Source organism: Oncorhynchus tshawytscha, linkage group LG07 (assembly GCF_018296145.1).
Source record: "Oncorhynchus tshawytscha isolate Ot180627B linkage group LG07, Otsh_v2.0, whole genome shotgun sequence".
NCBI classification, from domain to species: domain Eukaryota; kingdom Metazoa; phylum Chordata; class Actinopteri; order Salmoniformes; family Salmonidae; genus Oncorhynchus; species Oncorhynchus tshawytscha.
In genome coordinates, this window is record NC_056435.1 from 43,991,147 (window position 1) to 44,135,325 (window position 144,179).

At 42.1% G+C, this 144,179-nt stretch overlaps 5 protein-coding genes and 1 pseudogene across 6 annotated transcripts in view; 4 read left to right on the forward strand and 2 right to left on the reverse strand.

Annotated features, from left to right (window-relative positions):
* Window positions 1-50,855: 50,855 nt before the first annotated feature.
* On the forward strand, window positions 50,856-79,620 carry LOC112254592 (complement C1q-like protein 4). Its single transcript, XM_024427303.2, has 3 exons — window positions 50,856-51,405; window positions 52,053-53,838; window positions 76,854-79,620. Exons 2-3 carry the CDS (start codon window positions 53,302-53,304, stop codon window positions 77,031-77,033), a joined length of 717 nt encoding a protein of 238 aa, XP_024283071.1. The 5' UTR covers window positions 50,856-51,405; window positions 52,053-53,301; the 3' UTR covers window positions 77,034-79,620.
* Window positions 79,621-86,614: 6,994 nt separating this feature from the next.
* Window positions 86,615-107,950, forward strand: LOC112255276 (SWI/SNF complex subunit SMARCC2). Its single transcript, XM_042324473.1, has 25 exons — window positions 86,615-86,741; window positions 87,604-87,723; window positions 88,064-88,149; window positions 88,368-88,449; window positions 92,319-92,411; window positions 92,528-92,597; window positions 92,755-92,824; window positions 93,116-93,191; window positions 95,149-95,396; window positions 95,588-95,712; window positions 95,954-96,013; window positions 96,248-96,416; window positions 96,979-97,050; window positions 97,202-97,315; window positions 97,863-98,016; window positions 98,156-98,275; window positions 98,383-98,445; window positions 98,571-98,829; window positions 99,044-99,205; window positions 99,369-99,430; window positions 99,934-100,060; window positions 100,183-100,346; window positions 102,341-102,475; window positions 102,737-103,130; window positions 103,297-107,950. The coding sequence occupies exons 1-25, from the start codon at window positions 86,631-86,633 to the stop codon at window positions 103,353-103,355; spliced, it is 3,195 nt and encodes a 1,064-aa protein (XP_042180407.1). The 5' UTR covers window positions 86,615-86,630; the 3' UTR covers window positions 103,356-107,950.
* LOC112254594 (myosin light polypeptide 6) lies at window positions 107,630-118,582 on the reverse strand. 2 transcript variants are annotated; one of them, XM_042324474.1, is made up of 7 exons: window positions 118,471-118,582; window positions 118,191-118,218; window positions 116,650-116,793; window positions 110,633-110,806; window positions 109,880-109,957; window positions 109,523-109,558; window positions 107,630-108,111 (listed from the first exon to the last, which is right to left on the reverse strand). In XM_042324474.1, the coding sequence occupies exons 1-6, from the start codon at window positions 118,471-118,473 to the stop codon at window positions 109,530-109,532; spliced, it is 456 nt and encodes a 151-aa protein (XP_042180408.1). In that variant the 5' UTR covers window positions 118,474-118,582; the 3' UTR covers window positions 107,630-108,111; window positions 109,523-109,529. The 2 variants fall into 2 exon arrangements, with proteins under 2 accessions (XP_042180408.1, XP_024283073.1); XM_024427305.2 differs by lacking the exon at window positions 109,523-109,558.
* Window positions 118,583-118,963: 381 nt separating this feature from the next.
* On the reverse strand, window positions 118,964-119,519 carry LOC121846737 (annotated as a pseudogene).
* A 7,782-nt stretch (window positions 119,520-127,301) lies between these two features.
* On the forward strand, window positions 127,302-133,889 carry LOC112254596 (endonuclease, polyU-specific). The gene is made up of 9 exons (XM_024427306.1): window positions 127,302-127,412; window positions 127,918-128,040; window positions 128,753-128,881; window positions 130,586-130,760; window positions 131,972-132,177; window positions 132,580-132,693; window positions 132,813-132,919; window positions 133,090-133,232; window positions 133,433-133,889. The coding sequence occupies exons 1-9, from the start codon at window positions 127,355-127,357 to the stop codon at window positions 133,545-133,547; spliced, it is 1,170 nt and encodes a 389-aa protein (XP_024283074.1). The 5' UTR covers window positions 127,302-127,354; the 3' UTR covers window positions 133,548-133,889.
* A 6,285-nt stretch (window positions 133,890-140,174) lies between these two features.
* LOC112255489 (neurogenic differentiation factor 4-like) overlaps window positions 140,175-144,179 on the forward strand; it is a 4,254-nt gene continuing 249 nt past the window's right edge. Inside the window, exons 1-2 of the mRNA XM_024428471.1 lie at window positions 140,175-140,387; window positions 142,473-144,179. The exon at window positions 142,473-144,179 is cut by the window's right edge and continues 249 nt beyond it. Of these exons, the coding sequence (XP_024284239.1) occupies window positions 142,479-143,510 (1,032 nt within the window). The 5' untranslated portion in view covers window positions 140,175-140,387; window positions 142,473-142,478 and the 3' untranslated portion in view covers window positions 143,511-144,179. The remainder of the gene's footprint in view (window positions 140,388-142,472) is intronic.

Here is a 144,179-nt window from a genome sequence, read left to right on the forward strand (position 1 = left end):
GGCACGAAGGACCGAATTGTTATGATAATTATGTTCTCAATTGTCATTAACTAATTCAATTAACCTTTCTAGGACACACATTTGCTATTGGAACCCCTCGACAACATTCCGCTGAAAAGGCAGTGCACGAAATTCTAAAATATTTTTGGGAAATATGTAACTTTCACACATTAACAAGTCCAATACAGCAAATGAAAGATAAACATCTTGTTAATCTACCCATCGTATCCGATTTAAGAAATGCTTTACAGCGAAAACACAACATATGATTATGTTAGATCACCGCCAAGTCCAAAAAACCCACAGCCATTTTCCCAGCCAAAGATAGGAGTCAAAAAACAGAAATCATGATAAAATGAATCACTAACCTTTGATGATCTTCATCAGATGACACTCATAGGACATCATGTTACACAATACATGTATGTTTTGTTCGATAATGTACATATTTATATCCAAAAATCTCAGTTTACATTGGAGCCATGTTCAGAAATACCTCCAAAATATCCAGGGAAATTGCATAGACCAACATCAAATAACAGAAATACTCATCATAAACTTTAATGAAAGAGACATGTTTTACATAGAATTAAAGATACACTTGTTCTTAATGCAACCGCTGTGTCAGATTTCAAAAAACTTTACGGAAAAAGCATACCATGCAATAATCTGAGACGGCGCTCAGATAGAAACAAAATTTCTGCGCCATGTTGGAGTCAACAGAAATTCGAAATTACATGATAAATAATCCCTTATCTTCATCAGAATGCACTCCCAGGAATCCTAGTTCCACAAAAAAATTGTTTTGTTCGATAATGTCCATTATTTATGTCCAAGTAGCTACTTTTGTTTGCTCGTTTAGTACACATACCCAAACGCTCGTGCAGGTCGAAAACTTCTAAAAGTTATATTACAAGTCGAATAAACTTGCCAAACTAAGTTTACAATCAATCTTTAGGATGTTGTTATCATAAATATTCAACAACGTTCCAACCGGAGAATTCCTTTGTGTCTATAGAAGTAATGGAACGCAGGTCGATATCATGTGGAATGCGCGTGACCAGGACCTGGCTCTCTGCCAGACCACTGACTCATTCCCCTCTCATCCGGCCCCACATCAGAGTAGAAGCTTAATTCATGGTTCTACAGACTGTTGACAACTAGTTGAAGCCATAGGATGTGCAAACAGATCCATATCCCACTGGGATTTCAATAGGCGATGAGTTGAAAAATCGACGAACCTCAGATATCCCACTTCCTGGTTGGATTTTTCTCAGGTTTTCGCCTGCCATATGAGTTCTGTTATACTCACAGACATCATTCAAACAGTTTTAGAAACTTCCGAGTGTTTTCTATCCAATAGTAATAATAATATGCATATATTAGCATCTGGGACAGAGTAGGAGGCAGTTCACTCTGGGCACGCTATTCATCCAAAGTGAAAATGCTGCCCCTTATCCCTAAAAAGTTAAACTACTCAGTCTGCAACCCAGGATTTGTAAGATACTGGTTGAATCAAACAGATGGAGGCCCAGCTATGATAGCCAAAATGTTTATTCACGAGAGCGTAAGTCCATTGTACAAAACCATTCATTTTATACTGGCTCCTTACACACTTACATTCACACACAAACAGTAGGTATCCTACGCACATACTGTATCACTATCCAGCCGACAAAGATTAGGGAGACCGTGGGAAGCACTCCCTGTCCTCCCCCAAGATTAGGGGGGCCGTGAGAAGTACTCCCTGCCCTCTCCCAAATCTCTCAGAGGCCCCTATGAAGGTCGGCGCCGAATTTTGCTATTGAGATACTATAAAGATCTATTGTACAGATATATGTGTTTAAGATACTATGAAGATATATTGTACTGATATATAATTTTACTGACTAAACCTAAACAAACCCATCAGAAAATAATGGTATGATTCTAATCAATTTAATACAGTTATAAGATTTTAGAGTGGAATTATTTAATCATCATCTTTCAACATTTAAATTACTTTAACAGTCTGCTGCCTCAGTTTGTATGATGGCAATTTGAATATACTCCAGAATGTGATGAAGAGTGATCAGATGAATTGCAATTAATTGCAAAGTCCCTCTTTGCCATGCAAATGAACTGAATGCCTCAAATAATTTCCACTGCATTTCAGCCCTGCCACAAAAGGACCAGCTGACATCATGTCATGATTCTCTCGTTAACACAGGTGTGAGTGTTGATGAGGGCAAGGCTGGAGATCACTCTGTCATGCTGACTGAGTTTGAATAACAGACTGGAAGCTTCAAAAGGAGGGTGGTGCTTGGAATCATTGTTCTTCCTCTCTCAATCATGGTTACCCGCAAGGAAACACATGCCATCATCATTGCTTTGCACAAAAAGGGTTTCACAGGCAAGGATATTGCTGCCAGTAAGATAGCACCTAAATCAACCATTTATCGGATCATCAAGAACTTCAAGGAGAGCGGTTCAATTGTCGTGAAGAAGCGCACCCAAGAAAGTCCACCAAGCACCAGGACCGTCTCCTAAAGGTGATTCAGCTGTGGGATCGGGGCACCACCAGTGCAGAGCTTGCTCGGGAATGGCAGCAGGCAGGTGTGAGTGCATCTGCACGCACAGTGAGGCGAAGACCTTTGGAGGATCGCCTGGTGTCAAGAAGGGCAGCAAAGAAGCCACTTCTCTCCAGGAAAAACATCAGGGACAGACTGATATTCTGCAAAAAGTACAGGGATTGGACTGCTGAGGACTGGGGTAAAGTCATTTTCTCTGATGAATCCCCTTTCCGATTGTTTGGGGCATCCGGAAAAAAGCTTGCCAGCATTAAAGCATCCTGAGACCATTCATGTGTGGGGTTGCTTCTCAGCCAAGGGACTGGGCTCACTCACATGAATAAAGAATGGTACCAAGGCATCCTCCGAGAGCAACTTCTCCCAGCCATCCAGGAACAGTTTGGTGACGAACAATGCCTTTTCCAGCATGATGGAGCACTTTGCCATAAGGCAAAAATTATAACTAAGTGGCTCGGGGAACAAAACATCGATATTTTGAGTCGATGGCCAGGAAATTCCCCAGACCTTAATCGCATTGAGAATTTGTGGTCAATCCTCAAGAGGCGGGTGGACAGACAAAAACCCACAAATTCTGACAAACTCCAAGCATTGATTATGCAAGAATGGGCTGCCATCGGTCAGGATGTGGCCCAGAAGTTATTTGACAGCAGAACAGGGCAGATTGCAGAGGTCTTGAAAAAGAAGGGTCAACACTGCAAATATTCACTCTTTATATCAACTTCATGTAATTGTCAATAAAAGCCTTTGACACTTATGAAATTCTTGTAATTATACTTCAGTATTCCATAGTAACATCTGACAATAATATCTAAAGACATTGAAGCAGCAAACTTTGTAAATTAATATTTGTGTCATTCTCAAAACCTTTGGCCACGACTGTACACATAGTCTTGTACAGTTAACCTTTCAGTCCCATTCAAAATCCAATTTTTCCTAACCCCTAATCCTAACCCGTACTCTTACCCTAAACCTAAGCTTAACCCAAAAACCTTAACTTAACCCTAACCTCTAACCCTAGCTCCTAACCCTAACCCTAGCTCCTAACCGTAATTCAAACCTTAACCCTAAAAAAAACTAGAAATAGCATTTGACCATGTGGGGTCAAACAAAATGTCCCCAGTTAGTCAAATGTTTGGTTGGTTTACTATTCTTGTGGGGACTTCTAGTCACTTCTACACACACAATTAATCCCGCCCTGTGATCCCAAGCTGACCCCATGCTCTCCCAAACCCAGACAGACAACAGATCAATATGACAACACACATCACTCGATAGACATCTTTGCTCTTTCCTATTGTTTTTTGCTTGTTTAAACATAATTTTTCCTTATCCTCCTCTCTCATCTTCTCTCCCTCCTTCTGTCTCTCCTTAGTTCCTACTCTCTCCGGGCCGTCCGTGGAGCGTTCAAGCGCTCCAACGCCATGCACTAGTGAGCCCTCAACATCTTGTCTCGTCACGCCAATTACACACACACACACATCAAATAGATACAATTGTACAGTATAGTTACATACATATGAAGAGAATTCTGAAGAGATTAGAGAACTAGAATGAAAATATACATGTTACATGTAACCGGTTATTTTCCATAGATGTTTGACTGAACACACACATCCAGTTTGACTGAATACACACAATCATGTACACGTACGCACAGGCGCACACGCACACGCACACACACACACACACACACACGCACACGCACACACACAGTGTATCATTGAGTGTATCAAAATATAATTACTAGGACAAGAGAGACATGAGGGTGTGATGGGGTGAGGTAGTCGGTGACCTTCTTCCCACTACTGTGAGAGGGTGAGGGTTAATTATAAGAAAACATGAATCAAAGTCAATGAATGATTCATATCCTCCAAGTCTAAAGCCAGTCAGGTATTTAAAACAGCCTCATATAGACATGGATATGGATAGCCAGACCAGGTGTGCATTATTTATTAATTCACTCTTTTTACACTCAAAATGGGATATTCCCTCAGTTGTTAACACAGTTAGTGACATACTGGTGAACACAGAGTTGAGGGGAAATGCTGCTATATGTTGTATTGGTTTATTTGACATGTTAAAAGGGGAATGCAGCTTCAGAAAGATCTGACATGGAGATTAGGTCAAATGAATATGCAATGAAGATACAAGGATAGATGCACAGATCAGTATATCAGGATAGAAAAATAATGTAAAGTGTGTGTGTGAGAGAGAGTGAGAGTGAGAGAGAGGTAAATACGTCAAAACAGTTGATGACATCGGCGGTATCCTAAAATAAAGTTACTGTGACACCAAACTCATTATTCTGCAAAAAGAGTTACACTAGCAGACTAGGAGGAATGGAGAAAGGATGTCACAGGAAAGATAGATGGAAAGAAAAAAAGAAAAAAGAAAAAAAGAAAGAAAGAAAGTAGAGAGAGAGAAAGCAATTTGTGTTGTTGAAGATTTACTTTCATACCTGTGAATGCAGGGAATGATAAGTCATCTGCTAAGTGCATTCAATATATCTTTTAAATCCTGTGTCAAGTCTTCATAGTTTTCATTCAAACCCTTCTAAGATAGACTGAGCTTCAACCCACAGGAGAAAATAGTGCCTTTTAAGATGACATAGCGTACCAGGAAGAGGAGAAAGGGGAGGAGGTTAGAAGAAGGGGAGGAGATGAAATGTTCAAAACAAATTTAAAACATTTGGTCACATACACGTGTTGAGCAGATGGTAATGCAGGTGAGCGAAATGCTTGTGTTTCTAACTCTGACAGTGCAGTAATATCTAACAAGTAATATATAACAATTTCACAACTTATAAGCAATACACACAAATCTAAGTAAAGGAATGGAATTAATAATATACAGTTGAAGTCGGAAGTTTACATACATCTCAGACAAACACATTTAAACTCAGTTTCACAATTCCTGACATTTAATCCAAGTAAAAATTGCCTGTCCTAGGTCAATTAGGATCACCACTATATTTCAAGAATGTGAAATGTCAGAATAATAGTAGAGAGAATGATTTATTTCAGCTTTTATTTCTTTCATCACATTCCCAGTGGGTCAGAAGTTTACATATACTCAATTAGTATTTGGTAGCATTTTCTTTAAATTGTTTAATTTGGGTCAAATGTTTTGGGTGGCCTTTTACAATCTTCCCACAATAAGTTGGGTGAATTTTGGCCCATTCCTCCTGACAGAGCTGCTGTAACTGAGTCAGGTTTGTAGGCCTCCTTGCTCGCACAAACTTTTTCAGTTCTGCCCACGCATTTTCTATAGGATTGAGGTCAGGGCTTTGTGATGGACATTCCAATACCTTGACTTTGTTGTCCTTAAGCCAAGTATGCTTGGGGAAGTATGCTTGGGGTCATTGTCCATTTGGAAGACCCATTTGTGACCAAGCTTGAACTTCCTGACTGATGTCTTGAGATGTTGCTTCAATATATCCACAGAATTTTCCTTTCCTCATGATGCCATCTATTTTGTGAAGTGCACCAGTCCCTCCTGCAGCAAAGCAGCCCCACAACATGATGCTGCCACCCCCGTGCTTCACAGTTGGGATGGTGTTCTTCGGCTTGTAAGCATCCCCCTTTTTCCTCCAAACATTAACAATGGTCATTATGGCCAAACAGTTCTATTTTTGTTCCATCAGATCCAAGGACATTTCTCCAAAAAGTACAATCTTTCTCCACATGTGCAGTTGCAAACCATAGTCTGGCTTTTTTATGGAGGTTTTGGAGCAGTGGCTTCTTCCTTGCTGAGCGGCCTTTCAGGTTGTCGATATAGGACTAATTTTACTGTGGATATAGATACTTTTGTACCTGTTTCGTCCAGCATCTTCACAAGGTCCTTTGCTGTTTTTCTGGGATTGATTTGCACTTTTCGCACCAAAGTACGTTCATCTCTAGGACAAAGAACGTGTCTCCTTCCTGAGCGGTATGACGGCTGCATGGTCCCATGGTGTTTATACTTGCGTACTATTGTTTGTACAGATGACCGTGGTACATTCAGTCATTTTGAAATTGCTCCCAAGGATGAACCAGACTTGTGGAAGTCTACAATTCTTTTTCTGAGGTCTTGGCTGATTTCTTTATTTTCCAATGAAGTCAAGCAAAGAGGCACTGAGTTTGAAGGTAGGTGTAACGGTCGTCATATGAAGGAGAAGAGGAGGACCAAAATGCAGCGTGGTAAGTCTCCACACATCAGATAGTGCCCGTGGCATTTTTCTGTAAAGATTAGAAGGAGACAAAAAATGTAAAAAAACAACAAATACAATTCCATTTACAGATAAATAGTTAAGCAATTAGATTAAACCACTCCTTAGTACGCAATGTTCTAAAATGAATATGTATGGAAACAGGTGAATTAACACTCAGTTAGCAGGCTCAAGCAAGCTAAAACCCACATGGTAGCAAACACTAACTAGCAGAAATTGTTAACAAGTTAGAAACGATTTAAACACACTTTGCAAAATTTCAGTCTCTCGATGTGCAAAACTGATAGAGACATACCCCAAGCGACTTACAGCTGTAATCGCAGCAAAAGGTGGGTTGCTACAAAGTATTAACTTAAGGGGGCTGAATAATTTTGCACGCCTAATTTTTCAGTTTTTGATTTGTTAAAAAAGTTTGAAATATCCAATAAATGTCGTTCCACTTCATGATTGTGTCCCACTTGTTGTTGATTCTTCACAAAAAAATACAGTTTTATATCTTTATTTTTGAAGCCTGAAATGTGGCAAAAGGTCGTAAAGTTCAAGGGGGCCGAATACTTTCGCAAGGCACTGTAGTCCTTGGCTCAGACAGATCTCATTAGTGTGCAAGATTTTGAGAATCAGCTGTACATGTGATGGAAGAGTGCACTGCATATGTGATGGAAGAATGCACTGTGCATGCAGAGGGTTGCAATTCCTTTGACTTGGGGATAGTTTAACCAAAATATGCCACAAGACATAGAATTGCCTTATGTGTATCCCACAAAAAAAGGTTCACTATTATAAGCTAACATTTTTGATGAATTTAAGCAAAATTCCCCAAATTAGGCTTAACTTCCCATGGAAAATTTACTGAAAAATGTACTGGAAAGTTTGCGACCCTTTGCAACCCTAGTGTCAGGTGATATGATCCTTAACTAGCCTCTCAAAGCATTTCATGATGACAGAGGTGAGTGCTACGGGGCGATAGTCATTTAGTTCTGTTACCTGTGATTTCTTAGGTACAGGAACAATGGTAGACATCTTGAAGGAATTGGGGACAGCAGACTGGGATAGGGAGAGATTGAAAATGTCCGTAAACACTCCAGCTAGCTGGTCTGTGCATGCTCTGAGGACGCGTCTAGGGATGCCGTCTGGGCATCCCTTGCGAGGGTTAACACGTTTAAATGTCTTATTCACATCGGCCATGGAGAATGAGAGCCCACAGTCCTTGGGAGCATACCGCGATGGTGACATGATGACACTGTGTTATCCTTAAGTGGGCAAAGAAGGTGTTTAGCTTGTCCTGTAGCAAGATGTTGGTGTGCTTGAAAGGGCTGGTTTTCCCTTTCTAATCTATGATTGTCTGTAGACCCTTCCACATACGTCTCGTGTTTGAGCCGTTGAATTGCGACTCCACTTTGTCTCTGTACTGGTGTTTTGCCTGTTTATATTGCCTTAAGGAAAAACATCAGTACAGTACAGCGAAAAAGTGGAGTCGCAATTCAACGGCTCAAAGTCTATTGGATGCCAACTTGTTTTAAAACAGGACAGAAGAATTTATAACTGACTTTTTCTGACATAATATGGCTACAGCAGATCCCTTTATTTTATGTGACCCTTTTAAATGTGCCTTTAGAGGCCAAGTAATTCAATACTCATCTTTAAAAAAGCTATTTAGGTAAAAATAGTTCATATTAAACATTTAGAAAACATTTAGCAAATTATTCAAGAAAGATCAAGTGTAATATATTATAAAAGATAAAGTGAACTGGAAGGAATATGGGGAAAAATGCACCAAATATTTTGTATATCTTCAACATAGAAATGCTACCAAAAAGAATGTACTGAAACTTGTTACAAGTGACGGAGTCACCCATGATTCACCAAACAATATTGTGAAAGAGGAAGCAAATCACTTTAAGCATATTTTAATTTCAGTCTCCTCCATATCCACTAACCGAAATTAATTGTAAGGATTTTTTTTTATTAACATAAAATTAAGCTGTACATGTAAAGGCCAAATTACAGAGGAGGAACCTTGAGGCAATTAAAGCCTTTAAGTCTGGAAAAACTCCAGGGCTGTATGGCAGAGCAGTTGAGGAATATCAAACGTTTTTGATATACTCAGAGGACCGTCATTAGCATGTTTTAACCACTCCTATGAAAATGGTAATTATCAGATTTCATTATTACTGAAACAGGACCCAAGTGGTAAATATAAAGATCCAGTCCACTTAAAAAATTGAAGGCGCCTTACACTTCAGTGTTGTGATGCAATAATTCTAGAAAAATGCTGAGCACATAGAATTAAAAAGGTGTTGTCAGATATTATTCATCCTAATCAAGTTTTTTACATGGACTACACATTGGAGATAATATAAGACAAGCACTGGAAACAATAGAACAATCAGGCCTTTGACATGCATAGGTTTGACTACAGTTTGACTTTTAGTTTTAACCATTGTCTGTATTCATGTGATTTTGGCATTTATTTTACTGAGGTTTCTTGGACAAATCTTGTCTGTTTAGAAATTAAGTGTTTGATAGAAAACAAGTGTAATGTTTAGGGAAACAGATGTTTGGCGGTAAATGGGTTACTGATGTACTGACTGCTGTTTTGAGTTGGGCTTGTCATCGTGTTTTTTTTTTTTAGCTGACTTTGAAAAGGCTTTTAATTAAGTACAACTGGAATTTATATATACAGTGCCATCGGAAAGTATTCAGACCCCTTGATTTTTTCCACATTTTGTTACGTTACAGCCTTATTCTAAAATTGATTAAATTGTTTTCCCCCCCCTCATCAATCTACATACATTACCCCATAATGACAAAGTAAAAACATTTTTTGTTGTTGTTGTAAACTTCAAAGTTATTAAAAATAGCACACGGAAATTTAACATTTACATAAGAATTCAGACCCTTTACTCAGTAGTTTGTTAAAACACCTGGCAGCAATTACAGCATCAACTCTTCAAGTGTATGACGCTACAAGCTTGGCACACCTGTACTTGGGGAGTTTCTCCCATTCTTCTCAGCAGATCCTCTCAAGCTGTCAGGTTGTATGGGGAGTGTTGCTGCACAGCTATTTTCAGGTCTAGTCCAGAGATGTTCGATCGGGTTCAAGTGCGGGCTCTGGCTGGGTCACTCAAACATTCAGAGACTTGTCCCGAAGCCACTCCTGTGTTGTCTTGGCTGTGTGCTTAGGGTTATTGTCCTATTGGAAGGTGAACCTTCACCCCAGTCTGAGGTCCTGAGCGCTCTGGAGCAGGTTTTCATCAAGGATCTCTCTCTGTACTTTGATCCTTTCATCCTTGCCTCGATCCTGACTAGTCTCCCAGTCCCTGTTGCTGAAAAATATCCTGTCACGTTCTGACCTTTATTTCTGTTGTTTTGTCATTATTTAGTATGGTCAGGGCGTGAGTTGGGGTGGGCAGTCTATGTTTGTTTTTCCATGATTTGGGGATTTCTATGTTTCGGCCTAGTATGGTTCTCAATCAGAGGCAGGTGTCATTAGTTGTATCTGATTGAGAATCATACTTAGGTAGCCTGGGTTTCACTGTTTGTTTGTGGGTGATTGTATATGTTAGTTGCTTGTGTCAGCACAGTTCTCATTATAGCTTCACGGTCGTTATTCGTTTATTGTTTTTGTATAGTTTGTATTCAGTGTTCAGTGCTTTCTTTAATTAAAAAAATCATCATGAACACATACCAAGCTGCATTTTGGTCCGCTTCATACGACGATCGTGACACATCCCCACAGCATGATGCTGCCACCACCATGCTTCACCATAGGGTTGGTGCCAAGTTTCCTCCAGCTCATGGTCAGAGTTTTTAGGTGCATTTTTGGCAAACTTTAAGTGGGCTGTCAGGTGCCTTTTTACTAAGGAGTGGCTTCTGTAAGGAGACTAAAGGACTGATTGGTGGAGTGCTGCAGAGATGGTTGTCCTTCTAGAAGGTTCTCCCATTTCTATAGACGAACTCCAGAGCTCTGCAAGAGTGACCATCGGGTTCTTGGTCACCTCCCTGACCAAGGCTCTTCTCCTTTGATTGCTAAGTTTGGCCGGCAGCCAGCTCTGGGAAGAGTTTAGGTGGTTCCAAACTTCTTCCATTTAAGAATGACGGAGGCCACTGTGTTATGGGTATTGTGTGTAGATTGCTGAGAATGTTTTATTTTTTATCCATTTTAGAATAAGGCGGTTACGTAATAAAATGTGGAAAAAGTCAAGGCGTCTGAATACTTTCCAAAGGCATTGTAAATGTATGGAATATTTCAATTTTGGAGAATCTCTTATACAATGTGTTAATGTTATGTATAGTAACCCTAGGTGTAAAATAGTAAATAATGGCTACTTCTCAGAAAGTATTAAACTGTCAAGAGTACTAAAACAAGGTTGTTCATATCAGCATATCTATTTATTATGGCCATAGAATTTACATTTTTGTCTCCCACAGGTGTATCATTGGAATGTGATACAAAACGAGACAACTGTGGGCTTTAGGAACATGCGCATGCCTCCGAGAGGTTGGGTAGGCTGTTTGTAGTGTTTATCCAACTGGATATAAAATGATTTTACAAAATTCTCGCAACCAATTGAATGTTTTTTATATATATATATATATATATATATATATATATATATATATATATATATATATATATATATATATATATGGGATACAACCATTCCAGTTATGCAGGTTTTGCTGCGTAAAGACTCACTTGTTTTGGTACTGTCCACATGTAGCTTGTTGTTGGTAGCAGGTTCAGGAATGGCTGAAGAATTGCTAAATTTACCCAGAGCTAACTCTGCAAATAACACTGCTGGTAATTTGAAAAGTCATAGTCAATCGATCAGTGGTGTAATTATACTCTTAGCTAGGGATGCACGATGTATCGGTGAACATAACTAGTTTAATGGCAGATGTGAAAAACCGATGTCAAACTGACGTGCATACCTATATAACGAAGGTACATGACGTAATGACGCAGAGTAAAATTTTGCACTATACGTGCAACAAAGCATTCGTAAACTAGCCCACAATGTCTGCTGTGTGGTTCGAGCAGTCATTTGAATGATTAACAACATTTCAGCAAGACAACTCAAAGGCGAATTCCATTAAAGCCAAGATAATGGAATTCATTGCCCTTGACAATCAACTGTTCTCTGTTGTGGAGGATGTTGGCTTTCGCCGACTGGTCGAGCACCTGTTAACATTAACCAAGTGTGCTATTTTTCCGATGTTGCCCTACCGGAGTTACACAGTAATGGTGTCACTGCTATTAGCTTCACAACATACATACTATGGAACGCCGTTTGGGTCTTTGCGTATCAAAAAAGATACAGTAGCACTGTCAAAGCTGTACAAAAAAAGTCAGCAAACAACCAAACACCGGTCACGAATGTTGTGTTTACAATACCGTGTGGGTAATAAAGCATCATTTGTTCGACCGCAACTTCTGGGGTAGCTAGCTTTAGCTTGGCACCTAGCTAGCACCAATACAACCGGCCTGAAAGCAATGACCAGTGTAAAAACTGCAGTCATTTTCATTATTCTTGGTAATGATTTAGGAATCCTTGTAAGTATTAGCTAGGTTGCCACTTGTTGTTCGCCTATTGAAATTGAACTTCAGTTCATGAAAATAAATAGCTAGCCAGCTACTTAACCCTGTTGCACAAAGCTAACATTAGCTAGCTTCATCTGGCTAGTGAGGCTCGACCAGACCCGGTTATGTGTTGTAAAGCTAGCCACAATGAGGATTAGGCACAATCGTGGAATTTGGGGATTGCCTTCAAAATAAAAGTGTCATTGACAGTGATGCAAATGAATACAAGTAGTAGAATTATGCCATACTTTTATTTTGAAGGCTAACCACAAAGTCCACTATTGTGGCTAGCTTCACAGATGGGTCCTACCACCATCAATCAAATATGAACTGTCTTACAAATTAGGGTTATTTTAGATGATGACACCTAGCTATATAAACTCAGCAAAAAAAAGAAATGTCCTCTCACTGTCAACTGCGTTTATTTTATTTTCAGCAAACTTAACCTTTTATAACTAGGGGGCGCTATTTTAATTTTTGGATGAAAAACGTTCCCGTTTTAAACAAGATATTTTGTCACGAAAAGATGCTCGACTATGCACATAATTGACAGCTTTGGAAAGAAAACACTCTGACGTTTCCAAAACTGCAAAGATATTGTCTGTGAGTGCCACAGAACTGATGTTACAGAAAAAAACCAGATAAAAATCCAATCAGGAAGTGCCGCATTTTTTGAAACCGCCTCATGGCAATGACTCCTTATATTTAACACTCAGTTTAACACTCAGTCCTTCGACGATAAATGCGAATCCGACCATCACCCCTGTTGAGACAAAACCGCGACTCGTCAGTGAAGAGCCCTTTTTGCCAATGATGTCTCGTCCAGCAACGGTGGGTTTGTGCCCATAGACGACGTTGTTGCCGGTGATGTCTGGTGAGGACCTGCCTTACAACAGGCCTACAAGCCCTCAGTCCAGCCTCTCTCAGTCTATTGTGTACAGTCTGAGCACTGATGGAAGGATTGTGCGTTCCTGGTGTAACTCAGGCAGTTGCTGTTGCCATCCTTTACCTGTCCCGCAGGTGTAATGTTCGGATGTACCGATCCTGTGCAGGTGTTGTTACACGTGGTCTGCCACAGCGAGGACGATCAGCTGTCCACCCTGTCTCCCTGTAGCGCTGTCTTAGGCGTCTCACAGTATGGACTTTGCAATTTATTGCCCTGGCCACATCTGCAGTCCTCATGCCTCCTTACAGCATGCCTAAGGCACGTTTACGCAGATGAGCAGGGACCCAGGGCATCTTTCTTTTGGTGTATTTCAGAGTCAGTAATGATATAGATGTGATATGTGATACAGCCTGGATTCGAACAAGGGACTCTAGTGACACCTCTTGCACTGAGATGCAGTGCCTTGGACCGCTGCGTCCATGTGGGTGTGTTAACTATTTAACTGTACTAGAATGCTTAAAAAGCTGCTAAAATGTTTAATATCAGTTATCGGTGTTCGTTTTTTTGGCAAGGAAAATGTTGGATATCGGACAAAAATGTCATATCGGTGGATCACTACTCTTAGCAAAAATGTTTATCTTTAATTTACAATCTGTATAAACTATGATAATAGAAAGGTTCATAACTTTTGTGAAACATCACAGCAGAGTTTAAAATTTAAACTGGATGGTGTTCAGAGATAGATGGGGAGCTGAAGAGTGGGAATTAAAATAACAAAATAACTATTGTAAAATATACTGTGTCCGTAAAATGTGTATAGTAAGTATAAACTGTAATTAGAAGCCTAAATGTTGTTGTTCTTTAGTTTACTCCAAATAGGGGAGGGTGGTAGGGTTAGGGTTAAATAATAAAGGAAAACATATATACACATATACACACACACAGTACCAGTCAAAAGTTTGGACAGACATAGTCATTCAATGGTTTTCTTTATTGTTTTTACTATTTTCTACATTATAGAATAATAGTGAAGACATCGAATCTATGAAATAACACATATGGAATTATGCAATAATCAAAAAAGTGTTAAACAAATCGAAATATATTATATACCCTTTGCCTTGATGACAGCTTAGCATACTCTTGGCATTCTCTCAACCAGCTTCATGAGGTAGTCACGTGAAATGCATTTCAATTATGTAAAAATCCATTATGGCGGACCTAATAGGTCCCCGAGGCATACAATGAGGCAAAAAAGTATTTAGTCAGCCACCAATTGTGCAAGTTTTCCATTTTGTCTGTCATAGTTGAAGTGTACCTATGATGAAAATTACAGGCCTCTCTCATCTTTTTAAGTGGGAGAACTTGCACAATTGGTGGCTGACTAAATACTTTTTTGCCCCACTGTATATACTTTACTCGATACCATCTACTGCATCTTGCTTATGCCGTTCTGTACCATCACTCATTCATATATCTTTATGTACATATTCTTTATCCCTTTACACTTGTGTGTATAAGGTAGTAGTTTTGGAATTGTTAGGTAGATTACTCGTTGGTTATTACTGCATTGTCGGAACTAGAAGCACAATCATTTCGCTACACTCACATTAACATCTGCTAACCATGTGTATGTGACAAATAAATTTGATTTGATTTGAAAAAGATTTTAATCTCAATGAGCCCTTCCTGGTTAAATAAAGGTTAAATCAATAAAAAAAAAAAAAAAGATACTAATTACTAGTCGGCAGCTAGAAATTATGTCAACCCGGGATACAAAGACCGACAACCGCCGAAACATCTATTCTATAAAAAAATTCTGAATGGTACTCTGAAGTATCTATCTAACCACAAAATACTTCAGGAAGAGAGACAGAGAGAGAGACGCTCGAATGAACATTCCAACAGAAAGACGGACGATTCCAACAGAGATCGCGACGACACACTGAGCATAAATATATATTGATTGCAATTATTCCAGAATGAGTGAGCGTTCATGTGCAAAGGATTAGCATTTCAATTAATATAATTATCAACTGTGTAGTGACACCTTTTTGTCTTTCCCGCCCTTCTCAGTCCACACCCACTTCCCTTTGTCCAACAAGCCATTATATCGGCTTAGCCCACTAGGGAACCTCCCCTATTGTTTCCTTGTAACCATTTCTACTGTTTGTTTGTGCATTTCTGTGATTATTTAGTTAGTTAGTAAATAAATAATTAATACAATTGGTTTATGGATGATTCATAGTAAAGGCTGGGTTCGTGCAGATAACCAACAATTTACGATATTTGGAATGAGACTAAAGTGAGGTAAAGAATAATTCATTAATTAGAAAACTAATTGATCTGATATTAAAATATCTGAAGAGTTATATTAGGAAAATTATAACTTTGTAATCTGAAGATTTTCCTTGATCCCCTGACTTCCTAGTTAATTAAACTAATTATTATTAGTTTAATCACATAATAATAATTACAGAGAATTGATTTGATAAAATAACAGTCTTCAATTTAATGATGCCAAAGACGCTGTAATGGTCCTGTGTTTAGCTGGTGTAGAGAGTCAGGCGCAGGACAGCAGATATGAGTAGTCAATGTACTTTACTCAAAATATACAAAATACAAAGCAATATAGCGAGCCCACAATAACGGACCGATGTACGACGAACAATCACTCACAAACAAACATGGGAAACAGAGGGTTAAATAATAAACAAGTAACTGGGTGAGTGAAACCGGGTGTGTAAGAACACCGCCCGAACAAGGAGAGGGATGGACTTCGGCGAAAGTCGTGACAGACACGACAATTGCTTATAAGCTTTGTTATTTTATTGTCACAAAAGGGGACTCTTTTTTTTCTCTCTTGCTTTTCGCCATGTGAAAGTTTTAACAGTATTTCTTCATGATATCTGTTTTTAATGATTATTTTGTGTCTCTTGTTGTTTTCTATAAGGCAACAGCAATCTCTTAGGCTTCCACAATGTATGTTGTTGTAATGATGCTATTTATTCTATTGACCTTGATCTTTCCGTACTTATGTACAATTGGTGATGTCCCAGTGTAACTTAATACACAAACACACACACCCACCCACACACACACACCTGGAAATGGATAGGTCTAGCATGCCATTCCTCCCCAGCAGAGGCTAAATAAGAGCTTGTTAGCTGCAAGATAAAAACAAACAAGGCCACCTCAGTACTCGCTATGTGGACACAGTAGGAGAGAGAAAGAGAGGGGGGGAAGGAGCAAGACAGAGGAAAGGAAAAGACAAGGGGATGTGGGGGATAGCGTGGGAGAGGAGTAAAAATAGGTGAGAGTAAAATGTGTACAATAATTGTGCTGAGCGCTTCTTGTTTACCAAAGCCTTTTGTCTGGTGCAGACAAACAGACAAAGACATACAACAGGTTTTTATTTTATTTTTATTTCACCTTTATTTAACCAGGTAGGCAATTTGAGAACAAGTTCTCATTTACAATTGCGACCTGGCCAAGATAAAGCGAAGCAGTTCGACACATACAACGACACAGAGTTACACATGGAGTAAAACAAACATACAGTCAATAATTCAGTAGAAACAAGTCTATATACGATGTGAGCAAATGAGGTGAGATAAGGGAGGTAAAGGCAAAAAAAGGCCATGGTGGCAAAGTAAATACAATATAGCAAGTAAAACACTGGTATGGTAGATTTGCAGTGGAAGAATGTGCAAAGTAGAAATAAAAATAATGGGGTGCAAAGGAGCAAAATAAATAAATAAATAAAATAAAATAAATACAGTAGGGAAAGAGGTAGTTGTTTGGGCTAAATTATAGATGGGCTATGTACAGGTGCAGTAATCTGTGAGCTGCTCTGACAGCTGGTGTTTAAAGCTAGTGAGGGAGATAAGTGTTTCCAGTTTCAGAGATTTTTGTAGTTCGTTCCAGTCATTGGCAGCAGAGAACTGGAAGGAGAGGCGGCCAAAGAAAGAATTGGTTTTGGGGGTGACCAGAGAGATATACCTTCTGGAGTGCGTGCTACAGGTGGGTGATGCTATGGTGACCAGCGAGCTGAGATAAGGGTTACATAGCCAGAATGGATAGATCAGTGTGAGAGACAGACAGATACTGAGATGGATGGTTTCTCACACACTGATATTGCACAATTTAGCCTAATAGAGGACAATGGATGGGCCAGGAAATAGAGAAGATAATATGGATGTTTATCTAGAGTGGCCCACAGAGTGTTTTGGGGCACAGTGTGTGTGTGTGTTACATGCTTGTGTGTGTCGACAAGTCATTATAGGGCTTTTCAGATGGGAATCACAGGTTGAGGGGGTCTCAAGGAGAGAACATCTATTTTAATTAAAGGACTTCCTAAAGATATATACTGTAGGAGCATTCTTTTTCAGAAGGCATACTGTTCCAGAGAGAACTAACATGGGAGATTGCAGTGCTGATTTTAGCATGCCAACCTTGGTGGGGCAAACACAACCAATTTTTTTAGATGCACGCCAGCAAAGCATGCATGCATCTACACAACAATACACAACTACACAACAATACATTAAATTGCTTATTAACGATGACAAACATTGCCCACAAACTGTTACGGCCTACATAAAGCTGTCCCGACAGCGGAGCTTTCTTTTCAGCACCATGGAGTGAATCCTTACCACTGCTACACCTGTCAATCAGCGGAGCCTTGTCTGGCAGGGAAACAGTTCATTCAGCCTCATTTACCACCTTTTTAAAAACCATAGCTGATATGGCTGACTTGCTTAAAAAATATATGGTTTCTACAGACTCTTTGTGGATTTGTGCAAGTTGATAAGAACTGCATTCTACTTCAATAATAACAAACGCCATCATACTTTTGACTTTGAACCATACACAAACATTATTCCATTTATGTTAAGTATATTCATAATAATGTTTGTTCTTATATCGTCAACACTTAGCTCTAAGTATAAGCAAGTGCAAGCAAAAGAGCTGCAACGGGGTAGGCCAATTCGTTCAGCACTTTCAAAATGGACACAGACAGAAATTCAGATAAATGTTAGTTCAGATAAAATCAGCAAGATGTTGAGGCCTTAACTTGACTATCCTTTAAGTCACCACACAGAGAGAGAGACGTGGTTAGCCTACCATTTGAAGTATTTTATTAGGCCTATGTGGTCTTAAAAGGAAGGAAAATACAATCACGAGGATCCACTTATATAGACAATATACGGACGCACAGACAGAGCATTGCGCAAACAAAACAACCCTGACAATATCAACTGGAATTACAGTGCATTTGGAAAGTATTCAGACCCCTTGACATTTTCTACATTTTGTTACGTTACAGGCTTAATCTAAAATGTATAAAATATTTTTGGGGGTTCTCATCAATCTACACACAATACCCCATAATGACAAAGCGAAAACAGGTTTTTATAAATTTTGGCAAATAATAAAAATACATTTAAAAACAACGTATTTACATAAGTTTTCAGACCCTTTGCTATGAGACACGAAATTGTCCTCCTGTTTCCATTGAAATTGTGCATCCTGTTTCCATTGATTATCCTTAAGATGTGTCTACAACTTGATTGAAGTCTTCCTGTGGTAAATTCAATTGATTGGACATCACAGTTGACAGGGCATGTTAGAGCAAAATCCTGGCCATGAGGTGGAAGGAATTGTCCGTAGAGCTCAGAGACAGGATTGTGTCAAAGCACAGATCTGGGGAAGGGTACCAAAAAATGTCTGCAGCATTGAATGTCCCCAAGAACAGAGTGGCCTCCATCATTCTTAAATGGAAGCAGTTTGGAACCACCAAGACTCTTCCTAGTGTTGACTGGCCAAACTGAGCAATCGGGGGAGAAAGGCCTTGGTCAGGGAGGTGACCAAGAGCCTGATGGTAACTCTGACAGAGCTCCAGAGTTCATCTGTGGAAGGACAACCATCTCTGCAGCACTCCACCATTCAGGGCTTTATAGTAGAGGGGCCAGATGGAAGCCACTCCTCAGTAAAGGCACATGACGGCCAGCTTGGAGTTTGCCAAAAGGCACCTAAAGGAATCTCAGATCATGAGAAACAAGATTCTCTTCAGTAAGATGGCGCCGAAGAGGATGGCTGACGTTTTACATGCTCCTAACCCACAACGCTATTTTGTTAGTTTTATTTACTTATTTTGTACCTCATGTTGCTGCTAACGTCTCTTATGACCAAAAATAATTTCTGGACATTAGAACAACGTCATCATCTACATTATTTGTAGCCTTCTATTTACCACCACAGACCGATGCTGGCACTAAGGCCGCACTCAACTAGAGGTTGACCGATTATGATTTTTCAACGCCGATACCGATACCAATTATTGGAGGACAAAAAAAAGCCGATACCGATTAATCGGACGATTTTTAAAATGTATTTGAAATAATGACAATTACAACAATACTGAATGAACACTTATTTTAACGTAATATAATACATCAATAAAATCAATTTAGCCTCATGTAAATAATGAAACATGTTCAATTTGGTTTAAATAATGCAAAAACAAAGTGTTGGAGAAGAAAGTAAAAGTGCAATATGTGCCATGTAAGAAAGCTAATGTTTAAGTTCCTTGCTCAGAACATGAGAACATGTGAAAGCTGGTGGTTCCTTTTAACATGAGTCTTCAATATTCCCAGGTAAGAAGTTTTAGGTTGTAGTTATTATAGGAATTATAGGACTATTTCTCTCTATACCCTTTGTATTTCATATACCTTTGTCTATTGGATGTTCTTATAGGCACTTTAGTATTTCCAGTGTAACAGTATAGCTTCCGTCCCTCTCCTCGCTCCTACCTGGGCTCAAACCAGGAACACATTGACAATAGCCACCCTCGAAGCAGTGTTACCCATGCAGAGCAAGGGGAACAACTACTCCAAGTCTCAGAGCGAGTGATGTTTTAAATGCTATTAGCGCGCACCCCGCTAACTAGCCATTTCACATCACATCATTACACCAGCCTAATCTCGGGAGTGTATAGGCTTGAAGTCATAAACAGCAGAGCTGCTGGCAAACGCACAAAAGTGCTGTTTAAATGAATGCTTACGAGCCTGCTGGTGCCTACCACTGCTCAGTCAGACTGCTCTATCAAATCATAGACTTAATTATAACATAATAACACACAGAAATACGAGCCTTAGGTCATTAATATGGTCTTATCCGGAAACTATCATCTCGAAAGCAAAACATTTATTCTTTCAATGAAATACGGAACCGTTCCGTATTTTATCTAACGGGTGGCATCCATCAGTCTAAATATTACCGTTACATTGCACAACCTTCAATGTTATGTCATAATTACGTAACATTCTGGCAAATTAATTCGCAATGAGCCAGGCGGCCCAAACTGTTGCATATACCCTGACTCTGCTTGCAATGAACGCAAGAGAAGTGACACAATTTCACCTGGTTAATATTGCCTGCTAACCTGGATTTCTTTTAGCTAAATATGCAGGTTTAAAATATATATACTTCTGGGTATTGATTTTAAGAAAGGCATTGATGTTTATGGTTAGGTACACGTTGGAGCAACGACAGTCCTTTTTCGCGAGTCGGCACTGCATCGATTATATGCGACGCAGGACACGCTAGACATCACATCATTACACCAGCCTAATCTCGGGAGTGTATAGGCTTGAAGTCATAAACAGCAGAGCTGCTGGCTACACATAAACCATGTGTAGTTATAACTAGTGATTATGATTGATTAAGTTTACTGCTAGCTAGCAACTTATCTTGGCTTCTTACTGCATTTGCGTAACAGGCGGACTCCTTGTGAGGCAGGTGGTTAGAGCGTTGGACTAGTTAACCGTAAGGTTACAAGATTGAATCACTGAGCTGACAAGGTAAAAATCTGTCGTTCTGCCCCTGAACAAGGCAGTTAACCCATCGTTCCTAGGCCGTTATTGAAAATAAGAATGTGCTCTTAACTGACTTGCCTAGTTAAATAAAGATTAAATAAAGGTATAAAAAAAAACAATCGGCAAAATCGGAATCCAAAATTTCAGATTGTTATGAAAACTTGAAATCAGCCCTAATTAATCGGCCATTACGATTAATCGGGCGACCTCTACACTCAAACAACTCTTTAGGCCATAAGCATACAAGAAAACGTTCATCCAGAATTTTTAACAGCATGTCACATGTGCAACCAGAGGAAAAAAAAAACTCTAGACCACCTTTACTCCACACACAGAGATGCATACAAAGCACTCCCCCACCCTCCATTTGGCAAATCTGACCACAATTATATCCTCCTGATTCCTGCTGACAAGCAAAAACTAAAGCAGGAAGTACCAGTGACTCGCTTAATACGGAAGTGGTCAGATGACACGGATGCTGAGCTACAGGACTGTTCTGCTAGCACAGACTGGAATATGTTCCTGGATTCATCCAATGGCATTGAGGAGTATACCACCTCAGTCATCGGCATCATCAATAAGTGCATTGACGACGTCGTCCCCACATTGACTGTACGTTCATATCCCAACCAGAAGCCATGGATTACAGGCAACATCCGCATTGAGCTAAAGGCTAGAGCTGCCGCTTTCAAGGAGCGGAACACTAATCCGGACTCTTATAAGAAATCCCACTATGCCCTCAGATGAACCTTCAAACAAGCAAATAATCAATACAGGTTTGAGATTGAATCTTACTACACCGGCTCTGACGCTCGTCGAATGTGGCAGGGCTTGAAAACTATTACGGACTATAAAGGGAAACTCAGACGCAAGCTGCCCAGTGACATGAGAATACCAGATGAGCTAAATGCCTTTTATGCTTGCATCGAGGCAAGCAACACTGAAACATGCATGAGAGCACCAGCTGTTCTGGATGACTGTGTGATAATGCTCTCAGTAGCCAATGGTGAGCAAGACCTTTGAACAGGTCAACATTCTCAAAGCCACGGGGCCAGACGGATTACCAGAATGTGTACTCAAAGCATGCGCGGACCAACTGTCAAGTGTCTTCACTGACAATTTCAACCTCTCCCAGACCGAGTCTGTAATACCAACATGTCTCAAGCAGAGCACCATAGTCCCTGTGCCCAAGGAAGCGAAGGTAACCTGCCTAAATGATTACCGCCCCGTAGCACTCATTGGTAGCCATGAAGTGTTTTGAAAGGCTGGTCATGACTCACATCAACAGCATCCTCCCAGATACCCTAGACCCACAGATGACGCAATCTCAATTGTACTCCACACTGACCTTTCCCACCTGCACAAAGGGAACACCTATGTGAGAATGCTGTTCATTGACTACAGCTCAGGGTTCAACACCATAGTGCCCACGAAGCTAATCACTAAGCTAAGGACCCTGGGACTAAACCCTTTTCCTCTGCAACTGGATCCTGGACTTCCTGACGAGCTGCCCCCAGGTTGTAAGGGTAGGCAACATGTCTGCCATGCTGATCCTCAACACTGGGGCACCTCAGGGGTGTGCACTTACTCCCCTCCTGTACTCCCTGTTCACCCACGACTGCGTGGTCAAACACGAGTCCAGCACCATCATTAAGTTTGCTGACAACACAAGTGGTAGGCCTGAACACCGACAACGATGGTACAGCCTATAGGGAGGAGGTCAGAGGACTGGCAGTGTGGTGCCATGACAACAACCTCTCCCTCAATGTGAGCAAGACAAAGGAGCTGATCATGGACTACAGGAAAAGGCGGGTCGAACAGGCCCCCATTAACATCGACAGGGCTGGAGTGGAGTGGGTCGAGAGTTTCAAGTTCTTTGGTGTCCACATCACCAACAAACTATCATGCTCCGAACACACCAAGACAGTCGTGAAGTGGGCATGACAAAACCTTTTCCCCCTCAGGAGACTGAAAAGATTTGGCACGGGTCCCCAGATCCTCAGCAATTTACCAAGCTGCAACATCGAGAGCATCCTGACCGGTTGCATCACGGTCTGGTATGAGCGGTCTGGTATGGCAACTGCTCGGCATCTGACCGTAAGGCGCTACAGAGGGACTGCTGAACAATTAATCAAATGGCCACCAGACTATTTACATCGCCTCCCCCCCTTTTGTATTTACACTGCTACTACTCGCTGTTTATTATCTATGCATAGTCACTTCACCCCTACCTACATGTACAAATTACCTCAACTAACCTGCACCCACGCACACTGACTCGGTACCGATACTCCCTGTATATACTCCCCGATACTCCCGATACTCCCCGATACTCCCTGTATATGTCTCATTGTTATTTTATTGTGTTACTTTTGATTCTTTTTTACTTTAGTTTATTTGGTAAAATTTTTATCAACTTTTCCTGAATTGCACTGTTGGTTGAGGGCTTGTAAGTGAGCATTTTGCATTTGCATTTGGAATAAATGCAAAAACCTAGGCAGTACAGTCATCTTAACAGAATTAATGCAACCTGCTAATGAAATGGGAAGAGACTACTAGCTTATGAAATCCTGCTTAGTGCACTCTAGGAGTGTTTTGAAGGAAAGTTTAAACAGAGCCTGAAATGAGCGTGTGACCTTTATCCCCAAATATGTAAAGACCTGATGCTCCACTTCAACGGGAAATTGGCATAACCAATACCTTCTGCTAACTGATTATTGGGGAGGAGCACACTTTTTGTTAGGTTTAACTTTTAACCAGAGAATGTCCCAAAACCTTGTAGCATGTACAAGTGATAGGGTACAGACTCCACAGGGTTAGAGATGTATAAAAGAAGATTGTCTGCATATAAGGACAGCTTGTGGGTTGTCGTCCCTTAGTATTCCCTTAATCCTCTCCTCCGCCTGCAGGCCGATAGTAAGAGGCACAATAGCTATATCAAATAGGAAAGGGGATAAACAACAACCCTGACTGGACCCCTGTGGAGAGGGAAGTAGCTGTAATATTGTTGGTGCGAAGATAAGCCACTGGGGATGAGTACAACATCTTAATCCAGGAAAGGAATAAAGGGCCAAACCCAAATCTCTCTAGTAGAGTAAATAGATATTCCCACTCAACCTGATCGAAAGCATTCTCAGCATCAAGAGAGATGATGACCTCTGGCTGTTGAATTGAGTGGGCAGAATAGAGAACCTTAAATAGCCGGCGCATATTATAGAAAGATTGTCTACCTGAGAAAAATTGTTTGGTCAGAGTTAATTATATTAGCTATCACTGTCTCTAAATGACGCGAGAGGACCTTAATAAGAATTGTATAATTGCAGCACAAGAGGCTTGTAGAGCAGTATGAGCCACAGTCTAGGGATTCTTGTCCTTTTTAAGTAAAACCGAAATAGTCGCTTGGGTAATGATTTCATAGTACATTGAGCTGAGGATAGCGGATAGTTTGAAGGCCATCAGGCCCAGGAGTTTTACCGCTCTGCATGGACTGGATTGCCCGAGTAGCTTCCTCATCACTTATTGAGGAATCCATGTTAGTTTGTTCATCAGAATTGAGACAGTAGATGTCCAGATTGTCTAGAAATGCATGCATACGAGATGTGTCAGGAAGAGCCTCTGATGAGTAAAGAGCAGAGTCGAATTGCTTAAATTGATTGTTGATTTCTTTGGGATTGGTAGTTATATCAGCTGCACCACATATTTCAGGTATGGTGCTGCTAGCAGCGGATTGTCAAAGCTGGTGAGATAACAACTTGCCAGCTTTCTCTCAATGTTCACAAAATGTCTGCCTTGACTTAAACAGAAGCTGCTCCATTTGTTTAGTGGAAAGCTTGTCACATTCCGATTGGTGTAGCAGTCTCTCTTTGTAGAGTTCAGGAGTCGGTAAAGAGCAACATCTGTTGTCCACATTTAGAATGAGTTGAGATGGCTCCAATAAGCGTTTAGTGCGCTGTTTGTTGTCATACCCTGTGTATGAAATAATTTGGCCCCTTAGATATGCTTTTAACGACACCCACACAGCAGAATGAGACATGTCAGGGGTGTAGTTGATCTGTAAAAAGACATCAATGTGAGTTGATATGTATTTTTTAAAGGCAAGTCAAGTAGTAGTCGATCAAGTCCCCACGCACGAGACGCAGTACACTCCAGAAAGCGGATATTTAGCTGGACAGGGCGATGGTCTGAGATAACTATGCTGTGATATTGGCTATTAGTTACAAAGGGAAGAATTCTATTGTCCATCAGGAAAAAGTCAATCCTAGAGTATGAGCGGTGGACTGTAGAAAAAAAGGAGTACTGTTTTGCAGTGGGATAAATCCTCCTCCATGGATCAGACAAATTATATGATTCTAGAAATGAATTGATTACTGCGTCTGATTTTGAAATGACATTGTTGGGCTTCGGTCTGAATCTGTCTAGACTTGGATGTAATACACAATATAATTATCTGCCCAATGTCAAAGGATGAGAGTTGAGGTCGGGTGCCCAATGTCAAATGATGAGAGTTGAGGTCGGGAAGTGTTGCAATGATGTCAGAGAAAATGTTTGCGTCATCCCAATTAGGACCATAGAGAATGTGAATTAGGCATAGTAGTCATAGTAATTATAAATTCATTTTAGTACAATCACATTGTCAGTGTGCTGAATGGTCAGAATAATAAAATAGAAAAGAAAAGAAAAAACAGCTAAGAAAAACAGAAACGTTTGGACCCCTATACATGTATGTATACACTGCTCAAAAAAATAAAGGGAACACATAAACAACACAATGTAACTCCAAGTCAATCACACTTCTGTGAAATCAAACTGTCCACTTAGGAAGCAACACTGATTGACAATCAATTTCACATGCTGTTGTGCAAATGGAATAGACAACAGGTGGAAATTATAGGCAATTAGCAAGACACCCCCAATAAAGGAGTGGTTCGGCAGACCACTTCTCAGTTCCTATGCTTCCTGGCTGATGTTTTGGTCACTTTTGAATGCTGGCGGTGCTTTTACTCTAGTGGTAGCATGAGACGGAGTCTACAATCCACACAAGTGGCTCAGGTAGTGCAGCTCATCCAGGATGGCACATCAATGCGAGCTATGGCAAGAAGGTTTGCTGTGTCTGTCAGCATAGTGTCCAGAGCATGGAGGCGCTACCAGGAGACAGGCCAGTACATCAGGAGACGTGGAGGAGGCCGTAGGCGGGCAACAACCCAGCAGCAGGACCGTTACCTCCGCCTTTGTGCAAGGAGGAGCAGGAGGAGCACTGCCAGAGCCCTGCAAAATGACCTCCAGCAGGCCACAAATGTGCATGTGTCTGCTCAAACGGTCAGAAACAGACTCCATGAGGGTGGTATGAGGGCCCGACATCCACAGGTGGGGGTTGTGCTTACAGCCCAACACCGTGCAGGACGTTTGGCATTTGCCAGAGAACACCAAGATTGGAATATTCGCCACTGGTGCCCTGTGCTCTTCACAGATGAAAGACCTGAATCAGACCTGAATCCAATTGAGCACATCTGGGACATCCTGTCTCGCTCCATCCACCAACGCCACGTTGCACCACAGACTGTCCAGGAGTTGGGAGCATGCCCAGGTGTTGTAGGGAGGTCATACAGGCACGTGGAGGCCACACACACTACTGAGCCTAATTTTGACTTGTTTTAAGGACATTACATCAAAGTTGGATCAGCCTGTAGTGTGGTTTTCCACTTTAATTTTGAGTGTGACTCCAAATCCAGACCTCCATGGGTTGATAAATTTGATTTCCATTGATCATTTTTGTGTGATTTTGTTGTCAGCACATTCAACTATGTAAAGAAAAAAGTATTTAAGAACAATATTTCATTCAGATCTAGGATGTGTTATTTTAGTGTTGCCTTTATTTTTTTGAGCAGTGTTTATATCCCTATATATGTATATATATATATATATTCCTATATAAAAAATCCAGAAAATCACATTGTGGGTTTTTTAATGAATTTATTTGCAAATTATGGTGGAAAATAAGTATTTGGTCACCTACAAACAAGCAAGATTTCTGGCTCTCACAGACCTGTAACTTCTTCTTTAAGAGGCTCCTCTGTCCTCCACTCGTTACCTGTATTAATGGCACCTGTTTGAACTTGTTATCAGTATAAAAAACACCTGTCCACAACCTCAAACAGTCACACTCCAAACTCCACTATGGCCAAGACCAAAGAGCTGTCAAAGGACACCAGAAACAAAATTGTAGTGTCACGCCCTGGCCTTAGTTATCTTTGTTTTCTTTATTATTTTGGTTAGGTCAGGGTGTGACATGGGGGATTTATGTGTTTTGTCTAGGGGTTTTGTATGTTTATGGGGCTGTTCCCTTTCTAGGTAGTTTTGTATATCTATGGTTGCCTAGATGGGTTCTCAATTAGAGGCAGCTGTCTGTCGTTGTCTCTGATTGGGAACCATATTTAGGCAGCCATGTTCTTTGGCTATTTTATGGGTGATTGTCTTCTGTCTTTGTGTTTATGCACCAGATAGGACTGTTTCGGTTTTCACATTTGTTGTTTTGTATTTTGTAGTGTTCTCGTTTATCGTCTATATTAAAGATGTTGAACACTAACCACGTTGCATTTTGGTCCTCCTCTCCTTCAGCGGAAGAAAACCGTTAAATGTAGACCTGCACCAGGCTGGGAAGACTGAATCTGCAATAGCAGCTTGGTTTGAAGAAATCAACTGTGGGAGCAATTATTAGGAAATGGAAGACATACAAGACCACTGATAATCTCCCTCGATCTGGGGCTCCACGCAAGATCTCACCCCGTGGGGTCAAAAGATCACAACAATGGTGAGCAAAAATCCCAGAACCACACGGGGGGACCTAGTGAATGACCTGCAGAGAGCTGGGACCAAAGTAACAAAGCCTACCATCAGTAACACACTACGCCGCCAGGGACTCAAATCCTGCAGTGCCAGACGTGTCTCCCTGCTTAAGCCAGTACATGTCCAGGCCCGTCTGAAGTTTGCTAGAGAGCATTTGGATGATCCAGAAGAAGATTGGGAGAATGTCATATGGTCAGATGAAAGCAAAATATAACTTTTTGGTAAAAACTCAACTTGTCGTGTTTGGAGGACAAAGAATGCTGAGTTGCATCCAAAGAACACCATACCTACTGTGAAGCATGGGGGTGGAAACATCAGGCTTTGGTGCTGTTTTTCTGCAAAGGGACCAGGACGACTGATCATTTTGTCTGTCATAGTTGAAGTGTACCTATGATGAAAATTACAGGCCTCTCTCATCTTTGTAAGGGGGAAAACTTTCACAATTGGTGGTTGACTAAATACTTTTTTGCCCCACTGTATATACATCTATACACACACACACACACACACACACACACACACACACACACACACACATATATATATATATATATATATATATATATATATATATATATATATATATATTACACAGTCGTGGCCAAGGGTTTTGAGAATGACACAAATATTAATTTTCACAAAGTCTGCTGCCTCAGTGTCTTTAGATATTTTTCTTTAGTCTTTAGATGTTACTATGGAATACTGAAGTATAATTACAAGCATTTCATAAGTGCTAAAAGGCTTATATTGACAATTACATGAAGTTGATGCAAAGAGTCAATATTTGCAGTGTTGACCCTTCTTTTTCAAGACCTCTGCAATCCGCCTTAACATGCTGTCAATTAACTTCTGGGCCACATCCTGACTGATGGCAGGCCATTCTTGCATAATCAATGCTTGGAGTTTGTCAGAATTTGTGGGGTTTTGTTTGTCCACCCGCCTCCTTGAGGATTGACTACAAGTTCTTAATGGGATTCAGGCCTGTGTAGTTTCCTGGCCATGGACCCAAAATATTGATGTTTTGTTCCCTGAGCCACTTAGTTATCACTTTTGCCTTATGGCAAGGTGCTCCATCATGCTGGAAAAAGCATTGTTCGTCACCAAACTGTTCCTGGATGGTTGGGAGAAGTTGCTCTCGGAGGATGTGTTGGTACCATTCTTTATTCACAGTGCAATCCGTTTTGTCACCAAAGCCCCATATACTACCCACCATTGCGACCTGTACGCTCTCGTTGGCTGGCCCTCGCTTCATACTCGTCGCCAAACCCACTGGCTCCATGTCATCTACAAGACCCTGCTAGGTAAAGTCCCCCCTTATCTCAGCTCGCTGGTCACCATAGCATGTCCCACCTGTAGCACACGCTCCAGCAGGTATATCTCTCTAGTCACCCCCATTTCCAATTCTTTCTTTGGCCGCCTCTCCTTCCAGTTCTCTGCTGCCAATGACTGGAACGAACTACAAAAATCTCTGAAACTGGAAACACTTATCTCCCTCACTAGCTTTAAGCACCAACTGTCAGAGCAGCTCACAGATTACTGCACCTGTACATAGCCCACCTGTAATTTAGCCCAAACAACTACCTCTTTCCCTACTGTATTTATTTTATTTATTTTGCTCCTTTGCACCCCATTATTTTTATTTCTACTTTGCACATTCTTCGATTGCAAAACTACCATTCCAGTGCTTTACTTGCTATATTGTATTTACTTTGCCACCATGGCCTTTTTTTCCCTTTACCTCCCTTATCTCATCTCATTTGCTCACATCGTATATAGACTTGTTTATACTGTATTATTGACTTGACTGTATGTTTGTTTTACTCCATGTGTAACTCTGTGTCGTTGTATGTGTTGAACTGCTTTGCTTTATCTTGGCCAGGTCGCAATTGTAAATGAGAACTTGTTCTCAACTTGCCTACCTGGTTAAATAAAGGTGAAATAAAATAAAATAAAAATTAGTGGCTGTGTTCTAAGGCAAAATTGTGAGTGAGCCCACTCCCTTGGCTGAGATGCAACTCCACACATGAATTGTCTCAGGATGCTTTACTGTTGGCATGACAAAGGACTGATGGTAGCGCTCACCTTGTCTTCTCCGGACAAGCTTTTTTCCGGATGCCCCAAACAATCGGAAAGGGGATTCATCAGAGAAAATGACCCCACCCAAGTCCTCAGCAGTCCAATCCCTATACCTTTTGCAGAATATCAGTCTGTCCCTGATGTTTTTACTGGAGAGAAGTGGCTTCTTTGCTGTCCTTCTTGACACCAGGCCATCCTCCAAAAGGCTTCGCCTCACTGTGCGTGCAGATGCACTCACACCTGCCTGCTGCCATTCCTGAGCAAGCTCTGTACTGGTAGTGCCCCGATCCTGCAGCTGAATCAACTTTAGGAGACCATCCTGGCGCTTGCTGGACTTTCTTGGGCGCCCTGAAGCCTTCTTCACAACAATTGAACCGCTCTCCTTGAAGTTCTTGATGATCCGATAAATGGTTGTGTCATGACGTTGCCCTCTTTGGGTATAGCAAGACCCATCCCATCCCCCTCTCTCTGCCTCCCCCTTGCCTCCTTCAAGTAGGCTGCAGTGGTCAGAGTGAGGTCGTAAATTCCCGAGGAGAAGACCCTGCCACATGGCCACACAGTATAAGAGGCAGAATACATTTTCATAGAGAACAAAGGAATTTCTTCCACCTCACAGAACTTGAGGTACGAACAAATGTCATGTTCCGGAGAAAGTATAAAAGAGCGGTGAAGAATCCAGCTACGAACTGGTCCATTTGTTACAATTTGGGGAAGCTCATGCGAGACGGTGTGGCCACATTACCATAACGCTGTTTATATAATTGTAACGGCTGTCGTCGGGAGAAAGAGAAGACCAAGGTCCGGCGTGGTAGGTATTCATTGTAATTTAATAAAGAATGAATACTTAAACAAAAACAATACATGACAAACGAACAGTCCTGAACGGTGCAACAAAACACAGAACAGAAAATAACTACCCACAACCCATAGTGGAAAACAGGCTGCCTAAGTATGATTCTCAATCAGGGACAACAATTGACAGCTGCCTCTGAATGAGAACCATACTAGGCCGAACTCAAAAACCAACATAGAAAAACAAACAGACTGCCCACCCAACTCACGCCCTGACCATACTAAAACAAAGATATAATAACAAAACTAAGGTCAGAACGTGACAATAATAACCTCAGATATGAGGTTTACATCTAATTGTTGTATAAGATGAATGAGTGAGTATGATACTGTTTGTAAAATTGTGTAATATGACTGTTTGGACTGTTTAATGAAGGAAAATCCAATTCCCTTTTGATTTGAACTAAATCAGAGGACCGCCCCTGAGCCCAGTTAGGGTCAGGCATCCTGGGATAGCCCCCTTTCTGCAATTCCGAATAAAACCCAACTTTGAGAAATTATCACCAGACCATGTTTCTCTCAATCACGGGAGTACAAAGGTTGTAGACCATTGCTGAATCTTTTAACCATATCATGTGGTTAAACTCTTAGACTCTCGATACCGACAGAATAAGAACAAGTCTTTGATATTAATTACTAGTCTGCAGCTAGGAATTCGGTATCATTGAACGCGAAGAACAACAACCGCCAAAACATCTATTCTATATTGAAATGAATGAATGTCGCTCTGAACTATCCCCTCTAACCAAGACAGAGAGAGAGAGAGAGAGAGAGAGAGAGACGGACAAAGCTCTCCAACAGAAACAAACTTTTCAACAAAGATCCCGACGACACACTGAGTGTAAATATATCTATTGATTGCAATTGTTCCCGAATAAGTGAGCGTTCATGTGCAAAGGATTAGCATTTCAATTGTTATAATTATCAACTTTGTAGTGTCTCATCTCAGTTGACCCCCACTTCTCCTTTTGTCTAACAAGTCGCGATGCCGGTTTAGCCCACTAGGGCAAATTCTCCTATCATTTCTTGTAACCATATTTACTGTTTGTTTATGCATTTCTGTGAATTACTTAGTTAGTAATAAATAAATGATTGAAGACAATTGATGTATGGATGACTCATAGTGAAGACTGGGTTCGTGCAGATAACCAACAATTTACGACGTTTGGAATCTTTGTAATCTGAATATTTTCCTTGGTGCCCTGACTTCCTAGTTAATTACATTTACACGATTAATCAGTTTGATCGCATAATACTAATTACAGAGAATCTTTGATAAAACTATAAGTCTTCAATTTAATGATAGTAAAGACATGACATTTAATTTAGGTGCAATCTTACTGGCAGCAATATCCTTGCCTGTGAAGCACTTTCTGTGCAAAGCAATGATGACGGCACGTGTTTCCTTGCAGGTAACCATAATTGACAGAGGAAGAACAATGATTCCAAGCACCACCCTCCTTTTGAAGCTTCCAGTCTGTTATTCGACCTCAATCAGCATGACAGAGTGATCTCCAGCCTTGTCCTCGTCAACACTCACACCTGTGTTAGCAAGAGAATCACTGACATGATGTCAGCTGGTCCTTTTGTGGCAGGGCTGAAATGCAGTGGATTTTTTGGAGGGGATTCAGTTCATTTGCATGGCAAAGAGGGACTTTGCAATTAATTAATCTGATCCCTCTTCATAACATTCTGGAGTATATGCAAATTGCCGTCATACAAACTGAGGCAGCAGACCTTGTGAAAATTCATATTTGTGTCATTCTCAAAACTTCTGGCCAAGACTGTATACACACACACACACACCTACTCTACTTTGGACACACCTACTCATTGAATGGTTTTTCTTTATTGTTTTACAATTTTCTACATTGTATAATAATATTGAAATCATCAAAACTACGATATAACACATATGGAGTTATGTAATAACCAAAAAACTGTTAAACCAATCAAAATATATTTTATATTTGAGATTCTTCAAAGTAGCCACCCTAAACAAATCAAAATATATTTTATATTTGAGATTCTTCAAAGTAGCCACAATGATTGCCAAATTCAATATCTTTGCTTTGAATAAATATTGTATGTCATGTCACATGCCCCAGTTTATGGCAATGTTCCCTCGTGTGTGTGCCTGCGTGGTGTGTGTACACTACCATTCAAAAGTTTGGGGTCACTGAGAAATGTCTTTGTTTTCCATGAAAACATACATGAAAGTAGTTGCAAAATGAATAGGAAATATAGACAAGACGTTGACAAGGTTATAAATAATGATTTTTAATTGAAATAATAATTGTGTCCTTCAAACGTTGCTTTCGTCAAAGAAACCTCCATTTGCAGCAATTACAGCCCCTCAGACCTTTGGCACCTCCCACAAATTGGATTGGCTTGATGGGCACTTACGTACCATACGTTCAAGCTGCTCCCGCAACAGCTCAATAGGGTTGAGATCCGGTGACTGTGCTGGCCACTCCATTATAGACCGAGTACTAGCTGACTGCTTCTTCCCTAAATAGTTATTGCATAGTTTGGAGCTGTGCTTTGGGTCACTGTCCTGTTGTAGGAGGAAATTGGCTCCAATTAAGCACTGTCCATAGGGTATGGCATGGTGTTGCAAAATGGAGTGATAGCCTTCCTTCTTCAAGATCCCTTTTATCCTGTCCAAATCTCCCACTTTACCACCACCAAAGCACTCCCAGACAATCACATTGCCTCCACCGAGCTTGACAGAAGGCGTCAAGCACTCTTCCAGCATTTTCTAATTTTTTCTGCATCTGACGAATGTTCTTCTTTGTGACCCGAACACCTCAAACTTAGATTTGTCTGTCCATAACACTTGTTTCCAATCTTCCTCTGTCCAGTGTCTGTGTTCTTTTGCCAATCTTAATCTTTTATTTTTATTGGCCAGTCTGAGATATGGCTTTTTCTCTGCAACTCTGCCTTGAAGGCCAGCATGCCAGAGTCGCCTATTCACTGTTGATGTTGAGACTGGTGTTTTGCGGGTACTATTTAATGAAGCTGCCAGTTGAGGACTTGTGAGGCATCTGTTTCTCAAACTAGACACTCTAATGTACTTGTCCTCTTGCTCAGTTGTGCACCGGGGCCTCCCACTCCTCTTTCTATTCTGGTTAGTGCCAGTTTGCGCTGTTCTGTAAAGGGAGTGGTACACAGAGTTGTACGAGATCCTCAGTTTCTTGGCAATGGAATGGAATAGCCTTCATTTCTCAGAACAAGAATAGACTAACGAGTTTCATAAGAAAGTTATTTGTTTCTGGCCATTTCGAGACTGTAATCGAACACACAAATGCTGATGCTCCAGATACTCAACTAGTCTAATGAAGGCCTGTTTTATTGCTTCTTCAATAAGAACAACAGTTTTCAGCTGTGCTAACAGAATTGCAAAAGGGCTTTCTAATTTTCATTTAGCCTTCTAAAATGATCAACTTGGATTAGCTAACACAATGTGACATTGGAACACAGGAGTGATGGTTGCTGATAATGGGCCTCTGTACGCATATGTAGTTTTTCCATTAAAAACGAAATCAGCTGTTTCCAGGTACAATAGTCATTTACAACATTAACAATGCCTACATTGTATTTCTGATCAATTTGATGTTATTTTAATGGACAAAAGATTTCTAAGTGACCCCAAACTTTTGAACGGTAGTGTATGTATGTATGTATGTCTGTGTGTTGGTGAGTACTGTCCACTATATGAGACAGGCTGTCATGTTCTTGTCATCTGTAGTGGGATAGGAGGATGTGTTGTCTGGCAGTGATGTGTTGGCATGGACAGCATGGTTTAAGAGCTAAAGAAGAGGGTCATGAATGTCTTGCTTCCCTCTCCCTTTCTCCTCCCTCTCTCTGCTGCCCTTGTCATCCCTGGTAGATGATCCCTCGCCTTCTCTTCCTCCCCTGCTGTCTTTCTGTCCTTCATCACGGGTTAGTGTTTCTTCTCTGTTTTCTTCTCTCCGTTATGTCCAATTTAAGATTCTTATCATTGAACTCTTTCTAAATGATTTTATTCATATTCCTCTCTCTAGGCAACAACACCTATATCAACCTGTACAGTATGTGAAGCTGATGCATGTGCCTAATGATGGTATTTATGGTGAATGCATAATGTAAATTAAGAGAGAGTTTCCAGTTCAGGCTACTCCCTGAGTGGATGGCATTAGTTCCAGTGAATAAGATGTATTGGGAGAGACTGGGAGAGGGTCAGGGGATGCATCTCCTGTCATCGTTTTAGAAAGGTTGTGACCTCTGAGCAGCGAGAGGAGCGGCTATATTCAATTATTCAACACACACACTTCTCCCTTTGGGCCTTACGTGTGTGTGTGTGTGTGTGTGTGTGTGTGTGTGTGTGTGTGTGTGTGTGTGTGTGTGTGTGTGTGTGTGTGTGTGTGTGTGTGTGTGTGTGTGTCCGTGTCCCTGCCTCCTCCGGGAGGGTAGATCTCTGATTGCTCATGACTGACATTTGCACATGAAAATCTTACCCCCCCAAACACCAGTGCTGTTTTACACACATCCCTATACCTCTGTGTAGGCTGAAGTGGTATGTTTCTTTTGGAGGTTTTTTTTTGAGTGGGGTGGGACCCAAGTTAATTATTGACGTAATATACACGTCACTGACGTCAGCCTTTAAAGCTGAAATCTGTAGGTGGAAACAGCGCCACTGTTAGCCCCAGCATATTCATTATTGTTTTTATTTGGTTGATGAACCAGAGAAGAGGAGCATCCTGAATCATGATAAAACAAAGCACTGTGAAACTGTGCCAGAGATCTCATTCATTTGAAAGCCGTTATACATTTATACAGGTTGTATTTATGCTAATCTAATAATCAATAATGCTATTGATGATTAAAATCAGCCGTATGTTGTGGTTTGCAGTCGTTAATTTATGTAATCTGATTGTTTCCATTGTTGGTTGGTTTATTAGTCATTAGTTAGGTTAAAGGTAGAACTTGAAGAATGTTTGAGCTGTTCCATAGACTTCAATGGAGCACTTCCACTTCTTCCTTCTTGGCCTGGAGTAAGAACTGTCATGTCTGCCACATGAATGAAGTCTATTGGCAATAAAACGGACCCTTTTCCCTTTCTTTTCAAGTATCCTCCTGCTTTCACAATCATTCCAGTAGGCTTTATTGGCATGAAAGGGATGATCCAATGTTGCCAAAGCAGTACAATACACAAAATAATGATCATTATTTCCCCTAGCAAGATACTGCCTCAAATATAATAAATATGGTAATTAGAATCAAGCAGTTGCCTTAAGAGTTTCAGCTTTCTCTCTGTTTCTTTATCCATTCCAATCTGTTTCACTCTCAATCTTCCACTGTCTTTTTCTTTTCATATGCCTCTAATTGTCCCTTCGTCTGTCCATATTTCAGACATTGATAATATGGATATGGTGGGGTCATGAGTGGGAGAGGGGGGGCTGAGGCTAGACAAGAGCTTTAATTAATACTTCACTATGGGAGGTGGAGGAGGGGTGGAAGTTGGACATGTCTGATACAAATTGTTCTGGAGGGATTCAGCTGGTACTTTTGATCAGTGGTTAATGAACTGTACAGGGCACTCTCTCCCTCTGTCTTTCACTCTCTTTCATATACACAAACACACCTTCATACACACACTGACAAATGAAATATAGCATTTCACAACTCCTCTCACACATGTGTTGAAAGCTGCATAATGTATCTTGCAAGCATCTTGTTTTTTTGAATGGATGAGCAATGTTTGGGGCATTGTCTTGTCTACTCCAGCTCCCACTCTGAGGTGCTCAATGTTACCGGTCTACTAACCACTGGTCCTGGCAACCCATCATTACACACACCTGGCAACCTTCATTACACACACTTGACAACCTTCATCACACACACCTGGCAACCCATCATTACACACACCTGGCAACCTTTATTAAACACACACCTGGCAACCCATCATTACACACACCTGGCAACCTTCATTACGCATACCTGCGCCTCATCATTAGGCACACCTGGACTTCATCACTTCCCTGATTACTCACCCTTTATCTAGCACTCCTTTTATCATCCATCAGGCAGTATTGTTTCTGTGTTCAGATACTACTCTTGTTCCTGTATCCACTCTGTTTGACTCCCAACGGCTTCGTTACAGGCATGCATGGCTTGGGCTGTAACTACTCCGACTTACAGCAGCAAATTACAAGGCTCCCCCCAACACATCCAATACTAGTCTTGCCTTCCATACTGTTCAATATCTTCATTTTGCCAAACAACTACACCTCCATGACAAAAAAAATATGTAATTACAGAGTATCGATACAGACATAAATTGGGCCAATAAATCACTGTTTGCTGGTGTGAAACGGTTTACTTGAGCGTGTCGGCAGAATTAGAACCTGAGAATTCAGTGAGAAACCCTCTCAGTATGCTTGACCATATTCCTCAGCTGAAGAGGAAGGAAGAGCAAGGGATGGGCAGCAAGAGAGGGAAAGAGAGAAGGGTGTAAGAGGAGAGAAAAATGAAGGGAGAGAAGGAAGGAGTGGAAGAACTGGAAGAAGAGGAGAGTTGGTGTAGGATAGAATGGGATGAATGAACACAGAGACTAAGAATGAGACTGAAGGAGAGAAGTAAAGTAGACATATTTGGTTGGAGAGAGGAGGCAAGACATGAAGAGCAAGGGGATGGAGAGAGTGAGAGAGAAGGCGGGAGGGGGTGAGAGGGGGATGGAGGGAGTGGAGAGCATGAGGCGGATGACAAATTGTGATTAATAGATGGTGTCCGGGGAAGCAGTGTAGAGCATTGCTCATTAATAGAGAGAATTAGAGAGGCTGTGTAACTCAATCTGCACACTGCCACTTGCAATCAGGGACCATAATCAGATATACACACAGGCAGAGGTGCATGCACACACACATGGGCCTACACGTGTGTGTGTGTGTGTGTGTGTGTGTGTGTGTGTGTGTGTGTGTGTGTGTGTGTGTGTGTGTGTGTGTGTGTGTGTGTGTGTGTGTGTGTGTGTGTGTGTGTGTGTGTGTGTGAGCTCGCAGGCACGCGCAGATACATACAGTTGGAAGTTGGAAGTTTACATACACCTTATCCAAATACATTTAAACTCAGTTTTTCACAATTCCTGACATTTAATCCAAGTAAAAATTCCCTGTCCTAGGTCAGTTAGGATCACCACTTTATTTTCAGAATGTGAAATGTCAGAATAATAGTAGAGAGAATGATTTATTTCAGCTTTTATTTCTTTCAACACATTCCCAGTGGGTCAGAAGTTTACATACACTCAATTAGTATTTGGTAGCATTGCCTTTAAATGGTTTAACTTCGGTCAAACATTTCGGGTAGCCTTCCACAACCTTCCCACAATAAGTTGGGTGAATTTTGGCCCATTCCTCCTGACAGAGCTGCTGTAACTGAGTCAGGTTTGTAGGCCTCCTTGCTTGCCCACACTTTTTCAGTTCTGCAAACAAATTTTATATAGGATTGAGGTCAGGGCTTTGTGATGGCCACTCCAATACCTTGCCTTTGTTGTCCTTAAGCCATTTTGCCACAACTTTGGAAGTATGCGTGGGGTCATTGTCCATTTGGAAGACCCATTTGCGACCAAGCTTTAACTTCCTGACTGATGTCTTGAGATGTTGAATCAATATATCCACATATTTTTTCTCCCTCATGATGCCATCTATTTTGTGAAGTGCAACAGTCCCTCCTGCAGCAAAGCACCCCCACAACATGATGCTGCCACCCTTGTGCGTCATGGTTGGGATGGTGCTCTTCAGTTTGCAAGCCTCCCCCTTTTTCCTCCAAACATAACGATGGTCATTATAGCCAAACAGTTCTATTTTTGTTTCATCAGACCAGAGGACATTTCTCCAAAAAGTATGATCTTTGTCCCCATGTGCAGTTGCAAACCGGCTTTTTATGGAGGTTTTGGAGCAGTGGCTTCTTCCTTTCTGAGCGGCCTTTCAGCTTATGTCGATATAGGACTTGTTTTACTGTGGATATAGATACTTTGTACCTGTTTCCTCCAGCATCTTCATAAAGTCCTTTGCTGTTGTTCTGGGATTGATTTGCACTTTTCTCACTAAAGTACGTTCATCTCTAGGAGACAGACCGTGTCTCCTTCCTGAGCGGTATGATGACTGCGTGGTCCCATGGTGTTTATACTTGCATACTATTGTTTGTACAGATGAACGTGGTACCGCCAAGCATTTGGAAATTGCTCCCAAGGATGAACCAGACTTGTGGAAGTCTCCATTTTGTTTTCTGAGGTCTTGGCTGATTTATTTAGATTTTCCCATGATGTCAAGCAAAGAGGCACTGAGTTTGAAGGTAGGCCTTGAAATACACCCACAAGTACACCTCCAATTGACTCAAATGATGTCAATTAGCCTATCAGAATCTTCTAAAGCCATGACATAATTTTTCTTGAATTTTCCAAGCTGTTTAAAGGCAGACCTTAGTGTATGTAAACTTCTGACCCACTGGAATTGTGATACAGTGAATTATAAATGAAATAATCTGTCTGTAAACAATTGTTGGAAAAATGACTTGTCATAAACAAAGTAGATGTCCTAACCGACTTGCCAAAACTATAGTTTGTTAACAAGAAATTTGTGGAGTGGTTGAAAAACAAGTTTTAATGACTCCAACCTAAGTGTATTTAACTTCTGACTCCAACTGTACACACACACACACACACACACACACACACACATAGAAATGCTTGGTCAGTCTAAAAAATATGTCAAACCAAATTAAATTTGATTTATCACATACACATGGTTAGCAGATGTTAATGCAAGTGTAGCGAAATGCTTGTGCTTCTAGTTCCGACAATGCAGTAATATCCAACGAGTAATCTAACCTAACAATTCCACAACAAATACCTTATACACACAAGTGCAAAGGGATGAAGAATGTCCAAAAAATATATGAATGAGTGATGGTACAGAACGGCATAGGCTAGATGCAGTAGATGGTATAGAGTACAGTATATACATATGAGATGAGTAATGTAGGGTATGTAAACATATAAAAGTGGCATTGTTTAAAGTGGCTAGTGATACATGTATTACATAAAGATGGCAAGATGCAGTAGATGGTATAGAGTACAGTATATACATATGAGATGAGTAATGTAGGGTATGTAAACATATTAAGTGGCATTGTTTAAATTGGCTAGTGATACATTTTTCCATTATTAAAGTGGCTGGAGTTGAGTCAGTATGTTGGCAGCAGCCACTCAATGTTAGTGGTGGCTGTTTAACGGTCTGATGGCCTTGAGATAGAAGCTGTTTTTCAGTCTCTCGGTCCCTGCTTTGATGCACCTGTACTGACCTCGCCTTCTAGATGATAGTGAACAGGCAGTGGCTCGGGTGGTTGTTGTCCTTGATGATCTTTATGGCCTTCCTGTGACATCGGGTGGTGTAGGTGTCATGGAGGGCAGGTAGGTTGCCCCCGGTGATGTGTTGTGCAGACCTCACTACCCTCTGGAGAGCCTTACAGTTGTGGGCGTAGCAGTTGCTGTACCAGGCGGTGATACAGCCTGACAGGATGCTCTCAATTATGCATCTGTAAAAGTTTGTCAGTGCTTTTGGTGACAATCCGAATTTCTTCAGCCTCCTGTGGTTGAAGGGGTGGTGCTGCGCCTTCTTCACCACACTGTCTGTGTGGGTGGACCAATTCAGTTTGTCCGTGATGTGTCAAAGCCTTGCTATAGCCAATATGGCACCATGCCTGCACTGTATGTCAATCTCCCTCCCTCTAAATCGCTTTCTGTCTCTCAAGCTTTTGGTTCAGGTCAGGCCCTTTCCAAAGATAATCATTTGGTCTGGGTGCCATCTCTGCAACACACACAGAGGTAACTCCCAGATAACATGTTGGCTTCCTGTTCGAGACCTGATTGGTTTGTTGATTGTTTGTTTTTAACATCTCTGCGCACCGAACCTGGTAATGGGATGAAATTCGACAACATAGGGTGATCGCTACATAAATAGTCATATAATAGTCATATTAAACAATCTCACATGTTTCGAAAGCCTAGAATCTTGCTAATCCAACTACGTTGTCAGATTTAAAAAAGGATTTACTGCGAAAGAATACGATGCGATTATCTGAGGATAGAGCCCCATGAAAAACAACTATTTCAACCAGCACAGGCGTAACAAAATCACAAACTGCAATAAAATAAATAGTTTACCTTTGACGATCTTCCTCTGTTTGCAATCCCAATGCTCATTGTTACACAATGAATGGTCTTTTGTTTGATAAAATCCATTTTTATAGCCTAACACGAAACATTTTGTGAACCGCTTGTGTCGTGAATTCCGTCTCATTCCATTTTCGACGACACATTCGAGGTAAATACACACACAAAACGTGACTTTTCCAGTCATGTTTGGTTTCATTGCAATCAACTGGTTTGTTTGTAACACAACCAAACCTGATGGGTGATTTCGCGGGACATATTGACTGAAAGAAACCGATTTGAAGACAACAAGTCATGACATCATTGTGCACCAATGATATGACTGCTGTTTCGTTGATTGACTGTATTTTAACCCAATGACCACTGATCGTCTTGAAATCTGGCTGGGTAGATAGCCAATGAGCTGAGGTAAACGGCAATATGCAATGTTTATGTGTTGGAAGACCAACCCATGTAGTAAACTCTGGCGTAAAGAGGTTCAATCACCACTGACGATTCATACCGGAAGGAGCTACGCATGTTGCACACAGCATTGTTTTGATAAAGCGCATATTCAGCTGTTTATATATCAATCAGTATGGCGACTAAGTCAGGGAAAGCTAAATCTAAGTCTTAATATACAGATGTACACACAATTTTAGAAGAAATTGGTTGATTCATTTAGCGATTCCCAAATGGAGGAATATTTTTTGAACGGAGAGGACATCGTTTTGGACTGGTAAGTTCTTCTCATGCTAATGCCGTTGTTTGAAATTAATAATATAAAATATTATTTATGAAATGAAATAGCCTATTTGAGGCTGTTGAGGGGAGGGCTGTAATGTTCATCATAGGTACACTTCAACTATGACAGACAAAATGAGAAGAAAAAAGGATAGGATTTTTAATTCATTTATCTCAATACTTTTGTTATATACCCTTTGTTGGCAATGACAGAGGTCAAACGTTTTCTGTAAGTCTTCACAAGGTTTTCACACACTGTTGCTGGTATTTTGGCCCATTCCTCCATGCAGATCTCCTCTAGAGCAGTGATGTTTTGGGGCTGTTGCTGGGCAACACGGACTTTCAACTCCCTCCAAAGATTTTCTACGGGGTTGAGATCTGGAGACTGGCTAGGCCACTCCAGGAACTTGAAATGCTTCTTACGAAGCCACTCCTTCATTGCCCGGGCGGTGTGTTTGGGATCATTGTCATGCTGAAAGACCCAGCCACGTTTCATCTTCAATTCCCTTGCTGATGGAAGGAGGTTTTCACTCAAAATCTCACGCTACATGGCCCCATTCATTCTTCCTTTACACGGATCAGTCGTCTTGGTCCCTTTGCAGAAAAACAGCCCCAAAGCATGATGTTTCCACCCCCATGCTTCACAGTAGGTATGGTGTTCTTTGGATGCAACTCAGCATTGTTTGTCCTCTAAACACGACGAGTTGAGTTTTTACCAAAAAGTTATATTTTGGTTTCATCTGACCATATGACATTCTCCCAATCTTCTTCTGGATCATCCAAATGCTCTCTTGCAAACTTCAGACGGACCTGGACATGTACTGGCTTAAGCAGGGGGACACGTCTGGCACTGCAGGATTTGAGTCCCTGGCGGCATAGTGTGTGTTACTGATGGTAGGCTTTGTTACTTTGGTCCCAGCTCTCTGCAGGTCATTCACTAGGTCCCCTTGTGTGGTTCTGGGATTTTTGCTCACCGTTCTTGTGATCATTTTGACCCCACAGGATGAGATCTTGCGTGGAGCCCCAGATCGAGGGAGATTATCAGTGGTCTTGTATGTCTTCCATTTCCTAATAATTGCTCCCACAGTTGATTTCTTCAAACCAAGCTGCTTACCTATTGCAGATTCAGTCTTCCCAGCCTGGTGCAGGTCTACAATTTTGTTTCTGATGTCCTTTGACAGCTCTTTCGTCTTGGTCATAGTGGAGTTTGGAGTGTGACTGTTTGAGGTTGTGGACAGGTGTCTTTTATACTGATAACAAGTTCAAACAGGTGCCATTAATACGGGTAATGAGTGGAGGACAGAGGAGCCTCTTAAAGAAGAAGTTACAGGTCTGTGAGAGCCAGAAATCTTGCTTGTTTGTAGGTGACCAAATATTTATTTTCCACAATAATTTGCAAATAAATTCATTAAAAATCCTACAATATGATTTTCTGGATTTTGTTTTCTCATTTTGTCTGTCATAGTTGAAGTGTACCTACGGTGAAAATTACAGGCCTCTCTCATCTTTTTAAGTGGGAGAACTTGCACAATTGGTGGCTGACTAAATACTTTTTTGCCCCACTGTATATGTTTATTATACCTGTTGATACAGGGCTCATATGTGAAACTATTCTAACTTAACATTTTCTTTCACAGTGACACTGACTCCGAATGGGAGCCCCCAGTGCCAAGGTGTCCATCCCCCACTGAAGCTGGTTCATCCAGCTCCTGCCACAAGTGTTGTTTATCTGCCCGAATGTATTTCTGCAGGCATGGATGTGCCTCAGGGCCAAAAGGGCACAGCATGGAGGCGTCGCTGTGTTCTTTGCAAAATGAAGTCCCCCATCACCTCACCACAAGCTTGGTGACCCTCTGCTTTACAGCAGAAAGAGACTGCTATGGCACCTGGCATCAGCAGCACAATATTGTGTATATTTTTTTCTTCATGTTTTTTCAACATTTGTTTGGGGGGTTCGAATACCATTTTGGTATTTTGTATACAGTTATTCCATTCAAAATGTATAACTTCACCAATTTGGCCACTTGGGTACATTTGGGCTACTTGTGTGGGACACCTGGGTGACTTCATGATAAATGTCATGTAGCACACTCATTTTGGAAGTTATCACTCTGAAACGTTGCACAAGTACTGTTGCCCTCTTATGTTTTTCACTAACATTTTCCCCATCATCCTATCTGAATGTTTGTTTTATCTTGTTAATTTTAAAGATGATGATACAATACAAATAAAAAACGTATGTTTTTTCATTGTATTATCTAAACCAGATCTATTATGTTATATTCTCCTATATTCAATTCACATTTACACAAACTTCAGAGTGTTTTCTTTCAAATGGTACCAAGAATATGCATATCCTTGGTTCTGTGCCTGAGCTACAGGCAGTTAGATTTGGGCATGTCTTCAGGCAGAAATGGAAAAAAGTAGGGGGGAAGCTGTAAGAGTTAAGAGGAGGTTTTTAAGAGGAGGTCCAAGACAACTCCACATACCTCAGGGGTCTCTCTCTCCCTCTCAACTTCCTATTCATCCTAATGACAATTTTGGAAAGTTACTCAACATAAATTTTGTACCAATAACTTGCTTAACATAATCTCTTTTATATCGAGCACAACTAAAATGACAGTCTCGGTGTTAGGAGATACAGTACAGCCTACTCAGGCAGTTAAGGATGTTAGTAAATTGTACAACCGAATGTCCCACCTGAGACTTGACCCAGCAGCCCTCTGGTGCTCCATCCATTCACCTGGCGGGAAGGCCATCCTATCAGTCATCACCAGTCAGACACGTGAAGGCCAGAGGATAAGTGGTGGGATGTAACGGTCATATTACAGGACGAGCACCAGTGTCCCCCTATTTCAGCTATTCGTGACTACACTGTAGGGTTCACTGACTTTCTGCACAACCTGTATTCCCTTAAATCGGTAAGACTCTCTTTGGTTTAGCTTTTAGGTGAAAATGAGAAAGTTGTTAAGAGTAGCCATGTGTTGTCAGGTGTGTACACCTTAGAGCAGTTTATTATTTAATAATGACATAAAGAAGACTCAGAAGATTGCGATATGATTGTCGATATCCCCATCTAGAAATAGTATGATATTCAAACGTTTAGTTGTATCTGCTGTTGGAATGGACAGTCCTCCCTGAATGGTGAATGACTTCAATAATCGTCTAAACAAGATTTATTTAGTATATTTAAACATTTTACCCATACTACAGTTAGTGGTGCATGTAAGAGACACATATTACAAGATAAACATATCACAGACATCTATATTCATCAGCTCACTTCATATTTTATAAAGCTCTCAAAAAAACGAATTCTCTGTAAATTGTCTTCACCTCTTGGCATCGATCATCTAAACCTGGGGCAGTCAGTCAGGTCAGCAGCTACATACATTGCCTTTGGAAAGTATTCAGACCCCTTGACTTTTTCCACATTTTGTTAGGTTACAGCCTTATTCTAAAATGTATTAAATAGTTTTTCTCCCCCTCATTAATCTACACACAATACCCAATAATAACAAAGCATTTTTGCTAATTCAAAAATAAATGTCATATTAACATAAGAATTCAGACGCTTTACTCAAGACTTTGTTAAAGCATTTGGCAGCGATTACAGCCTTGAGTCTTCTTGGGTATGATGCTACAAGCTTGGCACACCTGTATTTGGGGAGTTTCTCCCATTCTTCTCTGCAGATCATCTCAAGCTCTGTTAGGTTGGATGGGGAATATTGCTGCACAGCTTTTTTCAGGTCTCTCCAGAGATGTTTGATCAGGTTCAAGTACGGGCTCTGACTGGGCCACTCAAGGACATTCAGTGACTTGTCCTGAAGCCACTCCTGCCTTGTCTTGGCTGTGTGCTTAGGGTCGTTGTCCTGTTAGAAGATGATCCCTCACCCCAGTCCAGAGAATCTTGTTTCTCATGTTCTGATAATCTTTAGGTGCCTTTTGGCAAACTCCAAGTGGGCTGTCATAGCCCTAATTGGTGTAGTGCTACAGAGATGATTGTCCTTCTGGAAGGTTCTTCCATCTCCACAGAGGAACTCTGGAGCTCTCTCAGAGTGACCATCGGGTTCTTGGTCACCTCTCCGACCAAGGCCCTTCTCCCCCGATTGCTCAGTTTGGCTGGGTAGCCAGCTATAGAAAGAGTCTAGGTTGTTCCAAACTTCTTCATTTTAGAATGATGGAGGCAATGGTGTTCTTGGAGACCTTCAATGCTGCAGTTATTTTTTGGTACCCTTCCCCAGATCTGTGCCTTGACACAATCCTGTCTCGGAGTTCTACGGACAATTCCTTCGACCTCATGGCTTGGTTTTTTCATGCACTGTCAACTGTGGGACCTTATATAGACAGGTGTGTGCCTTTCTAAATCATGTCCAATCAATTGAATTTACCACAGCTGGACTCCAATCAAGTTGTAGAAACATTTCAAGGATGATCAATGGAAACAGGATGCACCTGAGCTCAATTTCGAGTCTCATAGAAAAGGGTCTGAATGCTTATGTAAATAAGGTATCTGTTTTTAGATTTTAATAAATAGAGTAAGAGTAGAGTAATAGAGTAGAGTAGAGTAATAGAGTAAGGCTGTAACGTAACAAAATGCGACAAAAGTCAAGGAGTCTGAATACTTTCAGAAGGCACAGTACATGCTCTGCATGTGCACACACCAGTGCACATGTATGTTCACACACACAAAGGGCCAGACTTATAATACTGAAACACTTTGTAAATCTGTCCTTCAAACTATGGAGACTAACATGTGTCACTCCATTTATGAAGTTACACTTATAAATGTCCTCTTGTCTATGATATATTATCTATTTTATAATGCAGATGGATCTAGCATAGTTTTCTCTGGTTTACTCTCAGCTCTCTTGTTATTTGTCTAGAACATGACCAATATATTGTTTCCCCGATATTATCGATTGGTATTGGTCTTTTACAGATATATTGATAACCGGCTTATAATTCCACCAATAACCAAAATGTAATAAATAGGATGAAAAAAAGGTATCTCATGCATTTTCATGTGTCATTATTGTCACAATGTATGAAATCAACATATTTCTTGGACAATTGCTCTTTTGGATAGCAATTTATGAGAATTCAGTATGGAAAATGTTCACTTTTCCCATTTCCCTACTGAAAACTGGAATATCGGCAGATATAGTGGAATCTGTATGTTTTGTCCCACCAACAAATCGTAATCGGACCCAAAAAACCCATATCGGTCATGCTCTAGTTTTTTCTTCCTGCGTATGCTAATGTAACCAGAGGCTTGTCTGGCGCCCAGCGGCTCAGGCAGCTGACAGTATGCATCCTGGGGAGTGATCTATTGATCCATATTCAATATGTGTTTCACTTTCTCCCTCACTAAAGTTGGCCGATGAATAACTAAAGTGTAGAACTGACAGTACATTCCACACTTAGTCCACAAAAGGCTGAAAACAGCCCAAATGCTAGTGTGCGAACGAAAGGCCTGAGGCCAGTCTTGTTAGATTTTCTCTACAAACAAATTTACTCAGACATAATTATTTTCAATCAATTTAATTGGAAAACATGGTTTAAATGGACTTTATTTATTTGTACAAAAATACAGTGGGGCAAAAAAGTATTTAGTCAGCCACCAATTGTGCAAGTTCTCCCACTTAAAAAGATGAGAGAGGCCTGTAATTTTCATCATAGGTACACTTCAACTATGACAGACAAAATTAGAAAAAAAATCCAGAAAATCACATTGTAGGATTTTTAATGAATTTATTTGCAAATTATGGTGGAAAATAAGTATTTGGTCACCTACAAACAAGCAATATTTCTGGCTCTCACAGACCTGTAACTTCTTCTTTAAGAGGCTCCTCTGTCCTCCACTCGTTACCTGTATTAATGGCACCTGTTTGAACTTGTCATCAGTATAAAAGACACCTGTCCACAACCTCAAACAGTCGCACTCCAAACTCCAATATGGCCAAGACCAAAGAGCTGTCAAAGGACACCAGAAACAAAATTGTTATTAATACTTTTTACCCAGTCTTTTACAAATCTTGGAAATTTATGTGGCTTCTACAAGATGGATGTAACTAACTACAGCAATTCAGTGTGCATGGCTGCATGGGGGCGCACTAAAGCGGAATGATTCTTCTCTCCGACTGGCTGGATGCCCTAATGGATGGAGCACAATACCTGTGCTACCAGCTACTGTTTGTGTGTGTTTTTTTCTTTTTGTGTCAGTGTGAAAATGGAACCGAAGGAGGCCTTGGGGATGTGTCTCTCACACGACCGTGGTTCTTCTGTGTCCATGCATAATACAATAATGGACATGGGGTTCTGTTGTGACTTCTGCAAAGCTGTCACCAAGAAGTTCAGCACGAAGGACAGATGAATAGACTTAATTTACAAGTAAAGGTAGGCCTAATACATTTTCCTTTGCCATTTGGGGATTAGGCTACTGTTGAATGAACATGAGAATAGACAACATCTTTTTGATCAATCAATCAAATGTATTTATAAAGCCCTTCTTACATCAGCTGATGTCACAAAGTGCTGTACAGAAACCCAGCCTAAAACCGCAAACAGCAAGCAATGCAGGTGTAGAAGCACTTAATTTATCAAGCTAGAATTGTGTTTTGATGAGACACTTTTTAAAATGTTTTTAACTGATTTTTATGTCATTTTGATTGTTGATATTGTCATTTTGTTAGAATCTTATTTAATATATACATATATTATTCCAAACATTAAGAACACTTGCTCTCCTAAACCTGAGACATGACATAGACTGACCAACTGAATCCAGGTGAAAGCTATGATCCCTTATTGATGTCACTTGTTAAAATAAATCCATTTTAAATCAGTGTAGATGAAGGGGAGGAGACAGGTTAAAGAAGGATTTCTAAGCCTTGCGACAACTGAGACATGGATTGTGTATGTGTGCCATTCAGAGGGTGAATGGGCAAGACAAAACATGTAAGTGCCTTTGAACGGGGTATGGTAGTAGGTGACAAGACGCAATGGTTTGTGTCAAGAACTGCAGCGCTGTTGGATTTTTCACTCTCAATAGTTTCCCGTGTATATTAAGAATGGTCCACCACCTGAAAGGACATCCAGCCAACTTAACACAACTGTGGGAAGCATTGGAGTCAACATGGGCCAGCATCCCCGTGGAATGCATTCGAAACCTTGTAGAGTACATGCCCCAACAAATTGTGTTTGGTATACTCAGTGCATGTGTGTGTAATAATATTTCACATAATAATATTATTATTATGTGTGTGTATTCTAAGCGTGTGTATCTAGGCTAAATTGGTATTTACATTTGGTGAACATTTTTGGTCAATTTCTTTTAATAGCCACTCAGGTTTTTGGAGCTATCTGTTGTATGGATGAACTTGGGCTTCATCAAGGTTTATTTGTGAATAAATCTGGCTTGGATAATAGCCAGTGCCTACCCAGCCACCGACCTCACCACACATCACTGGCCTGTTGACATTTACAGAGACATCTGAAGGTGCTAAAGGTATAGAATATGTTGAGAAACAAAGAGAGAAGGAACGAATGAAAGAGTGAGAGAGAGCAAAAGAAAAACGGGAGGTTGTCAGTAGCAATGTGTCTTTCACCACTAATGAGATCTGAAAGCTGGAGAAACACAGAGGCACTGACAACAGCCCTGAGAACACCACTCTCCTCCTTTCACCCTCTCCCTCTCTCTCACACACACATACACACACAGTTTGTCATTCTTCACACCGTGTCTCAGTCTCACATCAGTACATCTCCTATCCACATCACTCTCTTTTCACCTACCCTCCCACCACCAATACAACTTAAAATGTTATACAAAAATATAGCCCTTGATTATGACTCTCAGTTCCATTACATTACACATAAGAGTAATTGGATGAAGGCGTCTTCTGTAAGGGTACCTTTTGTTAAGATCTCAGATGCTTGGTCGGAACATTAATGCATCGCTTGCGGTATGGTTTTGGGAAGCATAATAACCTTATCTTTCATATCAGCAAGAAATAATGTTCTAAAAACAAAAGGTTAACTTGATACACACCTTGATAGGGTTACGGTTAGTGTTCCCACATGGCCATATCTCCATGTTACAGTGCTTGTTTACGGAAAACAGACGGCAGATAAGCGGCGACCATCTGTGCTAATTAGCCATCTAGCATGCTCCGAACACCTGTGTGTAAGCATAACTCGGGAAGTGTAGTGGAAGTGTAGTATCGTCGGATGGAGGCACTCATAGCTGTATGGATCTGTGCAAAACTGCTACAGTAAGTGTTATCTTTTTTATTTGAATGATTCTTTCTCGCTGATGAAAGATAAGGGCCAAATGTTTCGAAAGCCTTATTGAAAGTGATTATTATTGACATTTGTAAACGTTAAAACACAGCGTAGGGATTGTAGTTCACATGAGACAGTCGTGGGTGAAGCTAATGGCTAAAAACTGTAGGGAGAAGGCAGAATGCCGCCTAGAGTTAGAGCTAACAAATATTCTGCTATTTATCTGCTCATATCTTTAACAAGCAATGGTTTTGAAAATGCACTAGACAGAAAAAAACACCTTGTATAAAAAACACCATAAGAGGTTGGGTGAAATAAGACCTTGATAAAGGGATGTTTTAGTCATTACAATCCTGTAAAGTTATCATAATCATAATATAATCATTTGTATTCACACTACACACACTTTTTTTTCTCCATGTGAAGTAAGACAAAAACTAAATGTCACTATTGCGGTGATGACAAGAGGCGATAGGGGAGGGACATAATGGTTGCCTAAACAGTCATGTCTCTAGTATGTGAGAGTTCTATTCAGGCCATTTGGCTCCTCACCTGTAGCTGATTGCTGCTCGTGCCTCGTGGCTTTTGCCCCATGTGTGACGAGACGGAAATAATATATACACAAACTGATGTGTATGCTAACATTTTTGTTTATTCTAGAGCTAAGATAAGTTATCAACGCGCTTATAAGACTATAATGACACAGAAAGGCAACTAAGGTCATACAGAATGGGACGATGTGTAAGAGCGGAAAGAGGGAGCACAGGAACATTATGCGAGAGGGCGGGGGAGCAGAGCGCGCGACTGTCAAGAGGAGAGCGGAGGAAATCTAACAAGTGAGAAAACTGTTGCAGTTTGGTAAAGACGTTTATCAGTGGATTAAAATATGAAAATCTACAATAATTCTCTTTAGAATATCTTGGAGCATAGAAAGGAAGTGAAAAGTTAATTAGGTAAGTGGTGGCCTAAGTCACTATTTTGTTCCGTCTGTCTGCCTTGGGTGTTGATGACCAACGAGTGACCTGTTACTCACTGACTGGAAAAATAATCATAGTCGGCATAACGACGAATCGTTGTATTAAGAGAAAAACAAAAGTGAATTTGCTGTTAGTTTTCGAGTTCATCTGACTATTCCAGAGCTTGACAACTCACGGAGACGGTGAGGATGCGCTGTCTTCACTGTTTTCTCGACCACGTTGAAAGTCTACCTGCGCGAAACTGAAGGGTTCACCTTCCCATAGCGTATCTCAGATCATCGACACTTCTATTGTGCAGCGACGAGCAAAAGGTGAGCGATATAAAACAAATATATTTTTAAAGATTTGTTTGAAATAGCCTCTATCTCTCGGAGATATTTATATTTTCACTAGGGCAACATAAGAAACATGTATGGTCATTAAATATCGGAATGTGTGTAATTAAAAATGCTTGAATAAAGTTATAAAGTTACTGATAATTATTTGAATATCCTAAAAATGAACTAATCTAGACTACTATGCAAAGCACATTTTTTTGTTTCAAATTACTTTTCGGCGTGGCTGTTATTCATAATTGTATTATTACAATTAGTTTTGTTTTTATTCCAAAGATTAAGTAGTCTCACATGTATTCGTGTATTGCACAAATGTAACCATTTAAGTCTACTAGTTTTGAATCAAGTTACTCTACAGTAGTCCTAAACCTCTTTCATTTTCACATAAAATGATGAATTTAAACAATTTGTATTGGATATCAATATTTAAACTCTGCTTTGCAGTAATTGTGTAAGTGATTAGAATTGTGTTAATGGTTAGATATTATCAACACTCCATTGTATCTTATGCATATGGTTGAGCTATAGTAATCAAGGCAATTAATATAGGGAATCAAATACTCTATTCATTTAGTAGGCCTAAATGTACATCAACCTCAAAATACATTTCCTTCCCCCAATAGAATGCTCCTGGCACAAGATGTCTGATTTACAGGCGAGCAGTGGAACCTTAGATATTCTCTGCTACGACTCAACTCACCACAAAAAAAAAAGTTTTTATGAGGAACAGAACATTTTCTCAGTACTGTTTCAATAAATACTGACTTTTGAAAAAAATCACCTTCCAACAACCATATCTGAGAGGGGAATTTGTTAGTCTACCCAAGAGGAAAACAGACCCAGGATTAAGCGATGAAAAGTACATAGAGAAAGAGAAACACAAGGAAGGAGGAATAGGAACAAATACAAGAGATTTAAGCGCTCTTTCATTCCTCTCCACTCATCCTTGGACCAGACAAGTGAGTGCCCTTCACTGAATGCCGTGGGTGAGATGGACTCCTTTGGGAATACTGGAGCAGACCCCACCTGACAGCTCTCCAACTGAGAAATATAAGGACATTCCACCAGGAGATTCTGCTGCCATTCTGGCTGAAAAATATTTATATTTTTAGAGAACCCTCTAGAACAATCTGCACTCCATCCCAGGAAAAAACCTTGCATTTAACCTTCCAAAGAACTCGATGTGGGACTTAGTCAGTTTCAACCCGTGTCTGTAACACTGAGATGGTGTCCACACTCAACTGGCTGGTTTCACCTCTAGCCCTCTGAAAGAAAATAACATACTACATATGATATCAGTGAGATCTTTACTGAAAAGAAGGATGAAGAAAGTGAATAAATATTGTTTTGCGGATTAAACATTTTACTTTAAAAAATAAATGTGGAGAAAAAGGTTTTGACAAATTAGAGGATAAACCTAGAAAAACATTTTTTTAAATGAACGGAATGAAACCATGTTTTGTATTCTCTTCCTGACATTTGACTTCAACGACTCCTGACTTTGCGACATTGAGCTTTGCTGTTCCTCAGGTGTCCTATATCATCTCATTCCTGTCTTTACGTTGAAATCTCCTATATTTATAGTCTTTCCTCACAACCCTCCTACCTTTTCACTCTCCCTCATTTACATCTTATTTCCCATAGGTAAAATTAACTACTTCACCCCCTACTCCCAGTGTAGAACCTCTCTGTCCCATCGCCTTTCCCCCCTTAGCCCCTCTCTCACCATCTCTCCCCCTAGTCCTGGTTTTCCCAGAGTTCATTCTGGCCGGCACCACCATTCCGGCCAAGGGGGAGGAGGACTTCCTCACTCTGGCCGCCTCCCGGCTCAGCCGCAGGAAACGTGTCATCGGGGCAGGAGTGGGCGTGGCTATGGTGCTGGTGCTGCTGGTTGCCATCCCCTTATTGGTTCACACCACCAAAGGGGGGGCGTCTGGAGGCGGGAGCACCCATTATGAGATGCTCGGCAGCTGCAAGATGGTGTGCGACTCTTTCACCCCCCCACAGGGCAGCCACGAGCTGACCGCTGTCTCCCCCCAACCCCCAGACTTCACAGGGAGAAGGGGCAAGTCTGGGTTTCGTGGGAGCCCTGGCCCCCCAGGCCCCAGAGGTCCCACAGGAGAACCAGGCAAGCCAGGCCCCCCTGGTCCCCCCGGCCCTGGCCCAGGGGGCTACATCCCCTCCTTCTACAGCCCCAAGATCGCCTTCTACGCTGGCCTCCGCAAACAGCATGAAGGGAGTGAGGTGTTGAGGTTTGACGACGTAGTGACCAATGTGGGGAACTACTATGAACCCAGTACTGGCAAGTTCACCTGCCCCCTACCTGGCATCTACTTCTTCACCTACCATGTCCTGATGAGGGGCGGAGATGGGACCAGCATGTGGGCCGACTTAAAAAAGAATGGACAGGTGAGACAGAGAGGAGAGTGTGTTGTTGTGTGTGTGATGAGCTAGACAGGTTAGCACACAATTAATCCTACACTAAAAGTCAACAGTTCAGCTGATTTAGTCTAAGAACCCCTGATACACCTATGCCTTCTTGTATCACTTCTACTTCAATTATCCTATAATATGTGTTTCTTCTTGTCAGAGACCTCTCTGAAAAAGAGTTATAAGGGTTATAAGGGTTATAATCGTGGTTTGGAACCAAAATGATTTTACAATGTTTTCGTTCCGAACAGAACCCCTATTTCTTTCATTCCGTTCCGGTGTTCCGGCCAGAAAAGAAAGTTCTGAACTGGTTCGAAACCAAAAAAGTAACTGTTCATATAGTTCCTTTTCGTACTTGTTAATACTTTTTGAAACCTATCAAATCAACATATTTTTTTACAAAAATACCTCCTTAATTTACTTCACCAGTTAGCAGAAACAGAGAAGCTTGCTATGGAATGCGTAAGTTAGTTGTTTACATGTTTGATTGGTCAGATAAGTGCAGGCACTAGATGCAAATGAAATTTCACCAGTGGGGAGGGGGCGAGAGTTAGGAGTAAACATGGAGTGGGCTTGGCTTGAAGCGCTGAACATCATGACATGACCTGAACTGGAATGTGTTTAGGTTATAATTAGCATGATAACTTCACATAATTATATACCTGACATTAGGAATTTAACAGGAATAATAACATTATTAACCAGTTCTCAAGATTTGAAAGTAACGGTTCTGTTCCGGAAGACTACAGATCTTTCCAGACTACCCAGCCACATCACTCTGGCCAAACTGACGTTTATTCTCCACGATGAGTCTGTATTTGCCTCCCTCACCTACGATATCTAGAATGCTAACACATTCTGACCATTTTGATTGGTCTCAGAAACCAATGGGTTGGGCCAGACCCGGCCTTCATGATGACGTTATCAACTTTGATACTCTGATTGGTTAGATTTCTTAGAGACGATCCAATCGCTGATTAATTTGCTTTGTACATCGCCCCTCATTTTGAAGTCACACAAACGACTTCTAGGGTGGCAGATTCATACTGAATGTATGTAGCGATCGATAGAGTGGAATTCAGGGTGAGTTGTCAGGCACCTAAAGTTCACTTTCATTGCCGGTTCTGTTTCCGTTCCTTGAACAATTTAATTATTTTTTGGTTTTCGGTTCTGTTCCCTGAACCGGTTCCAAGCTCTGATTATAATAGGTATTTTGGAGTTGTATGCATATGTGTCTTCATGCTCAGTCAGTAAAGCATGGCGCTTAGGTCGTGGGTTCGATTCCTGTTGGGGCCATCCATACGTGAAATTTAGGCTCGCATGACTGTAAGTCGCTTCGGATATAAGTGTCATATTATATTATTGAAGGAAAAGGCTGAGAAATTTGGTATATATTTGCCCATTATCATTTGAGTCAAAGTTCATTTGCAAGGTTTGTTAAGAGATTTAGAAGCCAGTTTGCCTAATTGAATATCCAAGTACCTTGAAACAATTTTTGTCTGGTAGGAAGCTTAACCAGAGGACCTATATTTTACACAAGTATACTCAGAGTGTTATTGTTTAAACATGAAAGAACAGAGAATTAGAACAGTGGAACGTTTACATATTCCAATCAACTAGGAAGTATGTTATGCCTTCACGTTCATAACATAGGCATAACATACTTCCATTTGGTATTCTATTATTGGTAAGATTGTGGGATGGCCATAAATAACAATGGCACATGTTTGAAGGATGAAGGATGAATTAGCAAAGCAATCTAGATTAAACATAAACATTTAAACAAGGAAAGTTGAGGTAAAATAGATTATTTTGCAGACAGAGTAGAATGAGAATAAAATAACTCGTCCAACATTTGTATAAGAACAAGTAAGCCCTCACTTAATAATTCAGCAATCCATTTTCCCTGGATATCATCAAAAGGCTTTAAGAAAAGTTCCCTAAAGATATAGTGAATTGCTCCTGGAGGACACAGAGAAAATGAAGGCCTAAAGTGCCTGAACGGCAAACTGCACACACCAAGCTGGAATGGAATGGAAGACAAAAAGTGTAACACTTTGCTAGGTTCCACCTCCTGATTTGGGCAGCAGGAGAGAGAGAAGGCAGTGACAGCTATGCGATCAAGTGGATAACGATCCTCCACATTTATGTGGAGTGACGCCAAAACGCAACAGCTGGCTACTATCCTCTGAGGATCTCCGGCTTTAACATCAATAAATAAACAAGCAAAAAAAAAATAATAATAATAATAGCCATCTGGAGATGACAAGCTTGAGGAATTAAACCCTGACTCTATTGAGGTTTCATTTTGACGTGTGTGGTGTGGAACAGAAGAGCTACACAGAGGGATTACCATAGAGGAATAGAATACGACTCACTTTGCATTGTGTTTGATGAAACACTGGTGGTTGATTTCTTTACACATAATTTAAAAGCTGTGTAGTCAGGCAGCGGTGTGTTGCTAAGTCGACCCTGACCCTGATAGCTACTGCTTATTCAGGACAGATTGGTAGGCATCAACAACTTGAACCAATCCATCATAAAATCTCTATAAAACTGTCTTCAGGGGAAAAGCTGAGTTTAATATTTCTTACCCTTTATAAATTAGTACAAACAATTACAACTAAGTGTAAGTGTAACTAACCTGTCTTCCTCAGATCATTTTTACTGGGTTGAATGTAGACCCCCAACCAAAGAACTCAAGTCCAGTCAAGCACTTATCCACTATAGCCATAAAGGTAGGATGTTAGGGGTTTCGCATCGTACTCTGGTCAAATTTCAAGTGTTGGCCTTACTGTAATACTGTATCTCAATCATCTAACCATCTCCCTGTAAAAATAGGCAGAGTACATGATACCATATAGGCAGAGTACATGTTACCATCTCCATGATATAAATGTTACTTACCCAATTGGTGGTGGAATGGATGTGTCTAGTTCTGGTATATTTTTAAATGATAACGTCTATTATAAGGGCGCGTTCGTTAAATCACTCTGGCTATCTACTCTTATTTCAGAACACGCTCGTCTGACAAATTTCCAAACACTGACAAATTTCCAAACACTCAACACCAATTGAATAGGGCCGGTGTCACTAAACGTCGGCAAAAAAGCGTAATTTAAATTGTTACCAGCAGCACAGTTAGTCACCAACGCTCTGGATAACATGAAAACAGCCTGACCAGCTCTGCTAGGTCGGGTAAAATGGTCAGAGTGAGGGGTTCTATCATTTGTGTCTGGAAGTAGCTAGCTAGTTAGCCAATGTTAGCCAGTTAGCTTGGGTGCTTGACTGTCGTTGTGAATCCAGAACACTCGGATCAACCCTACACTACTCCACGGCCAGGGTGTCCAGTGTGCGCTCTGAACGCTCCGAGAACGAAACGCTCAGAATTTAGGAACGGACAATCTGACAACACTCTGGCACTCCAGATTGAATTTACGAACGCACCATAAATTACAATTCATTTTTTTATCCTTGGATCCTGTACCACCCTGGCACTTCGCCCATCTTTCTCAATACACCCATAACACAGACTTTTTATTTGACCAGGTCTATTAAGAGGTAGATTCCGCTCTGCCTCCCCGCTCATTGATTTGACAGGGTGTGAATAAAGTGCACAGTAAAGAAGACAGACAGGAAAATGCCAGGGATAATTGGTAGACCTTGTTTGTTGCGTGCTGTCACTGAAATTGTCATTCCTGTCCTGTACAGGCGTTAAATAATTCATGGCCTTTAGATTAGATCCTCTCCACCCCCCCACCCCCACCCATCGCTTCTGGCTTGTCTATTGGCTTGCCCATTAATTATCTTTTCCATCAACTAAATTATTTAACCCAATTCAGTGCCCATCCCCCTTTCACAGGCCCACTCCACTTCGTGGTCCCACTTTGCAATGAATAGACAAGAGCTCTTATAGGGGAGCTAACTGATGGGATCAATTACAAAAACACAACCCTGGGAGAGCATTGCATAGCCAACACTAGAGACCAACAGATCAACGTCAAGGTTACAGCAAGGAGTACCAATATCAATGTCAATGTTTGGTATTTGCCGTGTGTAGGCATACTGTTTGGATTGTGTCAGAAATCGAAAAATGTGATTTGTCTGTTGTAGCTCCCCCTCCCATGTCCCATTTGAGTTGTTGTACCTGTCCATCTGAGTATCCAGTCAATAACTCTAGTTTTAAACAAGGCAACAGCAAACATGTCGTCCCCCACGAAAATCTATTATGGTGGACCTAATAGGTCCCTGAGGCATATTTGTTCCTTATGAGGAGAGGGACCCTATGTACAGTGCATTTGAAAAGTATTGATACCCCTTGACTTTTTATACATTTTGTTACGTTACAGCCTTATTCTAAAATTGCTTTCAAAAATGTTTCCTCATCCATCTACACACAATACCCCATAATGACAAAGCGAAAACAGGTTTATAGACCTTTTTTGCAAACAGAAATACCTTATATACATAACTATTCAGATCCTTTGCTATGTTGCTATGAGACTCGAAATTGAGCTCAGGTGCATCCTGTTTCCATTGATCATCCATGAGATGTTTATACAACTTGGTTGGAGTCCACCTGTGGTAAATTCAATTGATTGGGCATGATTTGGAAAGGTACACACCTGTCTATATAAGATTCCACTGTGGATGTCGGGACAAAAACCAAGCCATGAGGTCGAAGGAATTGTCCGTAGATCACCAAAACAGGATTTTTTTGAGGCACAGATCTGGGGAATTATATCCTCCTGATTCTTGCTTACAAACAAAAATGAAAGCAGGAAGCTCTAGTGACTCGGTCAATAAAAAAGTGGTCAGATTAAGCAGATGCTAAGCTACAGGACTGTTTTGCTAGCACAGACTGGAATATGTTCCAAGATTCTTCTGATGGCATTGAGGAGTGCACCTCATCAGTCACTGACTTCATCAATAAGTGCATCGATGATGTACATACCCCAACGAGAAGCCATGGATTACAGGCAACATCCACACTGAGCTAAAGGGTAGGGCTGCCGCTTTCAAGGAGCGGAACTCTAACCCGGAATGTTATAAGAAATCACGCTATGCCCTCCGACGAACAATCAAATAGGCATAGCATCAATACAGGACTAATATTGAATCGTACTACACCGGCTCCGACGCTCGTCGGATGTGGCAGGGCTTGCAAACTATTAAAGACTACAAAGGGAAGCACAGCCGAGAGCTGCCCAGTGACACGAGCCTACCAGACGAGCTAAATTACTTCTATGCTTGCTTCGAGGCAAGTAACACTGAAACATGCATGAGAGCAACAGCTGTTCTGGATGACTGTGTGATCACGCTCTCCGCAGCCGATGTGAGCAAGACTTGTAAACAGGTCAACATTCACAAGGCCACAGGGCCAGATGGATTACCAGGAAGAGTTCTCCGAGCATACGCTGACCAACTGTCAAGTGTCTTCACTGACATTTTCAACCTCTCCCTGTCTGAGTCTGTAATACCAACATGTTTCAAGCAGACCACCATAGTCCCTGTGCCCAAAGAAGCAAAGACTACCGACCCGTAGCCCTAACGTCTGTAGCCATGAAGTGCTTTGAAAGGCTGGTCATGGCTCACATCAACACCATTATTCCAGAAACTCTAGACCCACTCCAATTTGCATACCGCACCAACCGATCCACAGATGATGCAATCTCTATTGCATTCCACACTGCCCTTTCCCACCTGGACAAAATAACACCTATGTGAGAATGCTATTCATTGACTACAGCTCAGTGTTTAATACCATAGCTTAGTGATGAGCTTTGAGGGTCCTAAGGACCCTGGGACTAAACTGACGGGCCTCCCCAGGTGGTAAGGGTAGGTAACAACACGTCTGCCACGCTGATCCACGGGGCCCCTCAGGGGTGCTTACTCAGTCCCCTCCTGTACTCCTTATTCACTCATGACTACACAGCCAGGCACAAGCCATAAGACTCCTGAACATCTAGTCAAATGGCTATCCAGACTATTTGCAATGCACCCCCCTTTACGCTGCTGCTACTCTCTGTTATTATCTATGCATAGTCACTTTAATAACTCTAATAACTTTAATAAATACCTACTCTACATGTACATGTACATATTACCTTAATTACCTCGACATAACTGGTGCCCCCACACATTGACTCTGTACCAGTACCCCCTGTATATAGCCTCTCTATTGTTATTTTACTGCTGCTCTTTAATTATTTGTTACTTACATTTCTTGATTTTTTTGTAGGTATTTTTCTTAAATCTGCATTGTTGGTTAAGGGCTTGTAAGCAAGCATTTCACTGTAAGGTCTACCCCTGTTGTATTCGATGCATGTGACAAACACAATTAGATTTTATTTTATTCTTAAATGGAAGAAGTTTGGAACCACCAAGGCTCTTCTTAGAGCTGGCCGCCCAGCCAAACTGCGCAATTGGGGGAGAAGGGCCTTGGTCAGGGAAGTGACCAAGAACCCGATGGTCACTGACAGAGCTCCAGAGTTCCTCTTTGGAGATGGGAGAACCTTTCAGATTGACAACCATCTCTGCAGCACTCCACCAATCAGTAAAAGGCACATGACAGCCCACTTGGAGTTTGCCAAAAGGCACCTAAAGGACTTAGACCATGAGAAACAACATTCTCTGGTCTGATGAAACCAAGAATGAACTCTTTGGCCTGAATGCCAAGCATCACATCTAGAGGAAATCTGGCACCATACCTACGGTGAAGCATGGTGGTGGCAGCATCATGTTGTGGGGATGTTTTTCAGCAGCAGGGACTGGGAGACTAGTCAGGATCAAAGGAAAGATGAACGGAGCAAAGTACAGAGAGATCCTTGATGAAAACCTGCTCCAGAGCGCTCAGGTCCTCAGACCTCACATCCCAACAGGACACAGCCAAGACAATGCAGAAGTGGCTTCGGGGCAAGTCTCTGAATGTCCTTGAGTGCCCAGTCGCTCCCCATCCAACCTGACAGAGCTTGAGAGGATCTGCAGAGAAGAATGGGAGAAACTCTCCAAATACAGTAGCGTCATACCCAAGAAGACTCGAGGCTGTATTCGCTGCCAAAAGGGCTTCAACAAAGTACTGAGTAAAGGGTCTGAATACTTATGTAAATGTCAAAAAAATTCCAACAACCTGTTTTTCCTTTGCCATTATGGGGTATTGGGTGTAGATTGATGAGGGGAAAAAATGATTTTAGAACAAGGCTGTGATGTAACAAAATGTGGAATAAGTCAAGGGGTCTGAATACTTTCCGAATGCAATGTACCTTAATGACTTTAGGTAAATCGGGGTGAGGGGCGTGGCATTTCAAAGTTAGTATTTTCCACCTCTTGTTATAGCGCCATCATCTGGCCAATCAGTCAAATTGATCAAAATAACGGATCTCTTTGGCAAGATGTTTCGGAAGAATCGGGCCAGTGGTGTCTGAGATATCGTGTGGGTTAGCTAGACTCATATCCCTGAGCCTGTGTGCCAAATTTCATCACTCTGATACTTTGACTTTTTCTGCCAACTTTACCATACCACCAACTTTTTTTCAGCCCTTGTATCTGAAAGGTATTGCCGGTATCAAAGCTGAAACATTTATTCCCGCCTAATGACCTAGTAATCATTTTGGTACATTTCTGCCTACGGCTTAGTATGAAACGTGCCCGTAATGCTGTGGCAGCATTGGCACACACTAAGCTCTTAAACTCTTGATGGTTGCGAGGCAGTGCCAGTTAACCATCCTCCTGCCGGCTCCCTAACTTTGCGAGGCATGTCACTTCTCCCATCTCTTAGCATAGCCCACTATTTTCTTAACCACAGAAGAATTACTGTGTGAATAAATATCACTGAATGACAAAAATATTGGAAGAAAATAGGCTAATGCAATTGAAGACATGTATCAAATTGTTGCTTACTGAAACTCCCAAAGTTATCCAATCATTGTAATACATTTGAAGCAATAGGCTACCCGCCTGTGGTCAATTAGAAAATAATTTCAGCATCATTTTTATTGGGACAGCACTATTGCGCTGCTTTGAGACAAGCGTTAGGGACTCATCTTGATTAATCAATCAATGTCAGATTTTTGTTTTTACTGATTCTCTGTTTGGATATTGGTTAGACTACAATTAGGCTGGGGAAATGTTAGCTGAGGTGAGTGCTGCTCATGGTCATCTTGTCTAGTTGGCTCATTTATTAGAACATTTTGCCAACATGTTATGTAGTTTAACAAGTGGATTATTTTGCTCTTCACTCCCAGTCGCTTAGTATCCTAGGCCTACTCCTGACCAAAAGCCTGTGACTTCACTGACTTGTCTCAATTAATGTGATTTTGTTTCACTGAATCTCCGTCTGTAGGCTATTTGGTTAAGTCGTTTCTGGCTGGGCAAATAAGTGGAAGTGGTAGCTCATCTATTTGTTTGCTCATCTAACACTGATCAGACACATTTAGCATGCAATAATGTACCAGAAACCAAGTGTCAATGTATGCCTGCACCCTAACGAAGTGGAGTGAGGGTAGGAAAGAGATTAATTGTGGCTCTTTTTCAAAATATAACTTTTTTATAAGACAGCGGTTCCACACATTCCAGTGACACAAGTTGTGTAGGAAAAAAATATAATTTGTGTTTTATTCTGTTGTATTCCATTATATTTTTACTACAAAATATGTGTGTTAACTGTGATTGGGTTATTAATGAACAAAATAATGAACTATTGATTTCATTCATTTGGACATAATTAAACCCAAAATACACCATTCTATTGTTTTGAAAATACATTTTATTAGTCTTATAATATTTCTTAGGACCTGCCTAAACAAATTAATAATGAATGTATTTTTGATGGTGTATATTACTACTGCTACCACTTGTTGCTGACATGTTCATGGGACGTATAAATGTGTATGCAGGCAAGAATGTGGTAACAATGGGCCTGTTTGTAAGGGGGTCATATAAACATGGCCCAATACATTTTTAAGGCCAAAATACAGTTAATCCTATGTGAAAGCAGTAAGAGTCAAACAGATCAAGAGATATAAACATGTGCCCGTTATAGCGCCACAGTGTGGTCGATATGAATGTTCTTGCATATGTTGAGTCTTGACAGTGTTTGCAACATATGTGTGTTACAATACGAATATCCGTGAAAAATCCTTCACGGCAGAGCTAATGAGTTCCTGAGGCATATTTGTTCCTTGTGAGGAGAGGGACCTATTTACCGAATTTCATGACTTTAGGTCAATCGGGGTGAGGGGCTTGGCCTTTCAAAGTTAGCATTTTCAATCAATATAGAGCCACCATCTGGCCAATCAGTGTAATGTTATAAATGCCGTATCTCTATGGCAAGATGCAACATTCACCCAAGTTTCATTCAAATCGGGCCAGTGCGGTCTGAGATATCGCATGTGACTAACGTATGAATGTACTAACGGACAGAGACAGATATACAGTTCCCTCCCCGATTTTCATCGGGGGGAGAATTATTATGTACTGTAAGTGTGATTTTCATTGACTATAACTCAAAAGGCAGATCTAGGTTGTGTGTTTAAATTATGTCATATTGACACAGAGATGCAGTTTATCCGCAGCACGTCAAAGGGAGGTGGGATTAAGACACAGCCGGGGGAGAGATGACTGTAAAGGGAGGCAGGCTGCAGACAAGTGGGGCGACAGAGAGATCAAGAAAGGAGAGAAAGATGGATGGATAAACAGAGGAAAGCGGACATAGGGGGATAAGAGACACAGCTACAGCAAGGCCAACATGAGAGGGTAGGATCAGATCAACATAAAGAAGAAAGATGAAGATGGATAGAATGAATGAAAAAGGGGAGATGGAGTGAAAGAGAACAAGGCCAGTGTAAGGACAGAAAGGTGGAAGAATTTAAATGAATCAAAGACCTTATTGACAGTCGTAGATCTGATATTGCTAAATGGATGATGAATCCTTCATGTGTTCCTTGACATCTTTCCAGTGTACCTATTAGACATCTATGATTAGGAGGGAAATTACATCTGATCCTCACAACTGACAAGTCTGCATACCCTACTGAGCCGTCAGATCTCTACTCTCCATGTTTCTTAAGCCACCAAACGATTTTTGTTAAAGCAAGTGACCTTTCCTATGAATTTATAATTTACAACCAATATAGATTTTGCCCTTTTGCGATGATGAGCTGGGAGTGGGATTATCATGAATATTTATAGCCGGTGCATGGATTGGTCATTTTGGGAGTGTCTAGGCCCATCCCTCATGTTGGCCGCATATTTCTTCTATGACTAATAGTTTATGATGAGTCCAGTGCAGAGCTGCTGCTAACCCATTTAGACCCAACATGTCTGCTCAGAAGCTTTGTGCCACTTGTGACACCATGTCCCCATTACAGGACTGTGGCATTTAGTTTGATTTGACCTATTGGAAAAGAGACCTGGAGGACAGACCGAGCACTAATTAAGCCCAACACAACATTGGAACTGCTGCCCTGATTCCTGCTTCACATGGCTCAACTCTTTGCACTTCTCACAGAGGATATACAACTGGAGAGTTAGTGTATTTTCCATTCAGTTGGATAGTGCAGTGTCAATATGGGACATAATATGTCCTCTGCTCTAATGTTGGACCATATCCCTTATAAAGTGAACATGACTGTGTTTTCGTATCAGTGTTTTTTATACGAAAACACAGTCATGTTCACTTCAGAAGGGATTCGGTCCAACATCAACTCAATTAGCTCATTAATTAAGGATGCTAGTAGCTAATTTCTGGGCAACTGTGTGACACATTGTGTGAATTGCTATATCTTATTTAGTGGGCCTGACGTGTCCGCTGTCAGGATTAGTAGCTACTAATCACTGTGGGTTTCAGTGGAGGTTTAGAACAGCCTTCCAGATATTGTCTGCTACACAGGAATTAATGACTACATTTGTTTTGCCTTTCCCTTGCTTGTCATGTCCTGACCATAGAGAGCATTTATTTCCTATGGTAGAGTAGGTCAGGGTGTGACTAGGGGTTGTTCTAGTTTATATTTTCTATGTGGGGTTCTAGGTTTATTTTCTATGTTGGTGAGTTGTATGATTCCCAATTAGAGGCAGCTGGTAATTGTTGTCTCTAATTGCATTCTTTCCACCTGTGGGTTATGGGATATTGTTTATGTTTGGAGTTAGTGCACATAGCACCTCAGTAGTCACGGTTTGTTTGTAGTCACGGTTTGTTTGTTTATTGTTTTGTTAAGTTTCACTTCTTTAATAAATTATGTGGAACTCAACGTACGCTGCGCCTTGGTCCCTTAATTCTACAAATGACCGTGACATTACTTGTCATCCAGCTTTTGTAAGACATACAGGTGACTTTGAAACTGTAACAGCAAAGCTTATATTTAATTGCATATTCGTTACTCTTCCTGTACATTTATTGTATAACCATAAACACAACTTTGCATTACATCACTACATTATATAGTAGGGCACATTTTCCAAATGATGTTTCATAAGTCAGGGTGGCAGGGAGCTTAGTGGTTAGAGCATGGATGGGCAACTTTGATGGGGGTGGGGGCCACAAAAAAATCTGAACTCATCACGATGGATCACAGTGGCTCACGGGTCTGCGTATTCACATCCATATCCACACATGCATTCAGAGCTGGCCCTTTTGGGGGTCCCAAGTGAAATTTTGTTGTGGGATCACCCCCTACCTTCTGAGCAAAACATTTTAGCAGCCCCCCCTCTTGACATCAGAGACAAAGTAAGGTTAGAGTTAATTTCCTGCAAATGTACACACTTTGCAATGGGGTAGAGAGAAGATTTTGCAATTGTATAACTAATATCAGGCAATTGCAATTATACTCGTTTTGCCATGTGGCAGTGAGAAAAATTAGCAGTTTTACAGCTAATTTCCTGCAATTCTACACATTTTGCCATAGGGAGGATTGTGATGTTTGCCGTTTTTAATATGATATCTGAGTGAGAGTGACTAACAAAATCAATGGGGAGTGAGTGAGAGTCACTACAAGTCAATGGGGGCCCCATGGTCAGTAATTTGACAATGATTTCTACAAGTTTAGATAGTCTAGCCAGCTAACTTACCAATCTAAAACATGTTAGCTGACATGGGCTAATTGATTGACTGTCCGTGACTGACATAACAACAGAAAAACTGCTGATGCACAACCAAATTTCGAAATTGCACCTCTACAATTGTAACTCTTAACAAAGTTGAGACCCCGTGGGCCTACAAAAGGGGACCGCCAGTTGCCCATCCCTAACTTAGAGCGTTGAGCTAGTAATCGAATGCCCAAGCTGATGAGGTGAAAAATCTGTCGATGTGCCCTTGAGCAAGGCACTTCATTCTAATTGCTCCAGGGTCGCCGTTGATAATGTCTAATTTCCAATTCACACATGCATATTAATACACACTTGTACATGTGTGAAATAGGACAAATATAAGCACCCAGCTTATTAATATTATTAAGTCAGTACACCACAAATGCAGTTTTGCCATCTCTCTCTCTCTCACACACAGCCATTATACTGTATTTCCATTCATTTCTTAAATGATCACTGAGGCATTAATACATTGCAGACTTAGGCCTCCCTTCGCTTTATTTTTCCTTCTTTTGTTTCATCTATGTTTTCCTTCTCATTTTGCCTCGCACAGTCCTTCAAAAGTTCATCCCAAAGGTTGGGTTTTCTCATTGAGTAGTGTTCAAATGTCAGAATTAGTTTGATAAATGCCATTTTTTGTGTAAGGGGGGATAAAGAACACTTAGCCCTTAGAGATCATGGAAATGTATATGATATTAGAAATATAACATTTGCAAGAATAGACAGTAAAGGCTAATAGTATGGCATTACCCATGACTCATGGTATTATATAATGAGGGGGAACTAAAGGTAGCCAATTAATAATTTCTCCCCACCATGACAGCTTGATCACTTTGTGAAAATATCATCAGTGTGAGATGTCTTAGAATTGGCTGACCATGTGAAGTAAATCAGTCACGTGATGTTTGCATGACCTGACCACACACATAGGTGGCATTTTAATCTGATGATATGGAGGAGAAAACGCTGGTTAGCAAGGCCCAATAAAATATGTGTACGTATGCGGGCATGCATGCTTGTGTGTCTGCCTTCCTGCGTGCTTGTATTGGTAAATATCCCAATAATTCCAATATTAATATTTTCCAAATTGTTAATAGGAGCCAGCAAATGACCAGTCACTGACTAAGTGGCACATTACTTAATGTCATTGCACAACCTTTGGCTGCTTCATAGTTGATGCTCTGCAGGTAGAGTCATCTGTAGCTGAAACCCCTTTATATCCAATTAAACTGTCTCCACCATTGGAACATTCCAGCCCAGAGCCAATTAGAGACTTTCTAATCAACGTCTTGACACCATAGGTCCAGAGTGTCATGGCAATATATTAGCATTTAGCATGCCAATTAGGGGTCAGACCCACACGGCTGCTAAAAGGCTTCCACAACCACCACCTTAATGGTATAAGAGCACACCTTAACACAGCACGGAGAGAGAGAGGAGAGAGAGAGAGAACCACAGCATTGTATAAACTGGATATTTCCATCAGTCCTCCATACCCCCTCCTCGACCCCTGCCTCTCTACCCATATATATAGTGGTCCCACAGGTGAGTTTAAGAGACCCCTCTCAATCGTCTCGCTCCGCTCTGAGAGGTCTGTACATCACGGTGAATGAATCCTGTCACTTTTATTACCAGAGGAGCAAGGCACCACTGCAAAACACCAAAATAACAGAGATTACACAGACCCCCACCTCCCAAGTCTCATTCCTGCCTTCCAGAAATAGGTTCTCTTGATCAGTTTGTTATCCAACAGGCTCCCTCGCTCCCCATCCCTCCAGGCCCCCTCCAGTTTGGCTCCCCTCACCCCCGTCTTGTGCTTAGACTGTTAAATTGCCACGCAGCTGCTCTCTCCTATGTTCTCTCATTCTAAATCTCTCTCACTTCCTCTCTTTTTCAAAGTCTCTCTCCTCTCTTTACCTTTTTCCCCAGTACTTGCCTCTACGTCTCTGCCTCCTGTTCTCCACGGCCTCTCTGCCTCCACCTCTACCTCCCGTGTCTTTTGCGCCCTTGCACCACCTCTCAGAGCTCTACTCTGTGTTTTTAGCTACTCCTCGCCATACATCTCTCTCTCTCTCTCATTCATATATATATGTGAAAAGTGGAGGCAGTGTTATCCTCCCTGTCATCCCACGGGCTCTCCCCAGCAGCAGCTCAAGTCAGCACAGCATTTGGCCAACAGACAGGAATTTACTCCCTTGTCGATATCAATCTCCACTGCAGTTGACAATAATCCTGATTTTCCTTCTTCTCTTTCACATTCCCACATTCTCTTTCACATTCCTCCCCTCTTAAAGGAAACAAGGTTTCATTTGGATAGTTACTGAGAGACCAAAATCAGACTCACTGCTCTGGTTCTCTCAGACTGCTCCGCCTGTTCCTGTTGGCCCCCTGGCTTGACAAAATACAGTGTTTGGTAATGAAATCTTTTAAATTATGATTCATATTGACTTTTTTTTGAGCTTGTGGACTCAAAAACAGAACAATCTTTCATCTGTAATTGGTAGCCTATGCTCTGTACATTTACACAAATTACTCTTTGCTGTTTGACAATGCAATTACTTTAGAGTTGAGGGTAATATCATAAATAACACTGTATATATATATACATGTACACTCATTTTCATATATTGGTTTCACTAACATAGTTTTAAAATGTAATATAATGAAGCTTCATTGTTGGGAAGAATAGCTGTTGAGCCACTAGGTTATATAGGAAGTACAATGCAACCATACATTAATCAAAAACATGACACATTAAATGTCAGTGACTGCATATATTTTCTGCTGTCTGAGCCTTAGTGAAGTAATGTCCCCTATGGATCCATGCCAGAAAAGTCATAAATAACCAGGCCTTAGCAAATATAATTAACTGAATGACATGTTTAAAGGGTAATTGCAGGGAGGAGGGGTAAACACCAGCACTGTCATAGTTCTTGTTGTGACCCTTTAACATGTGGGCTATTCAAATAGACAGAACGCTCATCGCATTTGCCCTTGAATTCAAGAGTGTGCAGTGTCATAGGTTAAATCAAATCTGGCCAATTTCTCTGAAAGTTTGAAAATTGGTTCTGTGAAAGTTCCCAGAGCATTTGTTCGTTTGCTGCAAATGTTCTCATAACACAACAACTGTCCAGTTATGCTAATGATTATACAATGTTTGTAGAAAACATTCACCTGATGTTGCAAGATATTTTGTTGTGGCAGTATGTTCTAAAAACATTACTTGGAAATGTGTTTTACTACTTTACCTGGAAGCCTAATGAGAACTTTTAGGGAATGTTCTGTGGTGGTTGTTACAGATGTGGTAAACTATATTTTAGTGAATGTTGGAACATTCCAAGGTTATACTTTACCAGTCAAACGTTTGGATACAACTACTCATTCAAGAGTTTTTCTAAAATGTTTTACTATTTTCTACATTGTAGAATAATAGTGAAGACATCAAAACTATGAAATAACACATATGGAATCATGGAATCACCAACCAAAAGTGTTAGTTACTACAAAAACTAGATCTAAATATATTTTTTAAAGTAGCCACCCTTTGCCTTGATGACAGCTTTGCATCAGCTCTGGTGGACATTCCTGCAGTGAACATACTAATTGCACACTCCCTCAACTTGAGGCATGCTGTTTAAACAGCTTCTTGATTCCTGTCAGGTGGATTGATTTTATTTTACCTTTATTTAACTAGGCAAGTCAGTTAAGAACAAAACCTTATTTTCAATGACGGCCTAGGAACAGTAGGTTGACTGCCTGTTCAGGGGCAGAACAACAGATTTGTACCTTGTCAGCTCAGGGATTTGAACTTGCAACCTTCTGGTCTCTTGCAACCGCTCTAACCACTAAGCTACCCTGCGACCCCACAATTATCTTGGCAATGGAGAAATGCTCACTAACAGGGATGTAAACAAATTTGTGCACAACATTTTAGAGAAATAGGCTTTTTGTGTGTATGGAAAAATTCTGGGATCTTTTATTTTTCAAATCAAATCAAATCACATGTTAGCTCATGAAACCATGGGGCCAACACTTTACATTTTGCGTTTATATCTTTGTTCAGTATATATCTACTGTCCACCTGAGATACATAAACTATGTAGACTACTAAGGAAAAGAAAAACTACTAGTCCAACAGCTTTTATAGACAAACATAATGAATTTGTATTCTGACCTCCCACCACTGTTTCTTGAGCCCATTTGACCGCAGTAGCCTATTGTGTGTACCATTTATTGTGATTGCATGGAGTTATTGAGGAGTGGGAGCTATTAGGGAGGGAGCTGGCATGGCTGTTCCACTACCAATTACCGAACCCTGTAGCCTGGCCTAACGCATCTGGGGGCTGGTGGAGGGGGTCCATGGAGACCTGCCACAGCAGCGCGCTGTTAATCAATCCGATTTAGAGCGGACAGGGACACGCTTAGCCGCAGCTCCCGCCAACACTGCCATGGTGGGGGAAGAAACTGTGAGCGTGACCTGCATCTCATTCTGGGGAAAGAAGAAAAAAAGATGGATAGATGGGTCCAGAATGAAGAGATAGTGAGGGTGCGGATGGAGAAAGGATGATGGAGGAGATGTTAGATGGAGAGGGAGAGACAGAACAATTAATGGAGTGATGTGAGCTGAATTCAAAACAACAGGAATGTATTGATTAATTTGTGTCTTCAGGAAGAAGAAAAAAGACCCAAGCAACAAGCTGTACATAGAAACAGATAGCCTGGCTATTAGACTATAGTAAACTAATGAGTTAATTATATTATATGTGCAAAAGAAAACAACTCATTATTGCCAACAAGTTTGTGGGGAAATGGTTAGTTTAGTCCCATCTGACAGGTTGAGATGATGGAACATATCCTCAGCCAGGCTAAACCCTGGGAGAGAGACAAGGATGGAGTGAGGTTGTCAGATTTGCAATCATTAATATGTGTATTTTCTTTTTCCAGGATTAAATAGATCCCATGCTTGAGCAGTTGGCTATTTATCTGGTGATGGTACTATTCATTATAAGCAGCTTTAGTTATTAGGCCTACAAACATACAATTAATAAATGGCACAACTTAAGAAGTAGTGCAACTCATTACAGGCCATTTGTGTACAAAAAAAATGTTATATTGTGAGCACTATCTTTTCCTGTGTTATACCATGTATATTGAATATAAATGGAATATACTAGTATAACTTTATGAGGCATATAAATGCATGACTGGTGAGATACTATACTGAACAAAAATATAAATGCAACTATTTCAGATTTTGAGATTGACACTGGTGAAGCATGTCTTCCCTGACCCCAACTAAACCATCTAGGAGGCAATCTCTAGAATTGTCCCACTGCAACAGGTTGCTGAACATCCCAGTAAATCGATAGAGTGCAAGTTTGTGTTCTCAATGGAGGTTCTGGGTCAAAGGTCAATGCACAGCTCATCTATTTGGAGCGATACATGCCCATTGGACAGGAAGGCCTTTGTACCAATGACATTATACCAAGACCCCTGAGTGAAGGAGGAAATAATATTAAACGGCTCAGAGAATCCAAGATGGCGTAGCAGTCAGACGTCTTGTCGTGTCGTGTCCCTTGTATATATCGTTTTTTTAAACATATTTTTCTTCGCATATCTTTTAAAACATTTTGCTAAACCTCAACATCTAAATTACTCTCCTGCAACCCGCCTCACCCAATGTAGCGTGGATCTGCTTTTTTTTCTAAAGTATTTATATTTACTTCGGATCCGGAACCCCTCAACTGAAGCTAGCCAGCTAACTACCAGCTATCAGTCAGCAAACTATTGCTAGCGGTCATCAGTTAACCTTTAGCTTGGAAACCTCTCGCCAGTTAGAACAACGCGACTCTAACCAGAGCATAACGGACCTATTATTTTTATCCCCGGATTCCCACCGCAAACAGAACATTTTCATCTGGATCTTCACAACTAGCTAACTAGCTAACCGCAACCCCGGATGACTACTCCTGGCTAGCGATTCCATCCACTTAGCTTGAAGCTAGCCCGGCCACGGCTCCTGTGCTACTACCGAAGCATACTCCTGGGCTACAATATCCGGACCCACGACCGGTCTATCGATGTCACCGCATGAAGAGGCATAAACAGACTTAACCCCATCGCGACGTCCCCCAAAGGCTAACTTTCTAGCCCTTGCTATCTGCTTGCTTGCTAATTCGGCCTGCTAACTGCTAGCTTGTTTAGCCCCGGTCTGCTAACTGCTAGCTTGTTTAGCCCCGGCTTACTAACTGTTAGCTTGTTAGCACAGGCCTGCTAACTGTCTGAATCGCCGCGTCCCCAGCAAGCCCAACCACTCACTGGACCCATATTTACATTCAATCTCTTTTCGATTTTTAATTCGATTATACCTTCCGATAACCTGCCTCACCCAATGTGATACGGAATCGCTATTATTTTTTTATTTTTTATTTTTAGAACACATTCAAGAACCTCCAGAAGCTAACCAGCTAACTAGCTACAAGCTATTTAGTCATTGTTAGCCACTGCTAGCGGCTTTTACCTTCTGCACAGCCAGCCAGTTTTTTTTAGCCTGGATAATACTCGCCAGTCTAGCTTCCCTGTCCAATCCACCGCTGCCCCCTGGACACTCTGATCACTTGGCTACATAGCTGATGCCTGCTGGACTGTCCATTAATCACGGTACTCCATTCTGTTTGTTTATGTTTTATCTGTCGGCCCCAGCCGCACTCAGGCTCTGTGTGTAGTTAATCCGACCCTCTCTGCCTAGTCAACGCCATTTTACCTGCTGTTGTTGCGCTAGCTGATTAGCTGTTGTTGTCTCACCTACTGTTTTAGCTAGCTCTCCCAATCAACACCTGTGATTACTGTATGCCTCGCTGTATGTCTCTCTCAAATGTCAATATGCCTTGTATACTGTTGTTCAGGTTAGTTATCATTGTTTTAGTTTACAATGGAGCCCCTAGTTCCACTCTTCATACCCCTGATACCTCCTTTGTCCCACCTCCCACACATGCGGTGACCTCACCCATTACAACCAGCATGTCCAGAGATACAACCTCTCTTATCATCACCTAGTGCCTGGGCTTACCTCCGCTGTACCCGCACCCCACCATACCCCTGTCTGCGCATTATGCCCTGAATATATTCTACCATGCCCAGAAATCTGCTCCTTTTATTCTTTGTCCCCAATGCTCTAGGCGATCAGTTTTGATAGCCTTTAGCCGCACCCTCATACTACTCCTCCTCTGATCCGCGGGTGATGTGGAGGTAAACCCAGGCCCTGCATGTCCCCAGGCACCCTAATTTGTTGACTTCTGTGATCGAAAAAGCCTTGGTTTCATGCATGTCAACATCAGAAGCCTCCTCCCTAAGTTTGTTTTACTCACTGCTTTAGCACACTCTGCTAACCCTGATGTCCTTGCCGTGTCTGAATCCTGGCTCAGGAAGGCCACCAAAAATTCTGAGATTTCCAAACCCAACTATAACATTTTCCGTCAAGATAGAACTGCCAAAGGGGGAGGAGTTGCAGTCTACTGCAGAGATAGCCTGCAAAGTAATGTCATACTTTCCAGGTCCATACCCAAACAGTTCGAACTACTAATTTTAAAAATTACTCTCTCCAGAAATAAGTCTCTCACTGTTGCCGCCTGCTACCGACCCCACTCAGCTCCCAGCTGTGCCCTGGACACCATTTGTGAATTGATCGCCCCCCATCTAGCTTCAGAGTTTGTTCTGTTAGGTGACCTAAACTGGGATATGCTTAACACCCCGGCAGTTCTACAATCTAAGCTAGATGCCCTCAATCTCACACAAATCATCAAGGAACCCACCAGGTACAACCATAAATCTGTAAACAAGGGCACCCTCATAGACGTCATCCTGACCAACTGGCCCTCCAAATACACCTCCGCTGTCTTCAACCAGGATCTCAGCGATCACTGCCTCATTGCCTGTATCCGCTATGGATCCGCAGTCAAACGACCACCCCTCCTCACTGTCAAACGCTCCCTAAAATACTTCTGTGAGCAGGCCTTTCTAATCGACCTGGCCCGGGTATCCTGGAAGGATATTGACCCCATCCCGTCAGTTGAGGATGCCTGGTCATTCTTTAAAACTAACTTCCTCACCATTTTAGATAAGCATGCTCCGTTCAAAAAATGCAGAACTAAGAACAGATATAGCCCTTGGTTCACTCCAGACCTGACAGCCCTCGACCAGCACAAAAACATCCTGTGGCGGACTGCAGTCATCAGGAAAGCAAAGCATCGATTTGCATAGTAACTCCCAAAAGTTCTGGGACACTGTAAAGTATGCAACTGTTCAGGGAAGTCAGGAACCAATACACGCAGTCAGTCAGGAAAGCAAAGGCTGGGCTTGACAATCTGGACCCTCTATTTCTGAAACTATCCGCCGCCATTGTCGCAAACCCTATTACCAGCCTGTTCAACCTCTCTTTCATATCATCTGAGATCCCCAAGGATTGGAAAGCTGCCGCAGTCATCCCCCTGTTCAAAGGGGGAGACACCTTGGACCCAAACTGTTACAGACCTATATCCATCCTGCCCTGCCTATCTAAGGTCTTCGAAAGCCAAGTCAACAAACAGGTCACTGACCATCTCGAATCCCACCGTACCTTCTCCGCTGTGCAATCTGGTTTCCGAGTCGGTCACGGGTGCACCTCAGCCACGCTCAAGGTACTAAACGATATCATAACCGCCATCGATAAAAGACAGTACTGTGCAGCAGTCTTCATCGACCTTGCCAAGGCTTTCGACTCTGTCAATCACCATATTCTTATCGGCAGACTCAGTAGCCTCGGTTTTTCTGATGACTGCCTTGTCTGGTTCACCAACTACTTTGCAGACAGAGTTCAGTGTGTCGAATCGGAGGGCATGCTGTCCGGTCCTCTGGCAGTCTCTATGGGGGTGCCACAGGGTTCAATTCTCGGGCCGACTCTTTTCTCTGTATATATCAATGATGTTGCTCTTGCTGCGGGTGATTCCCTGATCCACCTCTACGCAGACGACACCATTCTGTATACTTCCGGCCCGTCCTTGGACACTGTACTATCTAACCTCCAAACGAGCTTCAATGCCATACAACACTCCTTCCGTGGCCTCCAACTGCTCTTAAACGCTAGTAAAACCAAATGCATGCTTTTCAACCGTTCGTTGCCTGCACAAGCACGCCCGACTAGCATCACCACCCTGGATGGTTCCGACCTAGAATATGTGGACATCTATAAGTACCTAGGTGTCTGGTTAGACTGTAAACTCTCCTTCCAGACTCATATCAAACATCTCCAATCTAAAATCAAATCTAGAGTCGGCTTTCTATTCCGCCTCCTTCACTCACGCCGCCAAACATACCCTAGTAAAACATACCCTAGTAAAACTGACTATCCTACTGATCCTCGACTTCGGCGATGTCATCTACAAAATAGCTTCCAATACTCTACTCAGCAAACTGGATGCAGTTTATCACAGTGCCATCCGTTTTGTGACTAAAGCACCTTATACCACCCACCACTGCGACCTGTATGCTCTAGTCGGCTGGCCCTCGCTACATATTCGTCGCCAGACCCACTGGCTCCAGGTCATCTACAAGTCCATGCTAGGTAAAGCTCCGCCTTATCTCAGTTCACTGGCCACGATGGCAACACCCACCCGTAGCACGCGCTCCAGCAGGTGTATCTCACTGATCATCCCTAAAGCAAACACCTCATTTGGCCGCCTTTCGTTCCAGTTCTCTGCTGCCTGTGACTGTAACGAATTGCAAAAATCGCTGAAGTTGGAGACTTTTATCTCCCTCACCAACTTCAAACATCTGCTATCTGAGCAGCTAACCGATCGCTGCAGCTGTACATAGTCTATCGGTAAATAGCCCACCCAATGTTACCTACCTCATCCCCATACTGTTTATATTTATTTACTTTTCTGCTCTTTTGCACACCAATATCTCTGCCTGTACATGACCATCTGATCATTTATCACTTCAGTGTTAATCTGCAAAATTGTAATTATTTGCCTACCTCCTCATGCCTTTTGCACACAATGTATATAGACTCTCTTTTTTTCTACTGTGTTATTGACTTGTTAATTGTTTACTCCATGTGTAACTCTGTGTTGTCTGTTCACACTGCTATGCTTTATCTTGGCCAGGTCGCAGTTGCAAATGAGAACTTGCTCTCAACTAGCCTACCTGGTTAAATAAAGGTGAAATAAAAATAAAAAAATAAAAAAAGAGAGAGAATAGAGAAGGAGAGGGAGATTGGAGGAGAGCGAGAGGAATAGAGAGATTACTGATTAATAGAAAGGGAAGATTGGTGAGGGAAGCTGAGAGAAAGAGAGAGGTGAAAATAAAGGAAAGAGGAAAATACAAGAAAATATCACCAAGAGGATTTGGTAATATGTACAGTATATACCGATATACCTTCTTCTGGGCTATTACCAGTGAATATTTATGATTTATAGTATATCTGTGTTGGGGGAGATGATGCCATCTTGGAAAGGTAGTTGTAAATTAAGACATAGGGATGAGCCATAATTCCCCCATGTGTCTTCCTCTTCCTCCTCATCTTGGGAATTAACATTTAGATGACCATGATGAAGGCTCAACCTCAGGCTATAGGGCGGCAGATATCCTAGTGGTTAAGAGCATTGGGCCAGTAACTGAAAGGTTCAGCTTTCAATCATCCACGTGGGTATACTGTATACTCCTAAAAACCAACAAGGAGGAGGGAGAAGCAAGTTCTATTTTAGCGCCTTGCTACGCAGACATTCGTTAACATGCGCAAGCAGTTTGGATGAAATGATTGAATAACATGGATGTGTAAAAACAAATGATTATGTGGTCAGCATGTTATTCACTTTCAACCCCCCCGCCCCGTCTTTCTTTCACTCTCTGTTTCTCGCTCTCTGTGTGCCTCTCAGGTGAGGGCCAGTGCCATTGCCCAGGATGCTGATCTGAACTATGACTATGCCTCCAACAGTGTCATCCTGCACCTGGATGTGGGGGACGAGGTGTGTGTGCAGCTCGACGGGGGCAAAGTTCACGGAGGAAACACCAACAAATACAGCACCTTCTCTGGCTTCCTCATCTACCCTGACTGAAGGCAGCCACATGTCACACACACAACTACACACACATTCTCCCAGGCAAACAAATACAGCAACTTTTTCAGGATCCTCATCCAACCTGATTCTCTCAACCACTCTCTTCTCTCTCTTTTTTCCCCTCTCTCTCACACCATTGCTAAAACACACAGTATTTAGAGAAACAGATGCAATGGGAAAAGGAAATGTATAATGTCTCTGTGTTTTTAATGTCTAGATAATGGTCATACCATAACATTCCAAACCAAGTGTAGTTACAAGGCATATAATGTGCATATAGACTGTGTTTATACGCATTTTTATTTAATACACACACCCATTTGTTTGTCATGTGTTTTGTCATTCTCATGATATCATTGAATCACAGATATGTAAATGAAACTAACATGTAAGTATGGGTTGACAAACAAGAATTATGTCAAGACAAAGACTTGTTTAAAGATCATCTTGATATCGTGTGTATTCTTAAAGTTACATATATATTCACTTCTGATGCGCACACATCTGTGTGTATGATCATGTATGTGAAAGTATACCTACATGACTCGCATACAACTCTTTCACACACACACACAGTGATTCATTGAACTTCCCCTATCTAGTGTTGCATTGACATGAGCTGACCATTTCAGCCACCAGTGTGGAATTTAGTAAAATGGTCTCAGATTGCGAGGTTGGTTGCGGGGCTTCTTCGCTCCAAGATGGATTTCCAATACGGCTGAAGACACCAAATGAGAAAAGTCATGAATATATTGATCGGAGCTGATAATACACCTAACACCACGAACATCACCCAGTGTGGTGTGTGTAAGATAAGTATCATGTTGTTAGTTTTACCTACATGGCCCCTGCCTACAGCTAAGGGGGGTGGGGAGGGGTAATGGTAGTCCCCTCACACACAGGATATCAATGATGAGGCTTATGGTAGACAGATACAGTATTGTTCCAGACCTTATGGTGGATGACAGAGCATCATCGTGTTCCACTAATGAGCCCATCCTTTGTTTAAACCCTCAAACCCTATTCCTATATTCACATTACATTAAATTGATAACAGAGCAATTTAAACTGGGTGTCGAACCCAGACATAATCAGAGATGGAGCTTTAGATCATGGAGAGATGATGCTTTAGTTCATGGAGAGATGATGCTTTAGTTCATGGAGAGATGATGCTTTAGGTCATGGAGAGAGGATGCTTTAGGTCATGGAGAGAGGATGCTTTAGGTCATGGAGAGATGATGCTTTAGGTCATGGAGAGAGGATGCTTTAGGTCATGGAGAGAGGATGCTTTAGATCATGGAGAGATGATGCTTTAGGTCATGGAGAGAGGATGCTTTAGGTCATGGAGAGAGGATGCTTTAGGTCATGGAGAGATGATGCTTTAGGTCATGGAGAGAGGATGCTTTAGGTCATGGAGAGAGGATGCTTTAGATCATGGAGAGATGATGCTTTAGATCATGGAGAGATGATGCTTTAGATCATGGAGAGATGATGCTTTAGTTCATGGCCAGTTGGTTATTTGTATAATGATGAGTCTTCTTTTCTTCTAAGGTAAAGCAGCCTGTTTGTTTACAGTGTGGATACGGACATTGAGGATTCATCTTGTACTCTGTACAGAACTAGTTTCACATTTTAAAATGTACGCTGCTACCGTAGAACTAGAAACGGACTGAGTGTCTTCAATGGAAATGTACATCTTTGTGTGTTATTGAATGTACCATACATTACTAATTGTGTAAATGCAATTCAAATATGCAGGTTCAGGTTGATGCTGTCTGTCAAATATGTTATGCAAACCCTTGACACAGTGGCAATGAGACTATATTGTGTCACTTGTGTTATCGATCAAAAATGGATTTCATGGAAATTTTAGAGTGGGGGCATTATTACCTTGTCAGGCCATTAAAAAAAATATATATATATATATATCTTTACATCAATGTGAATGCCCTGCCTAGACAATACCATGAAAAGCAGGTCCTTCTCCTGTAGTTCATAGCATCATAAATGTACCTAATGTAAGTAGTTGTACATGTTACAGGACTTCAGAGGAGGCCTCTATTGTAACAAGTTGTTGTATTAGGAAAACCACTGAATAAATGCAGCTGCAGCAGGGATGATACTGCTACTCCGTGTGTGTGCATTACTGTTGCAACACAGTATGACCGGTGTGTGTGTCGCGTCTCAGGTCCAACTACAGGACAGAGCTTTGGGCTTGATCTAAAGACAGAACACCAGTTATTATCAAACTGCATCAGTCAAATGAAAACATTATTCCTGTACTATATCTTAACTGAGAGTATTACAATAACCACCTACCATCTTATTTAAACCAACATAATGTGCTGATTTGTTTGTCTGTACATGACTTCTGTGTCATGCTGCATTCTACTGTGTTCCCTGGCACTAAATAATGTTAAATAACTTACTGTTGAAAAGGAAACCTGGTCCTTGTTTATGAACGGTATGAATTGATTGTTGTCATTGTACCTTGTGTGTATATCTTATGTATAATATTATAAATAACAACTTAATCTACCCTAAGGTAATATATAAGACCTACAATAAAACAATGTGAAGACGCCTCTGAGTCACTGTCTGACTTACACTAAAGCTGTCATTATTTACAATCTCAAAAAAATGATTCAATTTTTTACTGCAGTAATGTATTCTCTTTTGTTGATATGCGGTGGGTTGAGAAAACAAATTACATGTTACAGACTTAAGGACTAATACTGCATTTATGTATGTACTTCAGGAGCTCACAGGAACTGAATACTGGCTTCTACATTTTTCAGGACCGGCACCCAAAATGAGCACTGGCAGCTATTTCAGTCCAAGTCAAGCACTGATGTTCATTACATTCAGTCTACCATTGTTTTGTAGAAGTGCTGATTAAAAAAGAGTAAACTGTCTAAAAATAAGTAAAGAAAGTTGCTCACTCTATATATGCTCCCAACTATTTAATGGATAAACCTTAGGTGCCTTCAGAAAATATTTACACCTCTTGACTATTTCCATATTTTGTTGTGTTACAGACCAAATTTAAAATGGATTTAAAAAATTGTCACTGGCCTACACACAATACCACATAATGTCAAAGTGGAATTATGTAAAAAATATAAATATATAAAATCTAATTCATTCAAAATGAAAAGCTGAAATGTCTACAGTCAATACGTATTCAACCCATTTGTTATGGCAAGCCTAAATAAATTCATGAGTAAAAAATTGCTTAATTAACAAGTCACATAATACATTGCATGGACTCACTCTGTGTGCAATAATAGTGTTTAACATGATAGTTGAATGACTACCTCATCTCTGTACCACACACACAATTTCTGTAAGGTCCCTCAGTCGAGCAGTGAATTTCAAACGCAGATTCAACCACAAAGACCAGGGAGGTTTTTCAAACCAGACGGCACAATGTTCTTTTCTTTTTTTATTGACGGATAGCCAGGGGCACACTCCAACACTCAGACATAATTTACAAACAAAGCATTTCTGTTTAGTGAGTCTGCCAGATCAGAGGCAGTAGGGATGACCAGGGAAGTTTTCTTGATTAGTGTGTGAAGTGGACAATTTTCCTGTCAAAATGTAAACAAGTACTTTTTTGGGTGTCAGGGAAAATCTATGGAGTAAAAAGTACATTATTTTCTTAAGGAATGTACTGAAGTAAAAGTAAAAGTTAGAAAAAATATAAATAGTAAAGTAAAGTACAGATACCCACAAAAAAAACTACTTAAGTTGTATTTTAGAGTATTTTAAATGAAGTACTTTACACCACTGCCATCTAGGTGCCGTTCTTTGCGAGGCATGGTTTGCTTAATATAAGGAATTTGAAACGGTTTATACTTTTACGTATGATACTTAACTACATTTTAGAAATTCCATTTACACTTTTGATACTTTAATATATTTAAATCCAAATAGTTTGACTTTTACTCAAGTAGTATTTTACTGGGTGACTTTCACTTTTACTTGAGGATGACTTTTACTTCTATTAAGGTATCTTTACTTTTACTCAAGGATGACAATTGAGTACTTTTTCCACCACTGGTAGATGGGTAAAATAATTTAAAATAGTTTTATTCTGTACAGGCTTCCTTCTTTTCACTCTGTCGATTAGGTTAGTATTGTGGAGAAACTACAATGTTGTTGATCTATCCTCAGTTTTCTCCTATCACAGCCATTAAAATGTGTAACGGTTTTGCTTCATGGTGAAATCACTGAGCAATTTCCTTTCTCTCTGGCAACAGACTTAGGAAGGACGCCTGTGTCTTTGTAGTGACTGGGTGTATTGAAACGCCATCCAAAGTGTAATTAATAACTTCAACATGCTCAAAGGGATATTCAACGTCTGCTTTTCTTATCTTTTTACCCATCTACCAATAGGTGCCCTTCTTTGCGAGTCATTGGAAAACACGCATCCTGGTTGCAACAAGGCAATAAAGTAATACTACAAAAAATGTGGCAAAGTAATTATTTTTTTTGTCCTGAATAAATAGTGTTATGTTTGTGGAAACTCCAAAACATATTACTGAGTCCCACTCTCCATATTTTCAAGCATAGTGGTGACTGCATCATGTTATCGGTATGCTTGTAATCATTAAGACTGGGGAGTTTTTCAGGATTAAAAACAAATAGAATGGAGCTAAGCACAGGCAAAATCCTACAGGAGAACCTGGTTCAGTCTGCTTTCCACAAGACACAGGAAAATGAATTCACATTTCAGCAGGACAATAATCTAAAACACAAGGCCAAATCTACACTGGAGTTGCTTACCAAGAAGACAGTAAATTTTGACTGAGTGACTGAGTTACAGTTCTGACTTAAATCTACTTGAAAATCTATGGCAAGACCTGAAAATGGTTGTCTAGTAATGATCAACAACCAACTGATAGAGCATGAAGAATTTTTAAAAGAATAATGGGCAAATGTTGCACAATCCAGGTGTGGAAAGAGCTTAGAGATTTACCCAGAAAGACTCACAGCTGTAATCACTGCCAAAGGTGATTCTACAAAGTATTGACTCAGGGGTGTGAATACTTACGTAAATTAGATATACATGTTTCTAAAAACATGTTTTTGCTTTGCCATTATGGGGTACTGTGCATAGATGAGTGAGAAAAAAATGTATTGAATACTTTTTGAATTCAGGCTGTAACGAAACAAAATGTGGAGTAAGTCAAGAGGTATGAATAGTTTCTGAGTTTGCAACTTCTTAATTTTTTTATCTCACTATTACCACAGTTAGCTAGGTGATAGAGAAATCCCTTCCTCATATAAAATGGCAGTATCCAATCTCTTAACCCCTGAAACCACAAGCAATACTCTAGAATTACAGAATAGACCCGTGTCCTGCTCCTTCCCTCAGTGAACTAGTCTGTGGTCTCATCTTGTCAGAGTGAAAACAAGCAGACAGATATTTAATTAAAGGTGAGAGGTAATAGTATTCTGGATGCTGAATTTGTTTCCTACGGGAGACTGGAGGGATAGTGGTGGTGGAAGGGAGGGGGGATACCTCGGCAGTCTCCCCTCCTCCTCACACTCTATCCTGGCAGATTCCAGTGTAAAGTTAATTGGACAGGGAGCGAGGGCATAGGAGGGAAGCGTTCGTGCCCATTAGCAATCCCCCTGTGGAAGGCTGAGCTGAGAGGATCACAGACTCACAAATAGGAGGATTAAAATAATCAATAGGCTTCAGTCTCCTCTCCAGCACCCCCCACACACACACACACACACACACACACACACACACACACACACACACACACACACAGAAATACATACATTCTGCCTGGTCACATGCACACCCCCTTACACTCAAGACATACAGACACATGTAGACTTTCAATTACTCACACATTTCCATGCATAAACACTGATTTGTATGAACCCATACACACAAAAGTAATGATTCCGCACACACACACACACACACACACAAACATATACATCTATCTTAGTGCTAATGAGGGGTATGCGGAGAGTGGTGTAGACGGAGAATAGGAGCAAAAGGTAAAAGAGAAGAATTCACCAGACAGCCGCGTTTCTGTCTTTGGAACAATGTGAAATGGATGTTTCTGGGATATATTATTATACCTTAGATTTTGGCAATGAGGCCCTTTATTTACTTCCCGAAAGTCAGATGAACTTGTGGATACCATTTTTGCGTGCAGTTTGAAGGAAGCTAATAACTAGCGCAATTGCTAACTTGCATTAGCGCAATGACTGGACGTCTATATTGGTATCTGCTAGCATGCGCAAGGACTGGAAGTCTATGGGTATCTGCTAACATGTGCAATGACTGGAATTCTATGCTAGCAGACTTCCATAGACTTCCAGTCACACCCATAGACTTCCAGTCACACCCATAGACTTCCAGTCATTGCACTAATGCTAGTTAGCATTGGCTCGCAAACCTAACTCCAAGGGACACTCTTGACACTCTTGACCCAAACTGCTACAGACCTATATCTATCCTACCGTGCCTTTCTAAGGTCTTCGAAAGCCAAGTCAACAAACAGATTACCGACCATTTCGAATCTCACCATACCTTCTCTGCTATGCAATCTGGTTTCAGAGCTGGTCATGGGTGCACCTCAGCCACGCTCAAGGTCCTAAACGATATCTTAACCGCCATCGATAAGAAACATTACTGTGCAGCCGTATTCATTGATCTGGCCAAGGCTTTCGACTCTGTCAATCACCACATCCTCATCGGCAGACTCGACAGCCTTGGTTTCTCAAATGATTGCCTCGCCTGGTTCACCAACTACTTCTCTGATAGAGTTCAGTGTGTCAAATCGGAGGGTCTGCTGTCCGGACCTCTGGCAGTCTCTATGGGGGTGCCACAGGGTTCAATTCTTGGACCGACTCTCTTCTCTGTATACATCAATGAGGTCGCTCTTGCTGCTGGTGAGTCTCTGATCCACCTCTACGCAGACGACACCATTCTGTATACTTCCGGCCCTTCTTTGGACACTGTGTTAACAACCCTCCAGGCAAGCTTCAATGCCATACAACTCTCCTTCCGTGGCCTCCAATTGCTCTTAAATACAAGTAAAACGAAATGCATGCTCTTCAACCGATCGCTACCTGCACCTACCCGCCTGTCCAACATCACTACTCTTGACGGCTCTGACTTAGAATACGTGGACAACTACAAATACTTAGGTGTCTGGTTAGACTGTAAACTCTCCTTCCAGACCCATATCAAACATCTCCAATCCAAAGTTAAATCTAGAATTGGCTTCCTATTTCGCAACAAAGCATCCTTCACTCATGCTGCCAATCATACCCTTGTAAAACTGACCATCCTACCAATCCTCGACTTTGGCGATGTCATTTACAAAAGAGCCTCCAATACCCTACTCAACAAATTGGATGCAGTCTATCACAGTGCAATCCGTTCTACGCTCTCGTTGGCTGGCCCTCGCTTCATACTCGTCGCCAAACCCACTGGCTCCATGTCATCTACAAGACCCTGCTAGGTAAAGTCCCCCCTTATCTCAGCTCGCTGGTCACCATAGCATCTCCCACCTGTAGCGCAAGCTCCAGCAGGTATATCTCTCTAGTCACCCCCAAAACCAATTATTTCTTTGTCCGCCTCTCCTTCCAGTTCTCTGCTGCCAATGACTGGAACGAACTACAAAAATCTCTAAAACTGGAAACACTTATCTCCCTCACTAGCTTTAAGCACCAACTGTCAGAACAGCTCACAGATTACTGCACCTGTACATAGCCCACCTATAATTTAGCCCAAACAACTACCTCTTTCCCTACTGTATTTAATTTTAATTTGTTTATTTATTTTGCTCCTTTGCACCCCATTATTTTTATTTCTACTTTGCACATTCTTCGATTGCAAAACTACCATTCCAGTGTTTTACTTGCTATATTGTATTTACTTTGCCACCAAGGCCTTTTTTGCCTTTACCTCCCTTCTCACCTCATTTGCTCACATTGTATATAGACTTGTTTATACTGTATTATTGACTGTATGTTTGTTTTACTCCATGTGTAACTCTGTGTCGTTGTATCTGTCAAACTGCTTTGCTTTATCTTGGCCAGGTCGCAATTGTAAATGAGAACTTGTTCTCAACTTGCCTACCTGGTTAAATAAAGGTGAAATAAAATAAATAAATAAAAAGGCTGCGTTTCAAACACATATAAGTCACACCCTCCTCCACTTAACCTCACCTTATGCACTTGGGGGAATCCCCACGGCCATCTTTGTAGACGGTCTAAATGATTAGCCAAGCATAGGAAGTTGGTAACACAAGCCCCTCAGCCCTCGTTTTTGATTGAGTTTGCGAGCGTACAATTATGTTCACTCCGGTGTCTGAAACGCCGCATAATTTAACTTACGATAATTGCTAAGAAAAGTCAGCCAAAACTTAAAACCAATATTAATATGGAGAAATAAACATACAAGCGTATGTAAAAAATAATTTAAATAAGTTAGAAATTGTGCTACTAATGCACATGACGGCTGAAACATGTATCATAAAAGTAATTATGTTTTTGTTTGGTTTGCTTTTGGAAATGTTAGCTTGCGTGTACAACTTTCCCTGACATCACACTTAGATTGTAATTTTCGATTTACCTGATATAGTCAGATGGCTAACATTCGATGTCTGCGGAGGCTTTGTCTTCTAGCCAAGATATGAACCGCAAACATAATTGACTGTAGCGCATATAATGCACACACAACAGCTACCAGTGGTTTCATGATGACTGAAAACACAACCGTGGGATGAACGAGTGACACATTTCTGGGCAAGAAAATGTCAAATTCATTCCTTCTTTCCTCGCCCCTTGCCCTGCAATTGTCAACTTGTCAGAGGTCATGCATGATATGTCATCAGAGTCTTTTAAGTGTTTGGAATGCAACCTAACTTCCACAAGTTAATCTAACTCTGGGGAAGTGAATAAAGGGCCTCATTGCCAAAATCCCAAGTATCCCTTTAATTTTTTTATCCTTGAACGTTAGGCCAGTAACCAAAGCTGACAAGGTAAAAATCTGTTATGCCCCTGAAGAAGGCAGTTAACTCACTGTTACCTGGTAGGCCGTCATTGTAAATAAGAATTTGTTCTTAACTGACTTGCCTAGTTAAATAAAGGTTAAATTAAAAATTAAAAACAGGGAGACCACAAGATGGACATCTCTTTTTCAAGTGAGCACTGGCGAAATACAACTCGGAGACAGAACTGCTATAATAGTGAGCAAGCACATTTGGGTAATGAGAGCAGAATGTCTGAAACCTAACGAACCTAATTAAATAGCAATAAATACCAGGCATACATAATGCTTGTTTTTATGTAGAAAATACATATTTAAAATGTGGTAATGATTTCTCTCATCCCATGTCAAAACATAATTTAGAAAGGTAGGCCTACATTACATTCAATGTGCACTCTCTGGTGTCCGTGTTTAAAACGATGCAGACATTTATACGCACTGCATTATCTTTATGCAATGACGCCACCTATTGTATATTTACTGCACCTACAGTGGCAGTAATGGGCCCACCGACTGCAGTATCTTCTTTCCACCACCAGGTCGCTGTCATTCTGCAGACAAAGATGGCGGTGCGGAAGAAAGACGGCGGCCCGAACGTAAAATATTTCGAAACGTCTGATACCGTCTCGCAATTCGACAATGTCCGCGTTTGGTTGGGCAAGAATTATAAAAAGGTACTGCCTGTTTTTTTTGCTAAAGTAATAAATACACGCATTCATATTATCATAAATGAAGGAGAGCAATCCTAACAGCAAAACGAGTGAGCAAAGAGAAAGGAGAAGGAGGGTGTGAGATGAGATGGGTTGCAGGATAGTTCAGCGGTTTAATCCACACATTCACGAAACTGAAACAAAAGGATGCTGCGAAAACGTCTTGGTGAAATTCCGCGTTGCAAATTATGAACATAAATCCATGTTACTACCCCCTTTTAGTAGAGGGGAATGAATGGCCTGTGTTGCAGGTTTTTGTTCAAGGGGAGGAAACCCAACTGGCTATCTAACGGTAATTTCATTGATTGCAGATGTCTATACTCCGGCTACCGCACCGGCAGCGCAAGTGCACATATCCAGATGTTGAGCTGTCTTTTTACCGGCGCTTTCGGTTTTATCTTTCACCCCATTGCACACCATGTTCTTTTAGGGCAATATATGCGCATTGAGTTTTAATGATCCGCCCCCTTTTACCCCTTCCCAGATGGTGTGCAGAATTTTCTCATTATAGTGTTGCCAAAAAGCCCTGTCTATTGTCTCAGAGCATGCGCTCAGCTCTACCATTCTCAACCTGGCCCAGACAGAAAGAATGCAAAGATTCACGTAAAGAAACCTGTTGTTTCTTTGACCATCAAATGAATTCTGCTTTTGTTAATTGTAGTGTTCAAACTGTCAAAGTTCTATGGTGGATAAATAATTTATTTTCCTATTCTCGCTATCGCACATGCACACACAAACTAAACTTAAGTTACAATGTCTATTTATTCTGACATTTCCATGTTAATCCTCTCTCTCTCTCTCTCTCTCTCTCTCTCTCATCCCTCAGTACATCCAGGCGGAGCCCCCCACCAACAAGTCTCTGTCCAGCCTAGTGGTCCAGCTACTGCAGTTTCAGGAGGAGGTGTTCGGACGACATGTCAGCAACCCACCTCTCACCAGGCTGCCGGTACAAACATACACGCACACAATTGGGTATTGTGCTTCCCCTATTACACTATTCTAGGGCTCGTGAGTGGTTCAGCGGTCTAAGGCACTGTATCTCAGTGCTAGAAGCGCCACTACAGACCCTGGTTTGATTCCAGGCTGTATCACAACCGCCCGTGATTGGGAGTCCCATAGGGTGGCGCACAATTGGCCCAGCATCGTCCGGGTTAGGGTTTGGCGGGGTAGGCCATCATTGTAAACAAGAATTTGTTCTTAACTGACTTACCTAGTTAAATAAAGGTTAAATATATATATATATATTTTTAAGAATGTTGTATCTAACCCTCTGTCTTTCTGTTCAGATGAAGAGTTTCCTGGACTTTAAGTCTGGTGGGGCTCTCTGCCACATTCTGGCAGCAGCCTACAAGTTCAAGAGTGATCAGGGCTGGTAAGAGTTTCATTAACGTCATTAGATTTTGTTTGGCTCACTGCACATACATTCCCTTCAAATGAATTGAACCCAGTTGTATAGTTGAAAAGTTATGTTTAAGATTAAACAAAATAGATTGATCCTTGAGATGTTTTCATTTTGACAATGATGTATTTTTATTGAAATATTTGACGAGGTTCTTTGAGATTTTTTACTCCTGTCTGTCTTCATGGCAGGCGCAGGTTTGACTTTCAGAATCCTTCTCGGATGGACCGCAATGTGGAGATGTTCATGACTATCGAGAAATCCCTGGTACAGGTCAGTCTGCCGTGTTCTTCTTTGGAAAACTATTTATTTATCTATTGTTCTGTGTCCCTCTCTTTCTTATTCACTCTCTCTTTCTTATTCACTCACTCTTTCTTATTCACTCACTCTTTCTTATTCACTCTCTCTTTCTTATTCACTCTCTCTTTCTTATTCACTCTCTCTTATTCACTCTCTCTTTCTTATTCACTCTCTCTTTCTTATTCACCCTCTCTTTCTTATTCACTCTCTCTTTCTTATTCACTCACTCTTTCTTATTCACTCTCTCTTTCTTATTCTCTCTCTCTTATTCACTCTCTCTTTCTTATTCACTCTCTCTTTCTTATTCACCCTCTCTTTCTTATTCACCCTCTCTTTCTTATTCACTCTCTCTTTCTTATTCACCCTCTCTTTCTTATTCACCCTCTCTTTCTTATTCACTCACTCTTTCTTATTCACTCTCTCTTTCTTATTCACTCTCTCTTTCTTATTCACTCACTCTTTCTTATTCACTCACTCTTTCTTATTCACTCTCTCTTTCTTATTCACCCTCTCTTTCTTATTCACTCTCTCTTTCTTATTCACCCTCTCTTTCTTTATTCACCCTCTCTTTCTTATTCACTCACTCTTTCTTATTCACCCTCTCTTTCTTATTCACCCTCTTTCTTATTCACTCTCTCTTTCTTATTCACTCACTCTTTCTTATTCACTCTCTCTTTCTTATTCACTCTCTCTTTCTTATTCACTCACTCTTTCTTATTCACTCACTCTTTCTTATTCACTCTCTCTTTCTTATTCACCCTCTCTTTCTTTATTCACCCTCTCTTTCTTATTCACTCACTCTTTCTTATTCACCCTCTCTTTCTTATTCACCCTCTTTCTTATTCACTTTCTTATTCACTCTCTCTTATTCACTCTCTCTTTCTTATTCACTCTCTCTTTCTTATTCACTCTCTCTTTCTTATTCACTCTCTCTTTCTTATTCACTCTCTCTTTCTTATTCACCCTCTCTTTCTTATTCACTCTCTCTTTCTTATTCACTCTCTCTTTCTTATTCACCCTCTCTTTCTTATTCACTCTCTCTTTCTTATTCACTCTCTCTTATTCACTCTCTCTTTCGTATTCACCCTCTCTTTCTTATTCACTCTCTCTTATTCACTCTCTCTTTCTTATTCACTCTCTCTTTCTTATTCACTCTCTCTTTCTTATTCACCCTCTTTCTTATTCACTCTCTCTTTCTTATTCACCCTCTCTTTCTTATTCACTCTCTCTTTCTTATTCACTCTCTCTTTCTTATTCACTCTTTCTTATTCACTCTCTCTTTCTTATTTACCCTCTCTTTCTTATTCACTCTCTCTTTCTTATTCACCCTCTCTTTCTTATTCACTCTCTCTTTCTTATTCACCCTCTCTTTCTTATTCACTCTCTCTTATTCACTCTCTCTTTCTTATTCACTCTCTCTTTCTTATTCACTCTCTCTTTCTTATTCACCCTCTTTCTTATTCACTCTCTCTTTCTTATTCACCCTCTCTTTCTTATTCACTCTCTCTTTCTTATTCACCCTCTCTTTCTTATTCACTCTCTCTTTCTTATTCACTCTCTCTTATTCACTCTCTCTTTCTTATTCACTCTCTCTTTCTTATTCACCCTCTCTTTCTTATTCACTCTCTCTTTCTTATTCACTCACTCTTTCTTATTCACTCTCTCTTTCTTATTCACCCTCTCTTTCTTATTCACTCTCTCTTTCTTATTCACCCTCTCTTTCTTATTCACTCACTCTTTCTTATTCACCCTCTCTTTCTTATTCACCCTCTCTTTCTTATTCACCCTCTCTTTCTTATTCACTCTCTCTTATTCACTCTCTCTTATTCACTCTCTCTTTCTTATTCACTCTCTCTTTCTTATTCACTCTCTCTTATTCACCCTCTCTTTCTTATTCACTCTCTCTTATTCACTCTCTCTTTCGTATTCACCCTCTCTTTCTTATTCACTCTCTCTTTCTTATTCACTCTCTCTTTCTTATTCACTCTCTCTTTCTTATTCACTCTCTCTTTCTTATTCACCCTCTTTCTTATTCACTCTCTCTTTCTTATTCACTCTCTCTTTCTTATTCACCCTCTCTTTCTTATTCACTCTCTCTTTCTTATTCACTCTCTCTTTCTTATTCACTCTTTCTTATTCACTCTCTCTTTCTTATTCACCCTCTCTTTCTTATTCACTCTCTCTTTCTTATTCACCCTCTCTTTCTTATTCACTCTCTCTTTCTTATTCACCCTCTCTTTCTTATTCACTCTCTCTTTCTTATCCACTCTCTCTTTCTTATTTACCCTCTCTTTCTTATTCACCCTCTCTTTCTTATTCACTCTCTCTCTTATTCACTCTCTCTCTTATTCACTCTCTCTTATTCACTCTCTCTTTCTTATTCACTCTCTCTTTCTTATTCACTCTCTCTTTCTTATTCACTCTCTCTTTCTTATTCACTCTCTCTTTCTTATTCACTCTCTCTTTCTTATTCACCCTCTCTTTCTTATTCACTCTCTCTTTCTTATTCACCCTCTCTTTCTTATTCACTCTCTCTTTCTTATTCACTCTCTCTTTCTTATTCACTCTCTCTTTCTTATTCACTCTCTCTTATTCACTCTCTCTTTCTTATTCACCCTCTCTTTCTTATTCACTCTCTCTTTCTTATTCACTCTCTCTTTCTTATTCACTCTCTCTTTCTTATTCACTCTCTCTTTCTTATTCACCCTCTTTCTTATTCACTCTCTCTTTCTTATCCACTCTCTCTTTCACCCTCTCTTTCTTATTCACTCTCTCTTTCTTATTCACTCTCTCTCTTATTCACTCTCTCTTTCTTATTCACTCTCTTCTTATTCACTCTCTCTCTTATTTCTCTCTCTTATTCACTCTCTTCTTATTCACTCTCTCTTATTCTTATTCACTCTCTCTTTCTTATTCACTCTCTCTTTCTTATTCACTCTCTCTCTTATTCACTCTCTCTTTCTTTATTCACTCTCTCTTTCTTATTCACTCTCTCTCTTATTCACTCTCTCTTTCTTATTCACTCTCTCTTTCTTATCCACTCTCTCTTTCTTATTTACCCTCTCTTTCTTATTCACCCTCTCTTTCTTATTCACTCTCTCTCTTATTCACTCTCTCTCTTATTCACTCTCTCTTTCTTATTCACTCTCTCTTTCTTATTCACTCTCTCTTTCTTATTCACCCTCTCTTTCTTATTCACTCTCTCTTTCTTATTCACTCTCTCTTTCTTATTCACCCTCTCTTTCTTATTCACCCTCTCTTTCTTATTCACCCTCTCTTTCTTATTCACCCTCTCTTTCTTATTCACTCTCTCTTTCTTATTCACTCTCTCTTTCTTATTCACTGTCTTTCTTATTCACTCTCTCTTTCTTATTCACTCTCTCTTTCTTATCCACTCTCTCTTTCTTATCCACTCTCTCTTTCTTATCCACTCTCTCTTTCTTATCCACTCTCTTTTCTTATCCACTCTCTCTTTCTTATTCACTCTCTCTTTCTTATCCACTCTCTCTTTCTTATCCACTCTCTCTTTCTTATCCACTCTCTCTTTCTTATCCACTCTATCTTATTCACTCTCTCTTTCTTATTCACCCTCTCTTATTCACCCTCTTTCTTATTCACCCTCTTTCTTATTCACCCTCTTTCTTATTCACCCTCTCTTTCTTATTCACACTCTCTCTCTCTCTTATTCACTCTCTCTCTTATTCACTCTCTCTCTCTTATTCACTCTCTCTCTTATTCACTCTCTCTCTTATTCACTCTCTCTTTCTTATTCACTCTCTCTTTCCTATTCACTCTCTCTTTCTTATTCACTCTCTCTTTCTTTCTTGCCATCTGTCGATTAGAACAACTGTCTGAGTCGACCAGTGATCTACCTGAGCTCTGACATTGAGGCCAAGCTGCTGGGGAAACTGAAGGACATAATCAAGAGGCACCAGGTAGGCTTGTCTTCACTGACCTAGTGACGAAACTGTATATGGAGTACACATACAGTGCAATACAATACAACACAACATACAAACACAGTTAAGCAGAGTTTGTTTGCTGCCAGCAGGGCTCAGTGACTGAAGACAAGACATGCAGCTCCCATGTGGTGGTTCCCATCCCTGCCAGTCTTGAGGAGGGTAAGTCAGTCTAACATTATGGATCAAACGTGCCCTTGAGCAAGGCACTTAACCTTAATTGCTCTGTATAAGAGCATCTACTAAATGACAAAAATGTAGTGGCTTGAAAATGAGCCTCCTCCCTCTCTCTCTCTCACCAATCCCCTGGTTGGTTCAGAGGAGTGGGTGCGTCCGGTGATGAAGAGAGACAAGCAGGTGCTGCTCCACTGGGGATACTCTCCTGACAGGTAGGTACTGTCCATACTGGGGCCTCAGCCTGACACAGTCAACTCAATCTTAGCCTTTAGCAGCACAGCATGCTTTAACACCTGTGATACTGACACTATTGAGTAAAGTCAAACAGTGAATGTACACTAACATGCTCTCTAACCCATACCCACATCTCCTTTACCTATTCATACACCACGACAAAAGCAAACAGTTCCACACTGTTTTTCTCAGCCTGTGTTATAGCATGTAGTGCACTAGGCTGACACTAGTCTCTGACCTCCATCTGACCTCTGTCCCCTGCTGCTCAGCTATGACACCTGGATCTCAGCCAGTGAGGTGGAAGCAGCTGTGGAAGATCCGCCCAGCCCAGAGAAACCCAGGAAGGTCAGCACACATAGCTTTCTTCCTCTCTTTCTGTGTGTAAGGGCTGTGCCCAAAATGGCTCTTTCTGTGTGTAAGGGCTGTGCCCAAAATGGCTCTTTCTGTGTGTAAGGGCTGTGCCCAAAATGGCTCTTTCTGTGTGTAAGGGCTGTGCCCAAAATGGCTCTTTCCTACTAATTACAAACATTCTCTACTATGTACTAACCATACTACGTAGCCTACTATGTAGAACATCCTGATAGTACCCGTCATTCATTCGTTTTGGACAGCTCGCCTCGTCCCCTTGTCAAACACACTTGGGTTTGAAATAGACGATTCTCGTCCTCAATAGCATGCAGCTAATTCGTATTAGATGAAGAGCAGAAATTAATATGACATCCTTACATTTAAAGCATACAACATTTTTGAAATCTCATGTACCATAAAACTTTCTATACAGTAATCAGCGTACTATTTATTATGCAAGTACCGGTATCCGGACACGGCTCTCTCTGTCTCTCATATATACATGTAAGAAATTATTAACATATATACATGTTTATGACCAGAGTGTGATTACACCGTGATATTCGGGGGGGTCTATATGAATTTGTTTTATTGGCCTAATAATAAAGATATCATTTAATGGTAGAAATTAATTACCTTTCAATGTGGCATAGGCACAACCAGTCACAGTGTTTTCATCTGTTTGTCAAACAAATGACTTCAAAAAGTATGCATGTTCAACCACTCCAAAACACCAAACAGTGCGTCGCATGTTCAACCACTCCAAAACACCAAACAGTGCATCGCATGTTCAACCACTCCAAAACACCAAACAGTGCATCGCATGTTCAACCACTCCAAAACACCAAACAGTGCATCGCATGTACACTTACGCCATTACAAAACACCAAACAGTACATCGCATGTACACTTATGCCATTACAAAACACCAAACAGTGCATCGCATGTACACTTATGCCATTACAAAACACCAAACAGTACATCGCATGTACACTTATGCCATTACAAAACACCAAACAGTGCATCGCATGTACACTTATGCCATTACAAAACACCAAACAGTGCATCGCATGTACACTTACGCCATTACAAAACACCAAACAGTGCATCGCATGTACACTTATGCCATTACAAAACACCAAACAGTGCATCGCATGTACACTTACGCCATTACAAAACACCAAACAGTGCATCGCATGTACACTTATGCCATTACAAAACACCAAACAGTGCATCATGTACACTTACGCCATTACAAAACACCAAACAGTGCATCGCATGTACACTTATGCCATTACAAAACACCAAACAGTGCATCGCATGTACACTTATGCCATTACAAAACACCAAACAGTGCATCGCATGTACTCTTATGCCATTACAAAACACCAAACAGTGCATCGCATGTACACTTATGCCATTACAAAACACCAAACAGTGCATCGCATGTACACTTATGCCATTACAAAACACCAAACAGTGCATCGCATGTACACTTATGCCATTACAAAACACCAAACAGTGTGCCTAATGACATTCAGCCATTGATAAGACCTACAATTGATGCATCTTGCTGATAAATGAAACTTTTTTGTCGGCTGAAAAGTTGGGACGCTGAAACTGTTCCGGGGAAAACGGGAAGGGTCACCCAAATACACACGCTCAATTTACTACTCTAGGCTACAAATTGTAGGCCTGTTACCATGAACTTCAAATAGGCCTACCGGTAGCCAGTGATGTAGTGGTATTTGGACACTTTTATTGTAATATTTACCACTACATTTTAAGCAAATAGTATAATATTAAATTAGCATTATTTAGAGACCCCTCCAAAGTTGGACTTTTGTTGCATTTAGGAGAGCTAATGTCTCATTCAGAGGAGCTGAGCCCCTCCTGGCTCCCCTGTAATTCACACCCTGTTTATGACATCATATTAAAAACTGTGTTTCTTCAGGTCCATGCCAAGTGGATCCTGGACCTGGACCAGTTTAATGAGTGGATGAATGAGGAGGACTATGAGGTCGGAGAGGGGGGCCCCAAGAGGAAGAGGATCTCAGCCAAGACCCTGACGGACGAGGTGACCACCCCAGGGGACGAGCGCCGGGACAAGAAGCCCGGCAGCGCCAAGAAGAGGAAGCGCTCACCCTCCCCCTCGCCCACTCCAACATCCCAGGAGAGCAAGAAGAAGAACACCAAGAAAGGGTATGTGTGTGTGTGTGTGCTACCCTACTACCCTTTGTTTACTACTGTATAGGCCAGCCCAGGATGATGCCCTTTGTAGAGGTGTCATTGGGAGATCTGTAGATTGCTGACACACACTATGAGTAAGAAATACTAGCCTTTAGATGCTATACAGTATGACTGACTTTGTGTGTGTGTGTGTGTGTGTGTAGGCCCACCACCCCGTACACTAAGTCTAAGCGAGGCCAGAGAGAGGAGGAGCCAGAGGATCTGACTAAAGATCTGGATGAACCATCACCTGTACCTGCTGTAGAGGAGGTCACCCTACCTAAGACAGGTACACAACACACACACATGTACAATACTTATGACATTTTGTTAGTGAACATTTTAACTCACACATACACTTTATTATGTACGGTTTTGACTTAGCCCATTGGCTTATCCTCCTGATATTTACGCTGGTTGAAACATCAGTATCATCATTGTGACTGAAGGTCAGGGGTTGAACTAAAGTCTTGTGTCACAGGAAATGCAAACCCCCCTCCCCCTCCCTCTCTGTCTCTGTCTCTCTGTAGCCAACACTAAGAAAGACTCTGAGTTGACACCAGTGAAAGGAGGTACCATGACAGACCTGGGTGAGTTCCCTGAACTACTTCATCAATACAATACTTTCTATATTTGTCCATATGTACAGATTATTTAAATGTTTTGCTGTCACAGTATCCAACCTGATGCACAACACACACATCACATCATAACTTTACATCTCAGTGTATACACTGTCTGCAGGGTGAGGTCTCTATATTTTAGCTTAATCTATCCTTTCTGTCCCCCTATGTTCATTATCTCCTCTTTTATCTCTTGAACAGATGAGCAAGAGGATGAATCCATGGAAACTGCAGAAAAGGAGGAGGAGGAGGGCTCTCCGAGTGTGAAAGGAGAGCCGGTGAAAGGGTCGGACCTCCATGAGGACAACGTGACTGAGCAGACCCACCACATCATCATTCCCAGCTACGCTGCATGGTTTGACTACAACAGGTAGGCTACACATCCCCCCACCCCCGGATCATCAGCCTTATAGTGTTACGCTTTAGAGTTTGTTTCGTGCAATTCTACACATTTGGCCATGGGGTGTTGAGAAGATTTTACAATTTTATAACTAACTTCATGCAATTCTACTCATTGTGCCATGGAGTAGAGAGGACAATGAGCTGTTTTAAAGCACATTTCCTACAGTTCTACACAATTTGCCATAGGGTGGAGAGAAATGTTTGCAGTTTATAATATAATATCTGAGTGAGACTAACTAAATGAATGTGGGTCCCCTGGGTGGTAATTCGACCATAACAAGTTTAGATAGCTGTCCGCTAAACTAACTTAGCAATCTAAGAAATGTTAGCTGACATGTTTAACTATCAGTGACTGACATAACAAGAAAAAAGCTGCTGATGAAATTGAACCTTGTGTATTCTACTATTCCCTAACTGGGGGGGATTGATCCGAGGGTGGGAGCTGCCAGTTGCCCATCCCTGTTCTAGAGAGATGCTCTTAAATGGTATAGCTAGTCTACTGTATGTTAACCTCATTCTCTCTTTCTCAGTGTCCATGCTATTGAGCGCAGAGCCCTCCCAGAGTTTTTCAATGGCAAGAACAAATCCAAAACCCCTGAGATGTAAGTAAACCCATGCTAACATATTATTATTACACATGCCTAGCTTATGCACTCCTCTGTGTTATGCATAAAACAACATCTTTCACACAGCTTTAAGGTTTGGAGTGACTTAACTGTATATTCACTGACAAGAATCTCTATCTCTCCACAGTTACCTGGCCTACAGGAACTTCATGATTGACACGTACAGGCTGAACCCGCAGGAGTACCTCACCTCCACCGCCTGTCGTAGGAACCTGGCCGGAGACGTGTGTGCCATCATGAGGTTAGGAGGACTCGCTGCACACAGGACATTTACAACAGTCGCATTACAGTTTACTCTGTTTTGTAATTCTTATAAGAAGAGTATAATACTAGCTTCGTGAAACCAGACCGCTGCGCTCAGATCAGTCTGGTTTAACACTGTAGAACAAGGGTGTCAAACGAATTTTGCCCCGGTCGCCGCATTCGGTCTTCAACGAGGTCCGGAGGGCCGCACTGAAAATGGATTATATTTCCTCGCCGTCAAAATGTGCAAAAATTAGTCCTCTGGTCATCATGGAATTTTCGATGCTGCCTGACTGTCTAGCTTTCATTTGGTTGATTAGAGAGATGGACACGGTCAAGAAACTGTATGAATGTAGGTCCATTATCATTTCTACACAGTTTCCATTTGGTTTTAGACATTTTAAAGTTTAATGAGTTTAAAAAAAACACCTTTAGACCAGATTTGACACCCCTGCTGTAGTACATTGTGTACACACTGTCATTGTTGTGTATTCTTTTCTTTTCATCTACTTCCTGCAGTAATATTTACCTCCTCCTCTCCTCAGGGTGCATGCATTCCTGGAGCAGTGGGGTCTGATCAACTACCAGGTGGACTCAGAGAGCCGGCCCACCCCCATGGGCCCCCCGCCCACCTCCCACTTCCACGTCCTGGCTGACACCCCTTCCAGCCTGGTTCCCCTGCAGCCCAAGGCATCCCAGGTACACACACACACACACACAGACACACAGATAAACACATGTGCACGCACAAACACAAATTGTATCTATATTTTGGTTCTAGATGTCTCTATTTGACTGTAGCTTCACTCCACTTACCTTCTCTCTCTGTCCCCTATAGACTCCGGCGGCCCAGCAGATTCTGTCATTCCCCGATAAGGTGAAGGAGAAGCAGCCAGCCGACCTGCAGAACTTTGGCCTGAGGACAGACATGTACAGCAAGAAGACTGGGCCTCCTAAGGTATGGCTCACAACACTGCAGGACTGATGAGGATCATAATGCACTGTATAGCTAACTATTAAAGAGTAGTGATGTGTTTCAGTGATATTACTTCTACCTGTCTACAGAGTAAGACTGCTGCCAATGCCATGCGAGACTGGACCGAACAGGAGACACTACTGCTGCTAGAGGTAACTAACAGCTGTCTCCTCCACTTTATTACCATTCAACAGAATGATTCAACAAAAGGCCCTTTAAATCCAAATAAACTTAAACTTAATTATTAATATCAATCATATCATCCCTCCCCTTTCAGGGTCTGGAGATGTACAAGGATGACTGGAACAAGGTGTCAGAGCACGTGGGCTCACGTACCCAGGACGAGTGTATCCTGCACTTCCTGCGTCTGCCCATTGAGGACCCATACCTGGAGGACATGTCCTCGTCCCTGGGCCCCCTGGTCTACCAGCCCGTCCCCTTCAGCCAGGCAGGCAACCCCGTCATGAGCACCGTGGCCTTCCTGGCCTCCGTGGTGGACCCGCGCGTGGCCTCCGCAGCCGCCAAGTCTGCCCTGGGTGAGGGGTCAACTCACTAACTAACCGTCGGTCAGATCACACAGTAAAGACTGGCCTGATTTGAGTCAGATAACTGTTTAGTTAACCGTTATTTACCAGGAGGTGTCTTTAAGTTAAAAAAAAAAAAAAATTCTCTCAAGAGAGACATTTTAGAGATGGATTGTGTATTGGGTGTAGCGTTCAGCTGTTTCTCTCTTCTCTCTCTCTCTCTCAGAGGAGTTTTCCCGTATGAAGGAGGAGGTCCCAGCAGCACTGGTGGAGGCCCATGTGAGGAGGGTGGAGGAGGCGGCGCGGGCAAGTGGCAGACAGGACCCCCTCTACGGCCTGGAGGGCAGCGGCATCGCAGGCACCAGCCTGGAGGAAGGAGACAAACCTGGTACAGCTTCCATCTACTATTATCTAAAACTATAGTCGTCTTTGGTCATGTTTCCACATAAGTATGTATGTCAATAGTTTATCAATCTGAATTGAAAAACGAGTTGCAGGTGGGGTAGACGTAAGGCTGGCTGACAACTCATCTGTCTTTTCTCTGCCTCCAGAAGAGAGCAGTGAGGAGAGTAAGAGTGACAGCCAATCCAGTGAGGAGAAGAGGGAGACCAAGGTATGGTGTCTGTTTGGACTTCTACTATACCTGTGTTTGCGTGGTCGAGTCTTCTGGCAAACCAGTTCTGAATTGTCTATGTTGTGATGATCGATACTCAAGTATCAGTAAGGACGGCCTCCCGAGTGGCACGGTCTTCCAGGTTAGGGGAGGGTTTGGCCGGCAGGGATGTTCTTGTCCCATCACGCACTAGCGACTCCTGTGGCGGGCCGGACGCAATGCACGCTGACACGGTCGCCAGATGCACAGTGTTTCCTCTGACACATTGGTGTGGCTGGCTTCCGGGTTAAGCGGGCATTGTGTCAAGAAGCAGTGCGGCTTGGCTGGGTTGTGTTTCGGAGGACGCACGACTCTCAAACTTCGCCTCTCCCGAATCCGTACAGGACTTGCAGCAATGAGACAAGACTGTAACTACCAATTGGATACCACGAAAAAGGGGTAAAAAAAAATAAAGTATCAGTAAAGAGCTGACCTTGTTGTCCTTATCCCCATGGTGATAACAGGAGAATAAAGATGGAGCCATGGAAGAGGATGAGAAGCAAGGAGAAAACGGGAAGAAGGAGGAGGAGAGAGGGAGAGAGGGAGAAGGAGAGAGAGACCGAGAGTCTGAGAAGACAGAGACAGAGATGGGTAATGTTTATGTCTGTGACTGAATTTGAATGTCTCTGTAATCTCTGTAAAATAGTGGATTCTGTCTCTATTTCTTAGACACTAAATTAAGTGTGATTTATATGTTTGCCACTCTGCATTAGGTGAGAGAGAGAAGGAGAAGGAAGGGAAGGAGGCCTTGGAGGAGGGCCAGAGAGAAGGAGAGAGCGAGGGAGAAAGGAAGGCGAAGGTGGAACGGGATGTGGGAGAGGGGAACCTGGCTACCGCTGCTGCCTCTGCCCTGGCTGCTGCTGCCGTCAAAGCCAAGGTCTGACTTCTGACCCTTGTTTAGCATGATGCCCCCAACCACAGATCTAGGATCAGATGCTGTATGTATCAAGCTTCTCAGAGTAGGAGTGCTGATCTACGATCAGTTTTGCCATAGTTCATACAATTACATTAGGAGGCACCTGATTTGAAATCAGCTCTCCTAGCCAATCCACAGGGATTCAAAAATAGGCAGAGACTGCGGATCCGGAGGTAACCACCCCGTCCCGCCCACCTGGATCCCTTTTCCCCACAGCTGAAGATCTGAATCACGTTCTGATTCTGAAACGTCCATGCAGCGTCTGCATACCAATCATTTGATCTCAATCAGTTTCATGGGATATGCATTTAGATCTTATTGAGTTATACAGTGTTGTTTCCAAGTAGCCTACAAGTAAGCCTGTTCTGAATTATATACAGTGGAGCAAATGTTTTTGCAGATAGTGTTAAACTGCATAGCTTACCTGTGTTTAGTTTCAATCAAAGCACATATTTTGCCTAACACGCTGTTGAGGCCACATGAGAGAAAAATGTGACCGTTCGTACAATCATCCTAAAATCTCATATGAAATGAGGTGGTATTTTTTGTCTTCCAGTAACGTTATACAGTCGGAAAGTATTCAGTCACCTTGACTTTTTCCACAATATGTTACGTTACAGCCTTATTCTAAAATGTATTAAATTGTTGTATTTTTCATCAATATACAAACAGTACCCCATAATGACAAAGAAAAAACAGGTTTTTAAGGAAATGTAATATCATATTTACATAAGTATTCAGACCCTTTACTCAATACTTTGTTGAAACACCCTTGGCAGCGATTACAGCCTTGAGGCTTCTTAGGTATGACTCTACAAGCTTGGCACACCTTTATGGTTAGGATCCAGGCTGTGTCACATCCGACGGTGATTGGGTGTCCCATAGGGTGGCACAATTGGCCCAACGTTGGCCGGGGTAGGCCGTCATTGTAAATAAGAATTTGTTTTTAACTGACTTGCCTAGTTAAATAAAGGTTACATTTCTCTTCAGATCCTCTCAAGCTCTGTCAGGTTGGATGGGAGTGTTGCTGCACAGCTATTTTCAAGTCTCTCCAGAGATGTTCCATTGGGTTCAAGTCCGGGCTCTGGTTGGGCCACTTAAGGACATTAAGACTTGTCCCGAAGCCACTCCTGCTTTGTCTTGGCTGTGTGCTTATGGTCGTTGTCCAGTTGGAAGGTGAACCTTCACCCCAGTCCTTTAGGTGCCTTTTGGCGAACTCCAAGCGGGCTCTCATGTGCCTTTTACTGAGGAGTGGCTACAATATAGGCCTGATTGGTGGAGTGCTGCAGATGGTTAGCCTTCTGTAAGTTTCTCCCATCTCCACAGAGGAACTCTGGAGCTCTGTCAGAGTGAACATTGGGTTCTTGGTCACCCTTTTCCCCCGACTGCTCAGTTTGGTCAGGCAGCCAGCTCTAGGAAGAGTCTTGGTGCTTCCAAAATTCTTCAATTTAAGAATGATGGAGGCCACTGTGTTCTTGGGGACCTTCAATGCTGCAGAAATGTTTTGGTACCCTTCCCCAGATCTGTGCCATGACACAATCCTGTCGCGGAACTCTACAGACAATTCCTTTGGCCTCATGGCTTGGTTTTTGCTCTTGACATGCACTGTCAACTGTATGTGCCTTTCCAAATCATGTCCAATCAATTGAATATTCCACAGGTGGACTCTAATCAAGTTGTCAAAACATCAAGGATTGTCAATGGAAACAGGATGCACCTGAGCTCAATTTCGAGTTTCATATCAAAGGGTCTGAATACTTATGTAAATAATGTTTTTTTGTTTAGTATCTTTTTTTCACTGTGCAAGAAAATACAACAAACAGTATATGTTCAGTTCAGTAAATGTCTGTTCTATTTTCACATACTAAAGATTATTTTCTCTACCCTATGCTTCTTCTCTCTCTCTTCCTCTCCACCCCCCCTCTCCCTCCCTCTCTGTCTTTCTCTCTCCATAGCACCTGGCTGCGGTGGAGGAGAGAAAGATCAAGTCTCTGGTGGCTCTGCTGGTGGAGACTCAGATGAAGAAGCTGGAGATCAAACTGAGACACTTTGAAGAGCTGGAGACTATCATGGACCGAGAGAGGGAGGCTGTGAGTCAGGCAGTAGCGAAGCATTATGGGGGATCTAGTTTAAGTGGACTAGTTGGTTTTCCTTTGTTGGTTGGACTGCACATTTGTGTGTGTGTGTGTGTGTGTGTGTGTGTGTGTGTGTGTGTGTGTGTGTGTGTGTGTGTGTGTGTGTGTGTGTGTGTGTGTGTGTGTGTGTGTGTGTGTGTGTGTGTGTGTGTGTGTGTGTGTGTGTGTGTGTGTGTGTGTGTGTGTGTGTGTGTGTGTGTGTGTGTGTGTGTGTAGTTGGAGTACCAGAGGCAGCAGCTGCTGGCAGACCGTCAGTCGTTCCACATGGAGCAGTTGAAGTATGCAGAGATGAGGGCGCGTCAGCAGCACTTCCAACAGATACAGCACCAGCAGCATAGCCAGACTGGAGGCCCACACCCCGCCCCGGCTCCCACGGGCCCCCCACCCCAGGGCCCCTTAGCCACCCAGTCCCAGCCGGCCCCCAGTATCCCTGCACCACAACCAGCTCCCAGCCCAGCACCCTCTGCCTCCTCCGTCCCCATGACTGGCCCCTCCTCTGCCCAGGCCCAGCCCGCTGAGCCCCAGCCGACCCCCAGTGGTCCTCACTCCTCACCTCCCCGCCAACCAGGCCACTCCAGCACCAGCACCAACACCACCCCAACACTCCACGGTGAGTCACATTTTGTATTGACCAACTGTGAATTTTCAGTAATTACCTAATACTGTATGAAGGTGATCATGTGATCCATTGGAATTAACTTGAACTGTACTGTTGAATGTTTTTGCACTATGTTTGTGTTACACATCTCAAATTCTTCTCCTCTTTTTGAACCCAGAGTCCAGCGCCCCTGGGGATACACTCCATTCCTCAACCGCTGCTCCCACTCCACAGTGAAAAGAGAGAAAGAAAGAGAGAGGTAGGGAGAGAGGAGGGAAAGAGAGAGGGAAGAAGAGAGAGACAGGAAAAAGGTCTTGGCAAACTGAATGACATTGACCACTTTGTACCTATGAATTCTGCCTGTATCATCTGAAAATGAAGAAGTCAAACTGAAGGAGATACAACAAACTTTGATCATTTTTAACATTTGGACTGGACGATTGACATGCGAAAGAAAAACATTCCCTACCGGAATGAATATTAGGTGGAAACAACCCCCTTAAAATTACTCCCAACTAAAAAGAAAATGCAAATGAAGAGTTTTCAAACGAACAGTCTTCTTTTTACAGACATAAGTAGCTTAATGACTTTCACCCTTCACATCGGACCCAAGGTTAAACCAAGAGAGTATTGTCATGTAAATACACCACCTGACCTGAGGATATGAAGAGAACTAAAGGTCTCTTGTCTTAGAAGTCCTCTGAATAGTGGTGCTTTTGTTTTCTTCTATAGTGTACTGAGGGTCAGATGTTCCCAGCCATGTTCACAGACATACCTACCTACCGATTCTCCCAAGGTACCCTAGTAGGTACTTAGAATTGAAAGATGTTTTTTTTTTTTAAGAAAAAAAGATTTGCACTTTGAAAATATGTTTCTCCGGCGGCCATATCTGAAGACAAAACATTATTAACTAAGGGCTCTATTCAATCAGATCCGCTTTAGACAACATCCGCAAAGCTGTTGTTGTGGCTGTGTCAGAGGTGGAACTGCGTTAGAGCTGTCAAATAGCACAAGCGGCTCCTGGCATTATACCTAAAGCGTACATTGCCATTGGCTGCATGAAGTAGCATTAAGGGCTTTATTCAATCCGCACCGCGGAAGTTCAGCGTTACACCCTGATTGAAATTTAAAGGCAGTGTTCCCGCATTAGCAGAGACTGTGTTCACGGTAAACACTGCATATGTCGGCTCAATCGGAAAATACCATTACATTTCTATCCTGGAATCTGTAACACTTCAGCTTTACAGATTGAATAGAGCCCTACAAGAATACCATGCAGCCTTGTTTACAAGTTTGAATACTGGAATGTGTGATGTAATCTACAACTCGATTAGGCTGATAGAAATTCTCATTATTTAGTTGAATGATTTTCAATTTGAGTGTCATTATTTCTATATAGCCTACATTTTCTCGTTCTGAACTTGTAATGTGAGACGGGTATGACTACCTGACAATGATCAAGAGCAGCTGCTCACCGATTTGACAGTTCCACCTCCAACACCGCCAAAACATCAGCTATGTGGGTGTCGGCTATCGCCGCTTAACGCTTGATCTGATTGAATCTAGGCCTAAATTGACCTGAAGCACATAACTGTTTTCTTGTTTTTAACTTTTACTAGGATGTCATAGTTTCGAAATATGAGATCATCAAGCTTGTTGTCCTATGTTAGTGAATGTGGCGTTATAGAGCTTTGGGGTAGGCCTGTTGGTTAGATGTATCCTAAACTAAAAAGTATGTGTGAGGGCAATGAAAACGAATGGTATTACTCTTTGTAATAATATGTATTCCACTTGAAAACGGTCTCATCTGGCCCTACTGCCATTTCAGTTCGTAAGACTATGTACTGTTAACTGGATTTTCTGTTTACAATGCTGACAAATGATTCACTCCAATTTGAAGGGACAAAATCCCTATATGACTGAGCATTAGAAACCACTTAAAGTATTGATGAAGGGCAACATACTCCCAGAGTTACAGTGCCCCCGAGGGCCCACAAGGACCAGGTTACAATGTCCTAAAAGTCCTCATTTTAAAGGGACAGTGCAGTCAAAAACTTTATTTTCCCTGTGTTTTATATGTTTCCAAACTATGAGGTTGGAATAATGCTGTAAAATTGTGAAAATTATGATAATGCCCTTTAGTGTAAGAGCTGTTTGAAAATGTCATCTTGTCTTGCAAAGGTGGGGTTTTGGACTACATGGCAACATAACCAGGCGGTTTAAGTTAATAGGCCAATAACAAAGAGAGTTTGCCCTCCTCTCTGCTAACAATAGCTAGTTTTCAGGTTACATGTCCTTCCCATTAGGCTCCTATAATTAGTCGCCTCACTCAGACCACTTCGACAGTCCTAGCAAAATTCTTGCTTGAGAAATTGCTTTTAGCTAAGAAGCTACTTTTGTTTGTTTTCAGTTAAAATGGTCTAAAATAATCAGGTACTTAATTGTTATCCAGAAATGATTTGATATTGAGATAAAAACATCTTCATTGGCCCTTCAACTCTATTTTGTTTTTGAACACTCATATCTGAAACACTTCTGAAACAGTTGGGCTTTCATAGAGCAGATCGTAATCATAAGACAAGCAGTAACTACACATATATGATTTGTATTCATGTATGCGTCATATTTGGATTCTGTCAGTATGTCCAGTATGGCTTGTCAGTATCGGTCAATCATACCATTGTAAAGATTATACTCTAAAGTAATGACTGGATGTAGGCTCCAGAAGAACCCTATTAGCAACTTCAGACATCACCGTCACAACTCTTCCTTCATTGATAAACCAACATCCTTTTTAATCATGTTTGCCATTTTCTCCATATAAGTCAGTGGGGTATAGCCGGAGTTTTGGATGTTTGGGAAATCCAGATTTTTATAGTTTGTGTTTTTCCAATGACAGGTCCAACTCACATGAAGTGATTACTATGTAATGGAAGTGGCTTTAATGTTACAAAAGAACTGTGCAAGTCAAGGGATCTCAAAATTCAGTTCAGTTTATAGAGAATTCTGTCCATTAATATTTGTAACAATTTCTTCATGTATCCTATCTATTTTTATATTTTTTGACTGTCAGGTTTTCCATCTTGTTTCTTTGATATTACTGTTTGCATCTAATTGCTGTATTTTTGTAACCTCCCTCACTGTCATGTGCGTGGTCCTAATAGGTCACAATGACCTGTCAGTTAGTGTGACTGTGAGCATGGGTGTGAATGCATGCCATGAAGATCTGTTTCCCCTAAGAGTTCCAACACCCCCTCCCCCCAGTGATAAGGGCTGAGGGATTGTGATGCTCATAGTTTGGTATGTCTGTATGAGAACACGCACCAGCACATCACACACATTCTGACAGTGTCATATATTCTGATGAAACTTGTCCAGATAGCCAGTGTTAGAAACTTCACTAGTCGTGACCATGGATGGACTGCTTTGGTCTCCATTGTTACATTGTGTGGATTTCGTGATATGAATTACATGTCTGTCCAGTTTGTTTTTCATGATTGCATTGATTACACAGTAGAAATTAACCTTTCCTCAGTTAAACCGTTACCAAATTAGTGTCAGTTGCTCTGCAGTTCATATAAAAAAAATAAAGAGATGGTTTTACTTACAAAAAGTTTTTAAAAACCATGTAATGTGACATGTGTACAGTTCGGTAATCGTTGCCATCTTGACTGTACCATGGCAAACTTCAAGCTATGACAATTGTCTTCAGTCAGGCTGTAGTTCACTAAGAATTTTTGGCAGTATGCCTATGGCTCTAAACACTCAACCCTTACGTGAAGGAAGACATCTTTCACTGGTTGTTGTTAGGCCTATGGAAATAATCCAATGCTCCATCTGCACTGCAGGCACCACAAGAGGGCAGGCTGTGTGTGGCATCTTCCATACAGGGTCCCCCTATGCATGGGACAACTGCGTCTTGAACATTAGTTTATTTTCCACTGAACCATCACCTAGTACTAACAGACACCCTGCAGACTACAGAGACCAAGCAATCACCTTACCATACAAGGCCTACTGCCTCAGGGCAGCTAGTAGACTCATACCTGCATTACCATAAAAAGGGCTAGTGTAAGTACTGCAAATACCATAGAGGGCCACTGCAATAAAACATACATCTTACCATAGCACTACTGCAAAAAAAATACACTATGACAATGCTGAGTAGGCCTTACATTACAGCCCTGTTGAATATTAAAATGACCTTTACATGAGAGAACGCCAGCATAGAAGTTTGTTCCCTGAAGTTATCAAATGGATATACACCACTTCCTAGGTTCCATGGTGTCACCTCAAAACACATGCATTCTAATAGCCAGAATGGTCCTGGGCATGTAGCCAGAATGTCTAGGTATCTGGACCATCCCAGACATAACCAGAATGGCTTAAAATGGTCTAGTAAGTGAAGTATCCATTTTTATATTACTGTAATGGAATTCCAGACATCTGTTAAACTAAATGAAGGATGGTTCTTCATGACACCACCAGTGTGTTAAAAAGATAAACATTTGTTTTCAGAAACTGGGGATTTTTATTAAATATCATTTGATACAACATATACATGACAGTAAATCTACCATTCCATAATTGGCCCGGTAAAATCCACATTACAGCTGGTCTCAGCCAATGAACATGCATCTCTGTATAAAAACACAGCTATTGGGCGACAGGGCTGACAGGGGTTGAGTGACAGGGTGGGAGATGGGAACGTATGGAATAATGAAGGGAATGTTATTGCCGATTCTGTCAACGAGCCAGGCATGATAGCATGCACCTCTGTTGCTTGATGATATTTTCAAGTGAAATGAAAAAAGGGGCTCTTCAACTCAAGACACAGAAAAGGCACTTCCGAAAGAAAATCACAAAATGAGGGCAAACAAGATTTGGATGGGTGTGAGACAGACATTACATATAATAGAAAAAACATTTGGGAATAAAATGAACCGGTTGTGTTCTTGAAATCTTCAACCACTCATCACCATCCGGACGAGTTCTGAGGGAGAAAAAAAAACAAATCAGCAGCATGCTTAGTCATCGGTGAGAAGAAAAGCCTAGAGCAAACTCCACCTCCAGCCAGCAGTGCTCTCCCTATCAACTATAGATTTAGAGGCCCGTATTGTCTATAGGAATTTATACTGACTCATTACTGTGACTCTTGGTTCGAGATGTATTGGCTTGTATAGCCTAGAATCAATTATGGGGGGGTATATTCCATCCAAAATATACATTTTGACAAACACTCAGACATCACATTGAGAAAAATTCAATTCATCAGAGAGGTAAGTCCACTTAGTGACTTGCTCCCAAATGGTTCTCTAGGTGTTTATCCCCAACATGAGACAGCTTACTGCTGGAGCTGCAGCCTGATCCACAGACTCCACATGTCAGTCAGAAGAGAATCTGCATTAAAGAGGAGAACATTAGAGGCAGGAGCGAGGGATTAGAGGGGGAAACCATAGAGCAACTCAGAAGATCCATCTCCTAGCGAGCCAGAACAGCCACGGGTTTGCTCAGCCAGGCCTCAGAACCTGGAATGTGTTAGGATTAGCAACCACCCCCTCTTTATTTGGGCTGTTCTAACAGAGGAAAAAGGAGGAGCGAGGGATCTGTCAGAAAGGGGGGGGGAAACTAGCACACCTACAGTACCAGCTTCCATGGGGAGAGGGGATGGAGGGAAGAGATGTCACCAGCCAAGGAAATGCAATTCTCTATTAGTATGAAGTGACTATAGTAAAGACTACAATAGTTGAACCCTTAAAGCTTTATTTTACAGCACTTCATTTGTGTTTACACCCCCAAACACACCCTTATGCATTCAGAGTTGAGGAGTCACACCTCTGGTCTAACAGACCACCCCCCCCCCCCATCAGTGTCCTGCCCTCATCAGGTTGGAGAGTCAGTGTCCATGGGGGTCACTCAGGAGCCACATGCAGAGAGGCTACATGCAAACTACAGCCAGATGAGGGGGAAGGGCAGGAGAGGGAGAAGTGCTCTGCAGGAGAGAAAGTTAAATAAAAGTACAGATCAAACCATAAATTCAAACCAGACTCCACCACAGGAATCCAGGAGCCTCTGACAACACCATCACGGCACAGAGAGATGTCCTACTCTACATACGCCATAAGTATCATAGCCTTTACTACGCATCTCTTCAATAGGACGCCATCTTTTGAATTAGTGTGTTTGAGCAAGAACCCCACACTCAACCAGAAACAAGAGTAACCTGCTTGTTAACTACTTGCTTAAATATATATCTGTGGTATCAGTAGCTAGGAGTAGGAGCATTCTGTGCAGTGATGGTTAAAGAGGGCCCCCCTCACCGCTACACACATCTCCCAGTGCAGGTGAGAGCCCACTGCTGGGGTAGGTGCTGACCGGGGGGGCTTTTGGGGGTCTGCTCGTACCCGCTGCTCAGCCAGACATGATGTGGCGGACAAACACTGTGGGAGAGGAACAGGGAGGTCAGTGAAGGGTGGAGGGAAACCCCCACACTCATCGGAAATCAAATGCGCACAACCTCCACCCAGTCAGACACAATCCTTATTAATAACCACAAATCACAGGAATTTGTGTTTACATGATACATACCATGCAAGACAATTGCCATTTTATTTTGTTACAATTCACATCTTATCCACATGATTCTTCCATTATTCCAACACTGAAATGGTCAATCCTAAAGCATTGTGATATATTCTACTATACAAGTCCAGTGTTCTCCCTTTACACCCATATACATCCAGTTCACCACGCTGGTTTACCTTCGTAATTGATGCAGCCGTTGGCGTCTTCGTGTCCCGCTAAGAGAGTCTCCACCTCCTCTTCTGTCATTTTCTCACCTGCAACATGAATGAACAAAAATGAAACACTTACATTCTCATAAGAGATAGACAAGACAGGAAGGGAATCCCATCTTTCCTATACCTAACACCGGTGCAATAAAAAAATAAAAAAAAGCTAAACCCCACTACCAAGCAGACATTCCCAGAGGCATACTGATACAGTTAAGTGAGACCATCAAAACCATGTCTTGTGTTGCTCATTCCTCTTACAAGACAGATGTTCTGGATGCAAATGAAGAAGATTAATATGGATAAGGTAGGGCATTGAATCACTAGTTTAAGGAGGTGATATCAGGAATGTAATCAGTTTAGTGACAACAAGGACCTTTGGTTCCCCAGTCAGTTTACCTCTTTTCCTTGTCAACCTCACCTATCAGGACCATGCAGTTCAAGCTTTTCTCTTGGTCCAAATTAAAATTCAGGTAAAACCGTCAAGAGCAGAATGTCAATGATTTATGTCACCGACATTGTCACAAGGCAGGTTTCAGTATGGTTTGTCTGGAATGTTAAGCTGAAGTAGAGCTCTCAAGCACAAGAAAGAAATTGTTGGCTAATATACTGTAATATTAACCATGGACTAATACAAGAAATAACAGTGACTGCAGTTGGATGAAAATTAACTCTTCATGAGGAGAGATGTAAACATATTCATCGGGGGTTGTGAGGCATTACCAAGTGTTGTGAGGACATGGCGAAGCTCAGCGCCCATCACTGTGCCATTGCCCTCCTTGTCGAAGACGCGCAGACCCTCCACAAAATCCTCAAAGGAGCCCTGGTCCTTGTTCTTAGCGATGGCCTGGAGCATGGGCAGGAACTGCTCAAAGTCTAGCATCTTGTGGTTCATCTCTGGGGAAGGACGAAAACATATTTTAAACACTTAGCTAGTGAGTTTCTAGCTGTTACTTTGCTAGAAGACAATAACATACTGAACAAAAATATAAAGTGCGACATACAATGAATGACTTAAGATTTTACTGAGTTACAGTTAAAGGAAATCTGTCAATTGAAATAAATTCATTCATCTATGGATTTCACATGACTGGGAATACAGATGTGTATCGTTGGTCACAGATGCCTTAATAAAAAATTTTTTTTTTTAAGGGCCGTGGATCAGAAAGCCAGTCAGTAGCTGGTGTTGCCACCATTTGCCTCATGCAACATCTCCTTCGCATAGAGTTGATCAGGCTGCTGATTGTGGCCTGTGGTTGTCCCATTCTACTTCAATGGCTGTGTGAAGTTGCTGGATATCATACACATTGATCCAGAGCATCCCAAACATGCTCAACCGGTGACATGTCTGGTAAGTATTCAGGCCATGGAACTGGGAAATGTTCAGCTTCCAGGAATAGTGTACAGACCCTTGTGACATGGGGCCCGAGATTTATCATGCTGAAACATGTGATTGTCGTGCCATTCATCCACCACAACGCTACTCAGAATCTCTTCACGGTATCTGTGATTTCAACTTGCCATCAATAAGATGCAATTGTGGTCATTGTCAGTAGCTTATGATTGCCCATACCATAACCCCACCATGGGGCACTGTTCACAACGTTGATATTAGTAAATCGCACGCCCATGCAACACCATACATGTGGTCTGAGGGTGAGAGAACGGTTTGATTTACTGCCAAAATCTGTCCGACGAAGAAACATTCAATTCTCTGGTGGACAATCCTGCAGTCAGAATGCTAATCACACTCAACTTGAAACTTCCATGACATCTCAATGTGACAAAACTGCACATTTTAGAGTGGCCTTTTGCCCCCAGCACAAGGTGCACCTGTGTAATGAGCGTCCTGTTTAAACAGCTTCTTGATCATCCATCCAGCTGACAGGTGTGGCATATCTTGGCAAAAGAAAAACTCACCAACAGATGTAAACAAATGTGTGCACAACATGAGAAATAAGCTTTTTGTGCATTTGGAACATTTTATTTCAGCTCATGAAACCAACATTTTTTGTTCAGTGTATACAAAATAACCGCATCTGCTCCATTTAAAATGCATACCTGCATACTGAGTCAATTGACCCCCCAAAAAAAAAAAAAAAAAATCAGTTTAAGCTAGAGATATTTTGTTGTTGCATTGGACAAGTCAATTCATGTCGCACTCCTGCATCTGCAGTGAAAGGTGGCAGAGCTAGAGCGGTGTTAGTCAGACCATGAGACATCCCAAAAAAATCAGTCTTCGTGAACATCTGTAGCGTCTGACCGGTTTGGCCTACAAACTATTATGACCACTATGGAAAGAAGAGACTCAAACATGGTTTTCCTCTATGGCACCCATAAGTGTCACAGGATTCCACTGAAGGAAAGCAGTACAGGTTTAGAAAAACTAAGGTAAATGTGCCTATGTAAGAAAAATATATACACACATGTTTGGACACACCGAACACCTTATTTTTTTACATTGTCAAATAATAGTGAAGACATCAAAACTATGAAACATATGGAGTCACGTAGTAACCCAAAATGGTGCTCAACAAATCAAAATATATTTTAGATTCTTCAAAGTAGCCACCCTTTGCCTTGATGATAGCATTGCACTCTTGGCATTCTCTCAACCAGCTGAAGTAGTCACTTGGAATGCTTTTTCAACAGTCTAGGAGTTCCCACATATGCTGAGCACTTGTTAGCTGCTTTCCTTCACGCCGCAGTCCAACTCGTCACAATTGGGTTGAGGCCGGGTGATTGTGGAAGCCAGGTCATCTGATGCAGCACTCCATCACCCCCCTTTGTCAAATAGCCCTTACACAGCATCGAGGTGTGTTTTGGGTCATTGTCCTGTTGAAAACTAATTATAGTGGGACTAAGTGCAAATCAGATGGGATGGCGTATCGCTGCAGAATGCTGTGGTAGCCATGCTGGTTAAGCATGCCTTGAATTCTAAATAAATCAGACAGCACTCCCCAGCAAAGCACCCCCTCCATGCTTCACGATGAGAACCACACATGCCGAGATCATCCGTTCACCTACTCTGCGTCTCAAAGACAGTTGCGACCAAATATCTCAAAATTGAAATCAGACCAAAGGACAGATTTCCACAGATCTAATGTCCATTGCTTGTGTTTCTTGGCCCAAGCAAGTCTCTTATTATTGGTGTCCTTTAGTAGTGCTTTCTCTGCAGCCATTCTACCACAGAGGCCTGATTCACACAGTCTCCTCTGAACAGTTGATGTTGAGGTGTATGTTACTGGACTCATTTATTTGGGCTGCAATTTGTGAGGCTGGTAAATCTAACGAACTTATCCCCTACAGCAGAGGCAACTCTGGGTTTCCATTCCTGTGGCTGTCCTCATGAGCCAGTTTCATCATAGCGCATGATGGTTTTTGCAACTGCACTTGAAGAAACTTTCAAAGTTCTTGACATTATCTGGATTGACTGGCCTTCATCTCTTAATTAATAATGGACTGTGGTTTCTCTGCTTACTTGAGCTGTTCTTGCCCTATGGACTTGGTCTTTTACCAAATAAGGCTCTCTTCTGTATACCCCCCTACCTTGTCGTCACAACACAACTGATTGGCTCAAACACATTAAAGAAATTCCACAAATTAAGGCAGACCTGTTAATTGAAATGCATTCCAGGTGACTACCTCGAAGCTGGTTGAGAGAATGCCAAGCATGTGCAAAGCTATAGTCAAGGCAAAGGGTGGCCATTTTAAGGGTCAAATATACTTTGATTTGTTTAACACTTTTTTGGTTACTACATGATTCCATACGTGTTATTTCATATTTGATGTATTTACTACACTGCTCAAAAAAATAAAAGGGAACACTTACATTGTGTTTAACTCCAAGTCAATCACACTTCTGTGAAATCAAAACTGTCCACATAGGAAGCAACACTGATTGACAATAAATTTCACATGCTGTTGTGCAAATGGAATAAACAGGTGGAAATTATAGGCAATTAGCAATACACTCCCAATAAAGGAGTGGTTCTGCAGGTGGTGACCACAGACCACTTCTCAGTTCCTATGCTTCCTGGCTGAAGTTTTGGTCACTTTTGAATGCTGGCGGTGCTTTCACTCTAGTGGTAGCATGAGACGGAGCCTACAACCCACACAAGTGGCTCAGGTAGTGCAGCGCATCCAGGATGGCACATCAATGCGAGCTGTGGCAAGAAGGTTTGCTGTGTCTGTCAGCGTAGTGTCCCGAGCATGGAGGCGCTACCAGGAGACAGGCCAGTACATCAGGAGACGTGGAGGAGGCCGTAGGAGGGCAACAATCCAGCAGCAGGACCACTACCTCCGCCTTTGTGCAAGGAGGAGCAGGAGGAGCACTGCCAGAGCCCTGCAAAATGACCTCCAGCAGGCCACAAATGTGCATGTCTGCTCAAACGGTCAGAAACAGACTCCATAAGGGTGGTATGAGGGCCCAACATCCACAGGTGGGGGTTGTGCTTACAGCCCAACACCGTGCAGGACGTTTGGCATTTGCCAGAGAACCCCAAGATTGGCAAATTCGCCACTGGTGCCCTGTGCTCTTCACAGATGAAAGCAGGTTCACACTGAGCACGTGACAGACTTGACAGTCTGGAGAAGCCGTGGAGAACGTTCTGCTGCCTGCAACAGCCTCCAGCATGACCGGTTTGGCAGTAGGTCAGCCATGTTGTGGGGTGGCATTTCTTTGGGTGGGCCGCACAGCCCTCCATGTACTCGCCAGAGGTAGCCTGACTGCCATTCGGTATCGAGATGAGATCTTCAGACCCCTTGTGAGACCATATGCTGGTGCGGTTGACCCTGGGTTCCTCCTAATGCAAGACAATGCTAGACCTCATGTGGCTGGAGTGTGTCAGCAGTTCCTGCAAGAGGAAGGCATTGATGCTATGGACTGGCCTGCCCGTTCCCCAGACCTGAATCCAATTGAGCACATCTGGGACATCATGTCTCACTCCATCCACCAACACCACGTTGCACCAGACTGCCCAGGAGTTGGCGGATGCTTTAGTCCAGGTCTGGAAGATCCCTCAGGAGACCATCCGCCACCTCAACAGGAGCATGCCCAGGCATTGTAGGGAGGTCATACAGGCACGTGGAGGCCACACACTACTGAGCCTCATTTTGACTTGTTTTAAAGAACACGACATCAAAGTTGGATCAGCCTGTAGTGTGGTTTTCCACTTTAATTTTGAGTGTGACTCCAAATCCAGACCTCCATGGGTTGATAAATTTGATTTCCATTGATAGTTGAATGTGCTGACAAACACAAATTATGTAAAGAAAAAAGTATTTAATAAGAATATTTCATTCATTGAGATCTAGGATGTGTTATTTTAGTGTTCCCTTTATTTTTTTGAGCAGTGTATAATTCTAGAACGTAGTAAAAATAAAAACCCTGGTATGAGTAGGTGTCCAAACACTTCACTGATATTGTATTTATTTGTATTTCTTTGGGGATACCTAAAGGGGTCCTGAAATATAAAAATCAAATAGCAAAATGATCCATAATATGACCATCTTAACACAATTCCATACGTCAACTTAGCACCTCCCCCCAACATCATAGAAGACGTAAACCAAAAGAGATATTTGATACGCATTCCTAAATACATAAAATACTGTACTCACGCCCAGTATGTGTAGCCTTACAAATTCAAAGTACATGCTGCCCTTAGACATTTAGCAAAAAAATATAATATTTACAAATCTTATCAATTCCAAGAAGAATGCTTGTGTTTCTCTTTAAGTTGATTATCAGCTTTACCTTATCAGATCTTGTTGACATGAGCTGCGTATCTGAGATGCATGTGTTCCGTTTAACACATGTAAGAACAAAACAGGGATTGTTTGGAGAGTGAACCCTGTGCAAGAACAACAATTTCCCTAATAATCCTGTTTACATAGACACATCTGAAATCAGACCTGATGGCACTAAATATTCAGAAAACCAGCAATCAAAATAAACATTCTACAACAGTGAACATTTTTCATTCTGAGTTCAGACATAAAATTCAGTTGTTTACGAAAACATTTCACTTGCGCTAAAGAGGGAGACTCGGTCGGCTGGTGCTAGCAAATGCGCAGAGGAAATACACAGCTGGAACACCGATTAAGGTGTTTACATGTCCTAATCATTTGAAAGATTGCTCAGAAAAACAGGTTTTAATCAGCGTATGCGTACTTTGATTTTGATCTTATGCCAAATAAGATATGCAGAGTAAAGTATTTATGACTATTGCATAATCTGCCTCGGGCTATAATCGGTTTAATATCACTATAGTGCGCATGCAAACATTCAATGCCTCAGTTCCTTGACTGATAAGGGACAGGCAGCACAAGCACAACAGAAACAGTTTCACCAGTAATACCCTCTTGATAGGTTAGGACAATGCCTCTGTGGTACTTGACAATTGCAGATTATAAACAAAATTCACTCCATAGGATAGTTGTCATACCCAGTAGAACATTGTTTCAGTTATATCCTTGGATGCTTAATCACAGTTGACACCTTACAAATAACTCAAACTGATTTGGTGAGGTTGACGGCAAACAGTAAACAGGGCCAAAAATACCAACCCTAAGCGTTGAAAGATATGCTTAAATCAAACAGAACACAATAAAGCTACTCTATGCCTGAATAAAATCGTATTCATTTGTTTACTGAAGCATGTAGTACTTCTATAGGTTTGATCCAGCCAGTGGATACTAATGTCAATGTTGAGTATACATCAAGAAGCATGGCTGACCTTCTGACTTGGGGTTGCCCAGGACCTTGAGGACCTCAGCGTTGACAGGGTTCTGGCCAAGGGCCCGCATGACATCACCACACTGGCTGTAGCTGATCTTCCCATCGCCTGTCCTGTCAAACAGCAGGAAGGCCTCCTTGAACTCTGACAGACAGGGAGAAGGGTGTTAAAAAAGCAGAGTTGGATTTAGAGTGTGAGGGGGGCTGTAAATGTAGAAACATGTTGAAAATGGGGAAAAAGTCTGAATAATTTCTTAAAGAGTTTTTACATAAGCTATTCAATTTGTTATCTACAGTAAATGCGGTGGCCTCTAATGGAACTCTTTCTGACATCTGGGTAATTTCCCCGGGCCATTGTTATGGTGCTTGCCTCGCTGGTATGCGGCGCATTCCGAGACCGCCCGTCTAAAACTACACAGCAGCCACTCATTTACCCATATATGGCATTGACAGCAAACCCTGGCCGAGTAATCTTTCAACCAGTCAAACGAGCAAATTAAATCGACCGTAGAACAAAACTCCAAACAGCCCATTGAGCAAGGGTAAAAGCCACATGCGATAGGTGAGTACAGTAACGCCATATCGGTACATATATCATTGCTAAATGGATACATTATGCTTAGCTAACTTTATTTCAAAGTGTATGTCTGAGGTTTAGTTGGGCCACGCCTTCAACACGTAGAACTCAAAGTGGTTGAGTCATTTCCCTTTGCCATCTATACAATGTCTGAGTCAGCGGTGTCGGACTGAGAACAAATTACAATAGTGTCTTGACTGCCTCTATAATATATAGACATATTTTAAACAGTTCTGGCACACGTAGCTAGCTGAACTAGGCGAAATTAAAACAAACGGAACAGATACCAAAATTGGTGTTGAAAAAAGTTAACTCAAACGACAATGTTTCATCCAACTTTCTAGGCTTTTAAATACTAATAGCTAACTATGCCATGTTGAAATATGACCCTTCCATTTCTGCATGCATAATTTATTTTTAAATCAGAACGCAGTGCAAAATTAGTTGCGCATCCATTCAACACAAAACCTTAATCTGTTTAGACAATTCAATCAAACCCGCTGTGGGGATCAAACAAGGGGATTAACCACATATGGGATTGACTGAGCCAATAGACACCCGTGAATCAATATTTTAGTAAATGTTTCACTATTCGTTGCTGGTTGTTTGTCTGACAATTCCACCATTCATGCATGGTACGAAAACGTATGCACGCACAACTGTTAGTCACTCTGCATAAGAGCGTCTGCTGTGCCAATTGTCAAAAATGTAAACGTTTCCCAAAATGGTTAGCCCACACAAAACCTGGACCATCAAACTCACCATAGGCTCCAGTTTTAAATCAACTTGTCAGTAGGGAAACTGCTTCTCACAACAAGACAAACATGAGGACAGGAGAGAAGAAATAGAGCTATTCCACATTCAAAGAATGACGACAGTGAAGCAAGGGATAGTCTAGTAGCTAACAATTTAGCTAGGTAGCTAACTGGCTAGCCTTCAAATAGCTTTACTGTCACAACACTCACCGATGATCTGGTCTTCTGAGAAGTCAGACTGGTAGAGAAGCACGGCAAAGATGAAAACAGAGAACACATAATTTAATATGATTATCGAAGATGAGGAAAACAAGCAACGTTAGCCAGCAAACATTGCCCAGCCATGTTTTGAAAATCCAGCAATGCAATGTATTCGTTGGATCAGTTTACTGGCTTAGTCTACACGAATTTAAAATTACATTTGGCTAGGCTAACATTCTACACTTCACATACAAATATCTTTCAAACAGAACAGAGTAAAGGCATTTACCATTTCTGGGCTTGGTTGGAGTCCCGTCTGCGGTCGGAGGTCAGGCGAATGTTAACCGACAGGGGCGAACGTTGACAAGAAAACTATGCTCATGACGTCATCATTCTTAATTAATGCACTGCACAGGCCAATCACATCTCGCAGGCGTTGGCTCTTCGAATTATTTACCTTTATTCAGGAAGATAAGCGCAAAAAACGGTCCTAACATTAATTTATTGGAATCTTGACCATTCTTTAAAAGCGAATAAATGAATATCGGTGTATGTATGCTGTGCTGGGGGAAAAACAGAAATAGTTTTTCCCAATTCCATTGAAGCTTTCATGTGGACGATTGTTATGAGCCATATGTATTACTGAACAAGTACGCCATCGTGTGGTATGAAAATGCAAACTGTAGCTAGAATCATGATCTTTTGAGAAATTAGTGAGATAAGATCCTCATAAATGTACAGCAGACATGGTAATGAGCTTCAAATATATTTATTGCTGGGGGGATAAGGTGTTCCTAATGTTTGGTATACTCAGTGTATATTAGGCGTCACATACAGCCTTAAAACATGAGACACTGAAATTGCTTGAGTGCATTTGCATGACCGACTGAGCGTCTGCACTGTGACCTAATTCAGAAACAAAAAAAGGCAGATAACAAAACATGTAAGGTCTTTGAGATGCTCTCCTCTCCCTTTCACTATGCCCCATCACTGCCTGCCTCCCAACACTGAACGCAAACAAAGTCCACAACTCGAGCCCCCTGCTCTGTCAGGTACTGGGCAACTGTCCTACTGGGGTCAGGGAGGAAGGATTACGCCAACAGGCGTGTCTCCGTGTCCCGACAGGGCAGGTCATCCGTGCTGCCCAGGGATATGGGGGCCTCTCCCACAACGGGATGCCTCAGCTTCCTCCCAGTGTGTCCTGCGCCCCGTCCTTGCCCCCCCTGGAACACCACGAGGGTGCCGTATCGCCCATGGCCATGTCAGACTGGCCTGCCACGCCACTGTGGATGTAGTAGCTGATGTGCAGCCCACCGTCACCGCCCGCTTCACTGACATGTCTCACCCAGACAACCTGACAGGGGACGGGGCAGGAAATGATAGGAAACCACAACTTCACTAACAGAGCAGTCTTCCATTTCCAAACACTTTCAATCAAGAAATAATGCTGGAGATAGAGGCTCTCAAAGTTCAAATCAAGTAAACCCTCTTTGATACATTTAAAATCATATTTGAATAATGTTTGGGCTACTTTTATTTGTCACTCACCTACGGTAAGAGCTAGCTGATCAGCCAGAGAAGCACCTTCACCCAAGTTCAGTTTAGAGAGGTCTTCTGCTGCCAGGAGACACTGGAACAAACAAAGATAAATGCAATTTTACATATTCCAACAGGCATATTCGGGTGATGTGGCTACTGAGTGGGGGTGGTGTGGTGATGTGTTATACCTTCACGTATCCAGTGTGACTCTGGTTTTTACTGCAGTGGTGAGCCATGGTGGCAAACGCCACATCCTTCACCAGCTGTTGGAACCTTTCATTACGGGCAACAAAGTCTGTTTCACAGTTCACCTACAGCACACACAGACATGGAGGACATTGAGATACAGCTACATCTGATCACAGTGGAACTACTACTATATTTAAGTTTACACAAAAGCCTTTATCAAACTAAACAAAGTAAGATGACTGTCAAACTTCATAACAGTCAACTTAAATATTGCTTGCAGACAGCATTGAGGAGGATGAGTGATAGGATCTCATTGAGTGAATGAGATCTGCTTACCTCCACCATGACAGCAGCTTTGTCTCCTACAAACAGACTGATCAGCCCCTCCATGGCCCTCCTCCCCTCCTTTTGGGCCTCCTCATGTAACCATCTCTATGCCTTTGTTGGAGAAAAAGTGGGCATTACACATACACACTATCCTAAATATACATTACATTTAAGTCAGGGGTTGCCCAATCCTGGTCCAGGAGGCATGCAGTATGTGCAGGCCCTGCGGGCAGGCTTTTGTTCCAGCCTAGCACTAAATCATAACATACTATTAACAACATTTTTCGTTAATGTTGGACTGGAACAAAATCTTGCACATTCACCACCTCTCCAGGACAAAGTTTGGACATCCATCCCTGCCATGCTTAGCCAGGGAGACTGCAGACAGAAGACATGTTTACCAGTGTGATGTCATTATCACATTTTCCAATGATTTCTTGCAGTTAATAAACAGTGCTTGTGCGTAGTTTCATAAGGAGAGCTTTCTCTGCAGCATGAAGTGGACATCCTGTGTGTAAAGACTGTACCTGCTGCAAATCAAAGCTCAACATTTCTCCTTATGAAAGACGGAATGTTATTGAACCACGCTGGGTACTACAACGAGGGTTACATATTACCCCACATATGCTCTCTCTAATTCTCTTTTTTTCTCTCTCTCGGAGGACCTGAGCCCTAGGACCATGCCCCAGGACTACCTGACATGATGACTCCTTGCTGTCCCCAGTCCATCTGACCGTGCTGCTGCTCCAGTTTCAACTGTTCTGCCTTATTATTATACGACCATGCTGGTCATTTATGAACATTTGAACATCTTGGCCATGTTCTGTTATAATCTCCACCCGGCACAGCCAGAAGAGCACTGGCCACCCCACATAGCCTGGTTCCTCTCTAGGTTTCTTCCTAGGTTTTGGCCTTTCTAGGGAGTTTTTCCTAGCCACCGTGCTTCTACACCTGCATTGCTTGCTGTTTGGGGTTTTAGGCTGGGTTTCTGTACTGCACTTTGAGATATCAGCTGTTGTACGAAGGGCTATATAAATAAATTTGATTTGATTTGATTTGACATATGTAACCACGGTTATGTGAGCTATATGTCCCACTCCAATATATTGGTATCACTCCGCGATGGAGGGATACATCCGAGGTGAGAATTTACAGATTTACTCCCGTGTACACCTGTGTCACAGCTGGGGTCCGCCCCTATATATACACTGTAGACAGTGTCACAGTAGGTATTGTGTTCTTTGGATGCAACTCAGCATTCTTTGTCCTCCAAACACGACGAGTTGAGTTTTTACCAAAAAGTTATATTTTGGTTTCATCTGACCATATGACATTCTCCTAATCTTCTTCTGGATCATCCAAATGCTCTCTAGCAAACTTCAGACGGGCCTGGACATGTACTGGCTTAAGCAGGGGGACACGTCTGGCACTGCAGGATTTGAGTCCCTGGCTGCGTAGTGTGTTACTGATGGTAGGCTTTGTTACTTTGGTCCCAGCTCTCTGCAGGTCATTCACTAGGTCCCCCCGTGTGGTTCTGGGATTTTTGCTCACCGTTCTTATGATCATTTTGACCCCACGGGGTGAGATCTTGCGTGGAGCCCCAGATCGAGGGAGATTATCAGTGGTCTTGTATGTCTTCCATTTCCTAATAATTGCTCCCACAGTTGATTTCTTCAAACCAAGCTGCTTACCTATTGCAGATTCAGTCTTCCCAGCCTGGTGCAGGTCTACAATTTTGTTTCTGGTGTCCTTTGACAGCTCTTTGGTCTTGGCCATAGTGGAGTTTGGAGTGTGACTGTTTGAGGTTGTGGACAGGTGTCTTTTATACTGATAACAAGTTCAAACAGGTGCCATTAATACAGGTTACGAGTGGAGGACAGAGGACCCTCTTAAAGAAGAAGTTACAGGTCTGTGAGAGCCAGAAATCGTGCTTGTTTGTAGGTGACCAAATACTTATTTTCCACCATAATTTGGAAATTAATTAATTAAAAATCCTACAATATGATTTTCTGGATTTTTTTCACATTTTGTCTGTCATAGTTGAAGTGTACCAATGATGAAAATTACAGGCCTCTCTCATATTTTTAAGTGGGAGAACTTGCACAGCTTGCACTCATAAGAGCACGCCTGCCCACCAGAAGGGTTCAGACGATCTTATCTTGCCTCGACCACTTTCGGGGGGGTTGTTATCTGACCTGACCTGCCCACACCTGCTGGGCTTGCTGACGATGGCCTCATTGCTGATTCCCCTGGGCCTGCACCATCTCCGGCCTCTTCAACAGTTGTTCAACTCCCACCGGCTGCACCCGAAGCACCACCATCACCGCCAGGTGCGGGTAACCGCTCAGGGCATTGTTGAGGTGGCGCTATCGCTCCTTTCTCTCAGGTGAGGTGGAGATGCTGTTGGTGTGACCAAGGGCAGGTCAGCCAGCAGCTGTTGGCTACCCCCTTGGAGCGGCAGGCACATCACTACACTAGAGCTCTGAGCTGTACTTCTGGCCCTGAGGTCTTTCACCAGGGAAGACATGTCCTGGTGAGAACGGACAACACCACAGGGTGGACTGAGGTCCCACCGACTCCATCTTATGACATGGGAGCTCCTTTTCTGTGCTCAGGGATGTCTAGCGTCTCTAAGCGCAACACACGTTCCTGGCATCCTGAATGTGGCAGCGGATATGCTGTCGAGGGATGGCCCGCCACCTTTGGACTAGAGCCTACATCCCCAGGTGGTGCAGCAGTTCAGTAGGGAGCAGGGGGACCTGTTTGCCTCCCTGGACAATGCACACTGCCCCCAGTGATGCTCCATGTCGGAGCCACCAGGGCCTCTGGGCTTGGATGCTCTGGCTCATGATTGCTGACTCAGGCCGGGGAACTCTGTGGCATCCAGGACCGCACTGCCTCAGTCTATGGGCTTGGCCGCTGAACGGCACCAATAGTCCATGTTAGGACTACAGGAGAGTGTAATGAACACCATGCAGAGCGCAAAGGCACCGGCTGCAAACACAGCATATCAGTTGCGCTGGCGGTTGTTCTGCTCTTGGTGCACTGGTATTGAGGTTGTGCCTGAGTCATGTGGGGTGCAGTATGTCCTCCAATACCTGCAGTCTCGCATGGATGAGACCTTTGCAGCCTCTACGCAGAGGGTATTTGGTCGCTATATCTGCCTGCCATGTGGGGTGGTTGGACAGGCCAATGGGGCGCCATCCCTTGGTCTCCAGGTTTATGAAGGGGGTTCGTCGCCTGCGTCCAGCTAGGCCCCGCTCAATGGAGAGCTGGGATCTGGATGTGGTCTTGGCAGCTTTGGAAAAACAGCCTTTCGAACCGTTGGAGTCTGCCTCCCGGAAACACCTCTCTATGAAGGTGGCTTTCTTGGTAGCGAATACTTCCATGAAGAGGGTGGGTGAGTTCCATGCTCTGTCGGTAGGTTCTGAGTGCTACTGGATGGACCCCGGTGGGAGGAGTATATTTCTCTGCCACAACCCTTCATTCCTCCCAAAGGTTCTATCAGACAGGCATGAGTCCAGTTCCGTGCCAATGAAGGCCATCCTCTGGGTGGGTGTCAGATGACTCTTCTTGTCGTTTACAGTTTACAGCCCGCCGATGTGGGTCAGGAGTATGTCTCTGTTTGACAGGACCTGGGCCCTGGTCGGGGCACAAATCAGCCAATCGTCCAGGTAATCGAGGATCAACAATCCTTGGGATGAGAGAGGTGCCAGGACAGTGTCCATGCACTTTGTGAAAGTGTGGGGTGCCAAGGAGAGGCCGAAGGGAAGAACCATGAATTCCTAAGCTGTCTCTTCGAAAGCGAATTGGAGATACTGCCAATGAGCTGGGTGAACAGGAACATGGAAGTACGCATCCCTCAGGTCCAGCATCACAAACCACTTGTCCCTGGACATGGCTTGCAACACGAGGCTGGGGACAGCATGTGGAACCTCAGTACCTTCAAATACCCATTGAGGTTGTGGAGGTCCAGAACCAGTTGTTACCCTCCGTCTTTTTTGGGACCACAGAATAAGTGTAGTAGAACCCACCTAGCTGTTCTGATGTCTCGATCCTGCAGATGGCACCGTTGTCCAGGAGTGAGGAGATCTCCAGCCTCAGGGTTTTCTTCAGGCCCCTGAAGGACGGGGGCCGGCATCGGAATTGGAGTCGTTACCCCTCGAGCATTGTGCACAACACCCAGGGGGACTCCACACCCTCCTCCCACTTTGCCCTTTGAGACCGGGTGAAGCTGCGGGGGAAGGGTGTGTCAGAGATCTTGCCGGGACCTGCCTCTCCTCTGGTGCCCCGAGTGCCTGGGTCCCCCAGGCACATCCGTATGGCGGTGACGGTTGACAGATTGTTGCCCACAGCATGCTGTGCCCCTCCCCGCTGTCGTCCCCCCCCAGCTCTCCTGCAAGGCCTCGTGGAACTCAGCAGAGATGGGGACAGAAGAGTCATCACTTTTCACCAGTTTGATGTCCAGTGCAGTGGCTACCTGAGTGAGTAGGGTCCTCATAACCTCTCGAGCCACTGGGGACGATGAAGCCCCTCTGCCAGCTTCTGATGGCCTGTCAGCCTGGTAGCCCAGCTCACGGTGGTGAACAGTGCCAGCATCGTCCCCCAGGAACAGCCTATCACTGGCGAACAGGGAACAGCTGTTGTCGCCATCGAAGCTATCAACCTCCTGATGCAGGGCATGAACCCTCCATTCAAGGTGGACCCAGTGGAGCCGACTCCTGCCCCCATCCAGGACTGGCAGCAGATGGGCTCTGCCTGCGGTGGCTCCGGCCACGCTGCCTGGAAGGGGTACTGGGACCAGTACCGGGACTAACAGCTCGCTGGCACACCACTCCTGAGGGAGGGAGCTCGTCCCCAGCCTGAGCCTGGCCGACTCACTTAAGCCAACAAGGCCACGGAGCAGGGGTTCCAACGCCCTGGCAGAGCTTATGTCGTGACCTGCTTGGAGGAATAGGAACCCGTTGAGGGATAAATTACCCAGTACCTCTGCAAAAACGGGGAAGACCCGTGTGGGAAAAGCAGGCAGACAAAAAAAACAACAACCGAGTAATGGATTTGATTTATTTGTTTTACGCCAACTGTAATATTACCTATCCGGTTTAATATCCAAGCAGTAAAAACAGCACCATATGATGGAGTAACTCCATTTAAGGAACTCCAGAGTTAATGTCTCAACGTAGTGTAAGCACACCACGATACTCTTACACTCTGCAGGGGAAAGAACAAGAAAGAAACCCTGCAGGGTAATTAGCAGAGAACCCATGCCTACGTCGTGGGGAGCAGCATGTTAAAGCAATTCACAACACTCACATAGAACAAGCTAGTGGGCAAGTTGTGTAAATACAGTTTGTGGCAGCAAGAGCCACCCTACTAATGGATGCACACAGTCATAGTGTAACGCTAACGAAACACAAGCATGACAAACTACGGGCGGAAGACATAGATCAACCGTGCAGCGAGTGGAGCACTCAAGAGGAGGCCATGTGGCCAGCTGCTCCAGGCTGCAAACAGCCAGTGAGTATACTTCCACACAAGATATTACACTTACCAGTGACTTACCAAGCGAACTTGAAAGTTTGTACCTCAAACCATACGGACTTCCGCTGAGAAAATGAAAGATAGCGTGCGGCCATGAGGTCTATATATATGGGCGGACCCCAGCCATGACACAGGTGTACACGGGAGTAAATCTGTAAACCCTCACCTCGGATGTATCCCTCCGCCGCGGAGTGATACCAATATATTGGCGTGATACAATATAGTGAAATATAACTGAGCATGGCCAAACTTACTGTTAGAAAACACATTTTTCGTTGAGCTGGGAAATGTCGCTATAGTTTTTGTTTAGCGCCATCTAATGTACTGGAATGCATATCACACTTAGCACACAGGGCAGCACTTCTTTGGGATACAGTTTGATGGTACAAATCTGGTCTATTATTTTCTTTATTATATATTTTTTTACTTGTACTATAGGTTTTTTATTTTGAGAGATACTGTTTAACACATTGGCCTATACTGCTATGAGGTGCAAGTTGTTTACATACAGTGGGGCTCATTCTACACAGTGACAGGCCCCAACATCACAACATCAACCATTACATTGCATAGTATTTCCAAGGGCAAGATATGGCTGTGTCCCACTTACATTCACCCCTGTTGTAAGGCACGTGCCTATGGAGCTGAATGCAGAAACAGTTTTCCACTACGACATTGCACAATGGCAGCAGGTGTTCTGGATGTGCTACAGGCTGTACTGCAGAAACCATGGGAAGTGAACTACCCCAGATGGCTGACGACCGAATATAACTGGCCCATTTCAGACTTGGAGTGGAAAGGTCCAGGAAAGGGAGTAGAACATTGTTTGCAGAAATATGTAGAAAGTGAGAGATCCACACAATATGTCAGTGTCTATGCATTATTATGCATAATAGACATAGTACCACATTTGAAATGGTTCAGACTTTTATATCATGATACAGTAATCCATTTATGAAGTTTATTAATATGCAATATGCATGAACGCAGACAAAAAATATGTCAGGTGTTTCTATAACACAACAGAATCTGATAAGATGCTATTTTAAAAACCAGACGTGTTCAACAGGTGTGAGTGTGTGAAATTTCTCTGTGCCTGTAGTATTCATTAACTCCGTCCCTCCTACAAGTTAATACAAGTCCACTCTATATTTTTTTAGGAACGTTATAAACAACTCCGTTCTCCCATTCCCATGTCACCTCAGCATATTTGCACCATGTCAAACCTTTTGTATGGATGCATCACTAGCGTCCTTCCACATCAACCACTGAATAGGTCATAGTCATATGTTTTACAAAAAGCTTTCGTAACAAATGGGTTACAAATGAGGACACATTGGAAACACATTTGTGAACAGTATGTTCAAACTGGGTCTAACTAGTACAAATGCTATCCTCAATATGTAGTAGCTGCCAATGCTAACCCCAGATTACTGTACTTAACATGATTGGAAGACTGACTACAGGGAGGAGCTTTCATGGATGCTAGAACTTCTGTTTGGCTCGGCTAACTTGCTATATAAGGAAATACATCTTTGGGACAGTGCACCTAGTTATTGGATCTTTGCTGGGCCATAATGAAGATCATTCTGCTTGTCATTTTCCTTGTGACCCTGTTCTTTCAGGGGTACAGCAGTAAGTATGAACCCTCCTCAGGGTGTTATGGGGCAAAGGATAATCTACTAGATAATTATTATTTTTTAACTTCATTAGTATCACTTGAAATTAAATGTAATATACCTGTTAGAATATAATATTATCATTGAGAGTAGGGCAGACCCTAACACAGCCTGTGAGTGCCATGGAGACTGTTGGTCTGACTATGAAAGCCTCTGTAAATGACAGTTACAGTAGCAACCCTCTCTGTCAGTTTATTTTTTATGAGTTAACTCCTTCAAAGCTGTGCTGAAAGTTATGTCATAGAATTAGTGTCCAACCCCATTCTAAGCGCTCCACCTTGTAAGTCAGATAGTTAGAATAGTTTATCATCCATTAGGAAATTATTGATTTGTTAATTGGCTCAAAGCCTAGTTAAAATGTGTATGAACTTGACCAAAATAGCCCAAACGAAGCATAACGTAGTCTTTACATGTCAACAGAAGCAGGGTGTGAACTTTTCACTTTTGTTCCTTTTCTCCAGCTGGATCCACATCCTGCCAGGGCCGCTGTGACGAGAAGTACAACTCTCAGAACAAGTGCCACTGCAACTCCAAGTGCTCCCAGTATGACAACTGCTGCAGTGACTTCGAAGCCCTCTGTAATGGTGAGAGATGCCTGTGTCATTCTGATCTGGAGGCATGCAAACCATGTCCCTGAAACATATCCCACGGTCGACTATACCTAGGCACAGTTAGTTATTCATCTGTTATCTGTTTGAGCTGCCCTTCTTTCCATCTCGGAAAATTAACCACAACACCTGGTGAAATTCACATAGTGGTCAAGGTCAATCACAGTGCACCATTCAGATACTCCTGTATCATATGTAAAAGAGTCTTCACTACACAACCTTTGTGAACGAAGTAAAAATCAACATACTACATGTAGTTCAATATTAGACAATAGTCAGTCATTGGCCTTTCTGATGGCTCACCACCAGTGTTTGAATCAGGGTGCCCTTAGTCTTTTTACAGCTTGAGAATGCATTGGTGTGCTTGGCCAGTAGAGGTCATTGGTGTGCAATGTAAGGTGTTGCTCATCAAGCATAGCACAACAATCCTTATGCATAGCACAACAATCCTAATGCATAGCACAACAATCCTAATGCATAGCACAACAATCCTAATGCATAGCACAACAATCCTAATGCATAGCACAACAATCCTAATGCATAGCACAACAATCCTAATGCATAGCACAACAATCCTTAGGCTCCTTATGTGAAACACAGTACTCTGCAGTTCGAAGTCCTAGCTTACACATTAATGTTAAAATGTAAATTTAAGCTAAAACATAATAATAATGACTTCTCCACTTAGCACCCGCTCCAGGATTGTCCTGCCAGGGCCGCTGTGGGGAGAAATACAACTCTCAGAACAAGTGCCACTGCAACACCAAGTGTGGAGACCACAACAACTGCTGCAGCGACTACACCTCCCTCTGTGGAAGTGAGTTAACTGTCACTCAAACTGTTACACCAAAAGTATTATATCCTTGGTATTTGTCCTGGCGCACACTACCGTTCAAAAGATTGGGTTCACTTGGAAATGTCCTTGTTTTTAAAATACCATTTGACCATTAAATAACATCAAATTGATCAGAAATACAGTATAGACATTGTTCATGTTGTAAATTACTATTGTGTTCCAATGGCATGTTGTGTTAGCTAATCCAAGTTTATCATTTTAAAAGCTAATTGATCATTAAAAAACACTTTAGCAACAGCGCAAACTCTCTAACCAGAATAGAAAGAGAAGTGGGAGGCCACGGTGCACAACTGAGCAAGAGGACAAGTACATTAGAGTGTCTAGTTTGAGAAACAGATGCCTCACAAGTCCTCAACTGGCAGCTTCATTAAATTATACCCGCAAAACACCAGTCTCAACGTCAACAGTGAAGAGACAACTCCAGCATGCTGGCCTTCTAGGCAGAGTTGCAAAGAAAAGGCCATATCTCAGACTGGCCAATAAAAATAAAGGATTAAGATGGGCAAAATAACACAGACACTGGACAGAGGAACTCTGCCTAGAAGGCCAGTATATCCCGAGTCGCCTCTTCACTTTTGATGCTGAGACGGGTGTTTTACGAGTACTATTTAATGAAGATCCCAGTTGAGGACTTGTGAGGCATCTGTTTCTCAAAATAGACACTCTAATGTAGTTGTCCTCTTGCTCAGTTGTGCACCGGGGCCTCCCACTCCTCATTCTATTCTTGTTAGAGCCAGTTTGTGCTGTTCTGTGAAGGCAGTGGTACACAGCGTTGTACGAGATCTTCAGTTTCTTGGCAATTTCTCACATGGAATAGCCTTCATTTCTCAGAACAAGAATAGACTGACACGTTTCAGAAGAAAGTTCTTTGTTTCTGGCCATTTTTAGCCTGTAATTGAACCCACAAATGCTGATGCTCCAGAAACCCAACTAGTCTAAAGAAGGCCAGTTGTATTGCTTCTTTAATCAGGACAACAGTTATCAGCTGTGCTAACATAATTGCAAAAGGGTTTTCTTTTTTTAAACAATATTTTTTATTGATTTTTCTTCTTTAACAAGACATCCAGTATATAAGCAGAAATATTACATGAAAGAAAAATAAGCAAAAACCACATCAAAAGTTAACAGCAACAAAAAGCAAAAGGGTTTTCTAATGATCAATTAGCCTTTTAAAATGATAAACTTGGATTAGCTAACACAACATGCCATTGGAACACAGGAGTGATGGTTGCTGATAATGGGCTTCTGTACGCCTATGTAGATAATCCATGAAAAATGTGTCGTTTCCAGCTACAATAGTCATTTACAACATTAACAATGTCTACACTGTATTTCTGATCAGTTTAATGTTATTTTAATGGACAACATTTTTTTTTTAAATTGACTTTTCTTTTAAAAACAAGGACATTTCTAAGTGACCCCAAACCTTTGAACAGTAGTGTACAAAATAACATTGTTTATGAGCCACAACAGCACTAAATGACCTAAATAATATTAAAGCCATGTCACTACTTCTCTATGTTACAGCAGTACAATGATTGTTAATGTAAACTGTTCCCCATGTCTCTGATATGGTTTGTTCTATGGGTGGTAGGCTATTATAGGTTCTATAGGTTCAATGGTGGCAGTCCCTAAAATAAAGTGTTCCTTTCACGTGTCTGTTAGGCTCTGGTGGTGGAGATGGAGGCAGTGACATCACTGATGCTGAGATCAAGTCTATGTCTGAGGCTCTGTATGCTCTGGACTCCAACAAGCCCTCTGCGTCAGAGCTGATCATTGACTCCCAGGCCAGAGTGCCCAACTCTGAGACCAGCTCCCAGAACGACCTGTCCCCACGCCCGTGAGATACTTGCCTGAAAAAATGGTTATATTTTGTTTCTCTTTTCTCTTTCATTCTCTACTTCTCCATTTCCAACCACCTCTTTGTTCTATTATTCCTCTCTTCTTCTGTCTCTCTTATATTATTTTTCTCTCTCTTTCTCCCTCCTTATATCTTCATCCCTCTTTCCCTGTCACTGTCCAACCTCCCCATACTCTCTGCCCCCTGCTCTATCTCTTTCTCTCTCTCTGACCTACAGTATGGATATACAGTATCAGTCAACATTTTTGACACACCTACTCATTCAAGGGTTTTTCTTTATTTTTACTAATTTATTACATTGTAAAATAACAGTGAAGACATCAAAATGATAAAATAACACATATGGAATCATGTAGTAACCAAAAGAGTGTTACACAAATATATTTTATATTTGAGATTCTTCAAAGTAGCCACCCTTTGCCTTGATGACTGCATTGCACACTCTTGGCATTCTCTCAACCAGCTTCATGAGGCAGTCACCTGGAATGCATTTCAAATAACAGGTGTGCCTTGTTAAAAGTTAATTTGTGGAATTTCTTTCCTTCTTAATGCGTTTGAGCCAATCAGTTGTGTTGTGACAAGGTAGGGGGGTATACAGAAGATAGCCCTATTTGGTCAAAGAACAAGTCATATTAGGGCAAGAACAGCTCAAATAAGCAAAGAGAAATGACAGTCTATCATTAATTTAAGACATGAAGGTCAGTCTTTGAAAGTTTCTTGAAGTGCAGTCGCAAAAACCATCAATCGCTATGATGAAATTGGCTCTCATGATGACCGCCACAGGAAAGGAAGACCCAGAGTTACCTCTGCTGCAGAGGATACGTTCATTAGAGTTAACTGCACCTCAGATTGCAGCCCAAATAAATGCTTCACAGAGTTCAAGTAACAGACACATCTAAACATCAACTGTTCAGAGGAGACTATGTGAATCAGGCTTTTATGGTAGAATTGCTGCAAAGAAACTACTACTAAGAAGAGACTTGCTTGGGCAAGAAACATGAACAATGGACACTAGAGCGGTGGAAATCTGTCCTTTGGTCTGATGAGTCCAAATTTGACATTTTTTTGTTCCAACCGCCGTGTCTTTGTGAGGCGCAGAGTAGGTGAACGGATTATCTCTGCATGTGTGGTTCCCACCATGAAGCATGGAGGAGGAGGTGTGATGGTGTGAGGGTGTATTCTTCCATTAGGTTGTTCAAGTTCCTGGACGAGGCGTCTCTGTTCTCCAAGCCATCGTATGCTGCCTTCGTGGCCCTGCTGGACAACTACGAGAGAAACACAGGCACCACAGAGGACTTCACCCCCCAGCAGCTGGCTGAGCAGGATACCTTCCTCAAGGAGGCCATGTCCAACACCGAGCTGGGCAGAGAGCTGTACGCCTTCCTCTTCACCAAGGGTATGGTAGTGTAGACATCCACTCTGTGGCCTACTGAGATAACATAAACCAGTCTTTATATCATCATCAAGTCTCTAAGAGCCCATCTATCATTAATATGCCATCACATACAGTACCTTCCTGCTTGCACCTACAGTTCATGTTACAGTATATCTATGATACCACCCCTCCAAATTTGTATCTCAATATTGCTCACTGTCTCTGATGATGTCCAAACATCTATCTCCATGCAAAGAAGGTGTACCCAACTGGATTCAGCCCAGCTTGAACAAATAAAGTGAATCAGGTGCTCGACTGAGGGACTTGAAAATCCCCAAAACATTCCATACTCCTGGAGTAAGGAATGTTGTTTGGATCTATCTCCATGTGTAATGTGCCAGTTTGCTGTTCTCTCTTCCCCAGGACGCTACAGCTCTGAGGAGGAGTTCCTCCATGACCTGAAGATGATGTGGTTCGGCCTCTACTCCCGCTACGCTGGCAAGATGGACTCCAGCGGCTTTGAGCACATTTTTGCAGGTATGATATGTGTGTGTGTGTGTGTCTGTGTGTGTGTGTAAAAGTGTGGTGCGTATCTAGTTTTGTTAGTGTGCAAGCATATGTGTGTGTGTTTATAAAGTGAATGTGTGTTATTCTAGGTGAGATAAAAGGTGGGAAGATATCTGGCTTCCACAACTGGCTCCAGTTCTACCGTCTGGAGAAACAGGGTCTAATTGACTACTACAGCCACAGCTTCGATGGACCTGTAAGCACCAAACAAACCATCACATTCACAACACAACTCTGCAATCATAACATAATCATAACACAAAGTCTCCAAAAATTGAGATTTGACTGAGACTCTCTCTCTCTCTCTCTCTCTCTCTCTCTCTCTCTCTCTCTCTCTCTCTCTCTCTCTCTCTCTCTCTCTCTCAGTGGACTTCCTACCCTGATGTTCTGGGGATGCAGTTTATGTGGGATGGCTACTTCAAGCAGGTTGGTTCTTCCATCATTGGCTGCAGTCCTGAGTTCGACTTGGCCGTGTACAGTCTCTGCTACATCACCCGTCCAGGGAAACAGTGAGTACTCCATTCGTGTGTGTGTTCATTGGTTCATTCCTTTTTCATGATCTACCAAAGATGATGCACACACAATACATCGCCATTGCTGTTCTGCACTTCCATCCATTTTGGAATGTGTGTCACGTGTCACACTCATTATGTGAGTGTGTGCTTGTTGCCATTTTATGATATGTTTTCATCTGGTTTTCTGTGTGCAGGTGTAAACTGAGCCTGGGAGGGAAGCCACTGGTGATCCAGACCTACACCTGGGATAAATCCTCCTATGGGAATGGGAAGAAGTACATCGGCTCCGCCTTCCCTGCCACGCCCTAGAACTGAAGCACACAGTGGCCACTCAGCATTCAACAAGCTACCAACAGTCTGTCATCACATCCCACATCGAACTAAACCATGTACAATTTTAGTCCTGATACGCAGGAGCATTTCAATCAGAACTTGTATTTGTAAAAGAGTCAAATTTTTGTCAATGGGACAATTCATCCTAATTTAAGTTAATATAGTATGAATGTATTGTCTCACTATAAATGTAGGTGCAAAACATAGATGTTGTAATTTTACAATTGAGTAATTTAGCAGACGCTCTTATCAAGAGAGGCTTACAGTAGTGAGTGCATACATTTTGTAGTAATAAAGCAAAGGTGACATACCATTCAATTTTGGGACTCTTGACATTTTTGCTCATGATTATTTGTAAAATTGGGATTATTTTATTCTCAAAGAATGAAGATTCTAATAAATCAGGTGAGCTCAAAAAGAAGTTTTGCCAGAACTTGTCCAAGATGATCAAGAATAGTCCAACACCAAGCAGTTAGTCAAGCAATGAAAACATGTGTAGGATATGAGAATCCTATGCACTTCTGAGGGCATGCTCAAACTATGCCCAACGGGGCTGAAAATGGGCATTTACACGCCCCTAGAGCCGGCACAATGGTGACACCCCACCACTAAAGCATGTATGTATATGACACAATCGCTTACTGTCTTACCCAAACAAAAACCAAATGCGGTCTCCTGCACCCCTCACCAACAAACAAATGTAAACGAATAGAAACAAAAACAGATTTAGCAGATCCTATTCTGCTTGACCTACTCCAAACAGTACCCACTAGCTAAACCTTTTCCTATCAGCTGTCCCACCCCAGCTGGGTGTGTGGATCTGCATGTGTGTAAGGCTGCTTCCAGCTGGGATGGGGAGATCGAGTTTACCCTTTCACTCATCCAGGGTGACTAACGGGATAAACTCTGGGTCTGCCGACAGAACAGGGGCACACGCTTGCACCCCTGTTTAAAGAAAGTATTAGAGGAGATGGATCTGCTTCTGATCCCATTGTCCCCCGGTATGTTAGCGTCCATGCCAAGCGAGAACACAAGGCCAGTGACTTCATGCTAAAAACACCACCTTTCAGGAATTCATCTGATTTGGACCTCCACAAACAGTCTCAGTCTCACATCAATTTGACAAGAAAGATGTGCTCTGTGAAGAATTTCTCCAGGTCAGTTTTGTCAGACCATATTATATTTTCTGGGCAGGTGACTCTGAAAATTAGAAGAGTAAATGTCCTCTGTTTTTGAACCCAAGATGGAATCAAATTAAACCACACTGGGGCAAGAGAGAGAAAAATATTCAATTGTTTCTTTTTTCGCTCTCAAAACTTCATAATCTAATTATAGCTGGCCACCCGCCAACCTCTCCACACATAGCCCCCCAAATGGGCTCCCCCTGGCAGAACTACTAGCCACCTGACTTTTGTTTTGTAATTATATTATCCCGCTCTCTTTAGCGTGTCGTGGCTAATGGCTGAGCGGGATGGTCCAGCTGCCCACGCAGAAACAAAGCAGCTTACTGGGCCAGACAATGGGCCCGTGGAAAAGGGACGCCTGAAGGCGGTCGGCCAATGAGCGCGCACCGCAGGGGGCCAAGGGAGGGTTAAGGGAAGGGTTAAGGGGGTTTGGGGTGTAGCTGGGGGCGTATCTATTATTGTGGACCCGTGGAGCAGCCTCATCAATAGAATGGTTGGTATAAAGACACATGGTCCAGATCACCAGAACGTTTAGGGCTTGGGAGGGAGAGAGGTTCAAGTGTTGCTTAGTGGAACTTCCAAGCTGATCAGGGACCATGAAACTCAGAGTAACTTTCATTCTCTGGAGGTTTGTTTGTCTTTCTGAATGCTCTATAATTAACAATATGATGAGCCTATTGTCGTCCCTATTCAGAACATTAAAAGTGTTTGAAGAGAATTTAGGGAATGGGACAGTGAGGGCCACATGTATTATGTGAAGTGGTGATTGTGATATGTTACTGTCAAATAAAATGTGAAAGAAAATCAATTTTACACATAGCATAATTGTAATAGCATAATTCCTGATATGTGATATTGTGAATAAAAGCATTTAAAACTTAGGCCTAATTATAATTACACATGCAGTCTTTCCAGACCAATCACGACCCCCAATCCCCAATCCCCAATCCCCAACCCTCCACCAACACACACACGCGCACACACACACACACACACACACACACACACATGCACACACACACACGCACACACACACAAGCACAAACGTGCGCTCTCCTCCTGCCTCATTGGGGTATTGGGATCTCTCATAGGACTCCCAGTCTGACAGATGGACACAGCCCCCTCTCCCCACTGTAATTGTAAACGGGACTGCTGGGGATTCAGGAAGAGGTCGTGTGCCTAGGGGGTGTATGTGTGTGTGTGTTTGTGTGTTAGAGAGTGGGGATTGTGCTCTGCTTTCTGCAGATGAAGCCGCTGCCCTCTCAAGCAAACATACAAACATACCTACACAAGGTGAGTAGGGAGGGTCCTTAGGGATCAACGTTAGGTCAGATGAGAAGTGCTGAGCAACTATCAGATAGTTAATGAGAGAAAATGGGGGAGAGGAAGGAAGTATGAGCCATCTGTCAGAGAAGTTCATAGTGCATGACCAACACTAAGGGGACCAGGGGACATGACAGCAATCATAGATACCTTTTTACCACTTGTGACATAGGGATATTTATCCTGCTTTATTTTGCTCCAGGTTTATTCTGCTCCAGATAACTGAAGTCTTTATTTTCTCTTAATCTGTGTTACCCATAGTTTTCTCAGGTGTCTGCCAAAGTGAGGCTATTTGGAAGCGTGAGGCCTCAGATAGGACATTTCCAGGTTATTCCCACTCTGGGGAAGAGCAAGGCCTGGCTAAATTATTCCCATTCTGGGTTGCAGGTGTGGAGTAGGACAGGCGGGACCCAGGGGGAGGTGAGGGAGATTGGGGGGGGTCGGCTGGGGACTGTGAGACACATCCATTGGGTGCACAGACAGTCCCCCCATGCAACCCCTCACTCCCCACCTCTCCAACATGAGCACATGTGATCATTTTTCTCATGGGAAGGTAGCACTTCGCCCAATGTCTTTCTATCTGTCCCTCACACAATCACACACTGTATCTATTGAATGTAAAGTCTATACAGACACAGTAGCGTGTTTTCATGGATGACAAGGGAAGACAGGCCTCCCCAAAAAATGGATGAAGAAAAATTGGAAAAAAAACACACACTAACTCATTTATCTTTCGTCTGTCTCTCTGTGTTTCATAAATGTCCTTCGATTCGAAAGAGGCTGAATGTACACTACCGTTCAAAAGTTTAGGGTCATTTAGAAATGTCCTTGTTTTTAAATAATACCCGCAAAGTCTCAACGTCAACAGTGAAGAGGCGACTCCAGGATGCTGGCCTTCTAGGCAGAGTTGCAAAGAAAAAGCCATATCTCAGACTGGCCAATAAAAATAAAAGATTAAGATGGGCAAAATAACAAACACTGGAAAGAGGAACTCTGCCTAGGAGGCCAGTATATCCCAGAGTCACCTCTTCACTGTTGATGTTGAGACTGGTGTTTGCGGGTACTATTTAATGAAGCTGCCAGTTGAGGACTTGTGAGGCATCTGTTTCTCAAACTAGACACTCTAATATAGTTGTCCTCTTGCTCAGTTGTACACCGGGGCCTCCCACTCCTCTTTCTATTCTTGTTAGAGCCAGTTTGAGCTGTTCTGTGAAGGGAGTAGTACACAGCGTTGTACGAGATCTTCAGTTTCTTGGCAATTTCTCGCATGGAATAGCCTTCATTTCTCAGAACAAGAAAAGACTGTTTCAGAATAAAGTTCCTTGTTTCTGGACATTTTGATCCTGTAATTGAACCCACAAATGCTGATGCTCCAGAAACCCAACTAGTCTAAAGAAGGACAGTTTTATTGCTTCTTTAATCAACACAACAGTTTTCATATGTGCTAACATAATTGCAAAATGGTTTTCAATTAGCCTTCTATAAGGATAAACTTGGATTAGCTAACACAACGTGTCATTAGAACACAGGAGTGATGGTTGCTGATAATGGGCCTCTGTACGCCTATGTAGATATTCCATTAAAAAATCTGCCGTTTCAAGCTATAATAGTCATTTACAACATTAGCAATGTCTCCACTGTATTTCTGATCAATTTGATGTTATTTTAATGGACAAAATCAAGGACATTTCTAAGTGACCCCAAATTTTTGAACGGTAGTGTATCTCACTGGAGAAAGCACTCTGTCGCAGTACTTTAGGTGTAGCCCAACTGTCTGATGCTGTCTGGTCAAAAAGAGTATGACATTGTTGCTGCACATAACTAGCATTGAATGCAAGGGAAGCCAGCGAGCATTTGGCCTCCCTTAATTAAAAAAAGTATTAAAAAAATTGCCAATTAGCAGTGAGCTAAACTGAGTGAGCTCAACTGTGAATGGTCCTGGCTCACCAAAAGAAAGTGTCATGGGAAGTCAGCTTGGATTTGGCTTCACACCAATCACATCACCAGAATCCAAACGTCATTGAAATAAAATAAAAATATTGTTGCATCTCGTTGTGTTGTTGTCCTCCGGTGACTAGCTAGCTAAAATTGGCCCTTTCCTAAATCAGCCATGGATTGAGATAGGGATTTGAGATTTTAATTCTCCATACTGTCCAATGATTATAAAGGTGATTCTGATCCAACCATGAATTCATAGATTGTGACCCTGGACTGAGAGAATGGAAGTTCAATATGTAGCTAGATGTAGTAGGCCTGGCGCATCATTGCCCATGTAAGGAAGTCAGGCTAGCAAGCAAGCATTTTTGCCAGGTAGGCTAGGACACCAAAAACTAAAAGTGTGTACTGTAAGACAGTATCATAGACCATTTAGGCAACATGAAAGGGGAGTATGGATTTGCTGGCGTTGCTCTACAAATCAACTAGTGTGAGTCAACATGTTTTTGTTCTACTTGCAAGCGCACACACACACACACACACACACACACACACACACACACACACACACACACACACACACACACACACACACACACACACACACACACACACACACACACACACACACACACACACACACACACACACACACACACATACACATACATACACAGAGAATGGACAGGCACATGGACAGCCACAACATATTTAGCTTATGATGATTGGACTAAATCGTTTTTGGTATATTTTAGTTGCCACTGTATTAGACTAAGCATAGATGATTAGATGATGTTGAAGTTGAAATGGTGCTGGATTAGTGGAGGCAGCTCATGTTTTCTTTGTGACTTGTGGTAACTCTCCTTTGTTTTAAATCAATAGTTTAGCAGTCCGGAAATATTGGACAAATTAACTTGTTTGACCATGCTGTTGGTCATGTAACTGTTTGTTACATGCAATATGCTTTGTGGACTTCAGGAAGGTTGTTGAATTTATTCTGCCACGTTGTCTTCTTATTGTCTCGGCCTTAGGCCTGCCTAAATACTGTATCATGGTGTCAAGGCATATGAACTAACAGGTTACAGAGCAAACAACGCAATTATCACAACACATAGGTTCCTCTTATAGAATATTAGCTCAAACGTATTATGGAGCTCCTGCACCTGAATATAAACAGTACCAGTGTTGTGCTGAAAATCTCCCCCTTGTCAGGTACGGGCCCATGTCGCCCGTACCTAAATCCGCTACTGATTTTGTATTAGTCTATAAATAAATCTCTTTGCCAAAATTCTGCATCTCTCCTATGTCTTATTCGACTAGTATTTCTGAAAGTGTAAGGATAATAATTCAGCCATAGTTGTTCTGAAATGTTTATTGCTTGCCAACATTTTACTCCCTCTGTTTAATTTAACACACATACATTAATTATTAATTTCGGTTGTTCGTTCTATGGAAAGTATTTGACTCTAGCCACAAAATTAAGGAAATTAGAACTGTCAGGTGGGAGATTTTCGGCCCAACACTGGCACCCAAAACCAGTGGGCACCTATTCAGTCCAAGTTAAGCAATGTGCACAAGTAATAGCCCACTTGTACCGAGATAGCCTGTCTCCATTCGGTTAGTTTGCGCTGTCCTTCACTTCAGGTCTTCACTAAGGCACAGCGCATGTCCCGTCTCGCGAGAGGTGTCTCTAGAGCCCAATTTAATGAGCGTTATTGGGTGCAATGAGCGCAGTCCGGACGCCAGTATTAGCTCAGCACACCAGGATGTATGAATGAACCGGGGAATGGCGCGAACACTGCTCATTCGCAACCGCAAACTATTTTAAGCGGTTAAACTCATAATACAGAGCGTGCCGCTCCTTCCCTCTATGCAAAAGTTGCGCTGCTTATTTTTCGAAACAGACTGATGATACAAACAATACACAACTAAAAACGATTGCAACTATGAAAATATTCTAATGTAGATAATGTCACGAGCTATAAGAGTTTAGGCTATCAATCTAATCAAAGCTGGTTAACTTTTTTTGTTAACGATCACGGGCCGCCCACGCGCGCTCTCGAGCGCAGATGAATTGGATGCGAGAGGATGAGAGAGTTGGAGGAGGAGCCTGTGCATGGGTCGGAGCCTTAAACCCCGGACCCCGGCCGGGTGACCCGCAGAGATGCTACACTCTGGGATGGAACACTGACAACAACTGTGTAGGAGACGCAGGGGAGAAAGTTAATAAAGACTGAGTGCTTTAGGCTAGTTGATGGATAGAAGGTTTTCCTCCCTGTAGAAAGGTGAGATAGTAGTAACCTATAGACTACGCCTGCTCAACAGCCAACAAGAACACACAGGAGGTCCTTAGGAGCGTTATTTCAAACAGCAGGTAGGCCAACCTCATCTTTCTCATTTTAATTAATGTCAATGTTTTACTCTCATAGGATAAGTGTTAAGGCATTATAGGCTACAGACATGAATACATTGTTATAATCGATTATCTAATTTAGGATTCCAAAAACTGTGACATGATTATTAGACACTAGGTTTACTGCTCCAAAAATGTGCCTGGCATAATCTTAACGGGAACATTTTATCAGGTGTAAACCTATACTTAAATCCGTAATTATTTATACAAAGACAGTTACCCCACCAGCTCATCATGCTTCAGAATCACTTTGGTCATAAGATTGTTGCTATAAAGATGGTCCAAATGGCTAATAAGTGTACGAAATGATGCTATAGGTTATCATTCAGCAAGCTAAATTATGGTCTGGAATAAAAATATATGACACATACAGTTGTGGACAAATTTCTTAAAAGCAATAAATAGTTTCAAATAGGCCTATAGGTCAGCATCTAATAGGCTCAATAATACAATTCATTTTCCACACGTTTCAAAATATGGGCAGACCTACTAACCCTAAACTCCTAATGAATCCTATCCTGAATCCTAATGAATCATTACCATAACCATAAACACATAACACAATCAGCCGAGTACAATTTGTCGCAGAGTTATACTGTACATTAATTATTCTGCGTTCCCTGTCACTGATCCGGGAATGTAGTCTAACCTTGAGTTAATCCCATGTTGCCGCTTCATCCACGGAGGGAGCAAATCCCGCAATGGCCCAGATTGAGAGTCCATCCCGGCGCCCGTCGCGACCTAAAAGCCTGGAATTACAGAGTTTTAGAAGTCCCCCGAGATCAAGTTTCCCCACGGATTAAAACCCTCTAAAACCTTTTTAGGGGGAGGGTACGGGTTTGATTCGGGGTACATTTGTTTTTAATGGTTTAAACGCTCATAGGCAGACTGTGTATCCTACAGGCTCATAGCCATTCAGTAACATGTTGATCCTCATGTGCAGTATAATCCCTTCATTAGCGGTGATTGACACCTGAAGCACGCGAGCAGCAGGACCTGAGCAGGAGAGAGTAGCACTATAGGAGCTGTCCACTGTCCACGTGACCATGGTGCTGAATATTTTTATTCGTCACTTGCTTCGTAAACAACAGGTGTGGGCTAACAGTGAAATGCTTACTTAAGGCAACAATGCATAGAGAAAGAAAATTGAGAAATAAAAGAAAAATTAAACACAATCCTTGTAGGCTAATCAAATCACATTTTATTGGTCCATACATATATTTAGCAGATGTTATTGCAGGTGTAGCGAAATGCTTGTGTTCCTAGCTCCAACAGTACAGCAATATCTAGCAATACACAACAATACACATAAAGTGTAAAGGTTTTTTAAAAAGTAAAAGAATGGAATTAAGAAATATAGAAATATTAAGATGAGCAATGTGGGAGTCTGCAGTGTATATATATATATATATATAATGTGATGGGATGGGATGTATAGTCAATATGGATATAAAATATAAAATGTAGTATATCTGAAGTATTACATATGACAGCAGCATGCTTCAGGAGAATCATCAAACTAAAAATCCCTAAAATATTCAAAGAACCCCCAATGTACTGTTACAAACTGGTCATTAAGGCCTTAGCTTAGATAATTGCTCACAGTCTTAAGTAGATTGTAGAGTAAGCAGGCTGAGGCTATAGTCCTGACCTAATCTCATGGACAGACTAGTAAACATAAAACCAAATTACCCAAGATTTTAGTTCTGGGTTAACGAAGATCAGTCATGACCTAGCTCTCATCTCATCTTGAGACTAGTCAGCCACACAAGGTCAGTAGAACTCATTAGGCTGCGGGACAAGACTGCTATAAATAGACTGGTCCTGGTCTGGTCCTCAAAACCAGCTAGGGTCAATGTCCCAGCATCTGTCAGTCTACACAGTCAAAGAAAACCTACTCTCAATTCACTTAGCTTTGGAAAGTATAGACAAAACATTTAAAAGGGTAGAGTTGTGATGAGCCTCATTTGGCCTCAAAATCTTCATAAAAAATGGTATATGTTAAGGTCAAAACTGTTGCTAATGTTAGTGTGTTTTCGTTTCCAGGAGACCATGATGGCCAAGTTGTACGGGAGGCCCAGCGAGGGGGCAGAGCTAGTCAGTTCTCTGGAGTGGATGGATGATGACGTGAGCTCCCCAGACGGAGACGAGCCAATCACAGCACACCGCTACAGACCGGGTGGAATGGGCCACCTGGGCAGGGAGCTGGGCAGTGAGGACATGGAGGAGGATGAAGAGGAAGGGGAAGAGGAGGACCATGGAGATGGGAACGCTCCCAAACGCAGAGGGCCCAAGAGGAAGAGGATGACCAAGGCCCGGCAGGAGCGCTTCAAGGCGCGGCGTGTGAAGGCTAACGCCCGGGAGCGCTCGAGGATGCATGGGCTGAACGACGCTCTGGAAAACCTGCGCAGCATCATGCCCTGCCACTCTAAGACCCAGAAACTGTCTAAGATCGAGACCCTGCGGCTGGCCCGCAACTACATATGTGCCCTGTCTGAAGCCCTGGAGGGGGACCAGTCCACGGAGAGCAGGGCCTTTATGGAAACCCTGTGTAAAGGCCTCTCCCAGCCTACCAGCAACCTGCTGGCTGGCTGTCTGCAGCTGGGGCCTGGGGGGCATATCGAGGAGAGGCCTGAAGACAGGCAAGGGGGGAGAGGAGGACCCACAATCCTGGGAGGGGTGGGGATGGCTGTTGGACCAATCAGCTACTCCTCCCCCGGCCTGCCCAGCCCGCCTTACGGCACACTGGACTCCGCCCACCTGCTCCACCTGAGAGGGATGAAGGGAGGGGCTTATGAGAGCCACTCCCCTAACGACTGTAACAGTGGGGTAGGCACCCCTCCCTACGATGGCCCCCCCACACCCCCTCTCAGCATTGGCAGTAACCTAGTGCTCAAGCAGGAGTCCTCGCCCCACTATCTTCCCCCTCACCACTACCCCCCCTCCTCCATCGGCCTGACAGGCCCCCAGGGACAGGTCTTGTACCAGAGCGCCCGCTACCAGGTGCCCCTGGAGATGCCCTATGATTCATACCGCCCTCCTCACATGGCACCCCCACAGATGGGCACCGTCTATGGGGATTAAGGTGTAGAGAGGACAGATGGGGCAGATGAGACTCTCCCCAACAACACACTTCCCCAACTGGCTCCATCTTGACCAATGACTGAGATGTTGGGAGAAATCTGACTTTGATATGAGAGACCCATCTTAGTACTAAACACTGTGAAACCAGCCCATCGTTGTGAACAACTGGGTAGTTACTTAGTAAAAAGTAGAAAGTGGATTGTTGTTTACATTTGTGTACTGTAAAGGTTAGTGCTCAACACTGTCAAAATCAGCACATGATTGACATTAAACCGCTTGTTTGCTGTGGTTGTTTCTGAACACCAATTAAGCTAAAAGGCACCTCACTACTTGACCATTTCCAAGGGGTTCACAAGAGGAGTGGGTCCTATAGGTGGAAAGGCTGACTTGAAGAAAGACCTCAGCTTGAGCACTTCTGACCAGCACTCGGAACATGAAACACATCATTCACATGCATTTATTTATTCTCTAATGTAATATTTATATGAACTGCTGTTAGTCATTTTGTGTCTATCCTTTATATATGTGTTTGGTCTTGGCCTTCTCTACTTGTGCTGTCCCTGTTACATTGTTGACTGACTCTGATAGTGTATCTGTTTTCTCTCTTCTGTGTCCATTTCTCCTTTGTGGTCAGTTATTCCCTGTTTCACACAGAAAAATATTCTCATA

Coding starts and splice junctions, on each gene's coding strand:
- LOC112254594 (XM_024427305.2), bottom strand. Junction 116,794..118,190: donor CTCAGAAGACCAGATCATCG/GTGAGTGTTGTG, acceptor CCTGTCTGTCAG/AGTTCAAGGAGGCCTTCCTG. Junction 110,807..116,649: donor GGGCAACCCCAAGTCAGAAG/GTCAGCCATGCT, acceptor GTCCTTCCCCAG/AGATGAACCACAAGATGCTA.
- LOC112255276 (XM_042324473.1), top strand. CDS start 86,631: ATGGCGGTGCGGAAGAAAGACGGCGGCCCGAACGTAAAATATTTCGAA. Junction 92,598..92,754: donor CCCTGCCAGTCTTGAGGAGG/GTAAGTCAGTCT, acceptor TGGTTGGTTCAG/AGGAGTGGGTGCGTCCGGTG. Junction 93,192..95,148: donor GCCCAGAGAAACCCAGGAAG/GTCAGCACACAT, acceptor GTGTTTCTTCAG/GTCCATGCCAAGTGGATCCT.
- LOC112254592 (XM_024427303.2), top strand. CDS start 53,302: ATGGTGCTGGTGCTGCTGGTTGCCATCCCCTTATTGGTTCACACCACC. Junction 53,839..76,853: donor ACTTAAAAAAGAATGGACAG/GTGAGACAGAGA, acceptor TGTGCCTCTCAG/GTGAGGGCCAGTGCCATTGC.
- LOC112254596 (XM_024427306.1), top strand. CDS start 127,355: ATGAAGATCATTCTGCTTGTCATTTTCCTTGTGACCCTGTTCTTTCAG. Junction 128,041..128,752: donor CTTCGAAGCCCTCTGTAATG/GTGAGAGATGCC, acceptor TTCTCCACTTAG/CACCCGCTCCAGGATTGTCC. Junction 132,178..132,579: donor CGCCTTCCTCTTCACCAAGG/GTATGGTAGTGT, acceptor TCTCTTCCCCAG/GACGCTACAGCTCTGAGGAG.